A 110,892-nucleotide genomic window follows, 5' to 3' on the forward strand; every position below is an offset into this window, starting at 1 on the left:
ATTTACCGGTCGATCTACATTCCAACTCTCACCTATGGTCATGAGCTCTGGGTAATGACTAGGGATGTAACAATTATCAGTATAACAATAAACTGTGGTAAAATTCCCGACGATTAGTATTACTGTTTAAATTCTAATGATCATGATAACCGTGTTTGATTACCGCACTTTGAAAGAGAAAGAGGGAGAGGGAGAGACCCGGTCTAAGCGCACAGAGAGAGAGAGAGAGAGACAATCTATCTATTCATCTATCTATGAAAAAGAAACTAAAACAACTCAAACTTGATGGAAAAAGGTCAAACAATGGCCATAAGGTGCCATCTTTAGAGCACATTTGTATGTTTGATGTTTACATGTTAATATTTGAATGTTTCCGCTAACAGAAAGTACATTGTGCCTATTATTTTATTTGTTTTTTTGTTTTGTTTTTTTTCAAAATAAAACGTGGTTAAATTATTTCAGTGTGTGTTTAAGTACTTTTTGAACATTTTGAGCACATTTCAACAATACTGCGATAATAATGATGACCGTGATAATTTTAGTCACAATATTCGTGATACCAAAATTTCATATTGTTACATCCCTAGTAATGACTGAAAGAACGAGTTTGCGAGTACAAGTGGTCAAAATGAGTTTCCTCTGCAGGGTGTCCAGGCTCAGCGTTAGAGATAGGGGGAGGAGCTCAGAAATCTGGGAGGAGCTCAGGGTAGAGCCGCTGCTCCTCCATGTCGAGAGGAGCCAGTAGAGGTGGTCTGGGCATCTAGTGAGGATGCCTCCTGGACGTGTTTTGGGCATGTCCATCCAGGAGGAGACCTCAGGCTGACCCAGGACGTGCTGGAGGGGTTATATCTGTGGGCTGGCCTGGGAACGCCTCAGGATTCCCCTGGAGGAGCTGGTGGAAGTGGCTGGGGAGAGGGCTGTTTGGGCTCCTCTGCTGAGGCTGCTGCCCCCCTGACCCAGACTTGGATAAGTGGAAGAAGACGGAACAATGGTGGCTGTCAAGACATGAACCACTATAAAACATTTTTGGGTACTTGTGTCATTTTATTATTTATTATTTCCATGTATTAAATACTAATGTGTAAAATGTAAACCATCTGATTCTCTGTCCATCATACATTTCGATATACTGTGTGTAAAGTTAATACGTTATTTCATTATTACTACAAATGGAATGTAAAAAAAATCATAAAAACATTAATATATCCTTATTTATTGATTAAGTGTTGTTTTACAGTGGAGCATGGAGTTTGCATGTTCTCCCACTGTCTGCAGTAAAATAATAATAGAACCTATGAATAATATCAACTCCAAACTTTTCTATGCTTTAGTGTGAAAAAAGTAGAATTACATAATGAAAATGTTTACATCTACAAACTATCCTTTTAAAAATGTCAATAACATGAACAACCTTTAATCTCTTTTTTTTTTTTAAAGTTAATTTTAACAGTCTTATGTCTCAGTTTATCATTTACACATGTACATTACAACATATACAGTAGATCTAGAAGAATTTAGAACAGGCATGATATTGTTAAAATTACACTTATATTTCTTAAGACATTTCAGGTTGTTCGTATTTGTTCACGTTATTCACATTTTGTTTAAAGGATAGTTTGTAAAGGTAAACATTTTCATGTAATTTGACCTTTTTTTTTTTTTTACACTAGAACAAAGAGAGAAAATTGGACTTGTCATTGTTTATAGGTAATTATTTTATTACTTTACTTGAGATCACATCAGTCTGTATGTGGCCCCTGAACTAGAATGAATTTGACACCTGTGACAGTTAATGTCTTCAGTGTAATTTTTGCATTTCATAAATTCATCCCATGGGCCGGATTGGACCTATTGGTGGCCTGGTTTTGGCCCACAAGCCATATGTTTGACACCCCTGATATAGACCACTAAGCAGTTCAGAAAGTGCACAGATAATGTTTGTGCTTTTAGTGTGACATATGCAGATGAACAGTTTGAGCTTGTGTGTTATGTGATTTTTACCGATGTTTGGTTCAACCCGTTTTTCCCATGAGGCATGTGGATCTGAAGCAGCCCTGCCCTTTTACCGCTCCACTTCCTGCTCTTTCTGTAAAGTCACATTTTCTTCAGACTATGCAAATGTTAATTTCCCTACCGTTGACTGTGCCACGCTGATTTAGAGACGAGAGACAAGAGAAAGCAGCAGCGGTTGGTCCTGAACTTAAAGGAAAGAAGGTACGAGGTAAGTGCAGATGAAACTAGCAGATGCTGAGATGAAACCGCTACAACAATGTAAACACCTGCTTAACATCCTTTCAGCAGCATGAGGGTGCATTTCATATAGATTTTTCATGTCTTCACAGGATAAATACTTTAGAAAAATGTAATTTGACACAGTGTTTGGAGCCAGAATGTGTCAAAGCAGCTTGTTATCATGTCACAGTGGGCTGTCACACTGATTTTAATGTAATCCTTTCTATGTAAAAAGTGTTGAGGCACAAGGCAAGCCTTAGGATCAAGACCTGATTGCTACAGTCATTACTTTGGATTACGTGAGAAAATGAAAATAAACAACCACACCTTCTTAAAACCTGCCCTGCAATCATTTTAGTTGGTATGTAGGGCAATTATAATCTCACAAGCTGTAGTTTGTTCCTCTGCGTACATTTATTGCCAGGTTGAATCTGTATTTTTCTTCCTCCTCATACAGGTTGAATTGTCCCTCATAAGAATCACACCAATAACAAACACAGCTGTGAACCATGTGGATCTTTAAAAGAAAGAATAATGAGGAAAATCATGTACTACAGGAAAGCCTCCTTACAAGTTCAGCATCCTTCCTAGAGCTCTACAGTCAACGTCAAGACGACCTTGTTCGGGCCTCAGACGGCCTCAGACAGTTGGCCGTCCAAATTTGTAAGAAGAAGAAGAAGGAAGAGAGATGGGACAAAGCATCCCGAGCTCTGTTTGGAGCATTAGCTGGAGGGGCACTTGGTGCGGCACTTGGTGCAACCATAGGAGCAATAGCCGGCGGAGCAAGCAGTGCTGTTGGCACAGACGGTGTAGTCGCTTTTGACTGTTCTTGCTCTGATATTAATGCAGTTGGTGTTAGTATCGGTTTTGTAGGCGGTGTAATTGGGGGCGCAGTCGGCGGCACGTTTTCTGGTGCCCTTGGCGGTGCCATTGGAGCCGCAGCAGAGGCAACTGGTCATCCGATTCAAAGTGACATCTATGATCAAGCATGGGTCACCATTGGTGGTGCAACCGGTGGTGCAATAGCATATAGCATATTTGGGGAGACAGTTGGGGCAACAGGTGGAGCAATTGGAGGTGCATTCGGGGGATTCTGTGGTTTGAGAGTCGCTGTTGGTGCAGTGAGAAGCCTGAATTATAACGTTAAAGAAATACGCAAAACACAACAATCAGAAACCCAACAAGCAGAGATCCAAAGAGTGGAGGTTTTACAGAAGACTGGGCAGGATTACCAGGAGACTATTAAACCACTTCTGGAGGAACTCAACAGAATCAAAACCATTAGTAAGAAAATGGAGTGGAGCGCCTGTGTTGGCAGTGTCGCTGGACAAAGTACAAAGACTCTTACTGCTCTAGCAACGACGGAGAAAGTGCTCAGTAAGATTCAGACGACCAAAGATGAGGCTAAAATGATGTCCTGGATTGAAGAGGCGGCTCAGAAAAGCACTCAGATCACTGAGGAGCTGCAGAAGATGAAAGCGGAGGTTGAGAAGCTTTTGGCTTCACTGAGGAAATGTTGACTGTAAATATTCAACCTCATTTCCAGAAGAGTTGGGATGCTGTGTAAAATGTAAATGAAGAATGCAATGATGTACAAATTTGATGGCAGAAACATGTCTTTAAGAAGTTGGAGAGCGAGAACAAATACTGGGAAAGTAAATGGTACGAAAAAGAAACAGCAGGAGGAATATATGTGCACTGAATTGTAGTACAGTCTACTCTCGTTATACCGCCAACTTCCGTTCACGGCCAAATTGGCGGTATAGCGAAAATGGCGTTACAACGGGTTGCGTCCATAATGTGCATGTCTTTACTATATGATGTCTATGCTGCCTCCGTTAACCCGTTCTAATTGCGTTTCTAAATAAATCTTGATTCTGTTATGTTGTAAGGGATCATTTAAAGTGGGGAAACATTTTAAGCATTATTATACCGTGTCGGGAAATGACACCCCATCATCTTGAGGCTTTGGCTTAATCCCACGTCCTCTTCCCGACATCCTGACCTACTGAGTGTTCTGCGATAACTGAACGGTGGCCGTTCCGTAGACCTACTCGTAGCTTGTCGCGATCAGCGTCTGGCGTGTTTGTTTCAGTGCATTGTTAAAATTTATGTGTACTCGATGGCAATCACGCTGGCGGTATAACGGTCGGGAAATCAATGGTATAAGTGTTGTTTGTGCATGGAACTGGGCTGGCGGATGGCGATAGGCGGAAATGGCGGTCGCTAATGGAATAATGCATTGTGGATTTTTGTGCAATGGTTTTGGTCGGCGGTGAGCGAAAATGGCGGTATAACGGCGGGCGGTTTAACGAGAGTAGACTGTAGTAGGTTAAAGGTCAGAGATATGATTGGGTTTAAAGAGAGTATCTTAGAGAAGCAGCAGCAAACGTTCACCAATCTGAGATAAACTCCAGTCCAGACATTTGGTGCAATAGGAAATGAAAAGTACGACAAAGACGACCCAAAACTATTTATCATCCTCATATAATCCTATATCAGATCAAAACCTCCAGGAACTGGTCTGAATGTTTCCTGACTGGTGTTAAAAGAACAGGAGGATGCTACACTTTGGTAAACGAGGCCCTGAACCAACTTTTTGGAGCAATTCCGAATGATCTTATTCTTAGTTTCAACATTTTGATACGTTTTCTCTGCTCTCATGGATAAAATATGGGTGCTCATTCTGTTTTTATTAACATTTTACATATTTTTTGGAGGGGTTGAGGTTGTTGTTAGTCAGGAATCGGGCAAAACTCATTATTTTTTTGCAGGATTAATGCTAATTTTGTTGCATTCAGAGCTATTATTGAATAAAAATACTGAATCAATGAAAATAACATGATTGTGTTATATTTTCTTGCAGCTTTTTGACATTTTTAACTTCAATCACCTGTTTATTTTGCCTGAAGCATCTACAGTATAATAGTAATAATATACCAAACTGATTAAGACATAACACCATCATAAATGTTCAGTTTAACAGCCTGAAGGTAATGAAGTCATTTATTCGGTAAATACTGTAAGGATATTAGGGATGTGGTGTTTTATAATTTCCTCACTTTGTGCCAAAAATGAACTGAAAAGTAATCATTCATATTCTGTACTTTCAGTCATTTAATTTACTGTTTCAGTGATGCTCAGGTAATATTCATCTTCATCTGCAGGTACATATTTATAAATGTGAAACATGCTTGTATTGTAGTGTAATGAGTGTATAATGTGTAATTTCTTCACATAGGAAAAAGTGACATGAAATAAAATCACTATCACCAATAAAAATGAAATTAAAAGATGTTCATCCATTCATCTCCATCTACTCACGTTAACCCATAAAGACCCAAACATCTACTGATCTAAAATGTTTAAGACCTGTTGATCCACTAATCCTATCAATACATATAAATAATTGGTGTAAAATACAGTTTATCATCTTTTCCTGGTCATCAGATATGACCCATTTGGACGTTCAGAGGCTCCGTAGTTACCATGGAAACATCATCTTCTACCACATTGATTCACCAGTAAAATTCCCTACCCATTCACATCCGGAACTCCGACACACTCATCTCATTCAAAAGCTAACTCAAATCCCACCTCTTCAGATCATCATTCGAAAACTGACTGCCCATTCAACGTCATCCACTCTCATCAACCTTCTTTTGTGTGTGTTTTTTTTTTTTTTTTGTCAGTATTTGTCTCTGTATTTGTTCTTCGATCGCCATTTAGTATTAACTTCGTATCTGTTTACCCGTTTGATGTATGTTTGTCCCTTGGTTGTTTATTGTAAAGCGTCTTTGAGTACTTAGAAAAGCGCTTTATAAAACCGATGTATTATTATTATTATTTATTATTAAAACCCATGGAGTTGGATCAAAGATAGTGGATGGAGACACAGTTAATGATATATCTGACTGAAGAAGACGCTTTTTTCTTCAGTTTTCTTTCTTTTTTTTTTTTTGATATAACTCAACCATAATTTGAGGTTTTATGAACATCTTCATGATCATTGAATCAAATCAGTGTTTTTCAACCATGGAGTCCTGTGATATTCAAATGGGGTCACCTGAAATTCTAAAAAAAAAAAAAAAAAAAAAATACTAATAAAAAATATTTTTTAATGATTCAGTATATATTTCATTACAATTAAAACATCACACACTTTTCCTAATAAAAATCAAGTTCAAATAAAATGCAGGATATAATATTTGAGATGGCATATCTTGATTGAGCCGATCATGTGACCGCGTGCATTACTACGCTTCAACCTGCCCGGACACAGTCGCAGTCAAAAAAACAGACCAAACAGAGTATATGCATGTATATTATACATTATATAGCCTAAATATTGTCTAAAATTAATGTTTATTTGCAACATAGTATAGCAAACTATTACATGATAAAAAACAAAGTAATTCTTAGTGAAAAACTGTCTGGGGTCGCCTGAAATTTGTGATGTTAAAATGGGGTCACGAGCTAAAAAAGGTTGGGAACCACTGGATTAAATATAGTACATAATTAACACTAAAAAAACATGAATTACAGAGGTTAATATTATAACAAATGGTGATAAATCACTTAGGAAAAGTCAAATATAGAGAAAAAACTATTTTGGAAGTGCCACTAAAATAGCACTGGGTCTTTATGTGTTCAATTCTCAGTGATAGTTTTGTTTTTATAATAGTTTTGCATCTATTATAAGTTTATAGTAGATGCAAACTATTCATTGGTTAACAGTTAACTGGACAAATCTTTTATTAAAACTTAAACCTACACTGACTTTGATTCCAGTGGTGGGGGAAGTAAAACAAAACAGGAAAATACTGCAGATGCTTTGAGGTCTGACTGCAGCCGCTCAAATGAAACCGCCTAATTGGCCACATTGGGACAGTTCTCAGGAGACAGTCACTTGAAACTTTCTGTCTTTTGTTTTTTGAGCGATTAAAGATCTGCAGAAAGCAAAGGTCATAAGCGCAGAAAAGCCCCTATTATTATTGCTATGAGTTTCTTTCATCTAAAAAAAAAAAAAAACACCTGAAAATGCTGCGTCTTGAACTCCCTTTCTGTTTGATTGTATAATGAACATCACAGGGCGTACGGTTCAAACTGCAACAATTCACATTCTCATAATATGGTAGGTGATTTTTATACTGTCAGCTGCTTCTTTTTTTTTTTTTTTTTCGTTTTTGTCTGTTTCTGCCTTGTTCATGTCTTCTGTACCTGAGCAGCTGTTCTACTTGATTCAATCTTGTGGATCTTATGAATACAAAAGTGCTGCTGCGTTGCATTTGTCTCTCATTATGTGTAATGGTGTATGTGCTCGACTACATCTGTTGCAATTATTTTAGCAAAAGTAATGTTTCGCTCCTTTCAACAAACTAACATCTGTGCCTTACAATTAAACTGCAATTGCAGCATTTTACAAATTAATTTTTATCCTAGTTTCTTAACTCAAACATCCACTGGAAACCAAAATCATTTACTGATATAAACAGTTAAATATCTGTTGATCCACTAATTTTATCAACTAGCGGCATTGTACCCATGGTGCCATTGTAACATAGCGCCCTCCCATGGTGCAACAGCGGCATTGCACCCATACGCCCTCCCGTGCTGCAACATCGGGACACACGTCGGACAAACGCACTAGACATAGAACGTCCATTATAGTAGGATACATGTAAATAATTGGTATAAAATCCAGTTCGTCATCTTTTCATGGTCATCAGATATGATGCATTTTTTGGCTCCGTAGTTACCATGGAAGCACTGTCATCTTCTACAACACTGATTCACCAGTAAAACCCACGGAATTGGATCAATGGGTTTATGTTCAGTTAATGATAAATTTGACTGAAAAAGTCACTTTTTTATGGAAGTGATTAGTTACCATAATCTAAATTAAAATGCATTTGCAGAAATGCTTTTTCATTTTAAGAATATGGCTGCATTATTTGACTCATAAATACAATTATTAATAATTATCCAATCTTTTCATTTTCTTATTCAAGATTGCTCATTCTGTAACTTAATTAAAATGAAAAAGTAAAATACATTTGAGATTTAATTTTAAAAATCTGCCCCAGCAAGTAGTTACCAAAATTCAGTTTGAAATCTAAAATTCCAAAATTCAAATGCATTAGCAAAAATGCTTTTTCATTTTAAGAATGTGGCTGCATTATCTTTTTCTTCTGTTTTCTCTGTTTTTGATATACAGAGTTTCAGCAAATCTAATTTAATGCTTTTTAATGCCCTCTTTAACGCCACTTTAAACAAATTTATGTCCAACTGCAGATACAGTTTTATGACAGTTTACCGTCGACAGGCTTTTACCAGGTTCTGAACAGTTCCTCCTCCAATCACTTCTGCTGAAACTTGCATTTTCCCATTTTTCCGACATTTGCTAATATTCCCTCCACTCTTTCGCCACAGCATGAGCACGCTCACAGCACATTGCATTCCATACATCCGGTGGTGTGAGTTCGTGCATCGGCCATAAACAATAGACAGTTAAAGGGTTCCACCTGTCAATCATCACACTATACTTCCAATCAAAATTATTAAATGTTTATATAACCAAAATAAATTGTGAAAAACAATGCTTTATTTTCCATCAAGTGTATAAAATTTTTTAATGCCTCTGGACATCGAATTTAATGTTTTTTAATTCCATTTAAGGCCTTGATTTTTATAAAATCTATTTAATGATTTTTAATGCTTTTTAATTAAACCCTGATATAATAACCCTCAACTTTAATCTGAGCTTTAATGAACATCTACATGATCAACTAATTAAGTATAGGAAAATACCTAACTGTCACTGAAAAATGCAAAATAGAGAGAATAATATTAGAATAAATGTTGATAAACCACTTATATTCATTTGGGAACTGCCTCAGAAGTAGCACCGGCTCTTTATGGGTTAAGACTGCACTGTAAGACATGAACTGAAATTACAAACACACTGACGTTAGAACAGTATAAAATGTTTTATTTATTGAAATGCAGAAGCAAAGAAGTTACTAATTCTTAAACTTCGGTATTAAAAATAATTTAAATATATTTCATATCTTAAGCATAATGATTGAGTGGTACTTAAGAAAGATGGACAATAGTGCTTAATTTTTTTTTTTTCCTTGTGTTCAATCATTTGCAATAATCAAAAAAAACTATCAAATTGATGATTCATGAGTGGTCTATCACATCGTTTTAATCCACACTTAGCCGAGGCCGTGATCTCTGAGTGGCGTTAATAAAGTACATCATTTCTTATTCCACATAATCGTCTTAATTAGCGCATTTGACATCCAGTGTCATTAACATCAAGTAAATCCAATACTCACTCGTACCGTGTGATCCAAATTATGTCGAGCACTTCATGTAACATTTCTACAGTGATCAAGTGGTAAAGTTGTACTCCAGGCCAAAGTGTGTGTAAGAGTATGAGTGTGTGTGAACATAGTATATTGTGTATGGGTTTACATTCGTGCTGACATGCTGTTTTCATGTCTTTGTGCAGCAGGTTCGTCTGTTTTATCCAGTAAAAACATGCATGTTCGCCTCTGCATTCCGCAACATGCAAGAGATACTGATCTCTGCAACGGCGAGCTTAACATCCCACCTATTGTGCTTGTGAGGTTGAAGCGTTCAGTCCAGTTTATAGAGATTTAGAGGGAGATGTCTGAGGACACATGGAGCTGTTGTCCTGGTTTCCACTTGGCACTGCGCCGGCCGGCGTCTGCCCGTCTGTAGGGCTGGTTTCTGAGGTCTGTGGTTGAGAACAAGGAACAGAATATTAAAACAAATACTAAACACAGGGTTGAAAAGGGTATTTGATGAAACCCCTTCTATCTGAGCAGCAGATTTAAACATTTATAAAGCAATACTGAGCTGCAGATTAGAAGTCAGTAGTGGTTTAGTGGGTAAAAGAGGACTTGGTTTGCTGCTTTTTAGTCTGAACACTGAAAAAAATCTAAATCTTACCAAATGTATTTTTCTCATTTCTAATTAAAATATGTCATCACACTTATGAATGAATTTATTTTGGTTTTACATCAATCATTGTATCAGTCGTAATAAACATAAAAACCAAAAAAGGAATAGGCTAGAAGCAAAAGCTTATTTTTTTGCCTATCCTTTTCAACTAATACACTGCTTACATCAACTCAAATGTGTACAGCATCGAGTATTCACACCATAATAATAACAAAAAAAAAAAAAATCAACAACAAAAACACATCAACCATCTCGATTCAACATTTCTGAATAGTTTAAACTTTAAGTACTCTTTTTTTTTTTTAATTTGCCAAAGGAATAGATAACTTAAGTGACTTAAAAGAAGACATAATCACCTAAATAGTAACTTTTCAGTGAGATATAAAAACCTATTTTTACACAATAGATCTTGAAAATCTTATTTCAAGAAATTTTACCAAGATAATTTTCACTTGTTTCATTGGCAGATTTTTTTGCTCAATTCAAGCAAAAATATCTTGTATTAATTATTATTTTTTAAATTTGTTTTTAAAGGGGCATTTTTTCCAGTGAAGACCTTGTACTAGTTATTCAAAGATGACTATCCAGGACACTTCAGAAGATCCAATACTAAACATGCTATGCTGCAAAGTCTAAACTCTTTTGTGTGTGCCAAATTTAGAAACCACATGCACCTTTTAGAAAAAAAACAAAAAAACCCTCCTGATGCCCTCCAGTCATAGTGCAGCCAGTTTGTGAGTATTTGACTTTGTTCCAACCTGTGATCTTCCATTTCCTCAAACTGAGCACTAATATACTAGTATGTGCAAATCCCAGAGGGTGTAATCATCTAATTGTTTTACCATTTTGATGACCTGTATAGTACAGGTACAATGCAGTCTAGACTAGAGGCACCATATATGTTCAAATAAGCCAAAATGAAAAGGTTAGTTCTTTGTGGATGGAATGATTGAGACCATAACATTCTAATACATTCCGTGGACCATAACTGTAAATTTAGCAACTTCTAATACAAGCCAACGTTGTCGTCTGTACTGTAATATTTTATATTAAAGCTTCTTCCACAGTAATGCAGATATTTTGTACTATGAAGGTCATGTCGACAGAGGAAAAAGCCCATTCAGAAAAAATAACTGGATTAGTGTGGACATGGTTTATTTGTTTGTTTGTTTGTTAACACTTTAACACAACTATTGTTTGAATTCATACCAAATTGAGTTTATAGATTGCTGGTGACCCAGAATAAATGTGATTACATTTTAGGAAAAGTAGGTCAAAGTAAAAAAAATTATGAATTTTTAAAATCTTTTTTTTTCCCCATTTACTTATAATGGGCCAAATTTCAAATCACTATAAAAGCATCAATTTTGACTCAATTTATTAAAACATTGCAGACATATAGAGATTAATTTTAGACATAACTCTGCAAAATATCTAAGTAAAAGCTTCTTTTTGAAATTTTTTGCTATATTTTTAAATATTTGTTTTCCCCCATTTACTTGTGATTGGTGAAATTTCAAATGTCTATAAAAACATCAATTTTGTTTCAATTTACCTCAAATTTGGCACATATATAATTTTTATATTTAACAAATATTGAATATGGATGAAAGTGGATCGATGCCAAAATAAGCTACAATACGTGCAAGGGGCGGGGTTTGTTGTGCCTGGCACCACTTGTTCTGTATGACTACAAGACCATTAACTACATGAACAGCTTTCCTTCAATAAACTAAATATTGTGTATTGATAGTGAGAAAGTGTACATGAACTACAATTTAAATATGCACAAAATCATTAGTAGTTTAACATTTGTTCAATTTGGAGTAAAGCTGATATGAAATCTTCTACTTGTTTGTTTTAGTACATAAATACATGGTCAAAAATATTACAATACATCACACTTACATCTTATTATTTGTTGTCAATAATTATCACAATAGTTGTCAAATCACTGTCTCTTTTGATTTCTGAGGCTGATTTTTCTTCCCAAGTGAGAGTTGAATATGTCAGATACAACCAGTCACATATGGTTTAACATGATTATTCATGGTCAGAACATAAAGAATATTTCAGAAATCTAGAGCTAGAACACTGAAAACAGTCATAAAAAGATCGATTATGAATAAAAATTAAGCAAAAGCGGGCTCTGAAAACAAAACAAACTAGCCCTAAAGAAAAAAAAAAATGTTTATCGCAATTATATTTTGCACAATATGATATTTTGTTATGGAATTTGTTATTAGTGTTCTGTGTTGGCGATGAAATATGTTCAACGTGTTATTCTTTTATTCAAATACTGTATTTATTGGAACATTATTGGAAAATTCCATAAGTTACAGGACCCCTTAAGTTTGTATTTTGATAGGCTCAACATCCTCCCATGGCATCATAAACCCTGTAAGCTAGAAAGAATGCATGAAAGTGTCCCTTATTCAATTTACCCATATCATGATTTATATTATTGTTTTATTGTGTGCCCCCCCCCCCCCCCTTTTTTTTTTTTTTTTTTTTTTTTTGGTTGTTTTTTTGTTTTTGTTTTGTTTCATGTTTAGTGGCAGTTTGTATGTATGTGGGAAGGGTGGGAGGGAGGGGATTTGGTTGGTTAAACTAAGAAAAACAATTCAAGACATTGTATCTTTAATGCATTATATATTGTTTTTCCTTTTTTGAATAAAATAAATGTTAAAAAAAATAGTGTATTTATCAAGTGAGAATGAACATTGTAAGTCATGTACATCAACCTGAAAAAGCAGATTGTGACATTACTGAAGGAAAATATAGAATATGGACTAAGGCCTTAATAAATGTGTTTCTAAATGTCTATATATAAGACGTATGGTGTATAGAAATGAAAGTGCTGCAGACCCAGGTAGATTAGAAGGGTCCTGTTTATTAATAATTGGAACATTATCTTCTAATGTCACTGTAATCCATCTGGCAAGTGCATGAAAAAAGGAAAAGCTCTTTAACCACCATTTCTTCCCGGTTTTAAAATAAAGCAACATCATGATGAGTAAAATAGAGAGAGGTAGACACACATGCGCAGTACCGAAGGATCTAAGGAGCGCTGTCGTCACTGAAGACGGAGTCGCAGAGGAGACGAGACGAGCGCTTGCCAGAGCGAGCCGTGAAGGGCACGGACTTTAGAGCTGAAAACGCCAGCCGGAGGAACAGGAGACGAGAGGAAGAAGAGGAGAAGAAGAAGAAGAAGAAGAGGGACAAAGGAGTGAAAGTAAAGCAAGGACAAGTCAAAGTCAGATGAGCCATAAAGAAGAAAGTAGATGTTGGATTGGGACACAGAGCTGACTGGTCTATAAAAGAGTAAACAGGATGAAATGTTAAGTAGAGCACATATATGAGATTAAGAAAGAGTGAAGGACGGATTAAACACGTGCTGCATATTGAACATGGGCTTTATGTAAATGTGTGAGGAGAATCCCTGCAATATCTGTGCAAGGTCAGTCATTTAGCAGAAGTAGAACCAGCCTAAGCCAGGGATCACATACAGTCCAGTATGACCTCAGAGGGTCCGAACCGGTAAAATCATAGAAGAATAACCCATAAATAATGACAACTCCAAATGTTTCTGTGTTTTACTGTGAAAAAAAAACAAAATACAGGATGAAAATATTTACACTTACAAACTATCCTTTCACAAAAAAATGGGAATAACCTGAACAACCATTTACAACCTGAGATTTATTTTAATTTTAGCAATCGTAGGTCTCAGATTATCATTTACATTGTGCATTACAATGTACAGATGGCAATAGTTTTACAAAGGCATAAAACGTTCAGTAAGGGGAATAATATTGTTCAAATTACACTTATTTTTCTGAACACATTTCAGGTTATTTATGGGTTCACATTTTATTGTGAAAGGATACTTTGTAAATGTTGTTTTAAACCAAAAAAAAATGTGGAGCTGTCATTATTTATTTGCTATTATTCTATTATTTTATTAATCTGACCCACTGGAGATAAAACTGGGCTGCATGTGGCGCCTGAACTAACATTCTGGGAACAGTAGGTCAAAGTTCAAATTTTTTATGAATTTTTAAAAATCTTCTTTTTTACCCATTTACTTATAATGGGTGAAATTTAAAATCTCTTTAGCAGCAAAACTATAGGTTGAATTCATATAAAATTAGGTTTATAGATTGCCAGTGAACCAGGATAGATATGGTTACATTTTGGGAAAAGTAGGTCAAAGGTCATATTTTTTAATGAATTTTTAAAATATTTTTTCTTCTCCCATTTACTTATAATGGGCAATATTTCACGTCTACAAAAACATCAATTTCATCTCAATTTACTTCAAACTTGGCACATATATAGAGGTAATTGATATGCTGACATCAGCACATGCACAGACATGATGACATCAGCTGGACTGATGCTAAAATAAGCTACAATATGTGCGAAGGGCGGGGTTTGTTGTGCCTGGCACCACTTGTTGCACTTGGATTGGACCTCCCTTGATTGACAACTAGGTTCTATCAACTATAAATGAGATAATGAAGAATGAAGAATAAATGAGATTTGTTTCTATCAATATTTTATACCTTCTCCACTACATCTCAGAGGTAAACTTTACACTTTTAGCTGCATTTCCTTTCATCTCCTCATAACCTCATATGTGTTTATTTTGATTTTTTGTGATAAACTAGGGAATTCCTTGACAGGCTGAGAGCTCAGCATACTTTAAAAACACCTGATTTAATGGAAAACGCATTGTTAAAAAGAAGAAAATGGGCTGTTCTGTTTCTGAGCCCATGTAAACTACAACATTACTTCTCATAGTATCACTGTATACAGGGTGACACAAAAAAACGGGAACTCATGTCTGCCAATTAGCACTTCAAAAATTCCCGTTTTTTTTGGGTCACCCTGTACATATAGAGATCTTATTTAACCCACAAAGACCCAAGCATCCACTTTCGAACAAAACCATTTATTGATGTAATTGTTTAATGTCTGTTGATCCACTAATCCTATTAATACATGTAAATGATTGGTGTAAAATGCAGTTTGTCATCTTTTCATGGTCGTCTGATATGACCCATTTGGATATTCGTAGTGAATGTGTAAACACTGTCATCTTCTACAACACTGATTCATCAGTAAAACCCAAGGAGTTGGATCAATGACAGTGGATGGAAGCATGTATTGTTTTTTTTTTTTGCTTCTTTTCTTTCTTTTTCTTTTTTTTCATGACATGTATTGTTTAAGTGTTCAGTTATTGATATCTTCGCTAAAAGTCACTTTTTCATCAGTTTTCTCTGTTTTTGATATAATAACCCTCAACTTTAATCTGAGCTTTTATGAACATCTACATGATCAGTGAATTAAATATAGGAAAACACCTGATTTTCACTGAAATTAAAATGCAAAATAAAGAAGATAATATTGTTATAAATGGTGATAAATAACTTCAGGTTAAATATAGAGAAAAATTCATTTAGGAACTACCATAAAAGTAACACTGGGTCTTTATGGGTTAATATAATGCATCGCTGTAGATTAAGCTACCAACCTTAAACATCTAACATAACATATATTAATAAAACACTAACAGGAGCTATCAGATTTTTCAGAATGTATCCACATTTTGTGCCTAACCTTTCCATACTATGACATCAGATTTACTTTAATGGAATATTCATCAGTAGTTGTACATGACTGATTGGATTGCTTATTCCAGTGAGGATGCGGTCAGTACTTTTTCATACACTCCCACATTCACAGATTTGTGTACCTGTGATGATGTCCTCGATGGCTCCATCCTTCCCCTCCCTCACCAGAGGAGACACCTGCCTCCTCTTCAACTCCGCTATCAGATCCATCTGAGGCAGCTTGGATACAACAGAAACCTAAAATATCAAAAAATGGGTCAAAGTTGGTGAACATTTAACAACTGGTAGGAGCTGACAGACCATTAAAACAGCATAAAACGGTTCAAATTAAAGCTTTTGAACCCCAGACAAGTTACAGAAGCATCAAAGTCCATACATCTAGAGAAGGTACAATATACACTTAAGGGCTTCAAGACTAAATTTCACACCATGTGGACTCCTTTTCTTTCATATGCTAGAGATCTAAATTTCCCTGCTATCCCTGATTGATTATTTTTTGTCATTTGTATTCACATATGTGGCTGGACTGGAATGAACTGAACCAAATTTCCTCCTGAACATATAAGAGCCTGAGATTATGTGTGTAATGAGGCTCCTTAAATGCTGAGATGGACCATGTTTACACTGATTAACCTACATAGGACCATATAATTGTAATTTTTAATGTCGAGGGACTGTTTGCTTGTTGTCTGTTTTGTTCTTTGTTGAGGTTTTATTTTGCTTTTATATATTACTGTCGCTTAGGTTACTGACTTCATATCTTTTTATATACAAAGGTGTGTTGTATACATGCAACCTGTGACTGAAAAAAAACTCAAAAAACTAGAAAAGCACTCAGAGAGCGTAGACCTCCGCCAAGGCAGATCGGTGCCCCCCCTCCATCACCACCAAAATTTTATCATTTGTTCCTTGTGTCAGTATCAACACTTCCTGAAATTTTCATCCAAATCCATCCATAACTTTTTGAATTATCTTGCACACAGACAGACAGACAGACAGACAGACAGACAGACAGACAGACAAACCAACGGCGGCAAAAACATAACCTCCTTGGCGGAGGTAATAAGTTGGGAAAAAAACAAAATTTACAAAACATCCTACATTTACCATAATGCAACTCAACAGTGTATTACAACAGACCGTATCCTCCAAGCTCCGCCCCTTCTCTACGTTACCTTGTTTCCATGTATTTCAGGTTTAGGTGGAGTTGTTGGAGCGTCACAGTTCAGGCCATGCCTCCTCCTCTGATCATTCTCCTGCTCCGCTTGCTGCAGGAAACACACCGTTTGAATAAAAAACTGCAGAAGTATATAATGACATTCTTTTTTACACGTGAAGGTCGACTAAAGGTACAATACGAGCTCATAGTGGGAGTCTCAAAGGGGCTGTGTGTAAACAGTACATGGTGTTTTCCATTATCACTGTGGCAGCTATCTGCTCTGTCAGCTCATTCATTCAAAAAATCTATAAAATTAGTGTTATCTGACCTTGTACGCTTTGATAAATCTGACAAAAACAGGAAAGAACATCGACGGTGGAGTGGATTTTGAGTTCTCGCCGAAATATTCCACAGCAGAGTCATAAACGTCCTGTAAAACAGACAAAAAAAGGCAAGCATTACTTTTATTTTTATAAATAGCAGGTTTATGACTAAGTACAGCAATGCTTTTTTGTAAAGAAACAAAAAACTAAGATAAAAAAGAGATGCATAGAAACAAATTGTTCAGTAATTACAAAAGCCAATGGAACAGTTTAAATGAACAGTAGTAGTTTTCTCTTTTTACTAGTTTTCTCTCATAGAGGATATATGACTTCTTGCAGACCTGTGCAGTCTTGCCATCTGCTATGACTGAATCCAGCAGCTTATTGTTGTTGTTCACAAACTTCTGAAGAACTGGGTTTTCTTTGTCTATAGAGAACTCCCTCTTGGTCACTTCCATGCCTCGCTCCAGAGCTCGTACATCCTGCAGAATGCTGTCTAAAGACACTAGACAGAAAACAAGACAAAACATCTATCTTATGTCATGACCTTAGCTGCACATTACAGGTGCACTGAGGGTTTGGTGAGGATAGTAGTGAAGATGCAGATTATAACAAATGAAGCCTAAAACTGTCCAGGGTGGGCATTAATAAAGGAAAGTCATCCTTCATTAGAGGTTTTGTTTGATTTGTCTGTTCTGGGCTTCTGCAGAAACATGGTAGTGCATCATGATCAGCTCTATACAGTGGACCCACTCCCACTGTAGATATATGGGCATTTTACTGATGTACATGAATAAAAACACACTGATTCTCACTTCCTGGTGATTACAATAATAATAATAATGAATATTATAATCAATTTATGCACATGGGTCCTCATAGGTGCTTGAATTAAATATACTATTTGTGAGTAAAGTGATTAAACACATGGTTTGGTGCTAAGTGTATCCAGTTTGTAATGTAAGAGAATATTATTTGTCAGTAGAGTTCACACACTTATACATGCACCACACATTGAAATTAGTCTTCTGCATTTAACCCATCACTGGATCATACATGTATCATAGGATTCAAAGGATTCAAGGATTCAAAGTATTTTATTGTCATGTGTACGGCAAAGAAACAGGTTTCCCTGTACAATAAAAATCTTACTTTGCTGTCCACGCTCAATGCCAAGAGAATTTAGGATAAGTATAAAAGTGTAAAAACTGAAATGAAAAAAATTTAACTAGGAAATTAAAACAGCCAAAACAAACTGGCATTTAAAAATGGCATGCAAAAAAGAGCATAAAAATATAAAAATTATAAACTATGATTTCTAAGAAAAATAAAAAAAAGTGTGTGTGTGGACAGGTGTCTGGATCAGCACTTATGTTGGTCTATCTATCTATCTATCTATCTATCTATCTATCTATATATATATATATATATATATATATATATATATATATATATATATATATATATACTTCTTGATTTACTTATTTTCGCCACATATGGGCAAGGAACCAAATATGGCAACCTCATTGATCTTTATTTTCTACATGACAATATAAAATTTTGAAAAATTTCACAAAAGTAATAAAGTCTTGTTATATCCTTCAATAATACCCTATGGTTGAAATTTTGAATTTCAGAGTATTTCTATGATTGCCCTATAAAGGTTTAAGGCACATCAGCCAACAACTCTCTGGTGGTCCGAGGAATCAAACCAGCAACCCTTCGGTCACCCTTTTCCTGCCTTCTAGGCCACAGCTGCCTAAATAAGTGACTTGCTGTGTTCATGCTCTGTAAGTACATTATATATTTACCCAGCGCCGCCTTGTCCAGGAAGTGCAGCTCTGTGTAGAAGGCCTGAACCTCTGGGTATTTGTCCTGAATGATGCTGACGATGAAGTGCAGCAAAGTCTGTTTACGGTCTGTAGATTTGGTGTCTAACAGCTTGGAGGAGAAAACAAAGAAAAATAATAATAAAAGACAAAGACGACACTAATAACGATAGACAATGGGAAATAGAACAGAAGGGACAGAATCCTTTAGTGACGTTAAATACCCATTTCACTTACCATATCTAAGCTCTGCAAACGGAAGCCGTACGCTGCTCCTCGTTTGCTGCTGTTCATGTAGTTTCCAAATGCTAAGATAATCTGTGAATTAGAGGCACAATATTTTATCACATGTGCAAAAGTTGAACAGCAATGAATCCCAGCTGTTTCTGTCTGGTTCAGCCCTACCGTATATATTACACTTCATTACTTCTGAGCTCAGTGGATAACTAGTTTTGATGCACTCTAAATTTCAGTATACTGTTAAAAGCTCTCAATAAAAGCAAATGGAATTATATTTCTGTCAGATCGTGTTTTCAAGTGTCTCCTGGCAGCTGCAGAATATCATGTCGGGAATCATTGTTTTACAAAATCCTGTGAAAAAACAATAATTTAAACTAGAGAAAGTCACAGTGGATTAATTCTTAAAGGGACTGTTTGTAGTATTTCTACTTTCATATATAAAGAAATTACCAAAAATGATCATTGGAGTGTTCAGAATGAACTCATGCCAAAGATGCAGAAGTATTGGATTGCAGATATGAACTGATTATATTGATATCGATGGACTTATGTGACCACTAGAGGGAGTAGTGAGTCACTTTGCCAGTCTCCTATGGTGAGTAAAACTAACTGGACTCAGCTCTAAATGAAAATAATAGAGTTTGATGCAGAAATCACAGTGTTTCTTCTACATTGGTGAGTTTGATTATGAGGCTGATGAATGTATGACGTTATTATGGGATGTTATTATCTTTGCTAAATTTCTGTTCGTTGATCCACAGTTCAGATTAAATTGCGACAGTTCTGACCTTGTTTGTCAGATTCCAAACACATCTTTAGAGCAGCTACTGACAGCATAAACCGAACAGAAAACAGGTGATTTGTGGTTTTACTGTGTCTGTTTTCTATCTAAAAACAGCTAAACTGACAGAGCTATAATGTAAACTATCAGCTGATGGAGAACAGGGAGATTATAAGACACAGTGTTATTTTAATCAGCTGCCACAAAAAATAATGAGCTGTTTAAAGAAGAAAATTTCATGATACCATGATACAGATGTGTGTAAATAACAAATTTTATACTTTATTCAGTGAGTGATACAATCTGGGGAGACAATGTGTTGATTTATTAGTGGTTTTGGTCTTAAGTGTGTTCAAATATGTGACCTCCCCCTGCTGTTGAGAGTTTGGAATATTAATACTACATAGAATCAGTGTTGGGAGTACCCCGTTACAAAAGTAATGCATTACAGTAATGGATTACTTTTGGTTGTAACGCAGTAGTGAACGGCATGACTAATCAGTTTTCAGGGATATTTTAGTCTGTACGTGTTCAATAGTGTTTGTGTTACAACACACTTTTTGGTCATAATTTAATTGCTTTAATGAAAAAAACAAAAAAAAAAAAAAAAAAACAGCAAGACCTTAACAAATTAAGAAAGTATAAGGAAGGTTCTAGGCTATTTCCTGTTTGGGGTCAGCCAATGGGTGACAGTAGGTAAGGACAAGAAAAGCCTAATAGTCAATACAGCATTTGTCCAAAACCAAAAGAACTATAGGACGTTGAGAAATAGCACTGGCGATTAAAAAAATCATCTGGAACTGTGCCACGAGACTACTCCACTTATAGAGAAGAGAAACAGAACAGAGGATGAGAGTGATAAGCAAAGCAACAGATATTCAGTTTGTCTGTCATCTTTTCTTGCATTGCCTTAGCCTTCACTCCTATATGTTTAGTACAGTGTTTTTCCACCTTCAAATGGGGTCGCCTGAAATTTCTAGTAATTGTTAAAAAATTACAACTTACTAAAAAAAAATTATATTATATAGCCTACATGTCCTCTAAAATTAACGTTTATTTGCAACATAGTAAAGCAAACTATTACACGATCAAAAACAAATTAATTTTAGCAAATAAAATGTCTTCGTTTTGAATGTCTGGGGTCGCCTGAAATTTCTAATAATTATAAAAAAAATAAAACAAAACTTACAAATAAAAATTTACATTATGTAGTCTAACTGTTGTCTAAAATTAACGTTTATTTGCTACATAGTATAGCAAACTATTACACGATCAAAAAACAATTAATATTAGCAAATAAAACGTCTGGGGTTTTGAATGTCTGGGGTCGCCTGAAATTTCTAATAATTTATAAAAACAAAAATAAAATTAAAACTTACTAATAAAAATTTACATTATATAGACTAAATGTCCTCTAAAATTAACGTTTATTTGTGACATAGTAAAGCAAACTATTACATGATCAAAAACAAATTAATTTTAGCCCAAAAAAAATGTCTCCATTTTGAATGTCAGGGGTCGCCAGAAATTTGTGACTTTAAAATGGGATCACGAGCCAAAAAAGGTTGGGAACCACTGGTTTAGAACCTGGATAGAACACAGTCATTATGCTACACCATATCACCCTCTACTTGATATAAAATGCTCTGACGTACATTTTGTCATTTTCAAATGTTAATTTCTACTTCTGTCGTTATTTTGGTTAAAGTAACTAAAAAGTAATACAGGAGTCATGTAACACATTACATTTCTGAGATAGTAATATTGTAAGGTAAGGAATTACTTTTTAATAACAGTAACAAGTAATCTGTAATGCATTACAGTTTGCATAACCCTGCAAATAGCCCCTTTTTAATCAAAATACAGTATATAGTATTTGACTCAAAGCTTATAACTGCATGGTCGTCACTGCATTAAAACTTGATCCAATACTCACCTCAAGGATCTTCTTTAATTTGCTGGATGATTTTATCGACATCGAAGCAGCAATGATGGCATTAAGTTGCTGTGAAAAGCACAATAAAAGTCAGTATCTTTTCTTAAATATACCAAACCCACTCCTAAATAAAAGAACTCAATGCTTCAGCTCTGAGGGCGGTCCAGGTGTATGATTTTAAAGACTGGGTGCAACAACCTTGACTATAAAATGAAATTCATGTGATGGTATAAAAACCCACTAAAACCCATCTATTGTGAACTCACAGGCTCTATTAGGTGGACACTCTCAGGGAAATTGCCCATGAAGGTGAGTGTGCTGATACGTTGGGCCAGACGGGGGATCTTGCTGAAGCGCACCATGAAGCGGTCCTCCTCGCTGAGCTCATCCAGGGGCCTGCCCTCACATTCATAGTTGTGGATGAGCTTCATTTCATACTCAGTCGGAATGAAACGCTCCAGGAGCTCCAGGAAATCCAGGCTCAGAGCTTTCTGGTTATACCTGTGGAGACATTTCAGGGTATTTCAGGTATTTTTTTTTTTACACTTATTCAGATAAAATACTCAACATTTAAGATAGATGTTGATATTTAGCACCTACGTCTCAATGGCGCAGCAGATATCTGAAGCAGCCATTCCCTCCTTGCGTAGAGTGATAGCCAGGTTTTTGGCTCGGTTTGGCTCCATTAGACACACTTTACTGGGAGTCTTCTGGGCCAGTTTCATCTTCAGGGTACCGAGTTCTACAGGAGGGGACTGGGCCTTGGTCTTAAACTGCTCCTCAAAAGCAACCATGTTTAACTCCTGTATAAAATAGAGATAGCAACAGAAGTAGCATTGTTTAAGACATAGTATATTAGATATTTGGATATAGAAAGCAACATTAACCCTTTCATGCATGAATTATGAGAACATTAATGAAGATTTTTTTTCCCTGAGTGTTTTTATTCCTTTTTACGCATGGAAAAAAAAAAAAAAAATTATGAACCTATTTTTCATGGAGTGACAAAAATGTCCACTCAACTGGACACCATTCGTTCAATTTTAGAAGCAAAGAAACACGTATTTACTGATATACTGTGTGAAAATTATGAAATAAAAACAAGTTTAATGCTGCTATTCTAATGTTTTCTCACATTTTACCAGCCTTTATGTTTAAAAAAAAAAAACAAACCTAAAACTGTTAATTACAGTCTAATAACAATTAGCAATTTTTTTTTTTTTAAATGTCAAACGTGTAACTGCAGATCAGGTTTATCTAGAACAGCAAACTTACAGTAATGGTATGAATTACAGTGTATGGGATGTTGCATAAGTGTCCTGTGTTTGCTAATATGGAACTAAAACAACAAAATCTATAAATATACAAGAGAACGCCTTTGAACAGCTGTCCACTGTAGTGACCACTATGCATGAAAGGGTTAAAGGAATTAGAATAAAAATGCACAGACAAAGGTTGAGAAGGACAGGGGACAGGGGCCTAGGAAAACAGATTTATGAAAACTATAAACCTATTACCATAAAACAGTGTTTCTCAAACTGTGGGGCGGGCCCCCCAGGGGGGTGCAAAGGCTTGCCAAGGGGGGGCATGGGATCACTCCTGGGTGTTTTTTTTTCTTCAAGTTAGAACGTGTAGCAGATGGAACTAATGTTTAAACGTTGGAGCACCCTGGACTCATTTTAGGGACATACAACAAACAAATCTACCGCCATGGTGATCTGTCACTAGATTAGACAAAGAGTTTAGGTTTAGAGAACGGTCACAGATTTTACAGGAAATGAAAAATGTGCGATGTTTCTGTTTTTGCACAGTTTGTACAGTTTGCACTTTAATGTTCTGAGATGTGCATGTAAACGGGCTCATTGCAGCCACTGATATTGTTCAAATGTTCATCTTTGTTACCAAAATGTGTTTGTTGTTCTACAAAAAAAGTAACTTTATTGTTATAGTTTTAAGATAATTGCACATTTCCTGTTTTATTTGGAAAAATAGTCTCAGGGAGCAGTCTGCTTGAGTTTATTTGTGTTATTCAAGCAAAAATCGAAGTGATTTTTAATTTGAACAAAAAATTATTCAAGGAAAAGCAAAAAATATTGTTACAATATTAATGTTTCTTTCAATAAAAGTTTTAATTGCACCACTGTTACAATGTTGTTGGGGTTGAGGGGGGCCTGGAGATTTTTCGTCCTCCAAAGGGGGGCCTGACAGAAAAAGACTGAGAACCACTGCCATAAAAGAAGGTTTGCTTCAAATGGTACTAATGAACAATTTGTTTATTGCATTAGTTTTGATTTATTTTTGATGAAAAAGAATAAAATCCAGTCAGAAATGTGTTATTCCACACACTATTTATTTTATTATGATAAAGTATTAATATATTCTACATAATGATCCATAGAGAAACCAAAATAACCTACATTAGTCATTGGATGCTGGTCAGGTCTAGTCATGATGTTATTTGAGCACTATTAGGGATATATTATAAAATGTATCATTTCATTTTGCAGAGCCAGGACTGTGTGTAGGTGACAATTTTATGTCGGGAGAAGTGTGGAAGTGAAAGGAGAATTGAAGGACAGCACCGCTAACAGCAACACAGATGATGAGGAAGAAGCATAAGTGAAATTTACTTCCATCCAAAAAGTTAAACTACATATTATTTGTATCAGTGTTTAAAAAAGTCTATTACTAGTATTAAAAATATTATTAAAATGTCACATTTGGCTTGCACCTTTGTCCTCAATCTTGCACAAAATCATGAAATTTATTAAAAGCAGAATATTGATCCATTCCTGCACTGTTGTATTTTTAGGGGTTATGGCATTGAAATGGTGAGGCCCAAAGGGGAGGGGCTTATATCCAGGTGACTCAGAGTATCGAGCATGAAACATATGGGACAGAAAAGAACATTGGAGGGGATGAAAAAAAAGTGCGATTTCATGAAAACTGAGGTGTTTAGTGGTTCAGACCTCTAAGACGTGTTCATCGTCCAGTTCATTGAAGATGGTTCCTGCCACCTGGTTGGATTTGAGGGCCTGCCAGTTGAACAGCGGCATCCGGTACTTGGTCTGAATTGGCTTCTTCTTCTTACAGACTGTATGAAAAGATGAAAAGACATTTATTTGTTTTTCAGCCTCATTAATGTGACTGATGATTAAATACGTGTGAGTCTGAATGTGGGATTTTTACTTGTGAAAGACATTAATACTTCTGTTCCATTAAGGCAGGAAGGAAGAGGCTGATGATGGTTTTAATGGTTTTGGAAGATGATTACAGAAAATAACAACATGAACATTCTGATTTAAGTGGGAGACTTTTATTTTGGGAATCGTTCAGTTTTTGCAATGTGGAGTAAAATCAAAGATTGGAATTGCTGCTGCAAGCAACTAGACATAGGACAGAAACAAAAGAGGCTGAAAGCCACTGTTGTACATTGATAAATTAAAGGTTAGCTGCAATAGTTTCTTCCTGGTCATTAATCTGAAATGAAAGGCTCAAATGATGGTATTATGTTGCAGGTGCAGGCTGTTTTTTTTTTTTTTTTTTTCCTGAGACTGGAAAATCACTGCACACCTGCAACTTGGCATATTGAAGAAAGAGTTTAAACACTAATTTTTTTTAAATCACATTTCACTTTGAGTTGAACTTGATTTTAGCTGATTTGCTTGTATTCTATTCTTATCATTGCACTTGTTTTCAACCCTTGAAGACCCAGAACTACATATTTTCCTATACCTAATTTACTGGCCATGCAGATGTTCATAAAAGCTAAATGTAAATGCCAAGATTATTATATCTGAACATGAGACAAATGAAGAAAAGAAGAAAAACTGACTTTTCCGGTAAAATAGGTCATTAACTGGATGTAAAAAGAAGCGTCTACAACAGGGGTGTCAAACTCATTTCAGTTTAGGGGCCACATTCAGCCCAATTTGATCTCAAGTGGGCCAGACCAGTAAAATAATAACAGTAAAAAAAAAAAAAAAAAAAAAAAAAAGTAAAATTCTATTGTGATCAGGTTTACGTCTACAAAGTTTCCTTAAAAATCTGAATAACATGAACAACTCGAATTGTCTTAAGAAAAACAAAAGCAATTTTAACAATATTATACCTCAGTTTAATCAGTTTATCATTTACACATGTGCATTACAATCGCACAAAACATTTAGTAACAGGCAGAATATTGGTAAAATTGCATTTACTTTTCTTAAGACATTTCCGTTTGTTCATATTTGTTCAGGTGATTCACATTTTTTGTAAAAGTATAGTTTGGTAATGTAAATATTTTCATGTAATTTTACTTTTTTTTACACCAAAAAACAAAGAGAAAACTTGGGGCTGTCATTATATATAGGTTATTATGATAACATTTTACTGGTCTGACCCATTTGAAATCTAATTGGACTGTATGTGTCTGTATGTGGAACTTGAATGAAAATGATTTTGACACCACTGATTGTTAATATCTTCAGTGTAATTTTTGCAATTTTTCACAAATTCATCCCGCGGGCCGGTTTGGACCCTTTGGGGGGCCGGATTTGGCCCCCGGGCCGCATGTTTGACACCTGTGGTCTACAATAACCATTTGTCAAATTATATGGGTTTTATTGATGAATCAAATCAATGTTGCAGAAGATGACAGTGTTTCTATGTTCACTACAGAGCCTCTGAACGTCCAAATGGGTCATATCTAATGTCGACAAAAAGCTAACAAGCAGCATTTTACCTGAATTATTAAAATGTATTGATAGGATTAGTGGATGCTTTTAGTCAACCATGACTGTTTAGGTCAAGGTTTTAATATTTTACTAAGTCTGGTTTGGTTCCAGATAAGGTCTCAACTTTAATATATTTTCCAAGTTTAATAAAGAATGAATGAGTTGATAAATGATTGACAAACTCAGTGTACATTTGAACTGAGTGAAAAATATTCTACTGGTGTGTGTCTCAACTGGTTTCTCTGTGTTTTCAGGATTTATTTCCTTTATATTTAATCACTAGAAATACAACAGTATTAAGAGTGTTTGAGGATGCTCACCTGGACCTCCCTCGGTTCCACCACCTCCTGAAGGCAGTAGGGGGGGTGGAGCTGCAGGCGGGGGTGGCGGAGGTGGAGGAGGAGGTGCTCCAGTTGGGGCTGCGGGTGGAGGTGGAGGTGGAGGAGGAGGAGGAGGAGGAGGAGGAGGAGGCACGTGTAGTTCTGCTGTCTGTGAACCTCCTTCTGATGATGTGGGAGTGGCCTTGTGGTCGTTTTCTGCGTCTGTTTCGTCTTCAGCTGTTAGAGGACCAACATTAACCCATAAAGAGCCAGTGTTATATTTGTGGTACTTCCCAAATGAATTTTTCCCTATTTTTCTCACCATTTATTTTCATATCATGCTCTGTATTTTGCATTTTTAAAGTATATATCATGGAATTTTCCTATACCCAACTCTATAATGCCAAACGTATCATATTTGATACATGAATTTTGAAGCCCTCTACATGATCAGTGTGAATACTTTTTTTCTTGGAAAAACCTGATGTATACAATTAGATACATGCAATACATGGATAATCCAGGGGGGAGGAATTCATTCACCAGAGGCCTTTCCAGTGACACTACAAGATTGTCATTACTGAGGAAGGAGGCAGAACTTTGCCAATTTTGAAAAGGAATTACCAATTTATTAGACCTGTTTGTGTTATATTATGTTTTTGTTTGTTCAAAAATAATAATATTCGAGCACTGAGACCCGATGTATCAAATATGGTACAAAATTGAAACTCATACATGGAATTTGATATTTGAAAAAAAAAAAAAATGTTTTGGTTGTTCAGAAGGACCAATAAAGGCTCTGGTTTCAAAGAACTGGAATTTTCTGTCAATGATTTAATGGTTCAGGCTTTACAGGGTTAATTCACTGATCATCTAGATCAGGGGTGTCAAACTCAGGTCCTCGAGGGCCGGTATCCTACATGTTTTAGATATTTCCCTCTCCCATCACACCTGGAAGCCATTCTATCATTATCAGGCTTCTGCAGAGCATGTTGATGAGGTGATCATTAATGGAACCAGGTGTGTTTGAAGAGGGAAACATCTAAAACATGCAGGATGCCGGCCCTCGAGGACCAGAGTTTGACACCTGTGATCTAGATGTTCATTAAAATTCAAGTTAATGTTCAGGGTTATCATATGAAAAACAGAGAAAACTGAAGAAAAAGTGACTTTTTCACTAACATACATCATTAACTGAACATAAATCAAGCATCATTGATCCAACTCCATGGGTTTTACTGGTGAATCGATGTTCACTAATTAATCTCTGAACGTCCAAATGGGTCATATCTGATGAGCATTAAAAGATGACAAACTGCATTTAACACCAATTATTTAAATGTATTGATAGAATTAGTGGATCAACTTTTTATATCAGTAAATGGTTTGGGTTGCTGGTGGATGTTTGGGTCTATAAAACCTAGAAATAACATAACACGCTGCACACTTTTAATCCCCCTCAGCCAAATATAGTGTAAGATTCTGTTGAAAGTTACTGCCCTATAAGTTAGATTAGATTTTCTTCGTGTCAAACTCATGACATACATATTTATATTTGAAAGTACTCAGATATTAGAACAGCACAAGGCCATTGGACCTTGAAAAAGTAGGTCAAGGTCACCTATTTTCTTTTTCAATAAGTGTATTTATTTTCAAAGAAGGTCACCTATTTTCTGCTCCATGCTAAGATGCATCCACAGAATAAATTTGGTGCAGATATCTCAACACATTCTTCAGATAATGTGGATTATGTCATTGAACAAACAGACAGACGGACAATACGCCTTCGGCTGCAAGGTGGCTGAGGGGTAAAAACCTATCGGCATGTGACGTGAAACACACTGACCTTTCTGTGTTTCATGTTGGACCACTTGAATGTCCAGGTGTCCTGAGGAGGAGCGCTCCATTCGGACCAACCCCTGTTCCGCCAGAGCCTGGACTTTGACCTCCAGCTCCCTCAGGGCCTGGGTGGAACGGTCTTTGTCTCTCTCGATTTCCCTCTCCCTCTCACGTTCCAGCTCTCTCTCTTGTTCCCGCTGCTGGAGCAAAGTCACTTGAGAAGAGGATTCCCGTAGACTTTCCTACAACACAGACACATGTGTACGTGAAGCAGCTGTGTGCAAATATAGTGTTATGAACAAAAGCAACATATTCTCATAAGGCTCTGATGATTGCATTGAATATGAGTCATAGAGTTCTTGTAGCAGACATATTGTTAGTACATATATGGGTGCTTCTATGAAACTGGGTTCATTTTGGTATCTGGCCCTTTTCCAGCTTTTTAGACCCAATAATATAAGAGAAATTTAGACATATTTCTCCCTAGGATGTACCTTATGATGACTTCAGATAAATGCAAAAAAAAAAAAAAAAAAATTTTGCTCTGAGCCATCCTAAAATTTATGAATTTTTAATAAAATATTGGGGACAAAAATAGGACCAAAACTGGGGCAGGAAAAGCTACCTAGGTGTCAGTGCATTTGATCTGGAAAACATGGCTTGAAATGGTCTTATATACGAGGGCTGTTCAATAAGTTCATGGCCTCACCCAGAAATACTGGTTGTTATAATACAGGATGTTACATTCTTTCGTGATGGGATAGTGATGCTTGAACATCGATGGACCAAGTGCATTGCTGTAAATAGAGATTATGTTGAAAAATAAAATATAAATTATCAGTCTGTGTTGTTCTGTTCTGGGTGAGGCCATGAACTTATTGAACGGCCCTCGTAGCGCTATAAATAAAGACACTGTGTTAAATTTGATGATCCTAGTGGTTTTTGTAATCCAGACATGTGGGTTTTTCATGAATCTCAGTCTTATTCCAGGTTTTGCGTGTAACCCATTGTGTCCACTAGCGTCGCATGCAGAACCTGCCCATTTAAACACATATAAATCGCTAACAATTTTACAACAGTGGTCATTTTTGTGAAACACTCTGCCTTGCATAATTAATTCAATTCCCAAAATGTACCTGTGAGAGAATAAAAATGTTTATTTATTAGATTTTTATATTAAATATAATGTAAAATAATATGTATCTGAAAAATAGTTTCTCTTTTATCTCAGTAAGTATTTATTTTTAAAATAGACCCAAAGTGCTTCCAAACTTGCTCCATAACATTAGTGTACATCTGGTTTGAATTTTTAGCCCCCATGTCCTGTTTTTAGAGACCAGTTTCATAGAAGCACCTATATTATTACATTGCAAAAATAAAAGCAATAGCACCCAGTTACAATAGAAAAATCACTTGGAGTAAAATCAAAAACGTGGGTGACTGATTCTGTCCACTAAACTATCTCCATGTACAGTAACATAACCTTCATTCTTTTACATCTTGTCATGGTGCAGGACTGCCTTCTTTTGGCTGATCTCCAGACAACAGCTCAGCGAATCCATAGGGGTAAATTTTAATACAACAGCATCAAGAGAGGGATGTCTTACAAGGAGATGTCTCTATATCTACACAGGCTCCACCCATTTGACAACATTCGCTCACATTTTACACTTCATGTTTGATTGGTTCTGTTTAGTGTCAATCAAATCAGTGTGCATTGCTCTAAGGAATCAAAACAATAAATATGATGGGTTTTTCAGATAAAAGTCAATTAAGTGTGAACAGCATCTTGCCGTGCTGTTTCTGCTCAGCATGTGTTTGTTTTTTGTGATTTACATCCCTGTGATGAAACGTCTGACAGTATTGAGCGTTGGGTTTTGTTGTGTATATTAACCCATAAAGACCCAAACAGCCACTGGTGACTGAAACCATCTACTGATCTGAAGTGTTTAATAACTGTTGTTCAATTCATTCGATCAATGCATGTAAATAATTGGTGTAAAATGCAGTTTGTCATCTTTTCATGGTCATCAGATACGACACATTTGATCGTTCAGAGGCTCCGTAGTGAACATGGAAACACCGTCATCTTCTACAACATTGATTCACCAGTAAAACCCATGGAGTTGGATCAGTGACAATGGATGGAGACACTGGGTTTATGTTCAGTTAATGATAAATTTTGCTGAAAAAGTCAGTTTTCAATATTTTTGATATAATAAGCCTCAACTTTACTCTGAGCTTTCATGTACATCTACATGATTAGTAAATTAAATGTTGGAAAATACCTGATTTTTATTGAAAAAAGCACAAGATGCAGAAGATAATATTATAATAAATGGTGATAAACCACTTAAGGATGGTTGAATACAGAGAAAAATTCATTTGGGAACTGCCACAAATGTCACACTGGGTCCTTATGGGTTAAATAGTCCAGTCTAAAACATTTTCAGAAAAGTAATCGAGGAATTTACGTAATCGGAGTATTTAAGAATTTAATTTATGAAAAAATGTAAGGCTTTATATCACTTGATTTGTAATTTTTATTTTTACTTTTAATTATTGTTTCACTTATATCATATTTTTATTTTTTATTTCTTTTTTGTGTATTGTTTATTTCCGGGGAGGTATTTATATAAGCCTTTTTTGGCTTTTATCCTCTCCTGCACAATGGTATTACTTGCTTGATAATTTTCTCTTTTTCTTCTTGTTGTTTGTGATGTGCAAATAAATAAATATTAAATACGAAGAAATATAATATTAAGTCAATGTAAATATATACTGTAATTAACCCATTAGTAACCAATGTGACTTTTGTGCCAGCTCCCAAATGAATTTTTCTCTCAATTTTACCTTTCCTAAGTGATTTATCACCATTTATTAGACTATTATCCTCTGAATTTTGCATTTTCCCCTGTGAACATTATGTATTTTCCTACGTTTAATTGATTGATCATGTAGATGTTCATAAAAGCTCAGAGTAAATTCTAAGGTTATTGTATCAAAACAGAAAAAACTGAAGAAAAAGTGAATTTTTCAGTGAAATATGTCAATGACTGAACATAAACTAAGTGTCTCCATCCACTGTCGTTGATTCAACTCCATTGGTTTTAATGGTGACTTAATGTTGTAAAAGATGACAGTGTTTCTATGTTCACTACAGAGCCTCTGAACGTCCAAATGGGTCATATCTGATGACCATGAAAAGATGACGAACTGTATTTTACACCAATTGTTTAGATGGATTGATAGGATTAGTGGATCAACAGTTTAGATCAGTAGATGGTTTTGGTCATGGTTGGATGTTTGGGTCTTTATGGGTTAACTGAAGAAATTCTAATACCATATTTATACTTTCATGCCTTATTTCTGTAACTATATTACATTTTTAGAAGTAACCTCCTCAACTGCATATTTCATACAGGGGTTGGACAAAATAATGGAAACACCTTCACCTCAAGATGATAATGCCCCAATCCATACAGCTAGAATTGTTAAAGAATGGCATGAGGAACATTCTAATGAAGTTGAGCATCTCGTATGGCCGGCACAGTCCCCAGACCTCAACATTATTGAGCATTTATGGTCAGTTTTAGAGATTCAAGTAAGACGTCGATTTCCACCGCCATCGTCTCTAAAAGAGTTGGAGGGTATTCTAACTGAAGAATGGCTTAAAATTCCTTTGGAAACAATTCACAAGTTGTATGAATCAATACCTCGGAGAATTGAGGCTGTAATTGCCGCAAAAGGCGGACCTACACCATATTAAATTATATTTTGTTGATTTTTTAAGGTGTTTCCATTATTTTGTCCAACCCCTGTATATACTTTAACATCGTAGAAGAGAAAAAACAAAGTAAAACGGTGTCATGTACCTTTAGTAGCTCCACTTCTTTCGTGGTCTGTATCAGTTTCTTCTCCAGCTCCGACACTTTCTCCATGGCCTCCCTCTCACTTTCCTGCAGCCTGGTGTTCAGCTACATATACAAATGTACAGGGCTTGTGTATAGTGAATCTATTTACAACTCCATATCTCTGTGTGCTGTGATTTGTGGGTATTTACCTGATTATTGTGCTCCTGCAGTTCTTCCATGTGCTCCAGCAGAGCGTTCTTGGTCTCTGCATCCTCCAGCAGAGCTCCGACATCAAACACATTATCCAGATAAGCCTGGATCTGCACCAGCAGGCGGTCACTCTCTGTGAACTTCAGCGTCTGCACAGGGGATGGAGAATAAATATGTACATGTGCTGATGAAGGATAACGTTAATGAACACTTGTGATCTAACAAAAAAAAAAGTCAATTATTACATTCATGTATTAAAACAACACCAGGTTGTGATTAAAGAACTTGCCTCGAGGTAATTATCCAAACCATGATGGGTGAATTCATACTGCAGGTGCACTCTGAAGTTCATGTTTTCCACTGAATGGACCACTATGTTAATGAACTGCATACACGCCACCTGGTGGACAAACAGTGTAAGTATTTATTTCACTTTCACACACCATTGCTACTGTTTTTCTTTTCTTTTCTTCTTTTTTTTTTTTTAAAGCAAAATTAATCTCAATTTGAAACCAAGCTGTACTTCCTTTTTAACCATAAAGACTCAGTTGTACTTTTGTGGCAGCTCCCAAATGAATTTTTCTCTCTATTTAACATTTCTTAAGTGATTCATCATCCTTTACTATAATATTATCATCTGTATTTAGAATTTTTTTTCTCATTGCTGTTTTTAACCCTTTCATGCATAGTGGTCACTGCAGTGTACAGCTATTCTACAGCTGTTCTCTTGTGTATTCATGGTTTTGTTGTTTTAGTTCCATATCAGCCAACACTGTGGACACTCATGCATCATCCCATAAACTGCAATTCATGCCATTACTGTAACTTTCCTGTTCTTACAAAGCCTGATCTGCAGTAAAATATTTTAGTGTAAACCAGTTGCTAATTGTTATTAGACCGTAATTAACAGTTTTTTGTTAAAACAAAACGTGTTTTTGGTTTTTTGCATATTATCTGAGTGAGTAATAACTAGTATTATAGTGTGTTAAAATGTGAGAAAACATCAGATTAGCAGCATTCAAAATGTTTTTAATTCAGTTTTCACACAGTATGTCAGTAAATGCATGTTTCTTTGCTTCAAAAATGTCATTTTTAATCTGTTCTGTTGTTTGTCCATGCAAACCTGTGCTGCTACTCATTCTGTTTGTGTGCTGCCTCTTGGCCAGGTTGTTATTGTAAATGAGAATCAGTTCTCAACTAATTTACCTGGTTAAATAAAGGTTAAATTTAAAAAAATAAAATTAAAATGCATGGTGTCCAGCTGAGTGGACTTTTTGTAACTCCATGAAAAATAGGTTCATAAAACTTTTTCAATCACATTGTTTTATTTTCATGCCTAAAGAGGAATAAAAACACTAAGGGAAAAAAAAGAATCTAGATTAAGGTTCTCATAATTCATGCATGAAAGGGTTAATGTATTATAATGCATCTGCATACAGTAAACCTAATTCCCTGTTTTCACCTGGGTATGGATCACTGTAAGGGACACACAGAAATTAAAACATGTGATGGTGATGTTGAAAATAAACCATGAAGATTACAGATTATGCCATTTTCCATTCATATTACATTAACATTTATAGTAGCTTCAGGTTGTATTGCTTTCACTGTACATGCAATTCAATAACATTTACATAACACAGTGTTTCATGTTTTAATAAGCTTAAATTTACTCATGTACTCACATAAGCTTGTAAATGTTATATATTTACTGCTTTTTTCCTTTTCTTTTTTGCACATACATAGCTGTTTGTAACATGCACAGCTCAGCCAACTAACCTAACAATGAAAACATATCACTTGGCTCTTGTCATATTTCATTCACTGCATTTTTTTTTCCTGTTGGACATAATTATACAAACTGCATAATTAAAAAGAAATTGTCATTTTGTTCATTTCTTCTTTCTGGATGCCAACTCTTCTGCTGAGTAATTAACCTTGACTTTGCATAATTTTCCTCCTCAGCACAGCAGAATTCTAAGTCTCCCTGCTGTGTTGTAACAATAAAATATCCTTTTAAGACTCACATCAAATGCAGCTCTAATATTGATGGTGTTACTGAAAAAAAAAAGTGCATTAACGTACACATAAATAACTGTTTAAGCCAAAACATTTCACCCTGTCAGTAATACAAATTATTACTATTTTTGTCATATAATATTGACTTCATTCATGGATAATTAGTGGGAAATTAAGGGAAAAGTCCCACAGATTTACTCCATATGCAACACATTATTCATACATGCCATTTGTAGTTATTATTATTTTAAGACTTGGCTTTACCATGAAGTCAATGTTGCTGTCTTCATTGCAGAAATACTCCATGAGCTTCTCAAATCTACTCTTCTCTCCACACACCTGAAAATAACAACAACAATAGAGGCCTTAGATAGATATACAGAGATATACAGTCGCAGAAAAAAATAATAGACCATCAAAAGTCATCAAAAACAATGGTTATGCAATCAAGCACTACCTCCTGTGTGTATTATGTGACTAAAACGACAGAAAAGAAAACATGGAATTTCTAAAAGCACTGTTTTTGGCAGTACAATGCCATAGTGTCATCTTTTAAATCACTTCTTAAAATGCATTTTTATAGACTTGCCTTTATGTGATGTTGTCTCTTTTTAATGTTTTTAATGCTGAATATTTAATATGACCCTGTTTTGGTTATTCATTTATATTGACAAACCTGATGTTTTATTCCATTCCTTCATTTTGCATTGATCTGACAGCATCATGTTATGTTATTTCTGCCCTCTCCACTACAATACATTCAGAGTTAGTCATGGTTTCGTGTTTGCTGTACTTCTCTCTTTTATTGTGATGTGTTGTTTCCTAGGTTTTAATTCTGCTGTTGTGCACTTTTGCTTTGTCTGTCAAAGCACTTTGTAAACTCAGTTTTTAAGGGTGCTATATAAATAAAGTCATTATTATTATTGTTATTATTGTTATTATTATTATTATTGTTATTATTATAGCTATTGATGTAAGAACTTAAATGATTTTGGTTATTATCAAGAAAACCATGGAAAATGGCTAGATATCAGCTCTGAAATTAAACTGTTACAAGCTATTTTTGTTGTTATCATTATATTTGTCCAAACAAATGTACCTTTAGTTGTACCAGGCATTAAAATGAACAAGAAATTGAAGAAAACAAGATAGATAGATAGATAGATAGATAGATAGATAGATAGATAGATAGATAGATAGATAGATAGATAGATAGATAGATAGATAGATAGATAGATAGATAGATAGATAGATAGATAGATAGATAGATAGATAGATAGATAGATAGATAGATAGATAGATAGATAGATAGATAGATATTTTTCATTCTTTTTCTTGTGTTTTGTTGTCAAGCTAAATCTAGGTGAAGCCCTGGGAGATGTGCTCTTTGAAATGTGCTGATGAAACTTTCATCTTCCTTTGGATTCTGCCTTCTCTGTACATTCACACATGGGGGCAGTATGCTCACACTGAACATGAAAACCACTAAAACAGCCTCAACCATTATCAAGGCCCATCTCTTTGCATCACTTCTGTATCTTCCCACTTCCTCTGCTTCGTTTTGATATTTCAGTGAGATATCTATATTAATTTAGTGGTATTGCAGCACTTTTCTGAAGCCTTATATCAAACTGTAATAGGATTATTTTTCCATACCTCTGCACCAGACAACAGAGCTGTATTTCATCACAGAGGTAATCCACTTAAGCTGTATATGATGGAAATGTTGTGTGGATGTTATTCAGCAGAGTTTGGGGACGAACTAGTATTGTATGGCGCAGGATCATTTCTGCTCCACACAAACAAGGCTTCAGTGTTGTCCTTGCACTGCACTGCAAACTGCATGTTAGTGTGTTTGCATAGTCATGGAAAAAAGGGAAATATATGGATGACTCCGAACTAGCAACACAGCAAACTCCAGGCTGTCTGATCCATTAGCAGCAGCCTGTCCATGTTTGCGGTGTCTTGTGCTCTACCTCCCCCTTTTGTCCACTCATGTCCACTAAATAATGCAAAACCCCAACCTGACAGCCCACACAACCCAAAACAATGCCCACGTTCGGATACTGAGGGACATATAAGCCAGCTCCTGGCTCTGCGCCCACATGCGTTACTTTACAACCACGAGCACTCTGTCGCTCTGCATCCCCCCCCACCCCTCCCACCACCACCACCTTCATCTGATGATCGCCCACACATGCCTCGTGCTGCTGCGACACCAAAACACTCACTGTGATACTCAAGTAGCTGCTGTGGTAACTGATGCCACGCTGGTCAAAGGATTTTGCTTTTACTAAGTGACAGCTTTTTAATTTGTCACTTTGGTCTCCTTTTATTTCTCTTTCTGTTTATTTGAGCCCAGTTACATGACATTTAATCACACTGCTGTAAAATTGCAGCATTATTGCAGCAGTTTCTTTCTACTGCTGATTTATATGGCTCTCCTGAAATACTGATCATAATGATTTCACACACTGTCACATCTATGAGCAACTGAAATATTACCCTTGCTCTTTCATAGGTTTAAACCAGGGTAAGTGATTTTACCTTTGCAGTTTTCAGGATATTTTACTGTAAAGCAGCACGTAACTGAATAGTAGCAGGTTTATTCAGGAAGAGAGTTTCCTATTAGTTGTATATTTTGCAAATCTGTCTCATAAATTCCTATTTTCCAGTTTATAGTGATGTGCACAATTAAATTCAAATGGATCACATGAAAATCAGTTATCAGCAAATATTACAAATAAACCAGCAGCAATTTACTGTGATTAAATAATTGCTTCACAATGCTTTTTAAATGATGCCAGTGCTGAACAGCCAATAATGCTGTCATGTACTGTAGCTTTAGGCTACCGCTCTGAAATTATATTAGTGTTCAGTGTCTGAATCCAAAAATTTCTGTAGCTGACTGGCTTCAAAAAGAAATTCCTTCCTCACGGTGGGGCATCAGCCTGTTGCAGGGCAGGTTTCTGACATCCTTGACATTTACTAATAATAGGTCTTCTTAGTTCAGGTTTAGAGTGTGTTCTGTCTGTGTTGTTAAAGCCACCAGAGGTGATTAGTTGGCAACAGTTGTTGCTTTGTCAGGCAAAGATGAGTGAAGTCCAAGGAGAGGTCACAGGCAACTTGGCAAGTGTTTCACATATATTTACGCCTCTGCAGTCAGTTTAGTCTGGCAACAGGACAACTGGAGAGCAGCTGAAGGGGGCAGGTGGGTCTGGGGTTCCCTTCACCTGCTTTACTGCTAAACAGCGGTATGTGGGTGCAATGATACCACCGTTATGTGAAACATAACATTGATTTAAAGTGACCTGTGACTGTGAGTTAGATGTCTTGAACTGCTTTCATGTGCTTGGTTAAAGGTGTCAGTAAACAAGTCAGAATCCACAAAGGTGCAAATTATTTTGTAGCGTTTGCTTTACATAACATGAGTTAAACAGAGGGCTGTGAGTCATCTAACCTCTTTAAAGTTGTCAAATGCAGAGAGGATGATGTCATGGCCTCCTCTCACCAGACAAACAGCAGCCAGCAGCTCCAGCACCAACGCTTTGGTTCTGACAAGGAAATATACGAGGGAAAACATGGTCAACATCCAATAAAACAAATTTGCATAGGGGCGGTAGGAACATGTCCCTACCAGTATTAGAAGGAACTTGTTCATATAATCTTATCTTTCAGAGGGCCTATGTACATAATCATAGAACTGACATTTCAGCCACTAATATTCCCCAGTGTTGTGTGTGTTGTGCAGCATGCATACCATAAATGTATCCATGTCAACAGGTTTCATACTTTGAGTTATGGCTTATGTATTACACAGAGGAAATAACATGAATCAAATTAATCAAACATTTAAGATCTTAAGTTTATGTTGAAAAAGATCATTCAATATTTTCCCTCAAAATGAAATCTGTATCTTCTCTTATTTGTTGTAGGTGGTCTGACCGATGCCAACACCTACAGCTTTGAGATAAACTTGTTTATATCCACACAGGTTCAGATGGTAGATGGTCCTCACCTCGGGTTTCTGTTGTTGAGGCTGAGTGTGATCTCATTGACACAGTGAGGGTGAGTCATCACCAGGTTGAACCCCGACTGACAAGACAAACACACATTCACTTAAAGCTGTCAATCACTTGACAACGATCCGAGCTGTTGCCTCTGGAGAGAGTTGGAGCTTAAAGCTTAGACTGAAGCACAAGACAGGTGATAGCAAGGAGGTGACAGGAAGCTACAATGCAGACTGTAATTTGCAACCGGCATCGTTTAAAGACCAATAAAAACTCATTAGGAGTTGGAAATCTAGACTATGAGTAGGTGGGGGTGAATACCTGATAGTTCATGATGGCACGTAAACACATGATGCACAGGTGAACGTCATCTTTCTGGCCCACGACACGAGAGTTCCTCAGGGCTTTCCTGTTTTGGAGAGAGTTGAATCTGCCAGGTGAGAGGTGCTGTTGTTACAACAGTGTTCTCCCTACCAGGGTTATTGTACTAAAGGAAAACTAAAAGTAAAAATAACACTGTTAACGGAAATAAAAGTAACAATGAACAAAGATGCTAAAGTGAAATAGATTAGTTTAGAGATTAGATAGAACTCTATTGATCCTTTGGGCAGAGCCCTCAGGAAATTGAAGTTCCAAAAGCAGCACAACACCAAATACACACACAAGAAATAAAACAAGAAAAAAGCAATTAAAAAAGCAATACAATAACTATAAAAAAAAACAATAAAAAACAGTAATGAAAAATTGCAATTGCACATTGGAAAGTACTAGTAGAAAGAAGTGGCAAAGTAGTAGTAGTACGAATACCAATACTAATAATAAGTAGCTTATTATGTAATATACTGTATGTAATATATATATATTGTAAAATAATATTATAGTATGTACAATATGTATGTGTGTGTGTGTATATATATATATATATATATATATATATATATATATATACATACATACATACATACATACATACATACATATATATATATATATACATATATATATATATATAGTTCTGTGTCCCCTGAGTTGGAACTCCTTCACTTCATTAGAAACCAGAACATTATTAACTGATCTATGTCATTATTTTACCTTTTGAGAGCATCACTATGTCCAGTTTAGAAACCTTAAATTAGTTTTCAGCTGCAACTTGTGCCAATAGTTTGCAAAATTTCCAATTGGTGTCAATTATTAAGCCATCTAAAGCATTTCAAGTGTTTGATGGTTCATATTATACAATAATACGCCTTTTGGATCATTTAATAAACTACACTTTTGTAAATCACATGTCATTCATCCTTTCATCCGAGCCTTTTCACCAAATCAAGTCTTTACTCATACTACCTGAAAACTCAAACTAATACTAAAACTAGTCATTTCCTCTAAATAAAAAATTTAATACTTCATGTAAAATTAACTAAACAAGAAACAAATGCACAGAACGAATACTACAAGAACTCCACCAGTTAAATATGTATTGAAAACTGCATTCTAATAAATCTTACTTTGAAATGTGAAGTGATGGTTGTGTTTTTTGGGGGGGGTTTATATGTAGCACCAATAGTGTATTCATCAAAGAGCTGATAGAAATGACGGAAAAGATCCACATAGATAAAACAATCAACTTGATCTAAATGACGAGACACTCCCTGTCACTGTATGAAAGGTATGTTAAGATTCTCTTCACTCAGGCATCTCTCACATTTAGAGTTAAAGACATGCAGTCACGTTACTGAACATGTACGCAGACGTATCTATTAGACAGGAACGCTGTCGCTTCAGATGAGACTGATTAGATGCCTGGGACCACAGCTGTGTGCGCCTGTGGTTCTTCACATGCTGCATGTATTGTGACATCTACACAAAAGTACATTTTCGCTCATGCTGCTGAGATTATCTGTGTGCACGGGCTGAACGTAAACTGACAACTGCAATGTACTCGTGTCAGCTTTGATTCAATTATCACCTGGCTGTTGCCATTTTAACCCATAAAGACCCAAACATCCACCACTGACCAAAACCATCTACTGAACTAAACTGTTTAACACCTGCTGATTCACTAATCCTATCAATACATGTAAATAATTGGTGTAAAATACAGTTTGTCGTCTTTTCATGGTCATCAGGTATGACCCATTTGGACGTTTAGGGGTTCCGTAGTGAATGTGGAAACGCCGTCATCTTCTACAGCATTAATTCACCAGTAAAACCCATGGAGTTTGATCAATGGCAGTGGATGGAGACACTCATTTTTATATTCATTTATTAATACATTGGCTGAAAAAGTGACTTTTCCTTCAGTTTTCTCTGTTTTTGATATGATAACCCTCAACTTTAATCTGAGCTTTTATAAACATCGACATGATGAATGAATTAAATAGAAGAAAATACCTGATTTTTACTGAAAAAAGGCAAAAAACAGGATAATATTACAATAAATGGAAGGTGAAATAGAGAGAACAAATCATTTGCCACTAAAGCAGCACTGGGCCTTTATGGATTAAAGCAGAGCTGCAGACAAACAGTTCTGGATTAAATAAATAAAGAATAATAATAAAAAAAAAAAAAAAAAAGAAAGACAGTCAAGCTAATTATCACTATATATCTATAAATATGAAAGTAAATAATATATAATTTCCATTTGTATGTAGGTTTTGAGATGCCGGATATTTGATTGATTTATTGTATTCACAGGTTTTACAAATGCAAATTATTTTTATAGACACACTGAAAGATTGTGAGACTTATATAAACCACTGCTTTGTTGTGTACAATGTCATGTCATGTTGTTTTGTGTTCTGCCTCCTGTATTGATCCAACTGTTTTTGGGTGTCAAATAAAAGTGTGTCATCTGTCTGGGGGAATAATGTTTGTTAGTTTTAGTCTTTGGATGGGACGGATTACAAACTGTGTAAACACATATGTCCACTTTTTGTCAAACCATCTCCATAAATGTGTTTTCTGTAATATTTTAGAGCTGACAGAAAACAACATATCTGTCCTTAATTCGAGTTCCACAAATGAACAGTTTTTTAGGATAATACACTTTATAAAACAGTCAGCTAATTATAAAATATGCTTTAAAAACAGGTATTTTTCTCATATATTATGTATGTATGATATGATGTATTTACTGTGTATCAGTGGTGGACTGTAACTACTACTGTTAAAACCAAATTTAAGGTTTCTTATCTTAAGCATTTCCATAATACGTTACATTATACTTATTCTCAACTACATCTCAAGAGAAAATATTGTACTTTTTTTGCACCACCACATTAGCTTCAGTTACTTTTCATGTTACAACTGCTTGGTCTGTTTGGCTGAAATATTTCTCCTTCTTGAACTAAATAAATTCTAAATGATCTCAACCTTAAAAGTCTGCAGCACTAAAACACAACATACACATGAATTCAGCTTTAATATGAATCTGAAAATGTCAAATATAAAACACAGACAGATTGTACATTGACTACTTTGACTTTTTATTCTTTTAGTACATTTTGCTGAAAACATTTAAGTTAAGCTTATGCTATTTCTGTTGTTAAAGGGCTTCTGTGTATGTAGTATTTATGTATTATTTACTGCCTTTTTTTACATTAAGTCTTGATTAGAGGCAGCATAATGCAACAGTATTTTCCAAATACATTGTTTAAATGTTTATTTTTATTTTATGGAATGTCTGTTTGTTTTTGTTTTTTGGAAAGCTGTGAAAGTCTTGTCCCCTACAGAGGACATAAATGCATTCCTGAGTCTAAAACATTAAAATATACAAATATTACCTGAAAATACTACTACTACTACTACTACTACTACTACTACTAATAATAATAATAATAATAATAACAGTGTTGAGAATAAAATGTTGTCAGATTATGCAAGAGATGCCAATGCAGAGTGTTGCAGAGATATACACTGAATTTATTCACAGCCATGGGCTGACGTGTCACTGTTAATGTATGTGACCACTAGTAGTGAGTCACTCTGATAGTTTCCCAAGGATATAAAAACTAACACCAAGGCTGAGTACCAGTAAGAAAAAAGTTTGAGATGCAAAGAAAGTGACAAAGTGATATAAAAAAAAAAAAAAAAGGCAGTATTTCTGTCGTTTTCACCACTGGACACAGCTCTGAAATACAAGAATGACATTTGATTCTGAAACTGCAACATTTCTTCCTTGAATAGTTTGGTTTTGAAGCTTATAAAGGTGTAAATGTACTATTGTATGTAATTATGTTTGCTGTTATTTGCTGATCCACAGTTCAGACTAAACAGTGACAGTTGTGAACAGATCTTTGACATTGCTACTGACGACACCACACCCCTTCTCACCTGACTGTGAAGGCCTTACTAGCCTTCGAGGCACTATGAGTAGGTGAATTGCTGGCACTTTTGCTCAGATCTTCCACTGACCTCTCCACAGTTTTGCTTTTGTCTGTGGGCAGCGCACCATTGTCCAGACTGTCCACGTCATACCTGAGACAGAGACAAGGTCAGCCCTCATGACTGATGTCGTCTACGTACATTGTCACAACAGGATTTTTTGAGGAAGGAGGTGTTATAGTTACATGGCAGCGCTGTGGGCGTAGGACAGATAATCCACAAGAACATCTAAACCCTGGTTCTCTTCATTCAGGAACTCCTGAGCCCAGCTAATGAAGGCAGAAGAAAAAGGAATATAGAAACAACACTTATCTACAGCCGATTAGAGCTTCACTGTACATATATGACTATACACCTGTAGTCAAAGGAGCATGTGCAGTTAGAGACTGATAACATGCAAATTTACCACTGGACCACACAAGAAATCCTTCCTGCCTGTGTCCACCAGACTGTATAATGTCTTCTTATAACCACAGAGTTACACACAACAGTATGTTACACAAATATGCACATCCTTACACACACATCTGTGGTATTCATGCATATTCCTTTAACTTATCATATTGATAATATTTGTCTGGTGCATATTGTATGCATTACTTGTTCAGTAGTGTTCTAATAAAGTGTTTTAATATGTATATTTAGGTATATGTTTAGAGGTATATGTATATATAGTATAGTATAGTATCGTATAGCATGGCGTAGTGTAGTGTAGTATAGTGTAGAATAGCATCGCATAGCATAGTATAGTATAATATAGTATAGCATAGCATAGCATTGTATAGTATAGTATAGTATAGCATTGCATAGTATAGTATAGCGTAGTATAGTATAGCATTGCATAGTATAGTATAGTATAGTATAGTATTGCAAAGCATAGTAGGGTATACATAGCATGGCATTGTATAGCATAGCACAACATATAGTATAGCACAGCATAGCATAGCATTGCATAGCATAGCATAGGACAACATATAGTATACCATAGCATACCATAGCACAACCTATAGTGTAGCATAGCATAGCATAGCGTAGCATAGCATAGTACGGTATAGCACAGCATTGCATAGCATAGCATAGGACAACATATAGTATACCATAGCATACCATAGCACAACCTATAGTGTAGCATAGCATAGCGTAGCATAGCATAGTACGGTATAGCATAGCATAGCATTGCATAGCATAGCATAGGACAACATATAGTATACCATAGCATACCATAGCATAGTATAGTTTCATATTCTGAATCTGAATGTGAGCAGGTCTATCAGATTGTACTGTGTTGGGATATTTTATTTTATTAAAATGTATTATTACCATATTTCTTGTACCACCCATTTGACCTAAAACACCTAGTTTTTCACAGTGAATATATACAGTATATAGTGGACAGACTTACCCTATATGATTGGTCCTCAGGGAGATCTCCAGCTCCCTCAGAACCTGAGTGGATTCCTGAACTCGACGCTTAAACTGAAGTAAAATTAAAAATAAAAAAAAAGCAGTTATGAGTTTACAAATGATTACTTTATTTGTAGATTCTGTAAACGTATTAGGTTTCTGTCCATTTGTGCCTTTGAAAAGAAGTTATGGACAAAGGCCGGTGGTGTTCAATGCAAATCTCATTGTGGAAAGCTAAGAATTTTTAAGCTTAAGAATTTCATCATCAATTTTATCAGCTGTATTTTTCAAAAATATGCCGATAAGAGGATTTTAGGTTAATCACTAACAGAAATGTGGAATGTGTTTAGTGAGCTTTACCTTTCGACTGACCCCTGCATGATCCAGATAACTTCTGAGCTTGTCTAAATACGTGGACGGTGGATTCTTTACTTGAAACCTTTCCTGAAGATCACACACACACACACACACACACACACACACACACACACAAACAAAAGCAAAATATGTGCAGAATTTTGGGTGATTACTGTGATCATTGTCTATTATACACAGATGTCATAGTTAGACACAGTGCATGGTAGTCATATTCACACACCTACACCTACACACACACACACACACACACACACACACACACACACACATGCACACACACACAGTTCAGTGATGACCTTTCATCAGTGTCTACATTAGTTCCAAAGAGGAAACAGAGTGAGCCACATTATGACAACAGCAGGTATCACTCTCTGATGAACCAGTACAGGAAGTTATGGACAGCTCACTGGTTGCCATGGTGATGTCCATTATTAATGAGTGTATGTGAGCGTTTGTGAGGACTGTGATGGTTTCCTGTGTTACTATCCACACAATGTGACTATTTACTCACCCACTACAAATGACATAAACCACAACAATCTGTGCTATATTTAAATGCTTCAAACACTGTAACTTAACTGATTAAAAACTCTTTTCAGTAATATTATTCTTGTGGATGCGGACCCACCTGGTCACAGATCAGATCCCACTTCTTTTCATTATCATATTGACTGAGGATCTTCACTTTATCTGGAGGGAGGTTCATTGTGTTCTGGAGGCAGAAAAAACACAAAACGAAGAAGATGGATGAAGATTTCTGTCTCAGTAATGATTACCATAAATAAAATAAATGGTGTCCTTAAATGCAAAAATAATAATAAACTTTATTTATATCGCAGAGTTACTTTGTTTTAGTTACAACGTAAAATCAGTAAACCATGCACGATTAAAACAACATAACTAAACTAAAACAGCAGAATAAATAATGCATCCTAACATTCCTTCTTCAACTTTTTTAGTGTCATGCTGCATGATTCATAAATACAAGTGATATCATCTTGTTAGAAACAGACCAACCATGAAACAATAACACAACACACCCTATGGAGCCTCCTCAATAATGTATGGCTCCAGGGTTAATGATGTCATTGTCACTCCAGGACATTATCATATTATTCGACTCACTAGTCCTGTACTAGTCAGTCACTGCTGGGTAATATGAGTCAGTGGTCTCAGTCATTAGAAGTTGTGTGATAATGACCTTTGTGAGTCCGTTGTCACAACACATCAACCACTGTGTTGCTTATATTACATGGAGATGTTGCTGTTGCTGACACGTTTATAAGCTAGTAAACTATCAACAGAATGCTGCTTTAAGTGAGGTTTTGTTTCATAAAACAGGCTGATTCTGCACTTTGTCAAAACCACCGACCCAAAAGTCTGGCTGTCAGGTTTTTGCAAGATAAGGCTTTATGCGGTTAATGATTCATCAAACATTCGACATAAATGTGTTTTCTGTAACATTTTAGAGCTGACAATTTTAGTTACATGACTGTACCTTTTGTTAGGATTGCACACTTTATAAAACAGTGAGGTGATTATAAAATATGCCATGAAAACAGGTGTATTAATAAACAGGGTGTCCCCCCCAAAAAAAATTACATCATTTGAGATGTCCATATCAGAGTGACTACATGGTCAGAAGACATGATACTCAATAGGATTTTTTTTTGGACATGAAATTTTTTATTCTACAAATTTCGAATGAAAAATTGTGGGGGATGGTAATTTTATAATGTCCCAAAGTTATTACAAATGTTCAAAATTGGTAGTGGAGTTCCTGCCACACTCGCTGCAGCATGTTGTGTGTAACATTCTCCAGATCCTCAGTGATTCTCCTTTTATTCTCGCACACATTGAACATTTGTAATGACTTTGGAACATTATAAAATTACCACCCCCCAGAATGTTTTGTTTGAAATTTGTAGAATAAAACATTTTATGTCCAAAATAAATCCTATTAAGTCTCATTTCTCCTGACTCAGTTTTCACTCCGATATGGACATGTCAAATAATGTCAATTTTTTTGGGACACGCTGTATTTTGCACTTATATTGTATATTTATCTTTTTTTTTATCTTTTTTTTTTTCTTTAGTTTAGTTTATTTCGAATATGCCACAAGACAAAGTAATCTTACTTAGTCCTTAGAAATAAAACAGGTAGTAAGAAGTCATTGAAAAAAAAACAAAACGTATACATATACATGACTTCATTTGCACATTCGAGATCATATATAGTACCTGTGAATTTGATATACTGTATTTACTTGTGTATCAGTGGTGGAATGTAACTACTACTGTTAACCCTTAAGACCCAAACATTCACTGGCAATCAAAATCATCAACTGATATAAATTGTTAAATACCTGTTGATCCACTAATCATGTAAATAACTGATATAAAATACAGTTTGTCGTCTTTTCATGGTCATCATATATGACCCATTTGGACATTCAGAGAATCCATAGTGAACGTGGAAACACTATCATCTTCTACAACATTGATTCACCAGTAAAACCCATGGAGTTTGATTAATAACAGTGGATGGAGACACTTGGTTCATGTTCAGTTAATGATATATTTTGCTGAAAAAAGTCAGTTTTTCTTCAGTTTTCTCTGGTTCTGATACAAAACGCCTCAACTTTAATATGAGCATTTATGAAAATCTAAAATTAAATAAAGAAAAATACATGATTTTCCCTGATAAAAGCAAAATACAGAGGATAATATTATGATAAAGGGTAATAAATCACTTAAGAAATATCAAATAGAAAGAAAAAAAAATCATTTCTGAACCATCACAAAAGTCACACTGGCTCTTTATGGGTTAAGACCAACTTTGAGGTTTCTTATCTTGAGTATTTCCGTGATATGCCACATTATACTTCCTCTCTACTACATTTCAGATGCAGATATTATACTTTTTACAATAATACTGTACATTTGATTCAGGTTACAAGTGGTTGGTCTGGGAAAATGTTCCTCCTTGAACTAAATATACTTGAATTAGTCAGATTACATGTAGGTTAAACTACACAACAATATGATGTAGTTAAAATAATCTCAACCTTACACATCTACAGCACTAAAATGCAACTTACACATGATATACTGTATAAAACACAGACAGACTGTATGATGACTACTTTATTTACTTTTATTTTGCTGATAACCCTTACTTAATTCTGTGAATGTAGATTTTAGTGTTTTAGGGCTTATGCTGTATATAGTATTTCTACTGTAATCAGTGACTGTCCTTCATATACCTTTAGAAAAACAGCCAAACACAGGCATATACACACCACTTTTAACATCCATTAATGCACAAGTGGTGTCCCATATGACGCACAGATTCCAGCACACAGACAGACACATCAGCTGCACTATTAATAACAGAGAACTGGGCTAGTCGACAGGAGACTCCCACTCAAGGGTGACACACAGCTAAAATTCTCTCTTCATCCTCCCCATATCTTATCTGTTTCTGTTTTATAATCGACTGCACCTCTCCCGCTGTCGTCGTAGTTACCGAAAGTGACTCAAGCGTACATCATAAGGTCAGCCAAAGCATGGAGTCATCAACGCCGACTGAGTCCGTGGAGGAATGTTCAGGGGTTACTTAGTAGTGGTGATTTGCTACAAAGCTCAGAGCTGAGACAGAAATACAATAAGCCATGTGGGAATTTGAGTCTTGTTCTTTTATAAACTTGGGTAATAACAGCCAAAGCTTTAATAATAATCTCTAATCATCTGCGGCTGATTTCCTGTCACCATTACATGCGTTATTTCTGGTTAGTTTTAGTTTATTCTCATAATGCTAACAATTTCAGATGTAAAAAGTTGCTAACAAACATGGACCAAAGTGATCTAAATACAGCTCTGGAAAAAATTAAGAGACCACTGCAATTTCCTCTGAATTCAGCATGTCTGAAGTGTAGTGGGAAACGACATATTGGTTAAGGTATTTTTAGTGGCTTGCAAAAAACTATTACGAAGAACTGGGGAAAGACAGAACCACCAACAAAGGACCAGTGGATCACAATTATTGAAGGAATATATACAATGGAAAAAATAACTCACAAACTGTGACTGCAAGAAACACAAATGGACAAAAAATGGAATAAAAATGGTGGAAGGACTGAATAATGTGAATGTAGTGTCGTGTAGTGTACCCAAGCTAGGTTTGTTTGTTCTTTTTTTTTTGTTGTTGTTTTTGGTGATTGTGTTTATAAAATTTCAATAAAAACTTAAGTGAAAAAAAAAAGAAAAAAAAGAAATCAGCATGTCTGCATGTGTAACAGCCATTCTATTCTTGTGTCTGTTAAATTCCAACACAATCACACCTTATTCTACTGAATAAACACCTGATCCATGTCTTATTTAAGAAGGAGAAGTTGAAAAACTAACACTATCTTCTTACAATAGACAAAAACAGTGCTAGTAGTATCGCAAAAGTAATTGGAATCCAAAAGTAACTATTGAAAACTACTGGACTTCTGCTCTGACAATGTTCCCAAACTCTGAGGACTGGTTCTTCTATCAGGACAATGCTCCTGGCCTCAGCTAGGTCAGTAAAGGTGTGGATGACGGACCACTAGATGAAGACCCTGTCATAGCCAGCCCAATCTCCAGACCTGAACCCACTTTGAAAACTTCTGGAGGAACATGGACGGTCACAAGCCATGGAACATGTCTGAGCTTCTTGAATTTCTCTGCCAGGAGCTGCATAAAGTCATCCAACAGCAATGGAGAAGAGACAAGACATGTGAAAGCTGTCACTGAAAATCAGGGTTATTCCACCAAATACTAATGTCTGATTTTCCCAAGTTACAACATTAGTATTGTGTTGTTTAGAAATGAATAAGAACTGGTTTTCTTTGCATTATATGAAGTCTGAAAACACTGCATCTTTTTGTTATTTTGACCACGTGTTGTGTTCTGCAAATACATGCTCTAAATAACAATATTATATTTGAAATTTGGGAGAAATGTTGTCAGTAGTTTAGAGAATAAAACACAAATGTTCATTTTACTCAAACACATGCCTATAAATGGTAAAATCAGAGAAATTGATAATTTTGCAGTGGTCTCTAATTTTTTTCCCAGAGCTGTACATGTAGAAAGCAACACATCATCAGACGCGTGACATTCTGAAAAAGGGCACAGAACATACTGAACAGAAGAGAAAATCAATGGTGTTGGGTGGCTGAATGTGGATCTGATCAATCAAGTTGGATGGATGAAGCTGGTGGGTCAATAAGCCCTGTTTGGTTCTGCAGCTGCATCAGTCAGACTGTATAAACTAAGATAAACAAGTGCTTGTATTCCATATTAACCCATAAAGACCCAAACATCCACCACTGACCAAAACCATCTACTGATGTAAACTGTTTAATACCTGTTGATCCACTAATCCTATCAATACATGTAAATAATCGGTGTAAAATACAGTTTGTCATCTTTTCGTGGTCATCAGATATGACCCATTTGGACGTTCAGAGGCCCTGTAGTTACCGTGGAAACACCGTCATCTTCTACAGCATTGATTCACCAGTAAAACCCATGAAGTTTGATAAACGACAGTGGATGGAGACACTTGGTTTATGTTCAGTTAATGATAGATTTTACTAAAAAAGTCACAGTTCTTTAGTTTTCTCTATTTCTGATATAATAACCCTCAACTATATGGCCTAATGAACCAAAACAAAAAAAAGTAAGCCTAAACAGAGCTACTTAAAATATACCTGACCCTAAACCCCACATGGCTGATATACAAATCATGTAAACTCTTTATTTCTGTGGATAAAGCCCCATTTCTGACTGTTACATTATGTGAGAATACTGGAACATGCTGATTACAATAGGCCTCAGGAAAAGGAAATGAATCATTGTTAGGTAGATAGGCAAATATTTTTAAAATGTATTTGTAGTTATTTAGAACATTTGAATTATTAAAAATTATAATGTAACTGGTGTCTCTTATTACATGTTTGAGGGCCCCCATTTATAAGCTGAGGACTGCCTCTGGGGTGTCCTATTACAAAATGTATGTTGTAAATGAATTGTTGATCTTTATCGTTTGTAATAATTTTGTAATAAATTGATTGATGAATTGAACTTTAATCTGAGCTTTTATGAACATCTACATGATCAGATATAGGAAAATACCTGATTTATACTTAAAAATGCAAAATACAGAACATAATTGAGAATAAATGGTGATAAATCAGTTAAGAAAGGTTAAAAATAGAGAAAAATTCATTTGGGAACTGCCATAAAAGTAGCACTGGGTCATTTGGATCATTTAACATAAATATTTAACAAAACAAACAAACTTACAAACATTTTCCTACAGAATTTATTACTGCAACTTAAACTGCAACTCATTATATCCAAACCTATGTGCAAAATATAATATTTTCACACGTTTAGATGTAAGCTCATGATGAAAAAAAAAAAAAAGTAGAAATATGTATTTAAAAAATGATATGTTTTCAGCTGAAAAATTGCACATACAATGCAATTTTCCAGGATAACTAAATATATAATAATAAATATCCCCTAACATGTCTACTTTACTGCAGGACATGGATATTTTCTTACGTTGAGACTTGTGTGTGAAGGACACTTCTCAGTCCATCACCTTTTTATTAGTTGTTTTCAGCTTCAGTACACAACAATATGAATAGAAATGTTCTTTCAGATGTCTTTTATGAAATGAAAAAAAGGCATAAACATTAGCACTTGGTCTCATTTGGTCAGAACGCTGTATTTCCTACTAACAAAAATGTAAAATACAACCACTGAGGGACACATGAGCTTGAAGTCATCGAGTTTAACATCCTGATTGTGTAATGAGCCCTTGTTCTCAGCTCTCGCTCACAGATGGCTCTGTGTTCTTTGTGGACCATTTCATACAAAAAGTGCGAAGTGTGAAATCATGTGGCAAGTTCTGTCACACTCATATTGGTACACTTTCTGTGACAACACACATTTATCTCTGTTTCTTTAGTTTTGAAATCCACTGAATACCACTTAGAATCCACAAACTACAGTTAGTTCTACTGATTAAAATGAATGAGCCAAAGCTGTTTATCTGGAGTAACTTGACAGACACGAGCTTTACAAGACCCACGATCTAAAATTAGGAAAAAAAAAAAAAGGAGAGTGAGTGGAAAACATGCGTGGTAACATTGTGCGTTGATGGCAGCAGTAATAAATGGAGTATTTCTGTTTTCCTCAGTGGTGCATGGTGTTACTTCCCTGACTCCCATGAAAAAAAAAAGTAGCAGATGAATTAGAATTTTCAACCATGTGCAGCAGTGACACAAAAACCCCTAAATGCGTCATCATTCTTTTAGATATTAAAACTGAAAAAAAGTGGAAATAGAGGAGAAAAATTTAGCATTCTACATTATTTAGTCTGACTTCTTCTCCCTTATTTAATCATTATTTTTAATCTTCCTTATTTGTTTGAATCTATATTTTAATTAAATTAAGTTTCCTTTTGTATTATGGTAATTCATTTTGAATCCCTGCTGCTCAAAATAATATTAATTATTAATTACTGATTTTATTTATTTATTTCCTGATCAAACCAATTAGGTTAGATCAGATTAGATTAGATTAGATTAGATTATTTTAGATTAGATTAGATAGAATAAAATTTTATTTGTAAAAAGACATCTCATGGCATTTTACATATAGAGCCAGTTGGAACCAGACGCTCATCCCAATTTACAGAAACCCAACAGAATTTTCCAGGAGCAAACACTTGTGACTGGAGACAGTGGAAGGACAAACTTCCTTTTAACAGGCAGAAAACTCAAACAGACCCTGACTCCTGGAGGATGGACGTCTGCCTTGACCAGTTAGAGTTAGAGTTAAGGGTGTCCACTTGCGTTACATGCAGAATTTGGCCATTTAAACACAAATAAATCATGACTGATTTTGCTACATTTTTGTGAAACACTGCCTTGCATAATTAGTTTGATTCCCAAAATGTACCCGTGAGAGAATAAAAAGATATTCCAAAAAATAGTACTATGAAATTTTCGTGTCCTTATTACTGTTACATGCAGATTTTTGTATAAAAATAATATTTAAAAAAAAATATAAAAATGTGTTTTATCTGAAAAATAGCTTCTCTTTTATCCCAGTAAATATTTATTTGTAAAATAGACCCAAAGTGCTTCCAAACTTGCTTCACAACATTAGTCTACATCTGATTTGAATTTTTAGCCGCCATGTCCTGGTTTTAGGGACCAGTTTCATAGAAGCACCCATTTGGGAACAGAGACAAATGTCACATGGGGTCCTTATGGGTTCAACTCATCTTTCACATATAAAAATGTATTTGCTGCATTTTTTGAGTGAATTTAATGGAATGTAAGAGGTCATGAAGGCATGTACCAGCAGTGCATCGACTGCAAAGAGATGAAATAGAAACTTATTGATGTATCTTAAGTGCATAGTTGTAAACAGGTGATATTATGTTTGTTCTTTTCATATTTTCTGTCTGTGTATACTCCACACAAATCCACACATGTATATTTACAGTACCACCCACTGCTGGATTCCCTGTTGGGGAAATATGCAAAGTGTTATGTAAAACACTGAGGCATAAGTGTTCAACGTAAATTTGGACATGACTGAGTGAAAGCTGAGTCTTTGAATGCCTCATTATCTGGATCACACACACTGCGCAAATTTCTGTGTCTTTACCTCTGATGCTTTTAAGTTTGCAAACACTGCAGTGACATTCGACTTCACACGAGGCAGCCAACTGGTTTGTATGCAGACGGAGTATCTTCTTCACTTAGCAGGAGATTTGTAATGCACACTCAGCAGAAGATGTGGAGGAAAGCTGGGAGGGGGCGGTTGGGTTGGAGGGAGATGTGATCTATATTTGGTGTGATACGACGGTGATGTAGCAAAAAGCACAGTTAACACCCACGAACTGAGCGCAGGAGAAGGAGAGCAGAAATGTTTTCAGATCTATTATAAACTGCTGCTGAGGGGCACCTGTTTTTCTCATTTGGACACAAGAAAGACGTGTTTATTCACCCGCATACACACACATACACACACATACACATATATACACACACACATACACACATCAGGGCTGCCTCACACAGGCTCAAGCAAAACCAGCAGCAGTTGGCACAAGACATATGCTGTTGTCAGTGGTCACACAATGACACACACACACACACACGCACACACACACACACACCTACACACACACACACACACACACACACACACACACAAATCTTTTCTCTGTAATGCAGGTTACATTTACCCTGTGTACACAAGTGCATTCAAATCAATACAAAAACAAAAGTAGGCAAAATAATATGCAAATATTTCATGTAAAGCATGTTATTCTGTGTTTTCTTTAAAACTATAAATGAATCCACGTGTGATCAAAAGCTCCACTGCACGGTTTATATCATGGAAATAACACAGCATGACCTCCATCTAACAGTGACTGTAAACCGGATACTTTTTTTTTTTTTTAAATTAAACATAGACATATAGTCATCTTTTAAGAGTAGTTTGGTCCAATGTATGTATATGTCCACAAACTTAACGGAAATATTTTCCTTCAAAAGGTTTCCTATGGACTGTTGTATTCTAACACACATTGATTTTTTCCTCATTGCAGAGAAAATTTATCTCTCAGAGCTTTAAGTGATTACCGTTTCCCTCCAGCAGGGTGAGGAGCTGGAGTTTTTGTCTGTAATGATGCTTGCTGATAATAAGCTTCAGGTCTGTTTATGTTTCTTACTGTCGCAATACAGATCAGCCCAACATGCCGTCACATATTATTATGTACCTCACAGACATCAATGATAACACTCAGAAAAGGAGAAGGAATGCAGTTAATCATACTGCAAGTTGCCTGGCCACATACTGAACATAGCTGCACTCATTGTCAGGCTCAAATCTGTCACTGGCTTGTTTTTTGGTATATTTTTTCTGCCTGTCACCGCGTAGGCATGTCTTCAACGTAAGACTGCCCACGTATTTTCTAACTGAATACAAGGAACTGCTCAGTCAAGGAAGCAATGGAGTAAAAATCGAATTATAGTTCAGGAATGTTAGAACCATTAGATTTAATGATTCTGTCACCATGACTTCGACTCTGAGTGGTGTTTAAAGCAACATGTTGGTAGTCGGTGTTGAGGAAAAGACTTTGCAAATTTGCAAACTGGGTGCTTCTATGAAACTGGGTAAATGTTGGTACCTGGCATAAAAGATAAATTTAGACGTATTCCCCCCCAGGATGTACCTAATGATGACCTCAAATAATTCAAAAAAAATTATACTCTTGCTCTGAGCTTTCCCAAAATTAATGAATTTTTAATAAAATATTGGGGCCAAAAATAGGACCAAAATTGGGACAGTAAAAGCTACCTAGGTGTCAGTGCATTTGATTTGGAAAACATGGCTGTAAATTGTCTTATATACTGCTATAAATAAAGACACTGTGTTAAATTTGATGATCCTGGTGGTTTTTCTAATCCAGACATGTGGGTTTTACATGAATCTCAGTCTCATTCCAGGTTTTGTATGTAACCCATTGTGTCCACTTGCGTTACATGCAGAACCTGCCCACTTAAATGCATATGAATCACGAATGATTTTGCAACAGCGGTCATTTTTGTGAAACACTCTACCTTGCATAATTAGTTCAATTCCCAAAATATACCTGTGAGAGAATAAAAGGATATTCAAAAAAATAGTAGCGCGTAATTTTTGTGTCCTTTAGACTGTGTTACATGCAGATTTTTGTATTAAATAGAATATAAAATAATATAAAAATGTGTTTTATCTGAAAAATACTTTCTTTTTTATCTCAGTAAGTATTTATTTTTAAAATAGACTCAAAGTGCTTCCAAACTTGCTTCATAACATTAATCTAGGATAGTAGGTTTGAATTTTTAGCCCCCATGTCCTGTTTTTAGGGACAAGTTTCATAGAAGCACATGGTAAATTCAAAAGTTATTGGATCAAAAGAGAAAAAAACTGAAGAAAAGGTGACTTTTTCATTAAAATATATCATTATCTGAACATAAACCCAGTGCGTCCATTCACAGCCATTGATCCAACTCCATGGGTTTTACTGGTGAATCAATGTTGTAGAAGATCATGGTGTCTCCATGTTCACTATGGAGCCTCTGAACGTCCAAATGGGTCATATCTGATGGCCATGAAAAGATGAGAAACTGTATTTTACACCAATTATTTACATGTGGTGATAGGATTAGTGGATCAACAGTTTAGATCAATAGATGCTTTTGTTCGACAGTGGACGTTTGGGATTTTATGGGTTAAAAAAAGAGCTAAAAGAAAAAAAATCAAACCTGTGAACACCTGTGATGTCTGATCAGCATTTCATTTCCATCTCAGTAGCCTAGTTATTTTTCTTGGCGGTTTTATACTATATTTATTGTATTAGTAATGTATTGTATGATGTACACTTGTATATAGTAGTTTGTTGTATACACTGTATTGTCTTGTTTGTATGTTTAGTCTGAGGACTATGGATAGAAAATAGCTCCCAGCTAAATTTGGCAAATTTACACATGGTAATGTTTTTTTTATTTGTACTGAGTGGTCATTAATATGCACTGTTCTCATCAAATAAACAAAAAAAATAGAATAGAATAGAATAGAATAGAATAGAATTATAGCAAAATATGAAACTTAAAAATCACATGATACAAAAAAATTGCACCCAATCAAGGGAATACTTCTTTTCAGGCTTCCTCTCATGCCAAAATAAATAAATAAATCCAACTATTCATGGAACATGTGAGGTATGAAATCTGCCGTCCAGTCACTAAACCAGATAAAAGATAACTTTTCAAGCAGGATCCAACAACTTCTCTGATCTATTGTTTGTAAACAGTAACAATGAACCCTTGATTATGGCTTAATCTTCTGTAACCAGTTAATATTTTGGAGGGTTGTGGGGGGGGCTGGAGCCTATCCCATCATGGGGGTCAATCCATTTGTTGCAGTAATTATCGCTTGATTTCTTATTGTGTGACACATTGATGTCCAGATACAAAACATGAAAAACTGGACTATTTAACCCATAAGGACCCAGTGTGACATTTGTGGCAGTTCCAAAATGAATTTTTCTCTATATTTAACCATCCTTAAGTGGTTTATCACTTATTTATTGTAATATTATCTTCTGTATTTTGTGCTTTTTTTTTTGTGAAAATCTGGTATTTTCCGACATTTAACTTACTAATCATAAAGATATTCATAAAAGCTCAGAGTAAAGTTGAGGGTTATACTATCAATATTAGAGAAAACTGAAGAAAAAGTTACTGTTTCATCAAAATCTATCATTATCTGAACATAAACCCAGTGTCTCCATCCACTGTCATTGATCCAACTCCTTGGGTTTTACTGGTGAATCAATGCTGTAGAAGATGATGGTGTTTCCATGGCAACTACAGAGCCTCTGAATGTCCCAATGGGTCAAATGTGATGACCATGAAAAGATGACGAACTATTTTACACCAATTATTTACATGGATCAACAAGAATTAAACAGTTGATATCACTAGATAATTTTGGTAGATGGTGGATGTTCGGGTCTCTATGGGTTAAAAGAAAGGCCTAAAACTGGGGTTGGACCAGAAAAAGGTAGATGAACCTCTTGAATCACAATGCAAACATAAATGAACTGCCACAGAAACACTGGGGTTCATTTTGTCGCTGCATTTCCAGGGATATTTCAGTGTCTGGGAGTGAAATGTGTTGCATTGCACTAAAATGTTTTACTAGTGCTTTTTCTTATTCACTTCAGTAATTTTAAGATATGTCCTGTGGATAAGGTCCATACTAGTCTGTTTTACCTTTCACTTTTGAGCTTTTCTCTTTGTCAACTTTGTCAAAGTGCAATAAGAAGCATGTAAACAAATCTGACTTAAGTCATAATTCTTCCTTCTCCGGACCACAGAGTGAGTGTAATGCTGCAGTAAGCCCTAGTATAAAGGACCTCTTATGTATCTTTCCATAGTGGCATTGTGTACCTTGCACTGCGATAAGCCTGTCCTGAGGACGTGCACATTTCCAACATATTCAAAATTCTTTTGTTTCTTTGTATTGTTTTAGCTTCTGTGTGTCTTTGTCAAAGTAAACATGTGGCTTAAGCTGCCACACAAAGTTGTTCACATCACAACTTACCAGTAAAGCACTGAAGCGCTCTTCCAGTTCATCCTCAGGTGGGATGGGGAGTTTGACTCCTGTTGATTGTTTCTGAGGGCCGGTAGAGCCCGGGGGGGCCGAAGGTGTCTTACCATCCTTCCCCTGAGGTAGCTCCAAGCCTCCTGCTGCATTCCCCATGACTGTGTATCCGATCCAAAACAATGCTCACACACAAAGTAAAAGTCTGAAAATCAACCTTAGCAAAAAAAAAACAAAAAAAAAACAAAAACCCTGTGGTCAAATTCTGACTACTTCTTCAAAAATACAGAGTGTAAGACTCTGCACTGCACTGGCCTGTGACCTTTATTTCCTTCCATGACCCCAGTCTTTTGGTTCATTTTAAAGTAGCACATGTCAGTCATCCATTCTCTCAAACAACAGCAGGATGAAGTTCACCCCAGTCTTTGAAAGAGCCAGGCCTCACATAGATCCTGATGCTTTATGAAACCCTAGAAAGAGAGAAAGGGATATCCTCAGAGGGCGAGTGACAGACAGAGTGACAGCTGAATGAGTGAAAGAGAAAAGGGGAGGAGACAGATTTCAGAGCCTAAAGCTGGTGCACAAGACAAGGCTGTAATAAGCACAGAGGATTGAACATTAAACTTATCACATATATCTTTCTTCTACAAGGTTAAGGGGGGGGGGGAACTCTATAAAGACAAAGCCCCCTAGTCCAGAAGCTGCAGTGGTCTTAGGTAAGGAGACTTTGTTAAGCTTGCATGGAGCCTATAGAAGTCTTCCATCTGCTGATATCTGCGTTGGATGCTGAGAGTCACTGGGCATTTGATCTCCATATCCAGAGGAAAAGGTAGAGAGAGGGAAAAAAAAAAAAAAGCAGAGATCCAGCAGGCAGCAACTCTGTCTATCCGAAACAGGGACACACACACACAGAGAGAAGGCAGCAGTGGCATTAGTGCTCCAAAGCAAGAGAGGAGAGCAGACAGAGCGGAGCCATCTGGGTCCTAATGCCTCCATGTCCAGTCAACAGCACTTCCATTTTAAGTGTATTATTATGTTTATTCTGTTGTTTTACTTGGTATTTTTATGTCGCTGTTTTTAATTGTGCAGCTGTTTTTGTGTCTTTTTAATCTAATCTTGTATTTTAGTCTATTATTTTGCTTTTTTTATTTTTCTGTACGACACTGTTTTTAATTGTACATCTGTTTTTATGTCTTTAATCTATTCTTGTATTTTATTCTTTTATTTTGTTTTTTCCCCTGTAAGTCACTTTGGAAAAAAGTATCTACCAAATGCATAAATGTAAATACTGGATGGAGGAGTGGAGGGGGTAAAACCAGAGAAACAGGAAGCAGAAACTGAGCTATGACTCAGAAGAAGACTATGACAATGATGGTATCCCATGTTTAATACACATGTTAAAAGCTTAAATTATATGTTATTGATATGTTATTGTATTAACCCATGAAGACCTGTCAGTTCCCACATGATTTCACCTTTCTTAAATTATTTATCACCATTTATTCTAATATTATCCTCTGTATTTTGCATTTTTTTCTGTGAAAATCATGTATTTTCCTATATTTAATGTACTGATCGTGTAGATGTTCATACAAGCTCAGATTAAAGTTTGGGGTGATTATGTCAGAATCAGAGAAAACTGAAAAAAGGGCAAAAATATCAATAACTGAACGTAAAAACAAGTGTGTCCATCCACTGTCATTGATCAAACTCAATGGATTTTACTGGTGAATTATTATTGTAGAAGATGACGTCCAAATGGGTCATACCTGATGACCATGAAAAGATGACAAACTGCATTTTACACCAATTATTTACATAGAATAGAATAGAATAGAATAGAATAGAATAGAATAGAATAGAATAGAATAGAATAGAATGCCTTTATTGTCATTATACATATGTACAACAAAATTAAAAGAGACACCTCTCTTGTGGTGCGTATTGCAGAACAGTTTAAAAGAAAAAAAAGTGTAAAAATATATACAGAATAAAAACAAGCATGTCAACCAACCAAGAAATGGTAGAGATAAATATATATTGTAAACATGTATTGATAGGATTAGTGGATCAACAGGTATTAAACATTTCAGATCAGTAGATGACTTAGGTTGCCAGTTGCTTTTTGGGTCTTTATGGGTTAATTATGTAAACATGTCAGTTAGAACGGAATATTATTGAGTTTTCTGTTGGTCAAACATGAAAAAGCAGGGCTGATAGTTGAGTCCTTTTCACAGTGAAATGAATGCAGCAGTAGTTGTTGTACATTCTGTTGAAGGCTGATTTGCCTTTGCAGAGACAACAAACAGTAAAACCTTGGCAGCTCACATAACCAGATCCGTCTGCGATCAAAGCCTTATTCATACCAGGTTATTACGTCACCAAAAACTCATAATACCCTGCATCCAAACAAACCACGATTGTAACGCAAAGCACTAATTGTAAAAAGAGGATCATACGCCTAATCAGAGTCATAAGTTGCGGTGCAGGAATGATGTAAGGTTTTACTAAAAGACGCCTGTGCTAGTAAGGAGGTTGTTGGCTACAGAATGACTCGAGTGTTACTGGAAGGTGGAAGAGGCTGTTAATAAATAACGAGTGTCATGATGATACCTTTATGTCTGGCCACACCTGGTCGGCAGCACATAGCGACGATATAAAGCAGATGCCAGGTAATGAAGCATGACACACTCACAGGAGGAACTTTGCTCATTTGGTTTACATTAAATTAGAATAAACCTAAATGTGATGACCACCTCTGTTATCTGACACTGCAGATCGAGGATCGCCTTCCACACCGGACAAACTGAGCATCTACCTGTACTGTAAAACCTGTTTAAATTACTGTCTACGTTTGCAGTGCTATATACTGTAGAGTTATACATTTATTTTATGACTAATTATTTCTTTTTCCCTTTCATTTTTGATTGTCCTCTAAATGACTTTAAAAATTGAAACACACATGAATCCACCTTTAAAACAGTTATGCTTTGTCATTTGTATATTTTTTTATGTCATTTATACTGAGTTTTGTTACTGTTTAGGCTGAGTGTCAGTTTATATAGATGTCAGAAGTAAGTGTGCTCTGTTGGTTCCATTTTTTTTTTTTTTTTTTCAAGTAAAATATCCGCGTTATGTAAGAGTGGAACAAGTTGTATGCTTAAAATTATGTTAGGCCATCATACACAGACTGAACAACAGTGCATCTGCATTAGGCTGACATCTAGTGCTCAAAAAAAGAAAATACCATAGTAGGACTCTTCTGTTTCCCCATTTTGGACCTGGAATATTCAGGAATTAACAGTGATGTTGATTTTTAAAAGACTGAATGGTTGATTTTAGGAAACATCATTAAAGGAGCTATAAGTAATATTTCTGCTTTGAAATACTCCAACATTAGCTAAAAGTTTCATCACAGGGCAGAGGAAAACAGGACATCAGAAGGTGCAAAGATCCCAATGTAGAGATATGAACTGAATATATTCATCTCCACGGTCTAATGCACAGGTGTCAAACATGTGGCCTGGGGGCCAAATCCGGCCCGCCAAAGGGTCCAATCTGGCCCCTGGGATGAATTTGTGAAATTCAAAACTTACACTAAGATATTAACAATCCTTTTAGTTCAGTTTCCACATTCAGACCAATTCAATCTCAAGTGGGCAGGATTCAGTAAAATACTTTCATAATAACATATAAATAATGACAACTCTAAACTTTTCCCTTTGTAAATGTAAATATTTTCATGTATTTACATTAAAAGTATAATTTCATAAAAAAATGTAAATAACCTGAACAAATATGAACAACCTGAAATGTCTTAAGAGAAGTACAATTTTAACAATTTTCTCCCTGTTACTAAATGTTTTTGTGTATTTGTAAATCCACTGTGATCTGTAAGTTATAATGTACGTGTAAATGATAAACCGAGGCATAACATTGTGCAAATTACACTTATTTTTTTTCAGTTTTTTCCTGTTATTCATGTCTTTTGAAAAGATAGTTTGCAGATGTAAACTTTTTCATAATGTAAATCAACTTTTTTTTGCTCTAAAACATAAAGAAAAGTTTGGAGTTGACATTATTTATATATAATTATGTTATTATTTTACAGGTTCAGCCCACTTCAGATCAAATTTAGCTGAATGTGGCCCCTGAACTAAAATGAGTTTGACACCCCTGGCCTAATGGATCTATATGAATAGAATAGAATAGAATAGAATAGAATAGAATAGAATAGAATAGAATAGAATAGAATAGAATAGAATAGGTCTTTGTTGTCACTGTTAGAGGAACAATGAAAATCAGTTTAGTGGCTCTGTTTCACTGTTTTCTGTTTTCAGGCCATGATGCCTTTAACCAAAGTGACAAGTTGGGGTGAAAACCACTAAGAGGGATCATAACTTTTACACTCAAAGAAAGTGACTCCGTGATAAAAGCTAAAAGCACTGGACACAGCTCTAAATGAAAAGAATGGAGCTTGATGCTGAAATGGCAGTGTTTTTTTTCAACACTTAGGCCTATGTAAAGTTATTATATGATGTTATTATCTAAAGATCTTTAGTGCAGCTATTGACAACAACACAAACTGAGCAGAAAACAAAACTGATTTGTAGTTTTACTGCTGCTATTTTCGGTCTAAAATCAGAGCTAAGCTAACAGAACTACAATGTAAACTATCAGCTCGTGCAGCACATGAGGATTATAAACAGTGTTATTTTGACTATTCCATTTTATAGAGAAAACCTGATTATATCATAGTGTGGATGTGTGTGGAAATTAAAAAACGAGCTTTATACTTTATTCAGTGAGTGATGTCGTCTGTGGCTATATAGTGTTGATTTATTGGCAGCCACAGGGGTGTTCTGGTGTGTGACTTCCACCTGCTGTTGAAAGTTTGGAATATCAATATTACATTTAACCCCATGCAAACAGAGATATAAAAAATAGATTTCAAAAAGAAGAAGTCACAAGTTATAAAAGTTATATAGTTTATTCTTACAAAAACTGAATACACAAATATAAAAAACTGCCTTTGTAACAACAATGAAATGTACAATAATAAGCAATAATAATAATAATGATAATAAAAGAAGTGGAGGAAAAGGAGAAAGAGGCAGTAGTTACAGGTACAAACATAACCAAATAAAATGAATATATGCTATTTAAACCTCATATATGAATAATTTATTTATGTGTACTATGTGTAAACAGCCTAGTAACCTAGGCAAAGGCACTAAATGTGGCTCACCAGTACCAGCATGTGAATTTCACAAGGCCAAACATTAACTCTCTGTGACAGAACATTTTCACTTCCCTGAGGTAAAACCCGGATCGTGTCAGTTTGATGACAACATTTGTGTTTGTGGTTATCCTTACAAAAGCCTGTCAGGCCTATCAGACACCACAGTGAGTGCCTAACATCTGCTTTTTGTCACCTGATACATGAACAGCAACTCCTGACTAAAGTAAGGAAGTCTTACCAAATACTGCATGTGACTGAGTTTTGGATCCATTCTTGTAACTCTGGATCAGTGATTAGCACATATGTAGACAGCTTATTGTCAGTTTTAAGAAAACAGAAAGTACATTTAGAGCTGCACTAATCTATCAAAAAGGGCATTTGCTATTTATTCCCCTTCACCTTTACATAGCATTAAAGCCATTTGATTGTCATGTGTTAATCTAACCTATAATATCAGTTGTTTTGTGGTACACTTTTATTTTCATTCTATTGTTTTCATGGTAACAACACAGTGGAGGGTTTCAATGTTTTCCTTGGAAATTGGTGGAGACCAAAACAGATCACATGGTTGCCAGTCTGAGACACAACTTGATGAGAAAGCTATATTGCTAACATGCAAGGACTTAATAAATAATAGTAATAAAAACCGAAACCAAAGATATTACACAGCGTAAATGTAATTTGTGTTAAAGATTGTTGTGCTTTATTGTCGTTCCTCAGTGGGAAGTGGGTTGTTTTGGGTAGTTTCCCTTCTCAAATCCTTATTTTTTCGGTTTAGGCAATAAAAATGCTTTGGTTTGGGCTCGAGGAAACATTATGAGACATTATGAGCGACTTTTTAATTAACCCAACTAAATGCTGTCAGTGCCCAAAACAAAACATCCAGATCATTACTGACACAAGTGGTAAAAAAAACAAAACATAACATAACATAAATAGCAAGAAATGTAGATATTACATATGCATGTTTAGTTTTCAAACACTGACATTATATACATCTGTCATTTACATAAACACGCGGGAAACTAGGTGTGACGGATGCCTCTACTGCCCTCAAGTGGCCAAAACATACCATAAAATAAAGAAACTCCACGTGTTGTAGTCCACGGCAAGAAATATCGCTTGGTGAGTGGAAACTAAAACTTGAAATTGGTAAAATGTCGGTCAGAGGATGTCGGAGAACAAGGTGATACCACTGTGAGACCAGGTGGAGAAGGAGATATGGAAGTAGAGCTGGTTGTTCCGGGCGCCAGTTGAGGCCCGCATGGACAGCCTGCGTCATGGATGAGCTTTAGTACATCATTTCGGAAGCGCACACCTACCAGAGCGTAAAGGATTGGGTTTAGGCAACAGCGCATGTATGCTAACGTACAGGTGACATATTCCAAAAGGAGGCCGCAAAATGGACCTGTCATTTTGTGTAAGAGCACCACAGTGTAAGGCAGCTGGAAGACCAGGAAAACAAACACCAGAGCTACCATCAACTTCAACGTACGCTGTCGGTGCAAGGTACCCCGCCGAAATCCACGTCCCTCCCACAGAACTTTAGCAATCAAAGAGTAGCAAGTCACCATTACTATTAAAGACAAGCAGAAGATACTTATAATGGCTCCATTGGTGGCCATTTTGACCCCTCCACTTATCTTCATAACACAGTGCGTGTCATTGTCAATCCCCGAGACGGACACTCCAGAAAACAGGATTTCAGGAAGGCTGAGGAGCACGGCAACAAACCACACGCATACAGCAGCGATCTTTCCACCTGTCAATATCTGGGTGCGCAACCTGAGCATCTCTTGGGCTCGTGCGACCACCATGTAGCGGTCAACGCTGATGCAGGCCAGCAGCAGTAACCCGCTGTAGGTGTTGATAGCGTAGCATGCACGCGTGGCTTTGCAGAGGAGACTCGGGAAGATCCATCCAAGGTGAGTGTCGGTGGCCTGCAGAGGAAGTGTGAGCAGCAGGAGGAGGTCAGCCAGCGCCAGGTGCAACAGGAAGACGTCGGTCATGGAGCGAAGGCGAAAGCGGCGGTAGAGGGAAAAGGTGGCGATTACCAGGCCGTTTCCCATTACTCCCAGGATGAAGATCACACAGAAAACGCAGGTCTGGAACATCCTGATGGTGAATGCCTGCTCATCAGCCTCACACCAGCCACCAAAGTCCGATAGGTTGTGGAAATCAGAGGTGTTGTCATAGTCGTCGAAGTTGAAACCGAGGTTGAGGAAATCAGAGGTGTTGTCATAGTAATCGTAGCTGAAACCGTCATCATTCGGGGTGGTATAGTCCATTGCTGTTGGGGGACGGATGAACATTAATTAGGTTTATTTGTTGGATTAACATAAATTGGAGTTACTTCAGGAAAATGTTCATTTGTTAGATGCAAATTACATCAATGACTGAACTTATAATATGTGTTTAACTTTATTTCCTGTCTTATTTATGGCAGAAAAAAGGCCGGGTGCAGACAGCAGAGGAGAGAAACAACTGAGCATAAGATATGAATGGAAAGCAACTTGTGATGATCAATGGCAAGATGTATGACTTAAGGTTTATCATTTAGAACCAGAGAAAAGAATCAAGTAAAGGACGTACTGTTGTCTTTTTTTCTTTTTTTTTTAACCGCACCCTTCTGAAGGGGAGGCAAGGGACATAGTTTTTGATTCGATTTGTTTGTTTGTTTGTTTACACTCAAGCAGCAAAACTATAGGTTGAATTCATACCAAAATGGGTTTATAGATTGCCAGTGTCCCAGAATAGATGTCATTAAATTTTGGGAAAAGTAGGTCAAAGTTTAAATGTTTTATGAATTTTTAAAATCTTTTTTTTTTTTTCCCATTTACTTACAATGGGCAAAATTTCATGTTTGTAGCAGCAAAACTATTTGTTGAATTCATATCAAACTGGGTTTAATAAATTGTCAGTGACCCAGAATAGATGATGGTTAAATTTTGGGAAAAGTAGGTCAAAGTTCAGATTTTGTACGAATTTTTTTTTTTTTTTTTTTATCCCATTTACTTATAATAGGCGACATTTCACATATTTATAAAAACATCAATTTTGTTTCAGTTTACTTCAAACTTGGCTCATATATAGAGGCAGCTGATATGCTGACATCACCACATGCATATACATGATGACATCAGCTGGATTGATGCCAAAATAAGCTACAATATGTGCGAGGGGCGGGGTTTGTTGTGCCTGGCACTACTTGTTTTTTTGGGGTTTTTTTTCTTCAGTTTAACAGTTTAGGAGACAAATAATATATGTAATTCTAAGTTACATGAGTCATATATAGTGAGACCATCTCCTGTCTTTTTGTGGGCAGACATGTGAATACAAATACTGTACTTGAGTATTTATCTGTCCTTTTACACAGTTATCAGTACTTTCTACAACTTTCATTTTCTAAACAGCCTTGTTATGTATTGTTTAGAAAAACTTTTTACTGTTAGTCTTTTAGTACAATTTAATTTTGTACTTATACTTGACTAAAGAAGCTAAATCATTGGATGTACTGTAATATTTTACACACACATGTACATTTGCCACCTTTGAATATGGGTAAATAATATAACAAGTGGTGCCAGGCACAACAGACCCCGCCCCTCGCACGTATTGTAGCTTATTTTGGCATCGATCCAGCTGATGTCATCATGTCTATGCATGTGCTGATGTCGGCATATCAATTGTGTCCATATACTGTATATGCCAAATTTGAAGCAACTGGAAGCAAGACTGATGTTTTTATAGACATGTGAAATATTGCCCATTATAAGTAAATGGGAGAAGAAAAAAGATTTCTAAAAATTTATAAAGAATTTGAACTTTGACTTACTTTTCCCAAAATGTAATGAAATCTATTTGGGTCACTGGCAATCTATAAACCCATTTGTGTATGAATTCAATCAATAGTTTTGGTGCTACAGACATGTGAAATTTTGCCGAATATAAGTAAATGGGGGAAAAAAAGATATAAAAAAAATTAATTAAAAAATTTTTAACTTTGACCTATTTTTCTCAAAATGTAGTGAGGTCTATTTTGGGTCACTGGCGATCTACCAGTGGTGGACCGTGCATTTCACACCTAGGCCTTCAGTGGTGCTCCGTCTGAATCAATCCACACCTCAATAATATTTTACGGCCATAAAAACCATCTTATTATGCAGAAATGCAGTATAAAGAGCAGTTGCATCGTAGATAGACAACTCGTGTAGCCACAATAAATGCCTTTACTGGATAAACAAACCCGGGGATAGAATCTACAAACCACATTTGGTAGGAATTCAACCAACAGTTTTGCTGCTAGAGTTCTAACAGTCAAACAAATAAAGAAACAAACCAAACCAAAAACAATACTTCCTTGCCTTCCCTTCAGGGGGCGGGGTAAGAAATACACAAGTAGTGAATAGAAACAGTCTAATACAGGAACACTATAATATAAGTTCTGTATCAACTTACAGGAAGTGCTTTGAAAAACACCCTAAACATGCTCAAAGTGAAAACTCTGAGTCATCATCATCTTCCAAGTGCTGCAGTTTTTTGTTTTTTGTTTTATATCAAAAAATGGAGAATTCTTATGAACACAAGCCTGGGTAGAATACAGCAGAAGACTGATATATACTGATATATAGATTTAAATCAAATGTCAGAGACCTGCAGCGCTCTCCTTCACTTTGAGTAAGCAGCTGTGGTATTTTACTCATTTTCCTCCCTGTTGCGTGACACTGCTGCCAGGTCGTTGGCACAGGGGAAATCGTGGGTAGCTCACAGGGCCACAGATCAGTCAGTGTCGCGTGCCAACGGCCTTATAGATACTTTCCACAATCACCTTTTTGTCATTTGATCTTTCGCTATGTGACTGTGTTACTGCTCATATTTCTTGCAAATTGCACTAGATTTTTTTCTTCTGTGATATTTTTTAATCTGCATGTAATCTTTATTGTCGGACACAGTTGATATGGAGTTTCCCTTCAAGGTAAGAAGCAAAAGCAAAGAGCGAAATATTCATATATTGTTTTTGATATATATATATATATATATATATATATATATATATATATATATAAAATTTCAAGTTAATATTATTGGAGTAGAAAAAAAAACTTTGTTGGTTCCCAGATGTGTACCGTATAATTACAAAAAAAAAAAAAAGAAACAACTATCTGTAACATATAGAGGCTCTAAGACAGTATCAGTATTTTGTTTGTAATTAAGTCGTTCATTAAATAATATTATATTAAAAAAGTGCTGAGTCACAGTTCGCCTCTAATCCTAAACTGTTAGGGAAGTTTGATTCTTATTTGATTATTTTTTTATTTAGGCAGGCGTTTAGCCCAGGGTGATGTTTTATGGGCTTGTGTAATTGTCGGTTTCTCTGTACTACTGTCTTTACTGTCATTTTATTCCAAACTGTAAAGCACTTTGGGATTTAATTTGTGAAAAGTGCTATATAAATAAAATTAACTTACTTCCTTACTTAGCTGATTTTAAAATAACATGCTTCAGATACTTTAAGTGCACAACCTAACCTCTGTTCATGGACATGAAATAAAATAAAAGAAATATGCAATGTCCTTGAGTGTAATTTGTGTAAAGTAATATTTTCAGATATTCATTGCAAGTCACTTCATTATCTTTTTATGGCTTGTATCTTATATCTTTTTTTCTATTGATTGTATCTTTTAATCTTTTATGCTTGTACTCCTATGTACCCGAACAAATGTACAAATGGAAAATAAACTTTATCTTTATTCATCAACTGTGAAAAGATGAAATCGATCAGAGAAGTAAAAACGCTGTAGTTAATTATATCCACATGCCTTGTTTCTGCACCCCGATGCCTTCTGTTTGTGTAATATATGAAACACAGATCGTTAAGATATCAGTTAAATAAAAACAACAACTTTAAGTGGCTTTCATTTGATTAATTCCATGCAGCTCACAGGATAAATTACAGAAATTTCATTAAATTTACCATTTTAAAATACTATTTAACACGACAATAGTGTCTTCACTTCTTCTACTCAGCTTAAACTTAATGTTTTCTGGATATTTTTCCCCCTGTGTAGTATCATTTATAGTATAAAGTGCTGCTGTATCATGCTATTACTCTTGTAGAATTCTTGTACAAAGATTCAAGATTTACAGTGGTACATCAAGAACTTATTCAAGCACATAAACCAAACTTAACCCCTGTGGAATTTAAGCTAAATTGAAAAGATAAACTACTTATCACTCAAGACTTTTACTTAATAGAGCTGTTGTGTAATCGTACTGCACCCTCTACTCGCTCAAGCCCCATCAGTTTGTCTCATGTTGGTTTTATGATTAATTACAAACCGTTGGAAACATTAAATCTCTTTATAAAAAAACAAACAAACAAAAAAAACTGTTCACCCATCTGTCAGTAAAGCTTCGCGTCTGGTTTCTTAAAATTTATGAAAGCTAATTGATTCATTACAAATGGGAATTCTTTGGCTTCAGCATTAGGTTGTATTTTACAATAAATTGTTGATCTTTTGCTCTACTTTAAACAGTTAACAGAATATAATACATCTGACTTCATTTCACTGTCGCTGAAAGATGAACAGTGTCTTTTTCTCCCATGAAAAATAAATACAAACACCATATTTTGCCATATTTAAAAATAACGTTTAAGGCTATAAATATACTTTATTTTATACTTTACATTTGTGTTGAATACTAAATACTGAAAATCACATAACAATATAAAAACACCAGCTGTTTTACTCTGAGTACTCATGAGTATTCATACAATTCGGAGCTGTATTTGAGTCATTTCTTCTTTTTTTTTTTTTTTTTTTTTACCTGTCTGTGCAACATTTCAGTCAGATGTTTGCATGTGGGAACCCATGAGCAGCTCTACTATATTAGGATCACATGCAAACAGCAAGTTCTTCTTTTACTGTAGCTGCTGAAGCAAAATAAACAGTCTTTTACAAGTGCTATGAAGTGCCCAAAAAAAGTTAATTTCCATAAAGTGGCACAAAAATAGTGGAAATAAATTAAATAACTTGTCATTTTCAGTGACTTGTTGAAGAGCATCTGACAGCTCAGATAACTCTTGTACGTATTACAATAGACTGTATGATTATGAGTCATATGTGGGCTGTGATGATGCCAGACGCCAAAGAATCTGCAGTGAAAAAGTACTCATTTCATCATTTAAATATTGTTAGTGCAGGCTTTGTTTCCTATATGTAACATGTGTCCAATGTACTTGCAAAATTCAATAAGTATGTCAGATCTACTCAGATTTTCTTACCTGTGATATTTGGGGTGACAAGCATTTCCCAGCTTCTGTGTCTGAGTGTTAGAAGAATCTGAGAAACTGGCACCGACTGTAAATATGCTTCGGGGCTCAGATGTAACCACCCCCAGCCAATGAAACCACCCCTGTGTTTTGCTGACCTTGCCTTACCCTTGTCTTGGTTGTTTGTTTCTCAAGAGCTCAGTCACAGATGTCAGCAGGATAAGACGATGCACAGAAGCCAGATCATCATCCTGAAACACTGACACCGATCATCTCGATTATCTATCTTTGTAAATCAGCATAACTGGAGTCACACTAATGCAAATTAACTGTTAGTGGAATTGCACATATATTTTATATTTATTAACCAAATTCCATCCAAAAAGTCGAGATGCTGTGTAAAAATAAAGAAAAACAGAAAGCAATGATTTGCAAAATTTCAAAAAAGACACATTTTAATTACAATAGAACTGTGAAAATGTACTATTTTAAGAAAAGTTAATGTTGAATTTGGGATTTTAATGTAAATGATGAGATATTCTGAGTCATATAATTCTGAAATTTTTCCACAATTTGTTGATACAGTTTTTCACAGATACCTCTTACCATCTTTACTGCTGAGTCTTCCTTTTTAAATTATTATTTTTATATGTAATCATATCACTGAACTGCTACAGATTAACCATATAATTTCATATAAAGGTGTTCCTCTTTTTAGCACCACTTATTTTTTTAGCATTTTCATGCCTCTTTCACAAATTTTTGGACACATATCGCTACCATCAAATTTTAAATTATTTTATTTTTTCTTAAAACAATACATTTAAACATTAGATATGTTTCTGTCATTCTTCTGTGACTAAGCTGAATTGGTCAATTGGACATTTGCAAATCATCAAATTGTACTTTCATTGACCTTTTGCACAGGGTCACATTTTGGAACTAGGGTGGTGGTTTGACTTGTTTCTTTTCATTTCAGCATCACTTTCAGTCATTTCTTTGCTTGAAGCTGTGTGTTGACCTGCAAAGTAGAGCAAAAACACGTGGGTGTGCCTCCATGTGATGCCAAAACCAGTTCATAACTTTTGTCTGACCTCTTCTGAGGTTAAGTGACTGTTTGTCCCGGGCAGGTCCAACCTAGTGGTTCTCAGATGAACTGTCGTGTCCTTTTGTCACTTGATGAATTGGTTTCTCGACTGGTTGCAGTGGTCAGGAAACCAGTAACAGAATCTGGTTCCTTTTACAGATATTTCTTAGTTTCTGAGGTGAAAAGCCAAAAGTGCACATAAGAATCAAAGTAAAAATGGGTTTATTTGTCTTTATGGCTTTATTTTGGTCCCACATGTTCATCTTATACTTTACATGCTAATCTGTATTGTAAAAGTCAAGTGGCCTCTATGTGTGTGCATGCATGTGTGTGTATCTGGGGATATACACAAAATCCGGAAAGAGCTGACTGCTGTAGTTTGGCATACTTATGTGTTTCAGGTCAAAGAAGACAGTAGCAAAAACAGCAAGTTGATAGGACCAATGTTTTAGGAGATATTGGTAATTTTGGAGTATAATAACCTTACAATCACGTTGCTATGGCCAGAACACTTTGGTGGTGGACAAATGTGGTACAGCATGCACAAATACACAACAGCATAAAAATAAACACATCTAGGACCCGTGGATTTGTCTTAACCATTTATAGGGTACTCAACTCAGGACAGAACAAAACTTTATTACTTTTGTTAAATGTTTTAACATTTTTTATTGCTATGTAGAAAATCAAGGTCAATGAAGTTACCATATTTAGTTCCTTGCCTGTTAGTGCCCCCCCCCCCCCAAAAAAAAAAAAAAATGAAGAAGTAAATATAAAAAAAAATACCAGAAAAACACATGTAAGGTGAAAGGAACATATTTTTAGAACACTAGACCAACATTAGTGCTGATCCAGACCCCTGTCCACATCCACATTCTCCCTTTGAACATCACTCCTTACATTAGTACCATTACTTCATGGTACCTAACAAAGCAGGTCCACTCACTGTTCATGCAGAGATGGACCTTACAGACCCTGTAGACCACATTGGACCTGAGATTGTTGATTCACTGTCCTCACTGGAACTGTTGCTATCACTCTCTTGTAATGTATGCAGAAATGACCAAAAATAGTCATTTGCCTGATAAAGGGTTAATAAATCTTGGCTGAATACTCAACACCAAATATCATTCCGACGACCCCGCTGCTCTCTTGTTTCACAGTTGTTCATGAAACAGTTTCTGGTCTCGTTTTGGTATTGAGTGTATTTTCACTTGGCCTTCAGACAACGAGGATGTTGTTTCAACACTAGTCAAGACTGCACCTGGTGGAAATGTAACCACATTTCTGGTGCATTTTCTGATTTATTTGATACCATCATCTCTGTGGTTTAAACAAATATTTGAAGTCACAGGTCAGGTCTTGATTCAACTTTCCAGAGGGTGTTTCAATCTGGTATTATTGTTATTGCTGTGTGCTGGAGCTGTTTAGTCTCAATCTGCTCCTCAAAATCTTGATACCCTCTGGTGTCGGTCTCGTCAGATCAGCATCATCAAATTCACAGTCCTTTATCTGCTCACTGAGCCTGTTTACATGACCATAAAAGTCCAATAACAAGGAGTAATCAGATGATTATAAAAATCAGATCTGACATGTTTACCTGCACTTAAGAAATGCGATAATTGAAAACCCTGGTATAGACACTCCAGTCCATTATCGGAATTGTACGTATGTAATGAATGTAGACTGTGTGTAGACCAGAGGCGGCTGCTTTGAGACAGCAAGGGAAGCTGGACTTCCCCTAACATTTTAGGAAATGAATAGGCAGAATTGCACTGTTGAATTTACAATAAAGATACGAATTACATTTACATTAAAACTGCGCAAGCATGCACTTCATTTTATTGCTATGTTGTTCTGGTCAGCCGTTTATCATTTGCTTTCCGACACAAATTCCCCGATACATTCTTGTATCAGTAGCCTACACTGTTGAATTCCCCATTGACATCGAGCATCAGTGGGTTGTCTGTAGTCGCTTTTCCATTGGACATACGCGCAAAACTTTACTGATCTTTACTAAATGTTGAAAAAACAGAATGTCTGTTTTTCCATTAAATCCCAAATGCGATGATTTGTTTGTTTATTATAACGAGATGACATGAGAAATCATTCCATAAACATGGCAACGAACGTAAATATGGTGTTGATTTAGAGATAGATTCATTATTATTATATATTACCCCTCTATCTTGTACTAAATTAAAAAATGGTTGGGTTTCCTGATGTGTCCACACATACCGCAACATGTTTCTTCTTCTTCTTCACTTGTTATTACATACGTCAACGTCCGTTTTTTTTAATTCACCTGACTAGTTGCGAAAAAAGGTCTTTCAATTTGCAGTTTTGCATGATATACCATTTGCGTTAAGCCCAAGAAGTCACCTATTGCCAGCGCAAAATCTTTTGGCGAAATTGTCGTTTTTCCATTAGGTAAATTTTTATGCGCGAGTTATATTTGCGCAATTTGAGGGTCAATGGAAAAGTGACTAGTGTCTCCCAGGCATCTTCGATTGGATGGAATTTACAGACAATTTAAAAAAACAATAAAAGCACTGCTACAGGATTGTTAGCGCCTGTACGTTGAAAATGGTGAAATGGGGCGTGGACGCTGGTCGTTAAGTCATTTCCTCAATCCTAATTGGTTAAATGCATAAATCATCCCACCCAAAACCCTCCCACGGACGTTCAGCATCTCTGGAGGTGAATGGGTCAGTAGGCGGAGCCAGGATGCTGGACTTTGGAAATTGGATTGGAAGAACTGTTCGAAAGAGTCGGTATTGGTCCGAAAGGCTGAACCCATTTTGACTGACAGCGATGTTGAAACATACCGGCATCGGAGCACGTTGGAGCTCAGTCCCATGTGGATATCAGTGGAAGAGAGGTCGTGTGAGTGTCATGACCACATCAGCTGAAGAGAAACAGTGTCAAATCATACACCTGCAAGTGTGTGTTCCTGTGGTTTTATGGTATAGATCAGGGGTGTCAAACTCATTTTGGGTCAGGGGCCATATTTATTTGATCTCAAGTGGGCCAGACCAGTAAAGTAATGACTTAACCTATAAATAATGACAAATACAAGTTTTTCTTTTTGTTTTAGTACAAAAAAACCCAATTAAATTATGAAGATATTTACATTTTACAAAAAAAATGTGAATAACCTGAAAAAACTGAAATTTCATTAGAAAAATTAGGGCAATTTTAACAACATTATGCCTGGACTTATTATTTGTGCATGTACATTACACACAATGTTAAAGAAACATTTGGTAACAGGCAGAACATTGTTAAAATTTTGGAGTTTGGAACTAAAATTTCCACAATTTCTACAATATTATATCTATTATTAACACAACTACAGATCACAGTGGATCCATAAATGCATAACACTTTTAGTGACAGGCAGAATATTGCTCAAATTGCACATTTCGGGTTGTTCATCTTTGTTTTTATTAATGTGTTTATTTGCATTTTATTGTGAAAGAATAATTTTGTAAATGTAAATATTTTCAGAGTGTAATGTTATTTTTTTTCTCTTCAATTTTTTCCACATAATTTTTCACAAAGAAAATTTGTCGTTGTCATTATTTATGGGTTATTGTGTTATTATTTTTACTGTAGATCACATTGGTCTGTATGTGGAACCTGAACCAAAATGATTTGGACAATCTGGACTGTTCAGGTTCATTTTTGCACTGTCATCCCAAAGGCCGGACTGGACCCTTTGGCGGGCCAGATTTGGCCCCCGGGCCACATGTTTGTCACCTGTGGTATAGATGAAGCACAACAGCCTCAATTAAGCATTCCTTTTATCTTTAACTGCTTTGCTATAATACAACAGGTTTTATGATGGCGCCGTAAGATGAGCTTCCCCTGTTTTAAAGACCAGCAGCCACCACTGGTGTAAACTCTAATTTCCTGTTGTCTTCAGTTCACGTTTGACTACATAACTTGCATTTTCTACTATTTTTAATGGTGTTACACATGCGCAAATATAAAAAAAAAAAAAAGAAATAAATCAGATTAACCTGTATTAACATGCAGGAAGACATCAAAATATTGGGGGGAAATTCAGGCATGTTAATGTGATATCTCGTATTCAGATTACTGCTGTTATTTTATAAAACAGATCAGATTATCCTGTTTACATGATCACTTGAAATCTCCAGAAATTGGATAATGATCAGAGTATTGGTGTGCATGTAAACGGGCTCACTGATGTACATCCCTATGAAGGAAAAGGTGTCGATAACTCCTCTACATATTGGTATAGACCTGAGTTTGGGTTCTATCTGTCAAATCTTACAAATCACTTTGCAAACTGTGTAGTCTAATCACTGCTGTTGATCATGAAGAGCTCCAAACCACAAAGGTTTTCAGACGTTGGCACCGGGTCATGAGAAACGCATATCATGTTATTGAGACTAGGTTTTGCTGATGGGAACTGTTTTTCATGTTGACTTCTGAGCTCAGATGTTGACAAGCCTGTTTCAAGAGTGTGGTTGATTTCTAACTGAGGATGCCTACCTTCGTTGCTTGTTTGTGGTTAATGCAAAAGGTGTGAAAGTGCTGACCTACTCCTCGACCTGGCAACACTTTATTTGTGCTTGGCAACGTTGCTCCTGTTGATTTAAACTCGTAGTAAACACAGTATATACGTGTATACATATGAAAAAATGGCTTGTGCAAGATTAGAAAGTGGGTTTTTGAGACTATGTGGTTGTGGTTGGTTTATAAGTAGATAATAAACTATATAATATAAAATACAAGTATAATACAATAGTCCTTCATATCGGAGCACATTTAAAAAACTCCATTTAACTATATAATAGGCCTGTGGTGTATAAACATTTTGAACATTTCAGTATTTAATTGTTTTTATTTATTTATTTATTTATTTAATTAATTTTATTTTACACTTCTAGTTATAACTAATTTTTTTTTAGCATTGCAAGTGCTTACTATCCATAAAATTTCACATAGTAAAATAAAAAATACAAGTACACAGTCATGATTTTATTTTAGCAAGTTTTTTTTTGAAGTTATTTTATTTACCATCAACACAAGTGCACAAGGATTAGCTAACCATAACTAATATCAGTTCACCTTGCAATGAATTAATCAGAACAACTTTTTCTATTATTAACCATCAGCAGGTATAAATGTTGTACAGTATTAGCCTCTACATTTCTTAAGTTGTATTCATTTATTTATTGGGAACTCATAGACTGTGACTCTTTGCCTCATACATACAAAAGAATCACTTCAAGGGGTCATAGGTAGTATTGATATTGCAGACACAGAACATAGCAGAACACACTCAGAAATTACCAAAACCAGAGGATGTGTGACAGGGGAGGGGGGTTTGTTCCATATGTTGTTTGTCTATTTGTTGGACTTTTTGATCAAACAACAGAACTATGTTCTTTGTTTTTATATATATAAAAAAAATCAATAAACAGAACATTAAAAAAAAACAAAAAAACAAAACAAAACAAAACCATTAATGAATCAACACTGTATATCCTCAGACTGCATCACTCACTGAATAAAATGAGAAGCTCATTGTACAGTTGTGGAAAAAATTATTAGACCATCAAATGTCATAAAAAACAATGGTTATGCAATCAAGTACTAACTCCTGTGTGTATCATGTGATCAAAACAGACAGAAAAAAAAAACATGGAATGCCTAAAAGCACTGTTTTTGTCAGTACAATGCCATAGATTTATTGGGCAAGTTCATGCACACAAACAAGGAATTTGACTGGTACAGATATTTCTACTAATGTACAGATACTACATGTAGCCCTTTTAAAGTGTATTTATGTGTGGCATTCTTTACTGCATTTTTTTTATTATTTTAGTTTGTAGTTTATACGTGGCCTATTATAATATTATATATTATAATTATATATTATTATATATTATAATTATAATATTATATATTATTATTATAAATTAACATAATGTTTTAATATAGGAAGCATTTAAGGCCAAAACAATTTTAAAAACAAAAGTAGTGGTAACAAGTGACTTCAGTAAGGCAAATTAACATGAAAATATTCAAAGTGAAATATGTAAAGTGAAATAAAGTCTAAAAACAGACACAAATAATATTACTTTGACAAACTGCATGATTTTCTGTTCACAGCTGGTGATACAGCAGTAAAGACATTATTCATGTGATGACTGTATTGTTATTATTTTCTAAATATATACATTACAGTTATTTTGCAACAGTGGTTTAAATATTTTAATCACCCTTCTTACTACGTAGTTTTGAAACGAGAAAAACTTTGGGTGTGTAGTTGGTGGGCGTACATTGACACGGTGTGAAAAGACACAAACCACATTGTTTCACAGTGAATATTTGGACAAACTTCTTTTAACGTGACACTAGTGCATGTCCAAAACTGTTCTCCACAGTTTAACCACTGGAGGGAACTCTGAAACCAGGTATAGAGATAACAGTAATTTCAGTGTTTGCAATGTTAATTTACTGTCAAAAAGAGGGACAGTTTACAGATGAAACCAATAGAAATGCATGTTTCAGATTTCTGTGGAGAATTAAACATGTCAGTTTACTATGAAAATAATACAGACTATTTACACCTTCAGTGTCAGTACTATTACAGACAGATATGAGAAATTTCTGCACTTGGTTTTACTTTCACACATTTGTAATCATTTACATCTTGAAACCATCCTGTCATATATGGGTGATTTACAGGAGCCGATTAAAGCTCTGTAAAAGTTTCTTCATGCCACATTTCCAGTGGTTAACTTGATGCGTAGGTTATAAATGAGGTTTGGTGTTAGTTTCTGTAATTTCTGTAAGTGCTATGATTCAGTCTGATTCTCTCCTACATTTGTGACCAACAGTTTTGATTGTGATACTGACTTTTTGCATAAATGTGATTCATTTACCAGTGACCATTAAAAAAGCAAATTAACCCATAAAGACTCAAATATCCACCAGCGACTGATATAAAATGTTTAATACCTGTTGATCCACTAATCCTATCAATACATGTAAATAATTGATGTAAAATGCAGTTTGTCATCTTTTCATGGTCATCAGATATGACCCATTTGGATGTTCAGAAGCTCCATAGTTACCATGGAAACACCGTCGTCTTCTACAACATGGATTCACCAGTAAAACCTGTAGAGCTGGATCAATGACAGTGGATGGAGACACTTATTTTATGTTCAGTTAACGATATATTTTGCAGAAAAAATAATCTTTTTCTTTAGTTTTCTCAATTTTGGATATAATAACCCTCAACTTTAATCTGAGTTTTAATAAACATCTACATAATTGGTACATTAAATACAACAAAACACCTGATTTTCACTTAAAAATGCAAAATACAGAGCATAATATTAGAATTAATGGTGATAAATTACTTAAGAAACGTTAAAAAAAATAGAGAAAATTAAATTTGGGAGCTGCCACAAAAGTAACATTGGGTCTTTGTGGGTTAAATATCTTCACACCTTAGAACTGAACCATCATAAGGAGGTTTAAGTAAACTAGCTCGGCTTATTTCACTGTCAACATCACACAATTGTGTTCCTTGACAGAAGAAGACAAATGACTTGTGTATTATTTTCAGATGTGACTGTCGTTGAATTGATGGTGATATGAGTTTTAGGACACATATCTGATTTTTTGTTGAATGTACAAGGTCCATCCTGCTCATTATGTAAATATTAAAGTTAAAAGTGGATCAAAAAAGTAAGCATCACTTCATCTGATATTTGCTTTGTTCAGAGTAAACATCTACATGCTTCATGAACATTAAGAATTGAACTCTTTAACCCCTGAGATATTATTTCAGTGATATTTGTAGAAGTGTCATAAAAGCTGCTGTGTGTATGTGTTTCTTCAGTGGGTTTGCTTTACTGTGTTTTAGGGTCAAAACACAGTGGAATAACAGAAAAAGAAAGAGAAGTTTGACAGGCTTTTACTAAATAAGGACCTTAGAATGTACAGTACATCAATAAGAGATTTAGAATGTGGAACATGAACTGTGAACTGGAACACACTGAACGACAAGGATTTGAATTTTGACCCAGTACTTTTTTTTTCCTAAATCAGTCAGGCTGCTTTTTTGCACCTGGTTGAACTCCAAAAAGCAGCAGTTACACAGTCAAAACTTGGCAAAAACACAGTAAAAAAAAAAATAAAGAAAAATCATCACAACACTGCAAACAACAGTAAAAACAGAAAACAACAGGAAAACTGTGAGAAAAAAAAAAAAAAAACAAACCGCCTGTTTTTACAGCGACTTGTCTGACTCACTGCTCTGTGTTTTGCCCCCATTACACAGGGGTGTGCACTGAGCATGCTCAGATGTCTGTGGAAAGTGCACGGTCTATTCTATCAGCACGTTTGGAAATGTTTCATATTGATGAAACGGTTGAATTTTTATGAATATTTAAAATAAATCACACATTCAGAGGGCTCACCACAGACACGTTAGGAGTTAAAGGGGTCATATTTTGCTAAACCCATTTTTATTAATCTTTGGTTCATTTATTTGTGTATTTGGACCCTAATAGTTCATAAAGTTTGAATTTGAACCCTCCAGGTGCTGCAAAGCTACCTTTATATTCATTCCGGCAAAAATTGAGTAGATTTCTACAACCTGTTTTAATTCCTTTTTAATTTGTTACATTTTATAAGTATTAAATGTAACGTAAATGTAAAGTAGTAAGTATGTAGTTGTATATGTATGTATGTATGTATGTATGTATGTATGTATGTATGTATGCATGTATGTATGTATGTATGTATGTATGTATGTATGTATGTATGTATGCATGTATGTATGCATGTATGCATGTATGTATGTATGTATGTATGTATGTATGTATGTATGTATGCATGTATGTATGCATGTATGTATGCATGCATGTATGTATGTATGTATGTATGTATGTATGTATGTATGCATGTATGTATGCATGTATGTATGTATGTATGTATGTATGTATGTATGTATGTATGCATGTATGTATGTATGTATGCATGTATGTATGTATGTATGTATGTATGTATGTATGTATGTATGCATGTATGTATGCATGTATGTATGTATGTATGTATGTATGTATGTATGTATGTATGTATGTATGTATGTATGCATGTATGTATTATGTATGTATGTATGTAGGCATGTATACATGTATGTATGTATGTATGTATGTATGTATGTATGTATGTATGCATGCATGTATGTATGCATGTATGTATGTATGTATGTATGCATGTATGTATGTATGCATGTATGTATGTATGTATGTATGTATGTATGTATGTATGTATGTATGTATGTAGGCATGTATGCATGTATGTATGTATGTATGTATGTATGTATGTATGTATGCATGTATGTATGTATGTATGTATGTATGTATGTAGGCATGTATGCATGTATGTATGTATGTATGTATGTATGTATGTATGCATGTATGTATGTATGTATGTATGTATGTATGTATGTATGTATGTATGTATGTATGTATGTATGTGTATGTGAAGATGATAAATGAGATTAACTGATCCAAGGGACTTGATTTTTCATATTATGTTGATAGGAAGCTAAACAATAGACTGTTTTGTGGAGAAAGGGCGGGATTAAATAAATTATACTTCCTCCCACCCCTTTTTGAATATGCAAATGAAGTCATACTTGGTTTTCATGTATATGTACAGGTTTTTGTTTTTGTTTGTTTGTTTTGTTTTCTTATAATCTGTTTCATTTGTAAAGACTAAGTAGGACTACTTTTGTTTTTTTGCATATTCAAAATCAACTAAACTAAACATTTTATAGCTAGTAACGTCATAACATTTGCACATATAAGGTCAAGACTTCTGACGAACATTTCTGCGAGTACACCATAATTGTTCATCAGCAGCAGCAGTTGCAGTAAAAACTGAAACTATGTCCAAACTTCGAGCCGATTACCTAAATGTTCAGTTGTTGGTGGAACAGGACAGAGCAGCACAGCCATCAGCCTGGAGGGGGTGGGGCCTGAAGTGCTCATTTGCATTCAACCCTTTGATGCATGAATTATGAAAACCTTAGTTAAGATTTTTTTTTTCCTGGGTGTTTTTATTCATCTGTAGGCATGAAAAAACCAGTGTGACTGAATTTTTTTTAATGAACCTATTTTTCATGGATTTACAAAAATGTCCACTCAGCTGGACACCATGCATTTAATTTGTGAAGCAAAGAAACATGTATTTAAAATGCAAAAATAGAAAGTGAAATACTGTGTAAAAACATTGTTATTGCAGCTAATCTGATTTTTTCTCACATTTTAGCATACTCTAATACTAGTTATTACTCACTTCAGGGAGGTAATATGCAAAACACACCCTTTTTGTTTAAGAAAACTGTTAATTGCAGTCTAAAAACAACTAGCAATTGATTTACACTCAAACATGTTACTGCAGATCAGGCTTATCAAGAATAGTGAAGTTACAGTAATTGTATGATTTGCAGTGTATGAGATGGGGCAAATATTTGCAATATGAGATATGCAAATAAAACAACAAAACCCATGAATATACAAGAGAACAGCTGTGGAATAACTGTCCACTGTAGTGACCACTATGCATGAAAGTGTTAAAGGGCCAGCGCTCAAAACAACCTTTCTGGTGTCATTACTCAGAAATAGGGCTGAAGATGGACCTGTGGAGTTGAATTAATGAAGAATTCAGACCCAAGCATAGCATTTACAGTTTATGTACACCACAGGGAAATGTCTGAAAATGCATAATTCAATTTTAAAAAGCAAAATATCACTCCTTTAACCCTTTCATGCATAGTGGTCACTACAGTGGACAGTTACTCTACAGTTTCACTCTTGTATATTCATGGGTTTTGTTGTTTTAGTTCCATATCAACCAACACAGTGGACACTTATGCATCATCTCATAAACTGCAATTCATACCATTATTGTAACTTTGCTGTTCTTATTGGTTCTTGAATGGAAATCAATAGTTAATATTTATTTTTTGCATATTATCTCCATGAAGTGAGTAATAACTAGTATTAGAATATGTTAAAATGTGAGAAAACATCAGATTAGCTGCATTAAAGATGGTTTCATTTCACTGTTTTCATATCACTTTATGATATTGGGTTTTAAATACATGTTTCTTTGCTTCAAGAATAAAATTCATGGTGTAGCTGAGTGGACATTTTTGTAACTCCATGAAAAACAGGTTGATTAAAAAAAAAATTCAATCACATTGGTGTTTTTTTCATGCCTAAAAGGAATAAAAACACTCACAACAACACAACAAAAAAATCTTCATTAAGGTTCTCATAATTCATGCATGAAAGGGTTAAAGGGTTAAATCATGTTTTGGCCAGGACTGTACAGTGTTAATATAAAACCACCAGAACCAAGTGGAGATACTGACTCCATATCCTGTGGTACATTTTTATATAACTTTAATCCATAAGGAGGTCTGTACTTCCTGTTCCTGAGCAATATCTTGTAAAATCCTGGAGCACCAAAACACTGTTTCCGGTCTCCATGGGCTCAGGTGAATCCTGCACACACACACACACACACATACACACACACAACAAAACCCAACACACACAACAATGTCAATTTCTTATGACTCAACTAAAAGACAGACCAGATCAAATTTGTGGACCCCCTCACTTTTTTTTGTTTTTATACTATATCCTGGTTTGGGCACATGTCAGTTCTTGCCAAGTGTTATATTGCTGCCTACAGACTGTTGGAGACGTATCAGAGCTGAATATGAGGTGGTTGTGTTTGTGTATTCTACAGGAGCCAGCCTGTCTTTCATTCTGCCTCAGCTTCCTGATTCCACAGAATTGTCTCTGCGGAGCCAAAATGTCATCGCAGTCACTCAACAAAAAAGGAAATCCATTAAGAGCTTTCTGAGGAGGAACAGGAAACCCAGCAGCGCACGAGGTATTTGAGCACACACACTTCCAATTAGGAGATATATATCACTGGGTTATAGTACAGGAGTGTGTGGGGTCGGTGTTTATACAAATTGGCTGCAAGAGAATGTGAGGACATACCAACACTTCCTCTTATTTAGTGCATACAGATGGAATCTTCCTTTACACATAAACAGTAGTAAAGTTTTATAACATTAGTTTCATGTTTAATTATTTTTTCTGTTTTAACCCATAAATACCCAAACATTCACCACTGTCCATAAAGCATCTATTTATCTAATATGTTTAATAACTGTTGATCCACTAACCCTATCAATACATGTAAATAATTCAGGTAAAAATACAATTAATCAGCGTTTCATTGTCATCAGATATGACCCATTTGGATGTTCAGAGGCTCTGTAATGAGTGTGGAAACACTGTCCTTTTGTGCAACTCTAATTCACCACTAAAATGCATAGTTTGACACAGGACAGTGGTTGTAGGTGCTTGTTTTTATGTTCAGTTAATTATATGTTCTTATATATTAATGAGTATATTTCCATATATTCTAATGACCTTTGAAAATACTCTGAGCTTTAATGAACATGTACATTATCAGTGAATTAAATACAGGAAAATACCAGATTTTCACAGAAAAATGCAAATTGTAGCAGATAATACTATAATGTGTTCATGTGAATTATATTATATTTGTTCATAATTATATAAAGCCAGAAACAAAATCATTAAACAGTAAGTATCAAGCATTAGCGTATAGATATGTTTAGAATAGGAAGCTTATTATTGTTATTAATTATTCAAGGAGAAGGGGTGGGAGTTTATAAGTTATGCTTCTGCTCACTCCTTTTCGAATATGTATTATATGTCTTATGTTAAAATATTTTGTTACTGATTTTTCTTCTTTTTTGACATTCATATTTGAAATCAATCAATCAATCAATCAATCAATCAAAAGAATCTGGTTCGACCAGCTCTAAATATAAAGTGTCATGAGGTACTTTTGTTATAATTTTGGTGCTATATAAATAAAAAATAATTGATTGAAAAAAATAAAATAAAATAAAATAAATAAAATAAAAAGAAGAATTATAAACTGTGATAAATCATTTGCAAAAGACAAAAAAAAATAATATATTTCAGAAAATATTTGGCCATTTGACTGGTTCTAATAATTCAATAATGTTCCATCATGTGCAAACCTGACAAGTAGGAAATGAAATTAGCAACTAATCATTTTTATTAAAGACTGTTTTGGTGGTTTTTGACTGAGTTGAGTTTATATTGAATTAAGTGGAAATGAAATTAAGCAGAATACATTAAAAAATTAAGAATACAAGGAAACAAGAGACTAGAGATGCGGTATATATCCTTTATTCCCTCAGACTTTAAATGCTCATATAAACATCAGAAATGTTTCTTTTTCTTACCTCACCATCTATTTATTAAGCCCACATCAGTGCAGAACACATTTCTTCCATGTTCATCAGGTCATCTGAATGCACTCAACTGTGCCAGGAAAAAATGAGGGGAGGGGCTTGTTCATTAACCCCCTTCCTCAGGAGTCTCTCACCAGTCAGACCATAAGCCTCATGATGGTACCTCGGGTCAGCGGTCAGCCTCAGAGGTTACTGTCACACACTTCACCTCCATCCACCATGGGCCTGTACCTGCTCCTCCATCTCCTCATCTTAGGTACGTTTCAGCTTCTTTAACATTTTGTTCTATTTTATATAGATATTAATCTCTTGGTATTTCCTGTTTTGTGGTCTTACTGCATGATTCCATGAGTGTCTATTGTTAGTGCTGTGTGAGGGGGTGACGGAAGAATAGGAGTCGTGGACAGTTTTATTTTGGTGTCAGGTTTTTGAAATTCTTAAATAGTAATGTGGTGTAATATGTGGCACAAGAGATGCATAAAGTATGTTTATGCATTATAAAACTGTGCATACATACTGTTTTTTACAATTGGAAGTGTTTAAAATGGGCCTAACCCAGTGTTTTTCAACCTTGGGGTCGCCTGCAATTCAGATGGGGTCACCTGAAATTTCTAGAAATTGATAGAAAAAAAAAACCCAAAAAAAACCTTATCAATAAAAAAATATATGGTGAGTTGAGAGAGACAATCCCAATCCATAAAAGAAAACTGAAGCACTGTGGTTCTGTTTATCTTAAATGTTCATTATGGTCTGTTTCAGATGCTGCAGCTCTTTCATAATTCATAGTTTGAGTTAGTGTTTGTTCAGTATTAATTGTCAGCCTTGTAAATATAAGCTGCACTGACTGTACATATCCTGACCAAGGAAAATAAAATTCTCACTTTGGGCAGTAATCTACACCTGGCCTTTCTGCCTCCGTCCATAATAATATACATTATGTAGACTGAATGTCATCTAAAATTAACGTTTATTTACAACATATTATAGCAAACTATTACATGATCAAAAAACAAATTAATTTTAGCAAAAAAAGTCTCTGTTTTGAATGACTGGGGTCGCCAGAAATTTGTGATGTTAAAATGGGGTCACGAGCCAAAAAAGGTCGGGAACCAGTGGTGTACCCTATGATAGTACATGTTGTAAATGGAATAAATACAGCATGTGCATGTTCTATGGGATTATCACTTGCCTTTTTGGAAAGATGAGGTTAAAAACCAGGGGAAGTTGATGAAACAACCCCCTGTGGAGTCTCCTCAGCTGTGAATCCACCAGGGGCCTCATGTACAAAGCATGCGTATGCACAAAAACCTGGCGTACACCCTTTTCCACGCTCACGTTCAGATGTATAAAGAGTGAAATGACCGTGGAAATGTGCGGTCCTTCACGCCAACTCCATAGCTGGCGTACGCACGTTTCTAGTGCTTTGAAACCTTTGACGACACTTAGAGGTGACACTGAGAAACTGTTAATAATGTGAAAAAGGTCATTCCTTTGATTGATGGGCACATCGGAGATACACAAACGAACAATGAACACACAGACACGTCATCCCACTGCTAGAGAAGCACATCCACCACCAGAACCAACCAGAACCAGAACCAATTAGACTCTGTATCCATGAATGCCAATCCTGCCCGGGAGGACATTAAGCAACAACCATATAAAAAGACAAGGACCCAAAGTCACTGGTTGATAAATGCATTTAATGTAGTGTTCATGTCTGTGAGAACATTTATTAGTCGGTCCAGTCGCTCATTGACTCCGCTGATTGTCCTCACGATGTCCTAATGTGACTTGGGTCAGCATGGACCAATTAATTAAAGTTAAATTCCAAGAAAAAGTAATATGATATTGCATGACGGTTTTCACTCAGTCTGTGTTTGCAGGTATTGTGGAGTCCCAAACATCCAACATTACACTTGGGATGAGCAACGTAGAGGAGAAACTAAGGTTTCAGCTCAGCAACCAAACATCCATGGACAACAGTGAGATACTTTTAGTTGATCAAAATACTGTGGTGTAGTGTGGGCATGAAGGGAGTATCATGCAATCACCACACAGTAAGAAATGTTCACTCATAAATGATAAATATATCTTGTGTCTACAGGTACAATGAGCAGAGTCAATGGAACTTTCAGTTACGATGAGTTGACTAAAATTGAGGAGGAACTGAACACACAAAGTAACCAAACTGTTATCACAGAGGATGATGGTGGGTATTTCTGTTTCTGTGTAAGGAAACTGCCTTCTCTTTAGATCACAAGATCTAAACATCCTGTTTCCAAGTAGTTGCTAACGTTAAACGCCATGTTTGCAATAAGTTAACAAACAAGTGACTAAGGCTGAAACTAACTTGCATAAAGCCACATTAACAAACATTTGTAATATCCTTTTTGGTTAACTAGAATTGAGATTTGTTGATTTGTTTGAGTCTACATAGTTATGTAAAATACTGTCACGGAAAGAATTCTTAGACAACCCTTGTTTTCTTCCATTTCTTGTTCATTTTAATGTCTGGTACAACTAAAGGTACATTTGTTTGGACAAATATAATGATAACAACAAAAATAGCTCATAAGAGTTTAATTTCAGAGCTGATATCTAGCCATTTTCCATGGTACTGACAAAACAGTGCTTTTAGGCATTCTGTGTTTTCTTTTCTGTCTGTTTCAGTCACATGATACATACAGGAGTTAGTACTTGATTGCATAACCATTGTTTTTGATGACTTTTGATGGTCTAATAATTTTTTCTACTACTGTATATTCTTGTTCTTTTGCAGAAAATTTTCAGTCATGGGAAAATGAGCAGCGACCCGGTCACTGCCAAGAGAAACTACTGCTTGCAGGCATACATGCGTACTGTGCTTCTCCCTTTCATGAGGAGATGTTGACTTTAAACTGGTGTGTCCTGGAAGATGTCATCAGGTAAGGCCCCAGAAAAAAACAAACAATCATAAAACACCACATCGATTTACTGCATTATTGTTTATTTGATTTCTAATGCATATCTTATGTTGAAAATGTTTCATTTCCTTCTATCCTTAGTGTTTTTATTAAGAACTCAACTACAATAGACTGTGGTATGAGGGGATTGTGTAATACTTATGAGGTCAGCTTTTTCTGTGAGAGCAGCCCAAATATGAACACTTATCAGAGGCAAGAAACAGTATACGATCACATTTTTTGTTTGTATCATCTACACATTCGCTTATGTTGTTAGCATTCATACATTTGTGGGACTCATTCATGTTTTCTTATTTTTCTCTTCCTCTGCTTAAGATAAAATGGTAGCAGTGGTTGAATGCACTCCTACTAAGATAAGAGAAAAATACCACAGTGCAAGGAAACACGTTTTACGAACACAGACACACTTAATGCAATATAATTCTGATTATTTTATAGATGTATTATTAAATTTATGTTTGGAAAAGTATCTCATCTGTCAATTGAAGTAGAACATGTGACTGGACACTTTTGTTTTAGAAGTAATTGAAGCAAAAATAAATCATTAAATAAAAAGACATGCAAAAAATCAAAATCTTACCAAGTGTATTTCTGTTATTTTTAGTCAAAATATCTCATCACACTTAAAATAAGACATAATCATCGCAAGAGGAACTTTTCAGTGAGATATAAGAACTTATTTTTAGACAACATATCATATCTTGACAATCTTATTTCAAGAAATCTTACCAAGATAATTTTCACTTGTTCCATTGGCAGATTGTTTTTTTTGGCTTGAATTAAGCAAAAAAAAAAAAAAAAAAAAAAAAGCAGAAAAGTTACTCTTAAGGTGATTATGTCTTCTTTTAAGTGTGATGAGATATTTTGACTAGAAATGAGAAAAAAACACTTGGTAACATTTTGATTTTAACAGTGGCATCTTTGGGACATAGTGGGACTCAATATTTTCACAGTCAGTTCCTCTTATTTTTCTCTTAACAAAAATATAAAACAAACAAAGGAAACATGTCCTCTTACTTAATAAGAATATAAGAGAAATTTAAGAGAATGTTGCTGCATGAGGCCGATTGTCAAGTTAAAATTAACATACTTAACTAAACACAGTTAAGTATGACCATACCCAAAATATCATTCAGATACTGTGTCATGTTTTACATTTGATGCATTTTTACCCCGCCCCCTGAAAGGGAGGCAAAGGGTATTCTTTTTGGTTCAGTTTGTTTGTTTAATTCTTTCTTTGTTTATGTGTTTGTTTGTTTGTTTGTTTGTTTGTTTGTTTGTTTGTTTGTTTGTTTGTTTGTTTGTTTGTTGACATGCTAGCAGCAAAACTATTAGTTGAATTCATGCCAAATTAGGTTTATAGATTGCCAGTGACCCAGAATAGATCAGACTATATTTTGGGCAAAGTAGGTCAAAGTTCAAATTTTTATAAATTTTTTTATGACTTTTTTCCCCCCCCATTTACTTCCAATGGGAGAAATTTCAAATGTCTGTAGCAGCAAAACTATCAGTTGAATTCATGCCAAATTGGGTTCCCAGTGACCCTGAATAGATGTGGTTATATTTTGGGAAAAGTAGGTCAAAGTTAAAAAAATTTGTGAATTTTTATGTCTTTTTTCAATCTAATCTTATAATGGGTGAAATTTCAAATGTCTATAAAAACATCAATTTTGTTTTAACTGACTTCAAACTTGGCACATACATATATAGAGGCTATTCATTTACTGACATCAGCACATGCATAGACATGATGACATCAGCTGGATTGATGCCAAAATAAGCACCAATATGTGCGAGGGGCGGGGTTTGTTGTGTCTGGAACCACTTGTTATACATTTTTTTAATGTCTTTGATGAAGTGTTCCATGTTACATGGTTGCTTTTACAGATTCTAAACCCCATGTCATTTCTGAGCTTTAATGTAAAGTGCTGCTAATAATCCCACATTTTTCTCTGTACATAATTTTATAAACACTTAATAAGTCACACAATAACTTATAACCACTAAAAAACAGTGTTGAAGTTCGGAGACTGGAGTGAAGGAATTTTCCAAAGCTATCCTTAAAAACTGATAAACTAATATAAGAAACAAAATACACAATATAATGAGGATATTAAACTCATCATTTACAAGATATTGAACATTATTATTAACCTGGTTGTTTCTGTCTTTGCAGACCGTACAACGACATGACAATATGCGTGGAAAACTGGAGTTATTTATGTCATTGCTTTTTCCCAAACCAAACATCCAAGAGTTCTTCCTCGAAGTCCACTCTTACTATTTCCAAAACTGTCCCAAAGAAGAGTTTGAACTGGAGGACGCTCCTCAGTGGCTGGTCGTCACCCTCACCATCGTCCCCGTCAGCCTCATCCAGCCCTGGTTATCTGGTGGTTCAAAAAAGTAAAGAGCAGGAGTGAAGAGGCTCCGACGTTACATCAGATTGTACATTCTACATATCACAGCACCACTATAGAACTAACAGATTATACCGCTACAAAATGAGATAAATAGTTGAATTTTTAAGACTGTAAATAGTGTTAATTCAGTGTTTTATGAGTGTTTGTGTGTCAAATATGCTCTGATTGTGTGTTTTCTAAGAGTGAAAGAAGATAGGTTTATGGTAAAAAGCTCATGTACATGTGGGCATCTGAATAATTCTACTAGACAGAAGCTTATTGAATAAATTCAGTTAAATGCAGTTAAAGACCCAAACGTCCACCAACAACTAAAACCATCTACTGATCTAAAATGTTTAATATCTGTTGATCCACTAATCCTATCAATACATGTAAATAATTGGTGTAAAATTCAGTTTATCATCTTTTCCTGGTCATCATATATGACCCATTTGGACGTTCAGAGGCTCTGTAGTTACCATGGAAACACTGTCATCTTCAACAACATTGATTCACCAGTAAAACCCATGGAGTTGGATCCATGACAGTGGATGGACAGACTTCTTTTTGCCTTCAGTTATTGATATCTTTGCTGAAAAAGTGACTTTTTCTTCAGTTTTCTCTGTTTAAATGTAACAACCTTTGAATTTACTCTGAGTTTTCATGAACATCCAAATGAAGTATAGGATATTAAGTATAGGGACATACATGATTTACAGTAAAAAAAAAAAAAAAAAAAAAAAAAAAAAAGCAACATACAGAAGATACTAGAAGCACTCGGAGAGCGCAGACCTCTGCCAAGGCTGATCAGTGCCCCCCCCCCCCCGATCACCACCACAGTTTAATCATTTCTTCCTTATCCCATTTCCAACAAACCCTGAAAATTTCATCCAAATCTGTCCATAACTTTTTGAGTTATGTTGCACACTAACGGACAGACAAACAAACAAACAAACAAACAAACAGACAAACAAACAAACAAACAAACCCTGGCAAAAACATAACCTCCTTGGCGGAGGTAACAAACATGGCGCGGTATGTGTGGACGCACAAGGAAATGGAATAATGTTTTTATTTAGTACGGGATAGAGTACTATAGTTTGTTTTTCCATGTTTATGGAATGACTTCTCATGACATCTCACAATAATAAATAAACAAATCATTACCTCCGCCAAGGAGGTTATGTTTTTGCCAGGGTTTGTTTGTTTGTTTGTCTGTTGTTTGTCTGTCCGTTAGTGTGCAACATAATTCAAAAAGTTATGGACAGATTTGGATGAAATTTTCAGGGTTTGTTGGAAATGGGATAAGGAAGAAATGATTAAATTTTGGTGGTGATCGGGGGTGGGGGGGCCCACTGGGTGGGGGGGGGGGGTGGGGGGGGGGGGGGGGGGGGGGGGGGGGGGGGGGGCACTGATCAGCCTTGGCGGAGGTCTGCGCTCTCCGATGCTTCTAGTTCCAGTTGTGATTTAATGGAAAAGCCAACATTACGCACTTCTGTTTTTTTCAGCATTTAGTAATATTGGTAAAGTTTGCACATATGTCCAATGGAAAAGCGACTACTGTCACTTTACTACCAAATATTAACCCATAAAGACCTGGTGCTACTTTTGTGTTGGCTCCCAAATTAGATTTCTCTCCATTTAACCTTTACTGAAGTAATTTACCATCATTTATCATAATATTTACCTCTGCCAAGGAGGTTATGTTTTTGCCAGGGTTTGTTTGTCTGTTTGTTTGTTTGTTTGTTTGTCTGTCCGTTAGTGTGCAACATAACTCAAAAAGTTATGGACAGATTTGGATGAAATTTTCAGGGTTTGTTGGAAATGGGATAGGGAAGAAATGATTAAATTTGGTGGTGATCGGGGTGGGGGGGCCCACGGGGGGGGCCACTGATCAGCCTTGGCGGAGGTCTGCGCTCTCCGAGTGCTTCTAGTTTTAAACTTGTCTTCTTCGCTTGTTGTAACATCCATCAACATCTGGGTTTTTTTGTTCACTACTTGCTAGTGAGCATACTAATTGCACAAAAAAAGTCTTTCCATTGCAGTTTTGCACTATATATCAATTTTGCTACACCTGAAAAAACATCTCTTGCCAGCACAAAAACTTTTCATCAAAAAACAAGAGTTTTGCTGAAATTTTTATGCACAAGTTATATTCGCGCAATTTGAGGGTCAATGGAAAATCAACTAGTGACAGTGTTCAAATTTACCAGAAATTTTTATACATTTCCTCAACAGTAGATTTACGCAGTGGCTATTTTCACCAGATTTTGGTTCTAATTTGTCATGACCTTCTAAGCTTAATAATAAGTTTGAATGGCTGACTCAAGTTTTAGACAGCAAAAGGTCTAATAAAATTAAGATAATTATTATGGTTAAAACAGACTAATGGGAGATCTATTCAGTACAGTGAAATACTGTACTTTTTTTTTTTCTTTTTTGATTTGGTGATCATCCTGGCTGTTACAGTTCATGGCATAAATATTTGTATTTGAGCACATTATTTTAATCTAATCTCAGTTGCTCTTTCAGATCCATTAAAAGCTACAGACACTTTTTTCAGCCTCTGAGGCCCTAGAGCTGAAAACATACATACAAAAAACTGCTATAAACTCATCATATACCAATGTTGTTTTCTTCGCATATTTCTTAAACCACCTCAGTTCTGTTCAAAACCACCAAATATTCAATGATTTTCATGTTTTAAACCCAATTAAATGCCAGTTTGAATACGTGATGGCACTTGTTTTATTAAGAAAAACAGCACAAAATGCAAGATATTTTCCATACAATACATGGTGGACGGATGTGACATCTTTTTATATAAATCTTGACATGTCAGAGATTAAAAATAACAATGACTCATTGCATCAGTATTTTTTTTTAGTGTAGGACCCTCGTGGTAAAAATGTCTCAATGACTTACACAGTAATTACATTTTTAATCTCACATAAAATATACTAATGGTAGTTTTGAGCATAGCTGAAGTGGATTGGGGATTAATGCAGAAAAAAACAGAAAAAAAAACTGGTGTATATGATGGTGATGATTTAGGGCAGGTTTTTTTGTTTGTTTGTTTTTGGGGGTTTTTTTGGGGTTTTTTTTGTGCATGTACATTTGTGGCTCGAGGGACCCCAGAGTAAATGAGATGGATGTACAAGGGTTAAATTGCTGTGTAGTGTTGATTTTTTTTTTTTTTACATGTCCATCAGTTTAAATGATGGCAGAAGTGAAAATATTGTAAATGTGGTTGGTGAGGTAACATTTCTTAAGTTCATGTCCTCGTGTTCATGATCGTTATAATCATTTTCATTCACAGAATCTCAATTATTTTCATTCTATAGTGTAAGCTTTTATTAACCATACAGTTGAGTGCTTTTTTTTTATTTCCTAATTATATGTTTCATGTTGTTGTTTTTTTTTTTTTAAGTAAACTGTTTTTTGTCTTTTGCTGCAACATCAGAACAACAACATAAATGACCTACAAGCGTGCATGGTGGTTTAGAGGAGCAAATAGCAAACCTGAGAGGAACGAGTACCACTAGGTGTGACTTTACTAAGACAAGCTTGTGTGTGTGTGTGTGTGTGTGTGTGTGTGACAGAGAGAGAGAGAGAGAGAGAGACAGAGAGAGAGAGAGAGAGAGAAATGCCAGCCTCTGGTACCTGCTGGGTTGTTAAAAATACTTAAGATAAGAAGAGCAGATCATTTGCACAGAATCCTACTCAGATCTTGTCCTTTGTATGCACTGGAATGAGCTTAACCCCCCCACACACACACACACACACACACACACACACACACACACACACACAGAATCAAGGTTCATTGCTTCAACCAGGTCAACTCAAAGAAAAAACCAACAAAGTAAAACAACAACATAAATGTAAGTAAGCAGGAAAGGGTATGATCGCACAGAGGTGACCATAAATAGAAACCTCACTTCAGTAATATCCATCACCTGTCTCTGACAGAACACACTTTTGCAGATTGGAATACAGCTTTAAAAGCCTTTAATACAGTGGTTCCCAAACTTTTTTGGCTTATGACCCCATTTTAACATCATAAATTTCTGGCAAACCCCAGACATTCAAAACAGACATTATTTTTGTTGTTAAAATTCATTTGTTTGTGTTAATATGTTAATTTTAGATGACATTTAGTCTATATAATGTATATTATTGTGGACGAGACAGAAAAGCCAGGTGTAGATTATGCACAAAGTGAGAATTTTATTTTCCTTGGTCAGGATATGTACAGTCAGTCCAGCTTGTATTTACAAGGCTGACAATTAATACTGAACAAACAAGAACTCAAACTAGGAATTATGAAAGAGCTGCAGCATCTTAAACAGTGGACAATGAACATTTGAAAGATAAACAGTACCACAGTGCTTCAGTTTCAGCTTCAGAGTTTGTCATGTCTTTTATGGATTGGGATTGTCTCTGTCAACTTACTATATATATATATATATATATATATATATATATATATATGTGTATATATATACATTATATAATATATATATATAATAGTTTTTGGTTTTTTTTTTTTTTTTTTTTTTTTTTTTTTTTTTTTTTTTTTTCTCTCTTTCAGTTACTAGAAATTTCAGGCGACCCCATTTGAAGTTCAAGGTTGAAAAACGTTGCTTTAATAGGCGGAACTATCACAACGTAGCCATATCATTAGTATTTTTAAAGTGAAAATACATTAATTTCTGTATTGCATAAGAGTCCTAAGCGTAAAGAAATGAGGCCAAATGGGTCAAATTCAGTGCATCAGCCAACGTCCATGAAATGACTAACAGTATAATGGGTACTGATATGAGATGTGCTGATAACCAGGCAGGAGATGGCGGCTGTTAAAACAAGTATGGGTTAGATTTCCTTTCACACATGCCGCATTAGTGGTATTGTGTTCAGAGCTCAGTTCTCTAAGTTCCCATGGCTGATTTCCCTTCTGTGAAACAGCATTGTTTCTCTTATCTTGCAACCTCTGCTGCACTGACTGTTGTCACTAGATATCCTGCTGACAATGAGCATGGTTGACACACACACGCACCACACACAAAAAAAAAAAAAAAAAAAACACACAAAAAACACAAAACATAGAGCGTGAGGAACTTCCTTTTTGGACAGTTTGTGGCTTTATTATTTTTGCCTCTACATTTGCATCATATTGTGACTAAAGCATTGTAGACAGATACAGTGACACCAAATTATGTTTTATTGCCTCCTAGTGGTACAAAAGAAAAACATTCCTACTTGTATGCAATATGTAAAGAGTTGTCAACACAAATCTTGGCCGAGAAATGGATATGATTAAATGTATTCCATATTTGTAAAAAAAAAAAAAAAAAAGAAAAAAAAAAAGTTTATCTGAATAACATTCACTAAATGCAATAAAATATGTTGAAATTTAACCACATAGTGCCTCCAAACAGCCAAACAATACCACACAGTATGATCAGTGACTATTGTTAAGGTAGAGATAAGGTAACATCAACAGAATAGGTCCATTAGAGTGTATTTACTGCTGCATCTGAGCTAAAACAACAGGGGGTAAGAAAGCTTTAAATGAACTGAGCACAGCTTTTCACACCATTCCTGTTACAACTTCTATGCAATGCCAATCTCAGGCTTTGAGGATACATCTACTGAGGTAGGTTCTGATCAATAAACCGAACGGACAGTATTTTTTGCAGAGGATTTTCTTTTAATTTCCTCAAATTGTGAGAGAACCTTCAAATGCGGAATCAGTCTAACATCTGTGGTGCTAGACATATTGTGGTCCTTGATGAGCAAAACAGGAAACCACAGACACAACTTTGAGAGGAATCTATTCTCTGTAGATTCTCTGTTTAACGTCTGCAGGAACGATACTGAAGATGTGACCGAAGATGTGTGGGTAGATTAAGAACGAGTGGTGCATCTACGTTTGGTTCCTTTTCCTAATGTCAACTCAGACACTTTACATGAATGTGGTTTTATGTTTTAACTCATAAAGGTCCAAAACAGCCACCGGCGCCCAAAATCATCTATTGATCTAAAATGTTTAATACATGTTGATCCACTAATTCTATCAATACATGTAAATAATTGGTGTAAAATGCAGTTTTTTATCTCTTTGAATTTTTTAAGACTGTAATAGTGTTAATTCAGTGTTTAATGAGTGTGTGTGTCAAAATATGTTCTGATTGTGGTGTTTTCTAACAGTGAAAGAAGATAGGTTTATGGGTTACTTTTGAGAAATAATGTAAAAAGGTTACATGCATGTGGACATCTGAATAATTCTACTGTACAAATTAAGTTAAATGCAGTTAACCCATAAAGACCCAAACAGCCACTGGCGACCAAAATCATCTACTGATCTTAGCAGTTTAATACCTGTTGATCCACTAATCCTATCATACATGTAAATATTAGTGTAAAATACAGTTTGTCATCTTTTCATGGTCATCAGATATGACCCATTTGGACGTTCAGAGGCTCTGTAGTTACCGTGGAAACACCGTCATCTTCTATATATTGATTCACCAGTAAAAACCCATTGAGTTGGATCGAATGACAGCGACTGGACGCACTGGGTTTATGTTCAATTAATGATATATTCTGCAGAAAAAATATGTTTTTCTTTAGTTTGGTCTATTTTGGTTATATTAACCCTCAACTTTAATCTGATCTTTAATGAACATCAGTAAATTACATACAAGAAAATACCAGATTTTCACTTAAAATGCTAAATACAAAGCATAATATTAGAATTAATGGTGATAAATGACTTAAGAAAGGTTAAAAAAATAGAGAAGAATTAATTTGGGGAGCTGCCACTAAAGTAACACTGGGTCTTTATGGGGTTAAATATCTACAAAAGTCCTTATTATGCTCCACAAACCTTAGAATTGAACCATCATAAGTAGGTTTAGGTAAACTAGCTCGGCCTATTTCAGTGTCAATGTCACACAATCATGTTCCTTGACAGAACAAGACAAATGACTTGCATGTTATTGTTTTGTATCACTTTTTCTACAGTTTCCTCTGTTTTTGATATAATAATACTCTACTTTAATCTGAGCTTATGAACATCTATATGGTCAGTGAATTAAATATAGGAAATACCTTATTGTCACCGAAAAAACACAAAATAAAGAAGATAATGTTCTAATAAATAGTGATAAATCACTTAATAATTGTTAAATATAAACAAAAATCCATTTGGGAACTGCCACAAAAGTAGCACTGGGTCTTTGTGGGTTAATCTGACTTTTCCATTTCTTGAATTCTTCTAAAGGTTTCAAAGTCAACTAATCTAAAAACTTACATATTTGTCTTTTTATGAAAGTTAAGCTCAAGGAAAATGTTTGTGGATCAATGGCTCCCATGGATGGATAGTCCAACACCAGGGACAATGACCTCTAATAAGCAGGATCCAGACCTATGTGAGTAATAAAATATAAATATATGCCCATATGATGTCATAGTATCATAGTGGTCAGACTGATCGTAACCTGGACATTAGGACTAAATAATTATTACACAGAAAATTAAATATGTCTGTTTTTTTTCCCTCTCTTTAGCTTCCGACTGCTTCCCCAAAAGAAAAACTGTGATTTGTCGTCTCATCGCTCCAGTGGTTGGTCTGTCAACACTCTGCTTTTTACTCCTTGTGATTTGCGTGGCACTTTCTGTCATGTGAGTAACATCGCAACAGTTTCTAAAAAAAAAATCTATGGAGCACTGTGCAAAAGGCTACCATTAGGTTTGTTGTTTTATCATGTTATAACAACTATACATGTGCATTTCAGAAAATATCAGCAATATGTATCAAAAAATGCTTAAAAGAAAAAAAATGTGTATCACGTTTCAAGTTTTTAGTGTGATCTCTGATTGCATTTAATATATCTGGGACTGTTTTGTACAGATGACATTAGATTTATTGTGCCAATTTTCAGCTGTTTTACACCAGGTATATTTCAACATGTCACATGTTTCTTATTGTTTTGGTTTTCATTTGTTATGTGAACAGAGGTCACAGCAAGTACAGAATACAGATGCCATCAGTTCACATTTCCTGTTTTGTTGTGCTACTTAGTGAAGAGACTGTTAAACACATACAAATGCTACTGACTCCCCAGTAAAAATAACAAAGCTAGAGGTGGCTTTGGAGTATTGCAATATTTTATCTTAATAGGCAGGCTTATATTTGTTTTATTTTATTCTTATTTCATTATGATAAAAAAATAATAATATGCACATTCCCTATTTATACATGCTAAGTAACTGTGGTTACACTAAAACCCCTTTGCAAAGTAATCCCAACATAAATTATGGAGTCTTTTAATGATTTTTCATGTGCCTCCACACAAAGGACTTAAACACAGAGTTTTATAATAAAAGAGACCAGCTTCAAAAGATTCTCACCTGGATTCTATCAGCATGTTTTAAATATTTCCTATTGAGCAAATGGTTGAATTTTTATGAATATTTAAAATAAATCATCATACGGAATGCTCACCACAGGGGTGAGCTCACCACATGTTAGGGGTTAAAGGGTTAAATCCGAAATGTATTTTTATGCAGGGCACTGAAATTATTTTTTTTTTAAAAATATCTTTATTTCCAACATGTAGACAGTGAAATCAAAACAAAACTAACCAATAAAATACCTGTAATGATACATAAAATGTTGATAAGTAAACAAAAGAGAAAATAAATAAATAAATAAAAAGAAATAGAATTAAACATGCTCAAAAAGGAGTAGGAAGAAGTAAAAACTTATATACTCCTATTAGCCAGTCCTTGGTTAGAAATAAAATACAATAAACATAGTGTTTTACTTTATCCACCTAAGACCCAGCTGTGGGTTTTCTGTCCACATTTGTGGAGAAGAGTTTCACAACGTTATACAAAAAAAAAAAAAAAAAAAGAAAAGAAAACTGTCCACCACAAAGGACATTCCATAAAAATTTAAAAACTGCACCTGAAAAAACTGTTGCATCATGATGTTTCCAATATAGGCACTTATTTAATAAAAAACAACAAAAGCTCGTACTTTGCTGACATTTCCTTGGTCTTAGGAGGTTAAATATAAAAGCTTGTGTTGTTGTCATGTTGTCTGTGTTGCATAAAAATGAACCTGCTTTAACATTTAGATGCAGATGTATCAGACACCAAACCAGAATGGGAGAGTCTCATCTCTGACTATCAGAACATCAGTGAGCGCTTCGTCACAGTTAATACAAATCACAACGACCTGAAAAAGGACAACGAACTTTTGAAGGAGCACAACATCTGGCTGGAGGAGGAGACCAGACTACTCAACAAGAGCCTGGTCAAACTGATGGCCATCAACTGTGCCATGAGTGTGGAGAGCACCAAACTGCAGGAGAAACTGGTCAACCTCACACAACAATGTGACCAGCTTGTCCAGTCCAGCACAGAGCAGGAGGAAGAGAAACTCAACATGACTCAGACCATTGCACATCTGTCCACCTACAGCGCTGAGCTACAAGAACAGAACAACAACTGACCCAGACGAGCGTTCTCCTGAGAGATGAACTGTCTAAAGCAAAAGAACACAATCAGAAACTTCTGGAGCTCAATGAGGGTTTGAGAGAAGAACTTAGAGGAGCGGAGGAGCTTCAGAGGCAAAACCAGAATCTGAGCCGGACTCTGGCAAAAGAACGGCAGGATGCAGCTGAGCGTGAGCAGAACAGGAGACTGGAGGTGGAGCAGATGGAGGCAGAAATGAACTCAGTGAAAGAGGCCTTGGACTCTCTGGACCTTTACTGCCCTGTGGTGAATCTGACGACTAAAGGTACATGAGTGTTTCATCACTGTTTAACTGATGATGAGTGATTTGTGAAAATATTGTACGACTTCACCTCTGAATTTTACAGAGAAGGGTGTTTTAATGAATTTTCAGAGCAACTTTTCTGTTGTTTTTTCAGCTTGTCTCCCTAAAGTACATTAGATTAGGATGGAGTATTTAATCCTTATGTAACATTGATCAAAAGAAGAGGAATTTTGCTTTAATTTTGATCAAACTGCATGAATTAAAACTTATTCATTTAAGATTTTTTTTTTTTTTTTTTACAGAGAGGATGTGCAAAAAATGTCATAAGGACTGGAGACAGTTTCAGACCAAGTGTTACTATTTTTCATCTCGAATGCTGACTTGGAGCTCCAGCAGAGCCTGGTGCCAAACAAAAGGAGGTGACCTTCTCATCATAAACAGCAAAGAAGAACAGGTAAGGATTAAATCAGTACTTTATTTTACCAGGTATGATGATGACCTGGCAAGAGGCTCCCACAAAATCAAAAACAAAGACAAAATAAAGCAAAACTAAAGAAAAACAGATAAAAGGAAACAGTACAGATGAATCCAAGTCTCGCAAGCAATGGTGAAGAGACTATGAAGTTAAAAACAACATAAATAACTATTAGAGTGTGTGAGGAGAGAGCAAAAGGGGAGTCAACATGTACAGCAGTCAACTAGGGAATGTTGTAGTTTCTGTTTAAACATACGAAGTGATGGGACAGCTGAAAGTTTAACCCTTTCATGCATAGTGGTCACTACAGTGGACAGCTATTCTACAGCTGTTTTTGTATATTTATGGATTTTGTTGTTCTTTCGTTGTTGTTTTTTTTACACATATCTTTAATAAAGTTTTAAGACACTACATGTCTTTTCTGACATGAATTGGTAACATTATGTAGATCTCTCCTGAGGATAAACCCTCAGAATCACAAGCCCTCCCTATAGTTTTCACACAATTTATCAGTAAATACGTGTTTCTGTGTGTCAAAAATTAAACGTGTGTCCAGCTAAGTGGATATTTTTGCAACTTCATGAAAAATAGGTTCATAAGAATTTTTTTTGTCATTATTACTTTTTTAAATGTATTTTTAATTTTTTTTTTTTTTTTAATTATTTTTTATTTATTTTTCAGAAGAAAATTTTCTATCACATTGTTTTTTTCATGCCTAAAGAGGAATAAAAACACTCAGGAAAAAATTTTGATTAAGGTTCTCATAATTCGTGCATGAAAGGGTTAAAGGAGTTTTGAAGAGAGTTTCAATCATTTGCTGCAGCGAAATGAAAGGAATTCTAGCTTTTTTGTACTTAACCCTTTAACCCCTGAGATATCATTTCAGGTAAATGTGCTGATGGTGTCTGTTTCAGTGTCATTAACGCTTCTGAGTGTGTGCTTGTGTTCCTTTTCTTCAGTGGTTTTGTTTTACTGTGTGTTTTAGGGTCAAAACAGGGTGGAATAACAGAAAAAGACAAAGAGAGGAATTAAAGTTTGACAGGTTTTTACTAAATAATGCACTCAGAATGTACATCAATAAGAACACACTGAACAAAAGTATTTGAATTTTGGCCCAGTAGTTTTTGTTTTGGGTTTGTTTTTTTTTTCTAAATCAGTCCAGCTGCTTTTTGACACTTGGTTGAATTCCAAAAAGTAGTTACACAGTCAAAACGCAGTAAAAACACAGTTAAAAAAAAAAGAGAGAGAGAGAGAGAAAGGAGAATCACCAAAACATTGCAAACAACAGTAAAAACTAAAGAAGGACCAATGCCCCTGTAGCTTACCAGCCAAATTAAAAGCTTTGGGAAATCTTTCCAGATGCCATTTATTATCAGCCAGTTCTGTGTATTTATTCTATTACAGAAATAGCCCATGTTTTGCTCATATTCCAATCAGATCTGTCAAAATTCAAATTCCAACTTGATATCATTGATACTTACTGATTTATTGGATCAATCCACTTCCCATCTGTTATAATGGGGAAATTTTTCGAAGTCACACCAATCTAGAATCAGATCCGGATCGAAATAATTTCAATACCTTGTGTCGACATCATCATACAGAAGCTGTATACCAAGTCTGAAGTCAATCGGAACTGTAGTTTCGGAGAAAAAGACGACTGAAATTTTTTCCCCATGAGAGCCCATGTTAAATTTTCCGTAAGTTCCTGGATCCAGAAGAAGATCCTGATCAGCATGTGGACATTATGTTTTGGTCATCTCCCCATCAGGGCTGGACTGTAGAAATTTACACTGGATATCATTTATATTTACTGAGTTATTGCATCCATCCACTTCCTATCTCTTATAATGGGGACATTTTTCAAAGTCGCACCAAATCCAGAATCAGATCCGGATCTAAAGAATTTCACTAACTTTTCTTGACATCATCATAAGAAGCTGTATACCAAGTTTGAAGTCAATCGGAATTGTAGTTTCGGAGAAGAACACGATTAAAATTTTTGTAACAGACGACAGACGACGACGATGACAGATGACGACAGATGTCACATGACGACAATAGCTTACCAGCCGACAGGGAAAATGATGTAAATAAATAAAAAAAAAAGCCAAAAACTGTTCCTATTGAGTAAAAGGTTGAATTTGTATGAATATTTAAATAAATCAATCAAACATTCAGAATGCTCACCACAGACACGTCAGGGGCTTGAGGGTTAAAGTCATACAAATCTATGTTCAATGGCAGCATATCTGTGTAAAAACGTACAGTTATTAGGTGTCAGTAGTTTATCATTTTTCTTTTTCCTTCCTAGAGTTTCATTTTTGCTTCCAGCCAGACTGTGGACCAGGCCGACACTAGACTGTGGATAGGCATGACGGACACAGAGAAGGAAGGAGAATGGAAATGGGTGGATGGCAGCCAGGTCACCTCAGGGGTTCAGTAAGTGCACGAATACAGCCATAACCTGCTCCAACACTAACGCATCTGTCAAACAGATTCAACTTAACATTCAGAGGGAAATGACCAAGAATTTTTATCCAGCCTGGGCAGAAATATGAAGTGAAAAATGTTTTATTATAACACATATCTGTTCACAATTGCAAATGTGAGCTTGTGCAGTTATGATGATGATATTTTCTGATTTAGTAAGCTGAGCAGAGAGATGAATACCAAGGTTATTATCGTTAACGAAAATTAACAAAATGACGAAAACCAGAGTTGTAAAAACGTTTTCATTAACTGAAATAAATAAAAACTATATGGGTGGGGAAGCAAAATTTACAATATTTTGAGGCAGGGATTGAAAGACAGTGTATGACCAATTAGTTTATTGAAAGTCATGAGAATTTATTTGCCACAAGAAAAATTACATAATAGAAAATGTTTTTATTCTATGTGTCCTCCTTCTTTCTCAATAACTGCCTTCACACACTTCCTGAAACTTGCGCAAGTGTTCCTCAAATATACGGGTGACAACTTCTCCCATTCTTCTTTAATAGTATCTTCCAGACTTTCTCGTAATAGTTTTGCTCATAGTCATTCTCTTCTTTCCATTATAAACAGTCTTTATGGACACTCCAACTTTTTGAAATCTCCTTTGGTGTGACGAATGCATTCAGCAAATCACACACTCTTTGGCGTTTGCTTTCCTGATTACTCATATGGGCAAAAGTTTGTGAAAAGGTATGGATAATAGTGTTAGGTATGATTATGACATCTATATATGTTTGGTTTCAAAACAATTGACGTAGTGCCTGCAGAGAAAAAAACTAAATGTTCATTGTAAATTTTGCTTCCCCACCCTGTAATTAAAAGAAAAAAACCACAACTAAATGAAACTGTATTGCGTGCCTAAAACTAACTAAAACGTATAAAAATTATGTATAAAATTCCCTTAGTTTTCGTCTTTGTCAATGTCGTAATGATACGAAATCAAGTTATTTCCCTTAAGCGATTTTAGTTGCTGGCACCATATGATATTTAACAGTCCGTCTCTTGTGGTCACTTGTGGTTTAGAGTCGTCTTCTGGTCCCCACTCTACCTGGAAACATGGAGACTAAAGTTGGGAGAAAGCAGTAGAGTCCTGTCTGGGATTTATTTGAATATGATGGCGAAGAAGATAAAAGATATGAAAAACAAAACTAAACTAAAACTAAGCATTTAGAAAATAACAAAAACTAAGAAAACTAGCAAACCTGTTCTAAAAACTAATTAAAACTAACTGAATTAGACAAGAAAAGTCCAAACTAAATAAAACTAAACTATAATGAAAAATCCAAAACTATTATAACCTTGATGAGTACGGTGGTGCAGAGTGTAAAACTTATAAAATGAAACTGGTATCAGGTATTATGAGGTTTTTCTATAGATTTTTTTTACTAGTTTAGGTTTGTATGTTATGATTTAGTGGATAAAATGTAGTAGTTTAAGAGTGTTTATTCTGTTTTTTTATGCAAATAATTGGGCCTTGTGTGTTATTGTGTACTTTTGCTCTCCGACTGTGAAGCACTACAGTCGTGGAAAAAATTATTAGACCATCAAAAGTCATCAGAAACAACAGTTATGCAATCAAATACTAACTCCGGTGTGTATCATGTGACTAAAACAGACAGAAAGAAAACATGGAATGCCTAAAAGCACTGTTTTTCACCACGTTCCTCTTTTAGACTTGTGTTTGAGTTTGTGAATTTGCATCGTTTCTGTTCTTGCAGCTCTTTTCTCTAACTGAGACACATTGGGTTGTTGCAATGTGTTTGGCCCTTGTCGGCCACCGTAGTATCGCACGTGTAGTCAAGTTTAATCAGATCTGAGAGAAGTGTAAGACTATGTTTCAATTCTGCTGTGAAATATGACATCTTGACAAAGACATTCCCGCTGTGTCTCACAGATATTGGCTGAGCAGATCAGGGATGGGAACTGAACCGATGACTGGAAAGCAGAAGACCCACTGGGAGAGGACTGTGGACATTGATACCACTGTCACAGCTCTGGAGTCGTGGATGGATGGATCCTGCAAGATACCTTATAGATGGATATGTGAAATGAATGTATAACACGACCAGCTTTTTTTCATACTGTAATTTTTGTGCGTCTCCATGTTTAGTTTTTAGTTTAGTTTATTGTATCGTGAACAATCCCAATTAATTAACTGTATTAATAACAGTAAAAAGGGGCAGCTTCAACCAACATGGCTAGTATCCTTAAAAACATCATTAAACATTAACATTAAACATGAACATTAAAACATTTAACATCTTTAGACAGGCTTTTTATGGCCCCCATGATGCTTTGTTTATTCGCTTAGTCTTTTATTCCTGATTCAGTATTTCATTTTAATTGGACTGTCTTCTCTCTGTAGCACTTTGAGATTCTGCTGAAAGAAAAGTGCTTTTAAATGCCTTATTATTATTATTATTATTATATTATTATTATTATTATTATTTATTATTATTATCCTGCTGTAGTCCCTGGCCTGATGACAATTGGTATCCTAAAAATAAACAATATATTGCGGCAAATTAATTAAAACAGAGAGAGTTAAGACCGCTAAGAGACCAGATAAATCAATAAAGATAAAAAAGATAAAAGAGAACCAGTGAAGCATCAGTACAATCATACAGAGGCAGCATATCAGCCAAACATATAAAAAAAAAGCACATACAATATAATCACATATAATACATCAGCACATAATCACAGACGGGGATGTAAACAGACATACATTGGACAGACAGCATCCATGATCATGAACAAATAACCACAGAGCCATAGGTTAGGTGTACCAAGGTTCTAATAGTTTTGGATTGTTCATCATAGTTTAGTTTTTTAGTTTAGACTTTTTTTTTCTCTAATTCAGTTAGTTTAATTGTTTTTAGAGCGGTTACTATTTTTATTAGTTTCTTTTTTTTTTAATGCTTAGTTTTAGTTTAGTTTAGTATTAATTTTAGTTTTGTCGTATGTTCTCTTCTTCTCTGTCGTATTCAAATAAATCCCAGACAGGACTTGCTGCTTCTCCCAACTTTAGTGTTCTGTAGAGTGGGGACCAGAAGACGACTGGAAACCACAAGTGACCACAAGTGACGGACTGTCAAGTGTCGTATGGTGACAGCAGATAAATTGCTAGAGCAAAATAAATCCATTTCATATCAAACATATCATGACAAAGACTAAAACGAAGGGAATTTTATCCATAATTATCTGTTTTAGTTAGTTTTGTAAGTATGCAATACAGCTTCAGTGAGTTATTGTTTTTCTTTAATTATAGTTTTTATTTATTTCAGTTAAAATGTTTTTTCAATTCTAGTTTTCGTCATTTGTTAGTTTTCGTTAATGATAATTACCTGGTGTGTACAGGTGTAGTTGTCTGCAAACAATTTTTTAATGTGGCTGTAAAAGTGGGAGTACAGTGTATCTTAATGTGGGTGGGAAGTGAGTTCCACTTTTGTGTTGCTTTAACAGAGAATGATAACTGACCAAATGTGTTTTCCTGAATGGTACTGATAAGTCACCTGTGTGGTGCTTCTGGTGATCTGACTGGTATTATTACATTGGTTTGGGAATGAATTCAGTGGAGGAGGAGCCAAACTATGTGGATTTGAAGACTAGACATTTGTTCCTGTATTTTATTATATCGTCACAATTTAGAAGCTTCTGTTTGTGTAGGATGGTACAATAATGTGAGCTGTGGGTTTCTGGTCCAAGACTTTAAGGCGTGCTTCCCAACCTGTTTTGGCTCATGACCCATTTTAACCCTTTCATGCATAAATTATGAGAAACTCGAAGAGATTTTTTTCCTTAGGGTTTTTATTTCTCTTTAGGCATGAAAAAACAGTGCAATTGAATTTTTTATTGAACCTATTTTTTATGAAGGTAGATTTGTTTCTTTATTTCTCTAATCATAAACAATATATTTTCAATCAAAAAAAAATTGCAATAAAAAAAAAAAAACCTTTTCAATCAAAGAAAAAAAGTGTTGAATGCAAAAAAAAAAAAAAAAAAAAAAAAAAAAAAAAAGATCCAAAAATTGCATTTGAACACTTTTTTCTTTGACTGAAAAGTTTTTTTTTTTTTTTTTTTTTTTTTTTTTGAGAATATTTGTTTTTGATTTGTACTTGTAGCAGAGTAAATGTACTGTGATTCATTCCACTACAGAAAACAAAGTCAAATAAAGCAAGTTTGGGGGATTTAACTAGTAAAATATTCAAAAAATATCAGAAATATAATTAAAAGTAACAAATAAGATGAATGCAAAAAATAATTAAGATCCAAAAAATTGCATTTGAACACTTTTTTTCTTTGAGTAATTTTTTTTTTCTTGAAGTGAACTTTTTTTTAATTGAATTTTTTTAATTGAAAATTTTTTTTTTTTTTTTTGGTTAAAGCAACAAAGAAACAAATCTACCTCCATAATTTTTCATGGAGTTCCAAAAATGTCCATTCCGCTGGACACCGTGTGTTTAATTTTTGAAGCAAAGAATGCAAATATCAGAAAGTGATATACTGTATGAAAACTATAAAATCAAAACATTTTTAAAGCAGCTAATCTGATGTTTCTCATATTTTATATTTCCCAATTTTTTTTAGCAATTGATTTACACTCAAACATATTAGTGCAGATCAGGTTTATCAAGAACAGCAAAGTTACAGTAATGGTATGAATGTCAGTATATATTATGGGATGGTGCAAAAGTGTCCACTGTGTTGGCTGATATGGAACTAAAACAAAAAACCCATGAATATACAGGAGAACAGATGTAGAATAACTGTCCACTGGAGTGACCACTATGCATGAAAGGGTAGACATTCAAAACAGAGACTTTTTTTTTTTTGCTAAAATTAATTTTTTTGTGATCATGTAATAGTTTGCTGTACTATATGTTGCAAATAACATTAATTTTAGATGACATTTAGTCTATATAATGTATATTATTATGGACAGAGGCAGAAAAAGCCAGGTGTAGATTACTGCACAAAGTGAGAATTTTATTTTCCTTGGTCAGGATATGTACAGTCGTGCAGCTTATATTTACAAGGCTGACAATTAATACTGAACAAAAAGAACTTACAAACTATGAATTATGAAAGAGCTTCATCTTAAACCGACCAATGAACATTTAAAGAAACAGAACCCAGTGCTTCAGTTTCAGCTTCACAGTTTGTCATGTCTTTTATGTATTGGGATTGTCTCTGTCAACTCACCATATATTTTTATTAGTACGTTTTTATTTTTTGTTTGTTGTTTTTATCAATTACTAGAAATTTCAGGCGGCTCCATTTCAATTCCAGGCGACCCCACGTGGGGTCCCGACCCCAAGGATGAAAAACACTCCTTTAAGGGTTTGCTTATACAGAGTTTCCAGTGTCCCCACCTTGTGAGGCAGTATGTTAGATGTGACATGATCAAGGCATTCAGATATTAATTGTCTGTTTATCTGTGTGAGATATATTCTAAGTTACACTATGACGATAAAAAATATTGAGACACACTGAATTCAGGTGACAGAAGGCTGGGCTGCCAAAGTAAATATCACAACATAATTTTATACTGAAAAAATATTGCAATCAGTGTTTTTGTTTTCTTTATAAGGTTAATTTTATTCACATTGTCATGTTTGTCATTTTTTTATTCAATGCTGATATATTTTCTTAAAATTTAATTGTTTTAAATGTTTTTCCTGTAGATCTCTGAAATATTTGTAACTCTATGATCATAAATAATCATGTTAAACTACAAGTAATGGTCTGATTTTTCAATTCTCACTCAGAAGAAGAAAACTAGATTTGACATTTAAATAACACCAAATAACATGAACATTTTATAACATCCCATGAGAAGTCGCATGAGCTGTAGATGTGATGTGTCTCAACATTTTTCTCCATATAGTGAAAATCATTATAACACTACAACAACCCAAAGTGTATGTTGATTTCAGGCCATAAAAATAGACTGTTAAGCATTAAAAATGGTCTTATTCTTTAATATGTATCTGATATAACTTTAATTAATTTTATCTGATGAATAAACTGTTTTTATTTGACAACAGCAAATGTATTTTTTTATTGAAAATACAGAAAACAAGGCATTGGCTTCATAATGAATAAATGACATTTTCTGTGCGGGTGCTTGTTAATGTGGTTTGAGTTAAGGATTTCCTCAAGTGCTAATCACAGTCAGTCACTACTCTTGTTTTGGTTTCTTTTCCTGCGAGTTGAAAGCACAGGAACCGAATGGATGCCACAACAGCTGTGAACAGTAACAGCACTGCCAACAAAAAGACAACGACATCTACAGATAATATGAGTACCAGGGCATCTTATAAGACTCTGTGCGTAAATGTGCTGCTCTTTGTGCCTTATAACAAACTCAATCCAGTAAATAGCACTGTCCAGAGGATGCATTGGCTTGTCTCGATGTAGATCTGAGAGTCGTTTCATGCTGTTTCTGTACGAAGGGTTGTTGATAACATCTTGAACTGCCTCTAGAAAATTCTCACTAGTAAGTTTGTCGCATCCAGTACCTTAGCAGCTCCTCGTACTCCATCCTCAATAGGTTCTCAAACTGGTCAAACAGAAGAGGTATACCTATTATTGGCACTCCGTGGTAAATTGACTCAAATTCCGTTGGTACCCCCATGGGACACAAAGGCTTTGATTTTCTTGTGGCCCAGAAGGTCGTTCTGAGGCAGCCATTTCACCAGCAGGGTGTTGTTACCCAAATTATCAGGCCGCTCACCTGCATGCCTCCATATGACCTTCTGAGGGATTTGGGCAAACGCAGCAGCAATTTCTGATGTTAATTCTTTAGGTAAGCCTTTGACAAGTGTGCCTAGGGACATTACGATGAATCCATGTTCTCCAGAACTTTGAACAACTCTAAGCTCTGGTGACAAAGGCACAGAGGGCTTACACTGAAAACCACCGATGTAACAATATTTGGCATTGTGGGCCGTGGAATTCAAAGACAAAGTCTACTCTCATCAGCCAAATGTGCTCCTTGAAGGAGATGGTAGAATTTCACCTCAGAACAAGTATCTGTTTACGAGTTATCATAGTGGGACATACAATAAACTTGTCGATGCATGTGTTGAGGACGTAGTGGAATGGTTCTGGATCCTTTGGCCAAAAGTCATCTTATCTGGTAGAGCCACTCCAGATGTTGGAACATATGAAGTCGGTGATGGAGCCACGACAAAATGTCCTTCACCGCTGGTAATCCATCTGACATTAAAAACAGTTGGAGCCCAAGTCATGGGCTACGAGGAC

The 110,892-nt window shown here is 35.4% G+C and overlaps 5 protein-coding genes and 1 pseudogene across 11 annotated transcripts; 3 read left to right on the forward strand and 3 right to left on the reverse strand.

The window, feature by feature from the left end:
- The first annotated feature begins 2,106 nt into the window (after positions 1–2,106).
- Positions 2,107–3,916, forward strand: LOC115410586 (keratin, type I cytoskeletal 14-like). 2 transcript variants are annotated; one of them, XM_030122287.1, is made up of 2 exons: positions 2,107–2,221; positions 2,690–3,916. In XM_030122287.1, exon 2 carries the CDS (start codon positions 2,742–2,744, stop codon positions 3,750–3,752), a length of 1,011 nt encoding a protein of 336 aa, XP_029978147.1. In that variant the 5' UTR covers positions 2,107–2,221; positions 2,690–2,741; the 3' UTR covers positions 3,753–3,916. The 2 variants fall into 2 exon arrangements, with proteins under 2 accessions (XP_029978147.1, XP_029978148.1); XM_030122288.1 differs by having other exon boundaries at positions 2,107–2,214.
- Positions 3,917–9,213: 5,297 nt separating this feature from the next.
- On the reverse strand, positions 9,214–59,341 carry LOC115410502 (formin-like protein 1). 6 transcript variants are annotated; one of them, XM_030122161.1, is made up of 27 exons: positions 58,488–59,341; positions 45,898–45,981; positions 45,252–45,335; positions 44,890–44,963; positions 43,673–43,756; positions 43,437–43,580; positions 39,426–39,513; positions 39,113–39,189; positions 38,555–38,648; positions 35,359–35,433; positions 33,365–33,475; positions 33,075–33,224; positions 32,887–32,988; positions 29,019–29,253; positions 27,173–27,409; positions 25,104–25,228; positions 22,735–22,937; positions 22,401–22,635; positions 22,135–22,203; positions 19,415–19,495; positions 19,160–19,289; positions 17,690–17,853; positions 17,354–17,455; positions 17,042–17,134; positions 15,989–16,103; positions 13,280–13,379; positions 9,888–10,000 (listed from the first exon to the last, which is right to left on the reverse strand). In XM_030122161.1, exons 1-26 carry the CDS (start codon positions 58,644–58,646, stop codon positions 13,288–13,290), a joined length of 3,207 nt encoding a protein of 1,068 aa, XP_029978021.1. In that variant the 5' UTR covers positions 58,647–59,341; the 3' UTR covers positions 9,888–10,000; positions 13,280–13,287. The 6 variants fall into 6 exon arrangements, with proteins under 6 accessions (XP_029978020.1, XP_029978015.1, XP_029978019.1 ...); XM_030122156.1 differs by having other exon boundaries at positions 39,426–39,534; positions 58,488–58,646; XM_030122157.1 differs by having other exon boundaries at positions 9,905–10,000; positions 13,269–13,379; positions 39,426–39,534; positions 58,488–58,646.
- A 4,237-nt stretch (positions 59,342–63,578) lies between these two features.
- On the reverse strand, positions 63,579–71,060 carry LOC115439315 (C-C chemokine receptor type 7-like). Its single transcript, XM_030163142.1, has 2 exons — positions 71,015–71,060; positions 63,579–66,019 (listed from the first exon to the last, which is right to left on the reverse strand). The coding sequence occupies exons 1-2, from the start codon at positions 71,037–71,039 to the stop codon at positions 64,866–64,868; spliced, it is 1,179 nt and encodes a 392-aa protein (XP_030019002.1). The 5' UTR covers positions 71,040–71,060; the 3' UTR covers positions 63,579–64,865.
- Positions 71,061–85,598: 14,538 nt separating this feature from the next.
- Positions 85,599–90,880, forward strand: LOC115439400 (uncharacterized). Its single transcript, XM_030163244.1, has 5 exons — positions 85,599–85,750; positions 87,381–87,479; positions 87,602–87,706; positions 88,277–88,421; positions 90,637–90,880. Exons 1-5 carry the CDS (start codon positions 85,648–85,650, stop codon positions 90,878–90,880), a joined length of 696 nt encoding a protein of 231 aa, XP_030019104.1. The 5' UTR covers positions 85,599–85,647.
- A 7,360-nt stretch (positions 90,881–98,240) lies between these two features.
- LOC115439401 (asialoglycoprotein receptor 1-like) lies at positions 98,241–105,683 on the forward strand. Its single transcript, XM_030163245.1, has 6 exons — positions 98,241–98,295; positions 100,009–100,334; positions 100,442–100,673; positions 100,955–101,106; positions 103,442–103,569; positions 105,518–105,683. Exons 1-6 carry the CDS (start codon positions 98,241–98,243, stop codon positions 105,681–105,683), a joined length of 1,059 nt encoding a protein of 352 aa, XP_030019105.1.
- Positions 105,684–109,790: 4,107 nt separating this feature from the next.
- Positions 109,791–110,879, reverse strand: LOC115439402 (UDP-glucuronosyltransferase 2A2 pseudogene; annotated as a pseudogene).
- Positions 110,880–110,892: the final 13 nt, after the last annotated feature.

This window comes from Sphaeramia orbicularis, chromosome 19 (genome assembly GCF_902148855.1).
Source record: "Sphaeramia orbicularis chromosome 19, fSphaOr1.1, whole genome shotgun sequence".
Taxonomy (NCBI): Eukaryota; Metazoa; Chordata; class Actinopteri; order Kurtiformes; family Apogonidae; genus Sphaeramia; species Sphaeramia orbicularis.

Coding starts and splice junctions, on each gene's coding strand:
- LOC115410586 (XM_030122287.1), top strand. CDS start 2,742: ATGTGGATCTTTAAAAGAAAGAATAATGAGGAAAATCATGTACTACAG.
- LOC115439400 (XM_030163244.1), top strand. CDS start 85,648: ATGATGGTACCTCGGGTCAGCGGTCAGCCTCAGAGGTTACTGTCACAC. Junction 87,480..87,601: donor CCAAACATCCATGGACAACA/GTGAGATACTTT, acceptor TTGTGTCTACAG/GTACAATGAGCAGAGTCAAT. Junction 87,707..88,276: donor TGTTATCACAGAGGATGATG/GTGGGTATTTCT, acceptor GTTCTTTTGCAG/AAAATTTTCAGTCATGGGAA.
- LOC115439315 (XM_030163142.1), bottom strand. CDS start 71,039: ATGCTTGTCACCCCAAATATCACAG. Junction 66,020..71,014: donor TGTCACCCCAAATATCACAG/GTAAGAAAATCT, acceptor GTCCCCCAACAG/CAATGGACTATACCACCCCG.
- LOC115439401 (XM_030163245.1), top strand. CDS start 98,241: ATGGATAGTCCAACACCAGGGACAATGACCTCTAATAAGCAGGATCCA. Junction 98,296..100,008: donor TAAGCAGGATCCAGACCTAT/GTGAGTAATAAA, acceptor TTTAACATTTAG/ATGCAGATGTATCAGACACC. Junction 101,107..103,441: donor TAAACAGCAAAGAAGAACAG/GTAAGGATTAAA, acceptor TTTCCTTCCTAG/AGTTTCATTTTTGCTTCCAG.
- LOC115410502 (XM_030122155.1), bottom strand. CDS start 58,646: ATGGGGAATGCAGCAGGAGGCTTGGAGCTACCTCAGGGGAAGGATGGT. Junction 44,964..45,251: donor ATGCAGGGGTCAGTCGAAAG/GTAAAGCTCACT, acceptor ATTTTACTTCAG/TTTAAGCGTCGAGTTCAGGA. Junction 22,204..22,400: donor GTGTCCACCTAATAGAGCCT/GTGAGTTCACAA, acceptor TGCTTTTCACAG/CAACTTAATGCCATCATTGC.